Source organism: Peromyscus californicus, unplaced genomic scaffold (genome assembly GCF_007827085.1).
Source record: "Peromyscus californicus insignis strain IS unplaced genomic scaffold, ASM782708v3 Scaffold_12__1_contigs__length_115047231, whole genome shotgun sequence".
NCBI lineage: Eukaryota > Metazoa > Chordata > Mammalia > Rodentia > Cricetidae > Peromyscus > Peromyscus californicus.
The window spans coordinates 85730691-85874869 of record NW_026294413.1 but is presented as its reverse complement, the minus strand read 5'-3'; the positions used below and the strand labels follow the sequence as shown (position 1 = coordinate 85874869).

Sequence of the window (144179 nt, the reverse complement as noted above, 5' to 3'; positions counted from 1 at the left end):
CCTCTATCTTCCCTTAATTAGGAACAGATGGGCCCCCATCTCTCCTAATAGCTCTCATATCCCTACATCTTTACCCAATGCCAGGGACAGTATGTGATCCCCTCTACTGGAGCAAGTCATTTGAGTTATACAACTCAAGTTCATTGTCATACATCCTACTGGTCTAATTACTGGGTGGTTCTGTTGTCTTTTGTGTAACATAGGATAATTTTAAGCATAAATCTTCTAGGAGGTAAATGCCTTGGAGTATTGGAGATGCACCTGATACTTCCCTACTGCCTGGGTCCCAACCCAGGCTCTTAGCTTCTGAAGCATGCCTGAACTCAGTTTGCCCATGGGAGACACTTTGTAATCAAACCCAAGCTTTCCAAGCTTCACCTGCAACCCTGCCAATCACGAACCAAAATATAGCAATGACAAAAACATATTAATCATAGTAGGAGTTCCAGAATACAGATGTATATTTGGAGCCTATTCCTGTATTTGGCTTCTCTCATTTATTCCTCTCTGAACTCCTCTAATGCTGGTATTTTGCTATTTTTTGCAGACGAGGAAATTGAGGCTCCAAGAGCTCAGAGAAGTATTCCCCAAAGCCATACAACCACTAAGTATGAGAAGCAGAAATCTCTGGTCTGGTCAGATGTGCTCATCTCTCCCCAGCTCTGCTCCATTTCTTCCATGACCCACTCTTCTGCCTGTTCCTTCTGCTCACTGGGCTGTCTTTGTCCCCATCTGCAGCACTTTATAACAGGTTGTTGGGGATCTAACATGGAGGTGCCCACCCAAAGAAAGTCCTCCAAGCAGCAGTGCCACTCCCGGAGGGTATTTAAGTTCTGGTCCATAGACTTGCCTCATGGCTTCCCCTCTTTCCCGAGACCATCTGGGGATGCTTTTCTCAGATTCAAACCTGGACTTTAATTCAGCCTAATCTGATTTATTGTATCAGTAGAGTAACCCACTACTGGGTGGCATTAATACTTATCTTCTGGTGCATTGGCCAGGGTGAGTTGAGTCCTTGTTGGACCATGACGTGGACCTAGGAAGCCACTCTTTCTCTCCCTTCCCTGCTCTGCTACACCGGACTGACTTTTGCCCAGTAAGCCACCTGCTTCCAAACCAAATGCCTATAAGAGATCCAGGATCTCTTCCGAGTCTTTGACCCTCTGGGCCCGAGGCTTCTGAAATACCTACCTGAGTTCACTGCAGTGCCCGGTAACTCCAGCCCATTTGGAGCAGGGACAATTTCTGCTTCTTGGGATCTCTCTGTGTGGAAGACATTCTGCCCAGAGACTTTTATTGCTCACACCACTCCCTGGCAATCGGATGCAATTTTTGTAGCTTCCACCTCCAGAAATCTTGACTTGTGAATGGTGTATAGACTAGAAACACCACTTTGAAAATATATAGCTGCTTATAAAGTTAAAAGAAGCATAGCTTCTGGTTCAGCAGCTCCATTTCCAGGCCCATAGGCAAGAGAAATGACTGTGCATGTCCACTGTAAGACATAATAGATATGGTTTCATCAACTTTATTCTTGAAACTGGAAATGACTAAGTGGTCTTCAAGATCACAATGGGTAGGGGCTGGAGAGATGGCTCATCAGTTAGAACACTAACTACTGTCTATAACTGCAGGTCAAGGGGACTCAATATCTTCCTCTGGCTTCTTCAGGTACCAGACACTAAAGTGGTGCACAGACATACATGTGGGCAAAACACCCATACACATAAAAATCAAACAAAATCTAAGAAAAGTTTTTTTTTTTTAGTTTTTCGAGACAGGGTTTCTCTGTGTAGCTTTGCGCCTTTCCTGGAACTCGCTTTGGAGACCAGGCTGGCCTCGAACTCACAGAGATCCGCCTGTCTCTGCCTCCCGAGTGCTGGGATTAAAGGCGTGCGCCACCACTGCCCGGCAAGAAAAGTTTTAAAAGAGTAGAATGGGTAGATGAGTGAAGCATTATTTATGCAATTGAATAGAATACAAGAAGGTTTTTTGTTTTGTTTTTTTTTTTTGAGACAAGGTTTCTCTGTGTAGCCTTGGCTGCCCTGGAACTCATTTATGTAGACCAGACTGACTTGGAACCTCTGCCTCCCAGGTGCTGGGATTAAAGGTGTGTGCACTACCAGAAGTTTTAGAGAAGCATTAGAATGAAAAAGAGAATATGGATGGATCTCAAAGGCATGAGGAGTTCAAGAATCCAGGCCAAATGCTGTCATGGGGGCCGTGCCAATCTGAGTGGCCTACATTGCCTCCTGGGGCCATGGTGACATCCAAGCCTGACTGCTACCAAAGACCTTGTCTGGGTCCGTGGTCCTACCACAGCCAGGTTCTGTGTTGATGTCCGTGGTCCATGTAGGATGTCCACGGTACCACCAAAGGTCACATGAATGGCTGTGTTGCGGGTCAAAACCTGTGGCCATTCAGGTCTGGGTGGCCTGTGCTGTCACATGGGTCTATGGTGTCATCCAGGCCTGGCAGCTGCTGTGGTCCATGTCTGGGTTGTGTTCCTGCTGTACCTGGGGTCTGTGATGATGTCCAAGACATGTGTGACTACAGGGGGTAATAGGAACCATGCATGTTGAAATCCTAGGGCTGTGCTGAGCCGTCCTGCTCCTCACTGGACCTGGGATAGCTGGCCCTGCCCCTCACTGGACATTGCAGCAGGAGAGCTGGACCCATCCTCCATGGGAGAACTGCCCCATCCTGGAACTCAAAGAGGTGGCTCCACCCCCTCACCACACCCCTTGCCAGCCAGATCTATATCCTGGGCCTTGGCTTGGCCCACCCTAACATCTACCCATCTATGACCTGCTGGAGTGTGAGAAGGGACTGGTCCTGCTGAATAATCTCCATGACTCAGGGCAACAGCAGGATATTGGGGTGGAGTTTCAGGGAGGGCACAGTGATGATGGTGTAGCAGAGGCCTTGAACCAGACCACTGACTCATTGCAAGGAACATTTTGTGGGTGGGGCTGAGTGGACAACAGGGTAAACTTCCTGACTCACTGCAGCTCTCAAAGCCACTAGGATGAATGAAGAAATGTTGAAAAGATGGAAAAGCGAGGTGGATTTTGTTTGGCTGGGTTTTTTTTTTGTTGTTTATTTTTAACTAATTTGGGGTGCATGCTGCAGGATGAGGGCAGATATTGAGAGACTGGAAGGTAAGTGAAATTGGGGTGCATAATGTGAAATTCCCAAAGAATCAATAAAGAGTTATGTTTTGTTTTGTTTTTTTAAAAAAAGAATTCAGGCCAAAGGAATATGTAACTCTGATCTCAGTTGTATGGAACTAGATCTAGCAAAACTAATCTACAATGAGAGAAGTTAGAATAATGGTTTTTTTCTGGTTAATACTATCTATGAGAAGATAGAGGGGGCATTTGGGGTGTTGGAACTCTTTATTATTATATATTTTAATTTGGATGTGTTTAAATAAGTGTATAGAAATGTTAATTATTTTGAGATATACATCATTAAATGCTTATTACAACTTAATTTTATGTGTGTTTGTGGGTATGTTTAGACATAATGTGGTCGCTGTAGGGATGTTCCGCAGAGGTCCCTGTACAAGAGAGAACTCACTGCCTGGCTGAGAGTAATATGCCAGCTGATGGCTTCCTCCTAGTCTCTTTCTGCCTTCAGATGGCAGAAAGATCTGCACTCTCTTCTTAGATACTCCTGCCATGGTCTGAATGTGTCCCTCCAAAATTCAAACTGGAAGTTAATCACCAAGGTGATAGTAGGAGAACCAGGTGGTAAAGTCCTGAGGTTGGAAACGACTTGTACAAGAGGCTTCATGGCCCTTCTGATCTTATGCTCTTCTGCCTTGTAGTCCATGGCAACAAGTTACCTTACTTCATGTCAGCACCAGTGCCTTGAGCCCCCAACCTCCAGAACTGAAAAGTAAGTCTCTTTGTTTCTACGTTAGCCCAGAGAGTATTTAGGGATTGCACCACAAATAGACTAAGGAAGCCAACCCCCCACTGATAATTGATCAAGACAAAGCTACGTGGGCCAGCCATTTCTGCCCAAAGGGGAGCACCACTAAAGGACAAGTTACCCATCAGTCTGGAAGATATTGTCAGGTCTGCCTACTGACCCATAGCTCCCTTCCCTTCTGTCTTCCTCCCATTTCATTTCACAAGTGCTATTCTTATCAGTCTACTGTTTAGCTCCTGACTCCATTTCAGCTTATGGTTCCCTAAGTTCCTAGTATGTGACACACGACTACAGAATGCCATCAAGATCTTCACTAAAGAGCAAATTCTACAGTCTCTTGTGTAGATGGACACATCATGTTTATCTAAGAATCATGCTGCCAGTATGAATATAATATGAACCACATTAGTCATTGTAAATTTCCTAGTAAGCAGGTTTTATTGTCTTTTATTTTCCTTGTTTTTTTATTTAAGACAAGAGTCAACACTGTCTGGCCTGGAACTCAATACTTAGATCTGGCTGACTTTGAATTTGCAGCAATCCTCTTGCCCCTGCCTCCCATAAACACATTTTTAAAGGAAACAAAAAATGATGAGAAGACCGTTCAGTGGGTAAATGCACTCTGGCAGAAGTGTGAGGACCCAAGGCTGACTGCCCAGGATCCCAATAAAAACTGGATGTGACTGGAGAGATGGAAGATGGATGCGAAAGAATCCCTAAAAGCTCATGGGCTTCTAGCCTGGCGCCTGCATTGGGAAAACAAAAGAAGACATTGTCTCAAACAAGGTGGAAGGTGAGGATCAACGCCCAAAGTTGTCCTCTGATCTCCACATATGTACTACATCATGTGTGCCCAGAATCACATACATGGATGTGGGCCACCATACACACTTACATGCATAGTCACACACAGAGGAACTAAAACAAGTGAAATTGGGTTTTGAAATGCACTGTATTTAACCCTGTATCTTGAAAATGGTATGTCTCTGCTAATACAAAAAAACACAGCGCTTTACATTCTCTTTTGTGCTAAGTTTTTAAGACCTAGCACACTACTCCAGTTTATAGCACCTGTCAGTTTGAAGTGGTCACACTCACTTCAAGTGCTTTCAGAGAAGAGAGATCTGACAAGAACAGAGGAACTGAGCCCTGCTGTAGGTCATAGAAAAGCAGGAGAACAGCATTGTGATTGATAGCCTGGCTTGGTGGAGCCTTCTCCTTAGGCTTGAGTAGGCAGCTGTACCAATCCTGCTTCCCTCCACTCGGCCTTCTCAGTGACATATACCTCTCCTTTTCACCACATCACGTCCTGAACTCTACTTCTTCAAATTCATGAAGTGTAGGATAATCGCCACATAGTTGTCCTCTTAGTTTCCATTTGGTCAACCAGACAGATTAGTAAGTGACTCTAATCCCCGTGCGATTAACCTAGCCACCATTCCCAAAGTCCCCTGATACACCTGCTGTTGGGGAGGCAGTCAAAGTTCTCTTTGGAAATATTCGTATTTATATATCCTTTTGATAGGAGTTACAATTTGGTTATGAACCATTAATAGATTCAAATACACTCTCAGAACTCCTGGATCTCAAACTATGATAGCATCAGATTCAAGTCCAGGATCTTGTCATATATATCAGATTCAGGGTAGGGATACGGTGACTTGGCTGTAAGTTTTGGGGCAGTGGTATCCAACTCTGAACATTAATTACCCTCTTTGATTGTATTATAGGATTAAGAAATCTGCTCATAAATACACCCAACAAGCAGGTATAGAATTATCACTACAGATGAAGCCTTCTCAAGAAAATTAAGAGGGCTGTGGTGGCCCACAACTATAACCCCAGCATTTGGAAGGTGAAGGCAAGAGAATCAGGATTTCAAAGTCATCCCCAACTTCGCATAGTTTGAGGCCAACCTGGGCTACATGAGACCTTTCTCAAAAGGGGGATAAAAATGGGAGATAGCACACAAACAATTTGAAATTTGGTTGGGTATACGTCTCTATATTCAATTTAATATCACTTCCCTTTATCTGGATGTGCTCCTGGTTCCCAGTCCAACCACAGGGGAGTCAGTCTTTTTGAATTGCAAATTGTAAAACACATTTTGCTCCTAGGATGTGACAAAGATTTGTAAACCTGCACTCATAATTGCTGTGGGATGGTCTGTATGGCAAATGTGTTGCTCTGATTGGTTAGTAAATAAAACACTGATTGGCCAGTAGTCAGGCAGGAGGAAGTATAGGCGGGACAAGGAGGAGAATAAAGCTGGGAAGTGGAAGGCTGAGTCAGAGACACTGCCAGACGCCAAGATGACAAACAGCATGTGAAGATGCCGGTAAGCCACGAGACACGTGGCAAGGTATAGATTTATAGAAATGGATTAATTTAAGCTGTAAGAACAGTTAGCAAGAAGCCTGGTACAGCCACACAGTTTGTAAGCAATATAAGTTTCTGTGTTTACTTGGTTGGGTCTGAGCGGCTGTGTGGACTGGCAGGTGAGAGAGATTTGTCCTGACTGTGGGCCAGGCAGGAAAACTCTAGCTACATATAATCTTGTAGGCAGATTTTTCTTTGGGCTGCCAGCTCATAAAGAACATGACACAGAGACTTATAATTAATTATGAAAGCTTGGCTGATAGCTTAGGCTGGTTTCTAACTAGCTCTTATAACAAATTAACCCACGAATTTTTATCTATGTTCTTTCACTCACTTGTTACCTCATCTTCATTTGCCCATCCTGTTTCTTCCCCATCAGGCTGGCGACTCCGCCTTTCTTCTTCCCAGTGTCCTCTCTGCCAGGAAATCCTGCCTGGCTATTGGCCATTCAGCTTTTTATTAAACCAATCAGAGTGAAATATCTTCACACTGTGTGAAAGAATATTCCCCAACAGAGTCTATGGGGAAAGAAGGCTATGAGTACTCACATGTCATACCTTCAACTCAGCTCTCAGACACCATGGTTGGTTGTGTCCCCCAAGATGATCAGAATCCAGGACATGGAATCTAAGTTCACAGCCAATGAGACAACGCTAGACCACCATGCATTTCTTCTGGTTTTGCACTGATGGGTCATCCCTGAAATAAGCAGGAGAGCAAAGACAGAATTACAGAATCTAACCTTGTCTCGTGTGCCAGGCACTGTGCTAAAGGCTCGCCAGCATGATTTTGCTTGATCACAAAACCTTATGTGGCAAAACTAATGTCTGTAGCAGGCTCTCTTTTGGGCCATCCACCACCTTCCAAATCATGACACACGGAGACTTATTATTAGTTATGAATCCTTGGCCTTAGCGTATGCTTGTCCCACCAGTTCTCATAACTTAAATTAAGCTGTTTCTCTTCATCTGCATTTTACTTCAGGGCTTTTAACCTTTCTTTCTTCTATATGTCCTGCTCTGTGTCTGACTGGCAGATGGCTGCCTGGCTGGCCCCAGGCACCTCCCTCTCTTTCTTCCTTGTTCTCACTTCTCTCTTCTTGAGCCTAGATTCCTCCTCCTCCTTATCCTCTCTGCCCACCAGCCCCACTTATTCCTCTACTGCTTAGCTACTGACTGTTCAGCTTTTTATTAGACCAATCAGGTGCCCTAGACAGGCAAAGCAACACATCTTTACATCATTAAATAATGCAGCATAAACAAATGTAACACATCTTTATAGAGTTAAAGTACTATTCCACAACATAAACAAATGTAACACATCTTTATAGAGTTAAAGTACTATTCCACAACATAAACAAATGTAACACATCTTTACATAGTTAAAGTACTATTCCACAACATAAACAAATGTAACACATCTTTACAGAGTTAAAGTACTATTCCACAACAAATGCCTCCATTTTACAGGGAGAGGAAGAGTGGGGCTTGGAGATGCTTGTGTTCCAGGTGTAGGATAACCCCAGGAGAACAATCACTCCTCCCTCCTCCTCTTCCTTCCTTCTTTCCTTCCCTTGCTTCTTTCCTGATGAGGTCTTGGTATAAGGCCCAGGCTGTCCTCGAAACTCATGGTCATCCTCCTGCCTCCGTCTACCAAGTATTGGGAATTAAAAGTGTGTGCTACCATATATGGCAATAATAATTATTTTCATCCATGTAGGCATCTTAACTCCTGTTTTGCTATTTTAATTGTTCTTGTAAATTTTTCGAAACAGGGTCTCATGTATCACAGGCTGTCTGTGAATTTATAGTCCTCTTGCCTAGGTCTCCAATTGCTGAAGTCTATTTTAATAGGTTTTAAAACATAGCTTGGGATTACTCAGTAATGATGAAATAATAGAAAAATTTACCACATGGGGAAAGATTCCCCAAAGTAGTTTATAATTATAATGTAGCTTATATTAAAAAGGCTCCAACTGAAATAATATGATGTTGCTAGATAGAATAAGTTTTATAATATATGTATATATACTATTAATTAGATATTGTTATGTATTATTAGCATATATTAATATACATAATAAAGGACTTTATGATGACATTTTCTCTGGATTGGATTGTCACTACACGAAACTATGAAAAAACATCAAAAGAAACTAAGATCTCAGAGTAACTGTCTTCTTGAATGTAGACAAAGACATACTCAATGTAATATTATCAAACTGAACATAGTAACATATAAAACATGTCATATATCATGACAGAGTGTGGATGTGCCACAAATGTGTGACTTAATATCTAAAATAGTACAGGTATGTCCATCATATCTGTACTTCCAAATTTCCTGGCGTGTGTGTGTGTGTGTGTGTGTGTGTGTGTGTGTGTGTGTGTGTGAGTAAAAACACTTAACCTGGATAGTTGGTTAAGTGGTACTAATTATGAGTATTATTAAGAAATTTACAGGGACTGGGGAAATAGCTTAGTGATTAAGATCACAGGATGCTTTTCCAGAAGACTTGTTTTCCACTGTAAGAACTCACATGGTGGCTCACAACTGTCTATAACTCCAGTCCAAGAGGATCCAACACTCTCTACTGGCCTCCTGTGGTACCAGGCTCACACACATGATGTACAGACATACATTCAGGCCAAATATCCATACATGAAATACAAGTAAATATTTTTATAAAGAACTTATCAAGCCAAGCCTATTAAATATGTAGCTTTCTGTATATTAAATTATAATTTCTGTACAATGATTAAATTATTATATCATGCAATATTAATAAAATAAGGAAAATTATGGATGTGATAAGACAATAGCAATTTACTAAATCTATTTATGATTAAGAACTAAGAAGAGGGGCTGGAGAGATGGTTCAGAGGTTAAGAGCACTGGCTACCCTTCCAGAGGTCCTGAGTTCAATTCCCAGCAACCACATGGTGGCTCACAACCATCTGTAATAAGATCTGATGCCCTCTTCTGGCCCGCAGGCATACATGCAGACAGAACACTGTATACATAATAAACAAATCTTAATTCTTGAAAAAGAAAAAGAACTAAGAAGAATAAGAATTAAAGAGAATTTTCACACTCTAATGAAGTACATCTAAGGAGTCTAGGCCTCTGTAACTAGCTGGAGTAGTTCCACCCTGCAGCAAACTCTCACTTGGCTGTTGTCTGTGTAGTGTGTCTATATTCTAGACTGTATCGTTATAAATACTTTCTTCCATTGTTGGAATGTGTTTGCTGGGGCCATCAGAATCTTCGGTAAGAGCTAGATAGAGGCCATATAAACATATGACTTTGAGTTTGGTTTTGTTTGCTCTGTGTTATCTGAGTGTGTGGTCACTTCTGCTGTGGAACACTAGGTGGTGGTGTAAATCAGGTTTGTGTCCATCCCTGAGCAGACTTAAAGCCGCATAAAGTAACAGCCTGATGGGTGAGTGGTGGAGGATGATGGTAGTTTCCATACATGCACTGATAAGTTACATAATACTCTGAAAATAGCTGATAATAAACTCACTGTTTGCCAAGACGGACTTCTACAAGACATTCTTTGGGCTGTTGGCAACATCTCAATTTGGAGGCAGGCTGGTTTTTGTTTGTTCATTTGGTATTTTTTTGTTTGTTTGTTACTTTTGCAGGTAATAGAAAACCCACAGTAAACATCATAGAGAGACCCCCCCCCAATTTTGGAATAATATTCATTTTTACCACATGTATTCAACATTGTACTATAGGATCCTGCTAAATAAATCCTGCATGGAAAAAAATGAAGGAAAAGGACAACAGATTAAAAAAGTAAAGTGTTGTAGAATATCACTTTAACTAGGCAAAGATGTGTTACATTTGTTTATGCTGCAGAATATTAGTCTAACTGTATAAAAGTGTGTTACATTTGTTTATGCTGCAGAATATTAGTCTAACTGTATAAAGGTGTGTTACATTTGTCTATGCTGCAGAATATTACTCTAACTGCATAAAGGTGTGTTACATTTGTTTATGCTGCATTTGTTTAACGATGTAAGGATGTGTTACATTTGTTTGCGCTTCATTTGTTTAATGATGAAAAGACGTGTTGTATTTGTTCCACCTTGCCTGCCTAAGGCACCTGATTTGGTCTAATAAAGAGCTGAACAGCCAATAGCTAGGTGGAAGAAAGGATAGGAGGGGCTTGTGGGCACAGAGGATAAATAGGACGAGAAATCTAGGTTCAGAAGGAAGGAGAAGAGAAAAACGAGAGAAGGAGGAGAGAACAGGGGCACACATAGGACAAGAAGCCAGGCGGATGCCAGACAGATGGAGACCAGACAGACGGAGATAAAGAAGCAGTGAAAGCAAAAAACGTAATAAGCCCCGAGGCAAAGGGTAGATAAAAAGAGACAGGTTAATTTAAGTTAAAAGTTCTAGCCAGAAACGTGCCTGAGCCAAGCCGAGCATTCAAAACTAATAAGTCTATATATCATGATTTGAGAGCTGGTTGGTGGGCTAAAAAAAAGTCTGATACAGTAAAGCTTTATCTTAATACCCAAGACATGATGTATGTGTTGCTCCTAAGAATGCAAGTAAATCAAATAAGCAGGGGGGCAGCTATCCTTTAACTTAAGGGGGTGGGAATGACCTGAGAGAGGGTCTGACAGATGAGCAACATCCAATAAATGCCAAATATACTAAGAAAAGAAAGTAAGTGCTCTGAATAGTGGGTCACATCAGTCAGGAAAAGCAGGGCACTTTGCAGGACCCAACCACAGGGACGCCAGGAAACTGTGATCAGATCTGAATCCTCATCACCCTGCTCCCGGTGTGTCTCCAGGATGCAAGTGACAGGTGGGCTTTGTACATATCCTGTGCTCCTTTGACTCGGCTCCTGTCACCAGTGTCTGAGGCCTGCATACACGTACCTATGGCGCACACTTTAATGGTGTGGCTTGGCTATGAAATAGGCCGCTGACGGATATTGAACCACTTAGAGTTGTGCACAAGTCCACTTGTGTTTAGCTATGTTTCTAGGTGACAAAATGCGCTGACAGGTGAGGCACCACCAGCTTTCTGGGGGGTAGGATGGTCCTTGAAGGGCCTAGGGAGACTTGGCTTGCCTTCAAAGACCTAGTGTTGAAAGAGGCAAGGGAGGAACCTGGAAGGCCCTTGGCCTCATGAACAGAAGGCATTGACTATGATGTCCATATTTTAGGTGGCCCAGAGCCCTCAAAGTAGTGCACCCACCTGTGGACCACCTACCTGGGCTTCAGGTGTGCTAGTGGTGACAGCCACCAAGTGCCCAGATGCCTCCCCGATTGCATAGCTGTGGGACTGCTCCACGAGGTTGCTAGTGTTGGTACTGTGGCCACCAGGGAGCACTTCCTCACATTTCAGGAATATGACATTGATGATACAGACAAAAGAGACAGGTAGGTGATGGGTCTGGGACCAGAGAGGGGTATGAGAAGAAAAACTATTGGGAACAGGCAGGGTCAACATGGGAGAAGTATCACATTTTAGGGCTTGGTTCTGTGGGAGGGGAGAGGATGTTGGGCTTTCTTCCTTCCTCAATCTCCCAGGCATCTGGACTTGCATACCATTTAGCATTCAAGACATCTTTATGAGAAATACAACTTGCCCCTGGTTTTCAAATCTACCATCCACTCTTCCTCTTTTAGAGCACTTCATTGGTAGCTTTAGAGTGATCAGGATGTCAGATCTACTGAGTATGTGTGTCAGGGATGGCTATATTCACACTGTGGAGGTGAGAGACAGCAGATCTCCGGGAGCTACAGTTTCAGGCAGTTGTGAGCCACCAGATATGGGTGCTGGGAACTGAACTCAGGTCCTTTGCAAGATCAGTAAGCCATCTCTCCAGCCCCATAACTACTATTTCTAATCCTTATTGTACAGATGAGGAAATTGAGTTACTGAGCTGATAGGAAGCCTAAGAAGTAGCTGGCAGGTGACAAACACATTAGAGTAGGATTCAAATCCAAGGCGAGTTAAATCTAAAGGCCGTGTTCCTTCATGGCTCGGAGCTGGGATGTAGCTCACTCACAGGGCACTTGCCTCAAGTGGGGCAGGCCACGTGATATACCTCATGGACTGCAAATGAAATGTACGAGAAAGAAATTATTCCAGTGGGTCCTCCTTCTTCAGAAGAAAATGAATGACATACTCAGCTGTATGAATGAATATGCTATGGTGCAGTATTCTTTAATTCCTAAAATGTCCTTTTATTTTCTCAGGGCTGTTCTGCATTATGCTTGCACCCATGACCAGCCAGATGTGGTGACTCTTCTAATAGAGAAGCAGTGTGACATTCATGCCTGTGATAACAACTGCACATCCCTTATTAGGGTAGATTGTGGACAACAGCTTCAGTTGAGATGGATTCAGTTTATAAGCTTAGAATATCTAGGTATGGTGGCACACATCTGTGATACTAGTATTGGAAGGCTGAGATAGGGAGATTTTGAATTTAGGATACTTGAGCTACATAAAGAGACTCTGCCTCAAAAGGAGGGAGATAATATGCATATAGCACAAAAATTTATCTCAAAGCCAACTGTTCAGTGAAATTTTTGGAATGTTTGTTTCAACTTCCTTGAATTGATGATGTGTTTCTTTGTAAAATATATATGTGCTGCCCAACAAGACAGTGAGGAATATGTGGCCATTTTACTAAAGCATGGTGCTGATCCAAATGCTGTGGATTCCCATGGGAACATAGCCCTCTACTATGCTGTGTAGAGGGGATACACATCACTTGCTAACCAACTGCTTGAGCACAAAGCAGATATTGTAGCCAAAACAGAGGTAAAATCACTTAATTACATTCCCAATGCTCTTCTAACAATGATACATGGCTCTGTTTTCTACACATAGAAACTCCAAAGTTTACTGAATGAAAATTCTTGAAAATGGGTTAATCATGAAAGGTATTACTTAAAATATTGATACTGTGTGTATATGTATACATGGTCATGCTTGTGCATTTATGTATTTAGATGCATATGCAGGTGTAGGTTAGACACTGACATCTTCAATCCCATGTACTATTATTATTATTATTATTATTATTATTATTATTATTGCATGATGTATGTAAGGATGTGCATGTCATAGTACATGTGTGGATGTCAGAAGACAACTTTGTGGAATCAGTTTTTTTCCTTCTACCATCACATGGATTCTTTCTTAGCCATTGTACCCAGGTCACCAGGCTTGTGTGCCAAGCACCATTAGCTGTGGAACCATCTCACTAACTTCAATTCCCATATAAAAGGCGAGGCATGGTGGTGCACACTAATAATCCTAGAGCTAGGAGGATCAGAGAAGTGTATCTGTAGAGCTGAGGATCACTCTAGCTATTTTGCTGAATCCCAGATCCTACTAAGAGACTCCCTTTAAAAACAAGGTCAACAGCCCCTGAGGAGGAACAACCCTTGATGTTGTTCTTGGTTCTCCACACAGAAATGTGCATGAGAACCCATGTACATTTCCCTAACCTAAAGAAGGAGTTGCCTATAAAGGTATAAGAAGCTTACAGAACACCAAATAAATTGGACCAGAAAGGAAAATCCTCTCACCACATAAAAATCAAAACACCAAGCATACAGAATAAAGAAAGAATATTAAAAGCTGCAAGGGGAAAAGACCAAGTAACATATAAAGGCAGACCTATTAGAATTATACCCGATTTCTCAATGGAGCCCCAAAAATCCTTAAAGGCCTGAACAGAGTCCTGCAGACTCTAAGAGACCACAGATGCTAGCCCAGACTACAAAACCCAGCAAAACTTTCAATCACTATAGATTGAGAAAACAAGATATTCCATGATAAATCAAATTTAAACAATATCTATCCACAAATCCAGGCCTACAGAAGGTACCAGAAGGAAAACTCCATCCCAAGGAGGCTAACTACACCCATGAAAACACAGGAAATAATCTTAGCACTAGCAAAACCAAAAGAAGGGAAGGATGCATGCAAGCATATTCGAGCACACAAACACACACACACACACACACACACACACACACACACACACACACACACACACTCTCACTCACTCACTCACAACAATATCAACCCAGGAATTAACAGTTATTGATCATGGATAAAAAGGGTAATATAGGCCGGGCGGTGGTGGCGCACGCCTTTAATCCCAGCACTCGGGAGGCAGAGCCAGGCGGATCTCTGTGAGTTCGAGGCCAGCCTGGTCTCCAAAGCGAGTTCCAGGAAAGGCGCAAAGCTACACAGAGAAACCCTGTCTCGAAAAACCAAAAAAAAAAAAAAAAAAAAAAAAAAAAAAAGGGTAATATAAATGGACTTTACTCCTCAATAAAAAAGGATACACACTAACAGAATAGATGCAAGATACAGTTGTCAGCATCAAACTTATCTCAGACTAAAGGGTTGGAAAAAGATTTTCCAAGCAAATGGACCTAAGAAACAAGTCAGTGCAGACATTATAATATTTAACAAAATAGACTTCCAATGAAAATTAATCAAAAGAGATGGGGAAGGACATTTCATAATCATCAAAGGAAAAATCCACCAAGATGATCTTTCAATCTTAACATCTATGCATCGAACTCAAAGGCATTCATGTTTGTAAAAGAAAAATTACTAAAGCTTAAACCACATAGTGACCCTCACACTTTGATAGTGGGAGACTTCAGTACCCCACTCTCACCAATGGACAGATCATTCAGCCAAAAACTAAACAGAGAATTACTGGAGCTAACAGATGCTATAAACCAAATGGGCTAACAGATATCTACAGAACATTTCACACAAGCTCAAAAGAATAAATCTTCTTTTCAGGACCTCACAGAACTTTCTCCAAAATTGAGCACATACTTGGTCAAAAAGCAAGTCTCAATAGACACAAGAAAATTGAATTAACCCCCTGTATCCTATCAGACCACCATGGATTAAAGCTATATTTCAACAACAGAAACAACTGAAAGCCTGAACACTCATGGAAACTGAACAACTCTATAGTGAATAAAAACTGGGTCAAGACAGAAATAAAGAAAGAAATTAGACTTTCTGGAATTCAATGACAGTGAATACACAACAAACCTAAATTTACGGGACATAATGCAAGTGCTGCTAAGAGGCGAGTTCATAGGATTGAGTGCCTACATAAAAAATTGGAGCGCTCTCATACTAGCGACTTAACTGCACAACTGAAATAGAGGAATAGATGGCAGGAAATGACCAAATTCAGGGCTGAAACCAACAAAATAGAAACACAGAGAACGACACAAGGAACCAATGAAACAAGGAGTTGGTTCTTTGAGAAAATCAACAAGATAGACAAACCCTTATTCAAATTAACTGAAAGACAGAGAGAGAATATCCAAATTAGCAAAATCAGAAACAAAAATGGGAAATAACAACAGATACTGAGGAAATCCAAAGAATCATTAGGTCATACTTAAAAAGCATGTACTCCACAAAATAGGAAAATCCAAAGGAAATGGATAATTTTATCAATAGATACCACTTACCAAAGCTAAATCAAGATCAGATAAGCAATTTAAATAGGCCTATAACTCCTAAAGAAATAGAAGCAGTCATTAAAATTCTACCAACCAAAAAAGCTCAGGGCCAGATGGTTTAATGAAGAATTCTAGCAGACATTCAAAAGAGTTAATGCTAATACTACTTAAATTATTCCACAAAATAGAAACAGAAGGAACATTGCCAAATACATTTTTTTTTTTTGGTTTTTGTTTTTTGGAGACAGTGTTTCTCTGTGTAGTTTTGGTGCCTGTCCTGGAACTCACTCTGTAGCCCAGGCTGGCCTCGAACTCACAGAGATCCGCCTGGCTCTGCCTCCTGAGTGCTGGGATTAAAGGCGTGTGCCACCACCGCCCAGCACGCCAAATACATTTTATAAGGCCACAGTCACCATGATATCCAAACCACAAACAAATTCAACAAATAAAGAGAATTATAGACCAATTTTCCTTATGAACAAGATGCAAAAATACTCAATAAATACTGGAAAACTGAATCCAAGAAGACATCAGAAAGCTCATCCACCATGACCAAGTGGGGTTACTTCCAGAGATGCAGGGATGGTTCAACATATCATCAGTATAATCAATCAATGTAATCCACAATCTTATAAAGAAACTGAAAGAAAAAAAAACCCACATGATCGTCTAATTAGATGCCGAAAATGCCTTTGACTAAAATCCAACACCCCTTCATAATAAAAGTCTTGCAGAGAGTAGGGATACAAGGAATTCACTTCAGTATAATAAATGCAATTTACAGCAAACCTATAACCAACATCAAATTAAATGGAGAGAAACTCAAAGTAATTCCACTAAAATCAGGAACAAGACAAGGGTGCCCACTCTTTCCATAGCTATTCTATACAGTACTTAAAATTTTAGCTAGAGCAATAAGACAACTAAGGGAGGTCAATGGAATACAAATTGGAAAGGAAAAGTCAAAGTATCATTATTTGAGGATAATATGATAAAATGCATAAGTGACCCCCAAAAATTCTACCAGGGAACTCCTACAACTGATAAACACCTTCAGTGGTCTGGCTGAATACAAGATTAACTAAAAAAAATCAGTAGCCCTCCTAAATACAAATGACAAACAGACTAAGAAAAAAACCAGGGAAACAATACCCTTCACAATATCCGTAAATAATATAAAATATCTTGGGGTAACTCTAACTGAACAAGTGAAAGACTTTGTGACAAAAACTGAAGGGTTTAACGAAGGAAATTGAAGAAGGTATCAGAAGATGGAAAAATCTCCCATGCTCATGGATCAGTGGGATTAATGTAATAAAAATAGCTATCCTACCCAAAACAATTTATAGTTCAACTCAATCCCCATCAAAATTCCAACAGAATTCTTTGCCGACCTTGAAAGGATAATAATTAACTTCATATGGAAAAAAAAAAAAACCCAGGATATTTAAACAATCCTGAGAAATAAAAAAACTTCCAGAGGTATCATCATTCCTGATTTTTTTTTTTTTTTTTTTTGGTTTTTTCGAGACAGGGTTTCTCTGTGTAGCTTTGCGCCTTTCCTGGAACTCACTTGGTAGTCCAGGCTGGCCTCGAACTCACAGAGATCCGCCTGGCTCTGCCTCCCGAGTGCTGGGATTAAAGGCGTGCGCCACCACCGCCCGGCTCATCATTCCTGATTTTAAGCTGTACAACAGAGCTGTAGTAATAAAAACCATATGGGATTAGCATAAAAACAGACAGAGTGATCAATAGAATCGAATCAAAGACCCGGCTGTAAATCCTAAAGGACACTCTGGATGTCAACATGTAGAAGAATGCAAATAGACCCATATTTATCACCCTGAATAAAACTCAAGTCCAAGTGGATTGAAGATCTCAACATAAAACTAGATACACTGAACCTGATAGAGGAGAAAGTGGGGAACAGCCTTGAACACATTGGCACAGGAGACAATTTCCAAAAGAACATCAATCTTGCAGGCACTAAAACCGACAATTAATAAATAGGGCGGCATGAAACTGAAAAGCTTCTGTAAGGAAAAGGACATCGTCAATAGAACAAAATGATAGCCTACAAATTGGAAAAAGATTTTCACCAACTCCACATCTGATAGAATATTAACACCCAGAATATATAAACAACTCAAGAACTTAGACACCAACAAACCAAACAATCCAATTTAAATATGGGGTACAGATCTAAACAAAGAATTCTCAGTAGAGGAATCTCAAATGGCTGAGAAATGCTTAAAGAAATCTTCAACATCCTTAACCATCAGGGAAATGAAAATTAAAACTTCTTTCAGATTCCATTTCATACTTGTCAGAATGACTAAGCTCAATAACTACCCAAGGGATGTTCTGTCTTACCACAAGGAGACTTGCTCAACTATGTTCATATTAGTTTTATTTGTAATAGCCAGAAACTAGAAACAACCTAGATGCTCCTCGATCTAATTATGGATAAAGAAAATGTAGTACATTACACAATAGAGTATTACTCAGCTGTTAAAAAAATGACTTCATGAAACTTGCAGGCAATAGATGGAACTAGGAAAAAAGCATCCTGAGTGAGGTAACCCAGACCCAGAAAGACAAACGTGGTATATACTTACTTAAGAGTGAACATTAGCTGTTAAGTAAATGATAATCATTACTACAATCCACAGAGCCAGAGAGGCTAAGTAACAATGAGGGCTCTACGGGAATGCATGGATCTCCCTGGGAAGGGGAAATAGAATAGATTTTACAGATGGACTGGGGGTAGATGGGGCTTGGGAATAGGAGGGATCAGGTTGGGGCAGAGTACGGGAACAGATGACTGAAATTGGAGGGCATTGGGGTGGGGGCGCAATGTGGAAAATTAGTGCAAGGAAACTCCCTAGAATCTATGAGGGCGACCCCAGCAAGGTCTCCTAGTAATGGAGGATATGCAGCCTGAACTGTCCATCTTCTGCAACCATGCAAGGCTTCCAGTAGTGGGACCAGGACACCAACCCAACCACAGAACTTTCCATCTACAATCTGTCCTGCCTGTAAGATGTGCTGGGGCAATGGTAGTGCAGGACTTGTGGGAGTGACCAATCTAATTTGAGATCTCACCACCAAAGGGAGCCTATACTTGACACTGTCTGAATGACCAGGAACTGGAGCCTGGATAGCTCAGAGAATTAGGGTAGAACAAAACACAACTGCTGCACCCCCTCAAAAACAATCAATGAAATGATCCTTAATGATGTTTGAGTATTTTCATAGATCCGTGCCTAGCTCTATGGTCAACAGAGAGGCTTCTCTGGCAGTTTATGGGAGCAGACCCAAAGCCAAACACTAGGCAGAGAGCCCAGGTTGGAGGTCTCCATTGGGTCCCTTCCCTTGGAGCTCTAGGAAACTCCACAGAAGAGGGAGAGGAGGAATTGTGGGAATCAGAGGGAATGAGGAGACCGGGAGAGCATAACGCATGGAATCAACTAAGCAGGGTTTTGGGGGGCTCACAGAGACTGAACTGGCAATTGTGGAGTCTTCATTAGATCCTCTCCACATATGTTATGGTTGTTGGCGTGGTATTTTTGTGGAACTCTGACAGTGGGAGTGGGGGTTTCTCTGACTCTTTTGCTGGCTCTTGGGACCTTTTCTTCCTACTGGGTTGCCTTGCCCACCCTTGATTCGAGGCTTTGTGCCTAGTTTTGTATCTTGTCGTGCCTTGTTCTGCTTTGTGCCCGTGGGGCATGCTTTTTTGCTGTGGGGAGATGGTGCAGGGAGTGAATCTGGGAAAAGGAGAGGTGGGGGAGAACTGGGAAGAGTGGAGGGAGGGAGAGGGAGCTGCAGTCAGATGTATTGTATGAGAGAAGAATAAAAACAAAGCTCAATGTATTTTTGTTGTTGGCAGTTCTGGGAACTGAGCATAGGGCTTTGTGAGCATTCTAAGCAAGTGTCCTCTCTCTATTGGCCACATTCCAGCACTTTTTTTTTGGATTTTGCTTTGTTAATTAGCATAGAATATGATGACATGTAGTTCATATGCTATGTGATTTCCAGAGTGATTTTCACATGAGCAAAATGACACCATTCCATTATACACAGCACTTCATGGCCCTGGTCCATTGAGTCTGGAGAGACTCTGGGACAGTGGAAGGAACATTCTGCAGTTTCAGCAATTGTCATCACAGAGTCTTTCATATCTAAGTGGCCATTGACAACCACACTAGGTAGTGAATCCTCTAGATGAATCCCGATGACCCTCTTCCGTAAGCCATGAGATGAGGACTCAATATTACTATAACAGGGGTTAGTCTTCTTATGATATTAGTATGAATATTATTGGATTTTTACTTGTGATGATCAAGATTGACTAAGGGCCTCCCACATGCTAAGCATATTGTCTACCACTGAGTCACAATCCCAGCCCACTTTTTGTTAGGACAAATGCTCAACCCAAATAATGCAAAATACCAAGAGGTTACACTGGTTTTTTTTAATACACTTTCAAAGAAATAAAATCAGAATTGTCTTTAATCTCTTTATGGGGCACTGTTGACATACAGTGAAAGCTTGGATGAATCAATAGTTTGTGTGTGTAAACACGTTAAAATATATTTCCTGTCCTAATAGTCCTGTGGGAGGTTGCTGCTCCACCCAGGGCTGCTTCTCTGCTGCTCTCTCAGGGCAGAGGTACAGTTTGGGGTGTGGATCTACCAAAGGAGCGATCTTTCCTATAGTTCTTGTCATGGGAGCCAAGGGAAGCTGGTCCTGTGCATGCTTTATGCTGCACATAAGGTTGGGGCAGAGCTACAACTGAGGACGTTGTTATTATTGGGGGATTAGAGAGAGGATGCACACTGCCCTCTCTTGAGTTCTGTTGCACTTGCAGATTGAAATTCTCTACACAGGTCTTTGTCCAGGTCTGTTTTTGTCTCCTGTGTTTGGGCACGATGCAAAGGACAACCAGAATCAGATCTAGCTCCCTTGTGTCAGGGGTTTTCATCCTAAATTGAGTAGTTTCAACTGAGCTGATGGAGAAAATTCTTACCTTCTTAACAAAATAAGTAATTCTCTTAGAATTTACCCTAGCACTGTTAGTACTGAGAGGGGGAAGGAGCTATTTCTTTAACACTGCCAGTTCATGATCCCAGTTTTGGCAGTCTGGTAGTGTTCAGTTAGGATCATGGTCTTTGTTCACAGAGTTTCACTTAGGTATTAACTTTTGATAAATACCTTTCTTCTCCTTGCATTTCAAATATATAGTGAAATATAATAAGAATTCTCAATGTATTAACAGCCTATAAATGAATATTCATTTCAGAATACTCTCCAGGATGGTCTCCAAGAAATACATTTAACAAAACCATCACTCTTATCACTTTAGTATACTATATGGTTGCTATACAACTTATTTTGCCTTTGTGTTTAGAAATGGATAGCAATACAGAACTGAAGTCTTTGCTCAGGTAAGATTTTACAAATGTTAAAACACAATAAGTAGGTGTTGGAGAGATGGTTCAGTAGTTAAGAACATTGGCTGCTCCTCCGGAGGACCTGGGTTCAATTCCCAACCCCCGTGTGGCAGCTCATAACTGTCTGTAACTCCAGTGCCAGAGGATCTATCATCCTCATACAGACAAATGTGCAGGTCAAACAATGATGCACATAAAATAAAAATAAATAAATCATTTTTTAAAAAAACACAGGAAGTAATGAGGACTGGAAAGATAAAAACTAACACTGAGATAGTCACGGTATTGTGCTGCCAGTGACCATGCCAGAGGAGCAGCAGGGGGCAATTGAGCTTCAGGAGATCAGCCCACCAGGAAGTGGGCGAATCTAGGATAGGCAAGGCCCCCAGGGCTTTGGCTCCAGAATGTTTCTTGTTACTGCTGTGCCTTTACCTGTTTGCTGCTGCCATTTTTCTTTAGTATCTGGCATGGTGTGAATGAGTGTGGGGAATCCCCACTGCCTTTAATGTAGTGTGATTATCTCATGGAAATATCCCCTTCTAATGGGCATTTTTACCTGTGAATTATTTTTACCTGTAGAAGATGATTTCCTCTTAAGCTGTACTGTTTAACTGAAGTGATGATTTTATACAATAATAGTGTTAGTTTAAATAGAATTTTGATGATAAAGGGTTTTTAACAAATATAGTAAGGGATTATGATAGAGGTTTGTTAGTGGGAAATTTAGTATTAGGTAAAGGTAGGATATAGTGTTACCCCTGCCCCTGATAAAGCAGTGGCTGCAAAGCATAGAAAATAGGAACAAGGCAGTGTCACACAGCTAGGACTTTTGAGTTTCTCTCAAGGAACCATATAGACTGTGGCTTAGGTTAACGATTAAGGAAAACTGAGTCCCAGAAACTAGGCTAGCTCAAATTCTTTTCATCTTAATATTGGGACATGCGTTCACGGTGTCCATCAGAGCTAAAACAAAGCTTTAAATAATGACTTCAGGTTAGGTTAACATGTTTTTGTTAATGGATTTGAAAATCTTGGGGAATAATTTAATGTTTAGAAAGCCACAGTTTTAATAGTTGATTGAAAGACTCATTGAGGTCAGGGAACAAAAACAATGGCAGCCTGTCTATTTCCAGCTGACATACCTTTCTTGCTAGGGTGGGTAGTGATCAAAGGTGATGATTAATTCCTTGTACCCATTTTTGTCCTCAGCTTCCTGACATTAAAAGATGTTGATGAGTGGTTATATACCCTGAGAATTTTTTTTTTTTTTTTTTTGGTTTTTCGAGACAGGGTTTCTCTGTGTAGCTTTGCGCCTTTCCTGGGACTCACTTGGTAGCCCAGGCTGGCCTCGAACTCACAGAGATCCGCCTGCCTCTGCCTCCCAAGTGCTGGGATTAAAGGCGTGCGCCACCACCACCCGGCTACCCTGAGAATTTAAAGTAGAGCTAAGTGATTGTTTTTCATATATAAAAGTTGAGATTTGTGATTCTTTTATGATTTTATAAGTTTGCCTTTTGAGATAAATAATAAAATGATTGGTCCTTTTCTTTTTTCTTTTTTTCTTTTTTTTTTTTTTGAGACAGGGTTTCTCTGTGTAGCTTTGGAGCCTGTCCTGGAACTCACTCTGTAGCCCAGGCTGGCCTCAAACTCAAAGAGATCTGCCTGCCTCTGCCTCCCAAGTGCTGGGATTAAAGGTGTGCACCGCCACTGAAAGGCAGTCCTTTCTTTGTAAGCACAAAATGCAGTCTTCAAGTAAAAGAACTGGCTGAGAAAAATACCTTGCTTGCTTACACCCTGTTAATCTATAACAAGTTGCTGGGACATAATTTTTGGGAATAATTGTTTTTTTTTTACCTGTAATATGTAAAATGTTTAATTATGTACAGGAAATGGGAAACATGTTGTTTTTTACATTGTAATCATTCACTTAAAAACAGAAATGTAAAAATATGTAATTTTTATATTGCTTGAAAGATTTTGCTGGGTTATGTAAGTTATAAGGAAAAAAAAAATAAAGACACAGAGAAGGAGAACATCAGGAAGGGGTGCAGAAGGAAGTCATCAGGAAAGGGAAAGAGAGGAAACATCGAAGGAGAAGAAAATAACAGAAAAAGAACGGAGTAGGACAAGCAACAGGAAGAATAATAGAACGAAGAACTAAGCTTTGACCCTCAGAAAAATCCTTGTGTGTCTGTTTGTCTGTCCAGTAGTTCACCTATTCTGCATCTCCTCTTGAGTTTCTCTGACCTGCTGAAGGCCTGCCATTCATCATCACCCTGGGTCAGATCCTGATGTGATGGAGGGGTGTGTGTGTGTGTGTGTGTGTGTGTGTGTGTGTGTGTGTGTGTGTGTTTCCCTTTTTCGCTGGCCCCAGAGAATTAAGTTTTACTCCCTCAGAAAGGAAAGTCAAATTGAGTGATTAGTCCGCCTACTCTGTGCATCCCCTCGATCCCTAAGCTGCCGAAGGCTGGTCCTCACAGCAGCATTGTGCATTTAATTCTTTCTGTGTTTTATAATCCTCATCAGATGTCAAAATATCCATGCTTTATAACCTTTTTAGAACGAATTAGGCAACTGTCATTCCAAGACCATCATTGGCCCATGACCTTGTAATTAACCCTAGTTCTATAGTGTATCTTTTACCCTTCTGAATAGACTGACTTGGGACCTGTGAGTACTGACATTGCTGTACAGATCAACTCCACATCAATCCGGAATGTTAAATTATGTTGTGTGATTTGGCTCCGACATAGTTTTTCTAGAAGCCATGTCCTATAGTTCAACAGTTCAAAAGAATATTTTTGACAATTTCAGTTATAACTAATATTTTTGTTTTGTTACCAAAGATTCAAGGCAGATCAGACTCAGCTTCTGCCAAATATCCAGGGATTTTACAAAAGCACGCATGAGAAGTGAGGAGTATCTACCTGTAGATCTTACATCATGAATTATTTTTGCAATTTATGTAAATATTATTTTAGTCTTACTGTTTGTTTTGCCTTTCCCTTTATTCTTTTTTAATCTTTGAGAATTGCATATAAGTATGTATACAATTAAAATATAATCACATATATTTCCTTTTCTCCCCTTCCAACCCCCCTGTCTCCTGCTACATCACTTCTTTCTTTTTAATTAAGAAATTTTTTTCACCGGGTGGTGGTGGCGCATGTCTTTAATCCCAGCACTTGGGAGGCAGAGCCAGGAGGATCTTTGTGAGTTCGAGGCCAGCCTGGTCTACAGAGTGAGTTCCAGGAAAGGTGCAAAGCTACACAGAGAAACCCTGTCTCGAAAAACCAAAAAAAAAAAAAAAAAAAAAAAGAAATTTTTTTCATTCATTTAACACACCAAAGATCCCCCCTCTTCCCTCCTCCCTCCCCCATCCTCCCCCTCCCAACCCACCCCCACTCCCACCCACAAGATGGCAAGGCCTCCCATGAGGAGGCACATTCAGTAGAGGCTCACTTCCCTTTCTTACCTTTCTTTGTGTCTTTGTTAGCCCATGCAAGGAATCATACAATATATACTTTTGTCAAGACTTGCTACTTGGACACAACATGAATTTTGAATTTCATCCAAGTTCTAGAATCTGCCATTCGTTCATTATCATCACTGCTGAATTTAAACTTTTAAGGGGACGGAAGAAAGCAATCAAACTCTCACCTGGTATTTAATTACAACGTTAAACCTGCCTAAAGATACAAGTGAAAAATACGTCGTCTGGTTCTTAGACAATTCAAACAATACCACACATAGGTGTTCCTTGGGGAGCCATATAAGGTCACGTTTTAGTATGTGGAAAATGAACATTAGCAGATCATCTCAAGAGCACCTCCTAGCTTCATTTCATATCTCTAATTTATCCTTAATTAATCTAGTTGGCGACGGGAGATGCTACTGATTGATTCTTTGCGCCTACCCTTTTCATACTTAGTGGATAAAAGGCTCCATAAACCTCATGCTCCTTTTAAGCCAAACCGGAACTGTCGGCAACAACCTTACAGGTACTGCCTTCCCAACAAGCCAAAGAGAAGCTCTCAGCTTCGACTTGGCACCTGCTTCCTCTCGCCCAATCCCACGGGACATTGTTCTGGCCCCGCCCACCTGCGGTCGAATTGAGCCCCGCCCTCTCCTGTAGGAGTCTCTAGGGTCGACTGCGCCTGCGCAATGCCGCCAGTGGGCGGAGCGAGGGCGCGAGGAGGGGCGGCCGGGAGGGCTCCGAGCAGAGTCTGCTCAGCTCTAGCAGCCGTCCTGGCGGGTCTGAGGTAGTAGCGGCTCCGTCCTCCCTTCCTCCGCCCTGCCCTCCAAAGTAAACTTTGCCGCTCCGCCCGCGGGGTCCCCGGTTCTCGCCGCAGCGTCTCCAGGCGGCGCGGGCCGGCGTCAGGGCCTGTCTGCCTCCCCCGGCTCGGGGCCTGGGCGCCATGGACGCGACGGCGCTGGAGCGGGACGCCGTGCAGTTCGCGCGGCTGGCGGTGCAGCGCGACCATGAAGGCCGCTACTCTGAGGCCGTGTTTTACTACAAGGTAGGGCCAGGCACCGGCTCGGGCCGAGTCACTGGAGCGAGCGCTGGCGGAGCCCGAGACGGAGGGGCGGGGTCCTGTCCTCAGGCCGCAGTCTACGCTGGCAGATGCCCGCTGCTCTGCTTGCTACCTGTGGTGGCGCGAGGTGGGATGGGGAGTGAATGGCCTGCCTGGTCGCTGTCCCTCGGCCCTGATGTGTGGCCAGCCGTGGGTGATATGTCATAACGTGCCAGTCGTGCATGTTCGATGTCGAAAAGAAAAAGTAAAGTAGGGAAGAAATTCATCTCTTTAGCATTTGGTGTACATACTCATGGTTGTTTTTCTAAACGTATGTGTGTATACGGGGTTTTCACTCCAAAACTTGAATCATATCGTTTATACTGTTGTAACACCTCACTTCTGCATTGTGCCTAGATAATATTTGGTGGCTTGCGTGTGCCACATTTGCAGCCTATTCGGTAGTTTGTGGTCCAGCAATGTAATGGTGCGCTTAATAGCCTTAGAGTTAATTTTTTGAACATTTGTGATACTTCTTTTTTTTTTTTTTTTTTTTTTTTTGGTTTTTCGAGACAGGGTTTCTCTGTGTAGCTTTGCGCCTTTCCTGGGACTCACTTGGTAGCTCAGGCTGGCCTCGAACTCACAGAGATCCGCCTGGCTCTGCCTCCCGAGTGCTGGGATTAAAGGCGTGCGCCACCACCGCCCGACGATACTTCTTTTGGATGAATGACTGGGAGCACAATTGCTAAATCGAAAGGTTATGCGCTTCCACAGTTTATCCTGTGCTCTCCAATCCTGAGGGTTTGCAATGCACCCCTCCTGTTATATCTTCATGATGTGGACATCCGTGATTATATAGAAGTAGTAAAAACACCCCATCCACCCCCCAGCATATGTGCTATCAATAAAAGATGGTTTGCTTTCTGCTCTCATTTTATTGCTTTTATTTTAAAATCTACCTTACATTTTAGAGACTTTTGCTGTGTTTTAGGAGCATTCATTTTAAATTTTCTAATTTTAGATTTTACACCCCACTCCACCCTTGTGTGTTTGTCTGTGGTTCCCCCCCCCCCCCCACCGTGATCTTGCTATATAGTGAAGGCTGATTTCAAATTTGATGTCCCTTTGCCTTAGCCTTGCCAAAGTTAACATTTCAGGAATGTGCCACTGTGCCTGACTACCAGGTGATAGTTCCTTAAAAGAAAATTCTGTTTTAGTTTTGTGAAACGGCTTCACAACCACTAAGGCAGTAACACAGTGCCATATAGCCTAACAGCACCCTCTTATTTCTTGTAATCCCAGCAGCACTCAGTACAAAGAGGTAAGAGGATCAAGGAGTTCAGGCCAGCTTGGGCTACACTCTAAGACTTTGTCTCAAAAACCAAAACCGAAAAGTACCATATAAAAATAACTTAATCTAAAACAAAAGAAACTATTCAGCTTTTTTATTTTAGAAGTTGTCATTTAAGAATTAAAAGTCATCCTTAAGGAAGTTTAAAAAATAAAAAAATAATTAGGGCTATGGATCTCCAGTGCTGCTTAAAACCAGGAGTCAGGAAGACCTGGGACATATGAGACCCTGTTTGGAGGGAGTGGGGAAGGAAGAGAGAAAAGGAGAGAGAGAGAGAGAGAGAGAGAGAGAGAGAGAGAGAGAGAGAGAGAGAGAGAGAGAGAGATATTGTACTTTGCCCCTGATTATGTTTTTGAATATAAATGAAATGAGTAAAATAAAATTGATAGTTATTTGACTTTTTTAAAAATGCAAGGTGATTATTTGAAAACCAGTACTTACATGTGAGGAGTAACCTATACTCAGAATTAATGTTATTTAAGTACAAGCAGTTCAGCTTATTGAGGTATAATGTATTTTAATAATTATGGTATATGTTTAATGTTTGCATGGAAATTATTTTTTCTCCCTTGAAAAAATACCTGCTTTATGGACCTTGAAGAAGTCATATTTTCTAACCCACCTGGCTTTTGTGGTTGAATTTCCCATGGGGTGTAAACTGCATTTACTGATTTTGTAGGATTCAGTTAACAACTCCTGTTTAAAACCTGGCTTGCAAAATGAAGCCCAGTGGTAACTGCTTTGGAAACAGCATGAGGCCCATGAGTTGTAGTACATGTTCAGTTCCTGCTGAGAGGGCCTGTCCCTTGCAGGACTCTCTGTCTGCTCTTTCTAGGTGGTGGTAGCATTGTCAACCTTAGAACAGTGATGGGGGAAATGCAAGCTCTTCCTCACTAGCCATAGCACAACTGGTTATGGAAGTTATGGAAAGTGGGAAGGCAAATTAGGCTTTCTTAGTTAAGTTTGTTTCATAAAACTGAAATCTACTTTATTATATTCTACTGTGAGACTTCTAACCTTTACAATTTCTTGTGATTTTTTAAATTGATGTTTTGGTTGATGGTTTTATTGATTTGATTTTGGTTTTGATGGTCCTGGATATTGAACCCAGGGCTTTACACACGTTAGGCAACTGCTGTGCTTAGCTAAGCCCCAGCTCCTGTTTTAATGCTTAAGACTCAGCGTGCCTTTTCAAAGTCTGTAATTTACACATAAGGAAAACAGAAAACATGTAAATCACAGCTGTTCTGAAGAAATGTTTAATAACTGGGTTCTTAAATTTTCAACAGAATATAAAAATTAAGGATATTGAAAATGGAAAGAGTGGTACTAGAAGATTTTATAACTTATTTGCTATATGAAAAAAACTTGAAGATGTTTTTGTTTTGTTATGAAATGAATAGAAAATTAGAAAGTAGTAATTAAAATTCATATTGTGAAGGTGTTTTGGATTCTTTGAATTATATTATTATTATATTTTAAGGAAGCTGCACAAGCCTTAATTTATGCTGAGATGGCAGGATCCAGCCTAGAACGGATCCAAGAAAAGATCAGTGAATATCTGGAAAGAGTCCAAGCCCTTCATTCTGCAGGTTAGTCAAAGACGTCACTTGCCCTTCCCTCGTCTTGGACCACATTTACTCCTGTGTTTCTCTTTCCTCTTCATCTCGGGTCTTTTTTGGGGCTGCGGGGTATTGAGACAGGGTTTCTCTGTGTACCCCCTAGCTGTCCCGAAACTCACCCTATAGACCAGGCCAGCCTGGAACTCATTGAGTGCTGGGATTAAAGGCTTCCCACTTTCCACTTCCCAGCTTCATCTTGGATCTTGATACTCCCTCTTTCTGCTCACTGAGAAGAATCTCTTAAAGAGATTTAAGAAATCATGATAGAGAAAGAAATTAATAGATCTATAAGAGAATGTTAGAGGTAATAGAGTACACTTTCCTTGTTTTCTCTAGCTGTAGAGATAGTAAATTCTCTACATTGAATTTATCATTGACAAAGTTGCAATGAGGACCATGTCAGAGCCTGTTTTTAAAGTGTCAGTTCTGGCACTAAAGTTAAGGCGCTAGTTGTCTTTACTGTTTAAGGACTTCAGCAGTAGGCAGTAGATTCACAGACTTTTCGTTCATGTTCTTTACCTGCAGACCTTGGGTGAACTCTTTTTTTTAATGCTACACCTTGGAAAGACAACATGTAAGCAGAGACCTGGAACAGCTTGTATTAATTATAAACAGCATAGCTGGTGCCACAGAGAAGTATATATAAGCTTAGTGATCAGTTTTGTCAGAGAAAAAGGGTTTGTGTCAAAATCTGCTGTTCATATGGATAGAAAAAAATATTGCTGACATTTGGCCTAGAAATATATTTATCTTTCCAGGTGGTGGTGGCACATTCCTTTAATCCCAGCACTTGGAGGCAGAGGCAGGTGAATCTCTGTGAGTTTGAGACTAGCCTGGTCTACAGAGCGAGACTCAGGACGGCCAAGGCTACACAGAAAGAAACCAACAAAGAAAGAAAAGGAAATATATTTATTTTAGGATGATTTTTAAACCTTTCTTTTCTTTTTCTTTTTTTCCCCTTTTTCTATTGTTGGATAATTCCCAGAGGATTTTTACTCTAGAAGGATTCTGTTACTGTCTACCACTTACTCTGAGTGGAATAAACAGTTATAAGCACATCATTAGGATAAAGTCTGTGTACTTTGCTCTTGATTCCCTGTTGCAATAGTCTTCTTAAAACTTGGTAGGCTACTTTAAAATAGTGTCCAGAAGTTGCATGAGTTGTAGGAATTGTCTGTGTATTGGACTTTGCCTGATAGAAAGTTATACTAATTGCTGCATTCAGAGTATCTTGTTGGGAGCTCTGGGAGTAGTTCAGTTGGAGGACCTATTTAGCATACTTGAGGTTCTGGGTTTCCTTTTTAACATGGGGTGTGGAGGGGCACAGGACCCTGCATGATTAAAAAGAATTTCATTTTTCCAGCCAAGTAAATGAAGCTCTTAATTGTAATTACCTTGTTTTAATAGATAATTCACATGATTTCATATATTATTTTTCAAGAAAATTATTTTTAAAGTTCATAAAGTAATTCTTCTGGACTATTTCCATGATTTCCCTGTCCTCCCTATAGATATTTTTGTTTATTTCAGCAATCATCTACTGAATCAATGTTTGGGCTATATAGTAAGTGGATGGGTGGTAGAGGAGCCCCCAGGAAGCCCTAAGTCAAATATGGGAACCTAAAAATAGAAACATTGCAATGTTGTAGAAATCTCTTTCTGAAACATGTTAGGCTAAATGTTAATGTAGACTTCTCTAGAAGGAAAAGAATGTGTATTGATACTAGCTTAGGAATAGGAACTAGTAACTGAGGGAATTTCCATCTTCCGCTGTCTTATGTATATAGTCACACTTATTCCATTGGTTATTATATTCATTCCAGTCAGTGGTCTCTAAATCCTTCAAGTTCTTCCAACAACTGTGAAAAAATACAAAATTATTTTTCCCTAGAGAATTAAGAAATATTTCCCTACTTTGTATTAAATACAGCAGAACTTTAAAAATTGCTTTTAAACTGGTATGGTGGTATGAGCCTGCATCCCAGTATTCAGGAGGCTAAAGCAGGAAGATCACTTGAGTCTATGAATTTGAGACCAGCCTGAGCAATATGGCAACAATACAGAACAAAAACAAATTGCATTTGATCCTGGGAAGTAAATTCTAAAATTGATACTATGAATATGATTATCTCCTACAGAATAATAACATTGATCTCTTAAAGAATATGCCAATGAGATGAAATTGGAAAAGGGTTTAATGCAGACAGTATCTTTAATTGTTTGACCAACATTTTCCTTATTTTGTTCAGAAAATGTAGCATATGTAATCTGTGAGAAGTCAGTGGTTTCTGTATTTACTACTTTAAGCAAAATAGGACTTTTACTAATAAAAATCTTGTTCAGAACTTCAATTTTAGCCAGGTATGATGAGGCATGCTTATAATCCAGATACTTAGGAGATTGAGGCAGGAGGAGTCTGAGTTTGAGGCTGGCTTGGGCTACATAATGAGGCTCTGTCTCAAAATATAAATAAATAGATAGATAAATAAAAATAAAAGTTGAGATGTAGCTTAGTTGGTATAGTGCCTGCCTAAAGGCATGATGCCCTAGATTTGATTCTTCATAACATATAAAGTACATGTGGTGCCACAGACCAGTGATCCTAGCATGCTGGAGGTAGATAATCAAGTTTAAGGTCATTCTTGACTGCATAGTAAATTTGAGGCCAGCCTGGGCTTTATGTGACCCTCTCTCAAAAACACTTTTTTTTTTTTTAAAAGAAAGAAAATAGAACCTCAAATTTCAAAATAGCTTGTTTATAGTCAAGAAAATCTTGACGGGATTGGTTGACTTCTAAGTGGAGAAAAATATCAATTTGAAATTAACAAATGAAATGTAGAGATTAAGATTACTAGACTAACTTTCTGCTTTAGGTTTCTCATTCTGGGTATTTAATAGAAATGAATCACCTAATATAGAACTGTCTTATTCTTTTGTTATTTGGCTTCTTTCACTGAGCTTAATGTTTGTAAGGTTTATTCATGCTATAGAATGTAGCCAGTCTTTCTCCATCCCACCAGCCAGCTCCCAGATCACAGCAAGGAGACTTATTATTAATTATGAAAGCTCGGCTGATAGCCTAGGCTTGTTTTTACCTAGCTCCTATGACTTAAATTAACCCATTTCTATTAATCTCTGTGCTGCCCCGAGGCTTGTTTACATCATCTGCATATTGTCCATCCTGCTATGCTGTTTCCTTTGTGTCTCCTTGCATCTAGGCCCTTCTTCTTCCCAGTGTCCTCTGTGCCTGGAAATCCTGTCTAGCCATTGGCCGTTCAGCTTTTGATTAAACCAGTCAGAGTGACACTTCTTCACAGTGTACAAAAAGATTATTCCACAACAGTAGTATGTATCAGTACTTCACCCCTCTTCATTGCTAGATAGTAGTCCATTGTATTAACGCACCACAGTCTGTTTACCCATTTATCAAGTGGTAAATATTTGGGTTTTCTCCCTTTTGTCTATTGTGAATAATGCTGTGTACATTCAGGCACTATGTACATTCTGTACGTAGTGCACTGTACATTGTGTCCTGTGTACACTCAGCAGCATAGCTGGTTCCGGTTTCTTAGTTCCTCTACATTCTTACTGTTATATACACTCTCTCTCTCACCCTCCTTCTCTTCTCTGTGTGTGGAGAGTGCTGGGAATGAATGGCCTTATACGTGCTAAGCAAGTGCTCTGCCACTGAGCAATATCCTCAGCTCTGCAACACTTACTCATTCATTTATTTATTTTTTTAAGGCCAGGTCTTGCTGTCAAGCTTCAAAGATATCCCTGTCTCCACCTTCTAAGTGCTAGGAATTCAGAGCTCTGCCACTAGAATTGACTTTTTATTGACTTTATTTTTAGCCATTCTAATGGATATAAAGTACCATCTCATTGAGTTTTGATGTGCATTGTTTGAGGGCTGATGATGTTGAGCATCTACACATGTGCTATGGTCTGGAGAGATGGCTCAGGAGATAAGAATACTTGTTCTTGCAGAGGACCCAGATTTGATTTCTAGCATCCACATGGTGACTCACAACTGTCTGTAACTCCAGTTCCAAGAAGTCTGATACCCTCTTCTGACCTCCAAGGGTACCAGGCATGCACATGGTATGCAGATCTACATGTAGGCAAAACAGCCATGTACATAAGTAAATCTTTCAGAACAAAACAAATTGAAGTTCTTATTTCAAAGAGCAATAAAAACATAATGGCTTCTTCTGGACCTAGATGGATAAGAAAAGCAGGAACTTTATCATCAGGGCCTAGTATTGTCTGTACTAAAAAAAAAATTACCTTAAAATATGATGACTGCTTGATTCTCCCCCATCTCATCCCTTCTCTTCTTCCTTTCCTTCCTCCTCTTTTCCTTCCTCTTCCTCTTTCTCCTCTTCTTTCTCTTACCTTTTTCTGGTACTAGCCATAGAACCCAGGGCATATTGTGAAGCAAGTTCACTCTGCCCCTGAGCTATTACCCCCAGCCCTATGTGTTTCTTAATATTTAGTATTTTCCAAGTTTTTACTGTGTTTTTATGGAGGAAGAAGAATATGAGGAAGATTCCTTTATTTTGCTTTTTATTTTAATGAAGGGAGTGCTAGTAGAAAGAAAAAAATCAGGGGAAAATTTTATTAAAGCATGTCTAATATCCTGTCTTTGATGTCTGAATAATTGGGTTTGGGCAGGGGGCTTAAGATTCGAGAGAGAAGCAGAAATTATTCCTCTTAAAAAAGATTTTTGTTGTATATTTTGCTAAGCATTTTAAATGAGGGATATAGCGTTTGATAAAGAATGTCTTAAATATATTAAAATGTTGGTGTTTCCTGGCTGCATTTAAGTAATATTCATTCTACATGTTTTTTCATTCTGTACTAGTTCAGTCAAAGAGTGCTGATCCTTTGAAATCAAAACATCAGTTGGATCTAGAGCGTGCCCATTTTCTTGTTACACAAGCTTTTGATGAGGATGAAAAGGGGAATGTGGAAGATGCCATAGAATTATATACAGAAGCTGTGGATCTCTGTCTAAAAACCGTAAGTATAGCTATGAGTCAAACTTGACGGAACTTTGTTAAGAAATTGCTTCCCTTGCTCACAGATTTTAATTTGAAGAAACCCCTACATTCTATCATTATAAATAATTTATTTATCACTGAAAATGTTGAGTAGAACACTAATAATAGAGTTTTATACCTTATTAAAGTTTTGCTGCTACTGAATCACTAAGCAGTTGTTTTAAAAAAATTATATTTGCTTATTTTTAAATTGTTCAAGTTTATCTTGGTAACTAAAAACTACTATAAGAAGGATTCACTATCATGAATCTGTGAATTTAGCATAAACTTTTTTCAATTTCACATAGTAAAAAATAAAGTAGTGGTTTGGGAGAGCTTCATTACCTTGCAATATAAAATCTATATGCTGAGTGCTCTTAGTACTCTGAGATGGACCTTGATTGAGATGCTTGGCATCAAAGAGCATCTAGTACTTAAGAGCACCGTGCATTTGGAAGAGGAATGAGAGAAAGTAGTGGAGGATGTTCCCATTGTCTTTCATATGGTAGCTTTTTGACAGGCTGTTGTGGTCAGAAAAACTATCTACCTTGATTTCTGTAACCCTGGAGAACATAGATAAGTGCTGGTCTCCCCAGGTTCCTCCTGCTCAGCCTTCCATGGTACATGTTTATACATTTATGGTCTAGTTAGCACTTGTCTACAGAAATGGCTTTTAAGTTCAGCCCAGTGACAAAATAATCAACATGGTTTTAAGTGATAACTTTTAAAGATAGAAATAAAATGTTGTCTTTATTTACTCATAATTTCAAGAAGTATATTTTATTTTTGCATAGAAATATGGATTAAGTAGATTAAAGAACTATGCTTTAGAATGTCTATCTCTTTCTCTTAAGTCTTATGAAACTGCTGATAAGACTCTGCAAAATAAGTTGAAACAGTTGGCTCGACAGGCACTAGATAGGTGAGTTTTGTCACTTAAATTCTTATCAATGGATAGCATGAATTGTAGTCTTTTTTATTTATTTATTTTTTATTTTATTTTATTATTTTTTTTTTTTTTTTGGTTTTTTCGAGACAGGGTTTCTCTGTGTAGCTTTGCGCCTTTCCTGGGACTCACTTGGTAGCCCAGGCTGGCCTCGAACTCACAGAGATCCGCCTGGCTCTGCCTCCCGAGTGCTGGGATTAAAGGCGTGCGCCACCACCGCCCGGCTGTAGTCTTTTTTAAAAACAAAAAACCTTAGCATCTTAATGTGTGTTAGAGGTCTACATGTTCCTCCAATAAGCTGAGACTTAGAAGTCTACCCTTTTTTACTGAATAAATTTACTTTCTCTCTATCTCCTTGCTTTAAACCAAATTAAGTAGCCCACCCATTAGTCAAGAAGTCTTTTAATTTTTGCTTATTTCAAGAACTAACTGATATTTGATTTGTTTTATTGCCCTGATATTACTGAGTGTCTGTGGTAGTTTTGTGGCTTGAACCCAGGGTCTTGTACATGGTATTCAAACATTCTACCACTGAGCTATATTTCCAGCCCTCAACAGTCATATTTCAAATGGAATACTTCCTCTGTGTTGTATAATATCAGACTTCCAAGACAACCTTTTCAGAAAGCCCTCCAGAGTTACTATTAAAAGATAGACATTGAGAATGGCCTTGCATTTGTTCCCAATATCACACCATACGTGTTGCCTTCATCTCCAGCTTGTGTCACCTCTGAGAACTGCTGTAAGCATTTTATAAAGCTGAGTTTCCCCTGTACTTTCGTTCTGATTGCTCTGCCTATTTTGAATATTCTTTTCCATTGGTATTACCCCATTGTGGAATATACGAAAAGACCAGTTTGTTGTGTTTGTTGTTGATGTCTGTGCTCCATTCAGCCTTCATCCCCTAACTGGAAGCTTGTGAAGATAGACTTTTGCCTATTTTATTCACTGCTTAAGTAAGCACCTCGCAGAATGCCTAACATAGATGTGCTCAGTAGGTACTTGCTCGATGAATGGATCTGTGTAAGTGAATTATGCCTCTTTCAAGAGTTGAGGTAGAAAACTACTTTATTGCAAAGGAAAGGAGTAGAAATTTCATCTGTTTCTAGAATGTGAATTTTTGAAATTATCTCAGTTTGAAGCTCTGCCTGTACCTATGTTCTGGCCCTTTCATTGTGGTATAACTTATCCCTTCTCTGCTTCATCATCAGCTAAGCTTTAGTTTGTTTACCCAAATTCATGACATAGTTGCCTTGTCCAGTTCCCAGGACATGGAGTTACCATGTTCACCAGACTCAGTTGCCTTTTCCATCATGATTTCTTTTACCAGTTAGAAACATAGTTGAGCCGGGCGGTGGTGGCGCACGCCTTTAATCCCAGCACTTGGGCGGCAGAGGCAGGTGGATCTTTGTGAGTTCGAGGCCAGCTTGGTCTACAGAGCGAGATCCAGGAAAAGGCGCAAAGCTACACAGAGAAACCCTGTCTCGAAAAACCAAAAAAAAAAAAAAAAAAAAAGAAGAAACATCATTGATTTTTATTCTTGTGTAGATAAATCATCTAGTATTTCTGAGTCCATCCTAAGCAAAGATAGTTGGGTTGAGGTGTCAGTTAGAGGCTCGTTTGAGGATCTGTTGAAGATTAAGGACCTTTTTTCTAGGAAAATGTACATCTAGTGTTCTTGGCATATAATTTTGGAGTGTTACAAGACTCATGAAGCTAATATGTAGATCTTAGGTGAAGAACATTTTTAGCTTGCTAGTTTTTTGACAGAATAGTCAAAATCCTCTTGTGTATCATGTGATGCCCTCTGTCATCAATTCCTGCTTTCCTCTCACTTCATCTCCTGCTGCCTCTCATTTGTACTTTTCACGGGGTCTGTATCCATCCTTTTGAAGTTACTCTGCTGTTTGATACTACTGCACATTCTGGATCTGTTTCCTCACTGCAGATGAATTTCTCTAAGACTCAAGCATTGAGTCTAAGCACCCTCCCCTTGATTCACCCTCTTTTCGTGGTCATTAGGGCTCTTATTTCTTTTTGTATATTTATTCATTTGCATGAAATGCTTCTGTCCTGGCATCTATCATTTTGACACCGTTGTCTTTAACAGCCACAAAATCTTAAGGATAGGATTTATACACTATTATACACCCTTTACCTGCATAGTAGCTGATGTAGAATAAATAAATGTTCATTTAAGTAGTATTTACAAGTATGTGCAGTATTTTACATAGAGAAATTTTTATTAGTATGTAAAGATTTTATGAACTGATTTTATGTTAGGATGCTTTACTAACTCAAAGTAAGTTTTGTCCTGTAAGTCTAAATGATACACTTAAGAGGTAGAGGCAGGAGGATCAGGGCTTCAAGGTCACACTGCTACAGAGCAAGTTTGACACCAGTCTCTTCATGAGATCTTGTCTCATAAGAAACAAAATCCTAAATGTAAGAAGAAAACTGGAACAGTTTTTCATGGTTCTGTTTTAGAGCAGAAGCATTGAGTGAACCTCTGACAAAGCCGTTTTGCAAACTCAAAGCAACAAATATGAAGACAAAGACTCCTCCAGTAAGAACACATTTTCCTCTAGGATCTAATCCTTTCCTTGAAAAGCCTCAGCCATTTTTAAGTCCACAGTCATGTGATGCCCAAGGACAGAGATACACAGCAGAAGAAATAGAAGTGCTCAGGTAAATCCACTTATGACTCAGGGTAATGAAAACTTTACACATAATCAGTGGAGACTGTTTCATCCTGAATTACCTTCAGAACTTTGTTGTGATACGTTGTGCTATTATTTAACTGTGCATTACATTGTATATCAGCTTGAATAGTTACAGAATAGAACCCCCCAACTTGCTGGGTGTTTTATATATATTATTGTGGTATAACTCATTAATATATTTTAATGTTAGTTAATGTTAATATATTTTAGTGTTAGCATTTTTTCCTATGTTTTTTTTTTTTTTTGATAATCCTGGTCTCTGCATAATTGAGTCCTAAAGATTGAGGAGCATAGCAGTTATGGCAGGCTGCTTATTCTCTGTGCACCTTTGTAACCACAACTCTCACAGGGGTGGGGGGTTGCTTTGAAATAGCCAGCAAATTAAAGTCTGGAGTTGAGAATACTTTTGTTTTGTGGGGTGGGAGGGCATTTAGAGATAGGGTTCTTCTGTGTATCCTTGGATGTCCTGGAGTTCTCTCTGTAGACCAGGCTGGCCTTGAACTCACAGAGATCCACCTGCCTCTGCCTCGCGAGTGCTGGGATTAAAGTTGTGCACCTCCACCACCAGCTGCTTTTTCATCTTTTAAGAGTTAAAAAAAAATGAGAACAGTAGAATTAGGACAGAGACCACTTTGTAAAACCTAAAGTGTATATTATGTCAATCTTTACAGAAAATGTTTACAAACTCCTGTTGTAGACAGACAGCTCAGTGTATTTGAAAGAAGCCTTGGGGCCTATTAAAAATTCAAAGCCTAAGCTTGGCATAGCATTTGCCTGTAATCCCAGCACTCTAGAAGGAGGGGACTTAACAATTTCAGGATCAAGGCCAGCCTGGGCTACAAAGGAGACTCGGCCTCAAAAAACAATAACAAACAGCAAGACTCACGATAATGTAGAGATCCTTTACTCTCTTTTGAATCAGTTGATCAGTTGAAAGAGGATAAACCATTGAGCCAGCTGGCTGTATTTGAGTTGGGCAGGTCATATAGGTGTTAATTTTGAGTTTTCCTGAGATTGAGCTGAAAGGATCAGTGTTCACTCCTTGGTCATAGCTTTCCAGGGCATCTTCTTTTCTTCCTGAAGATTTTGGTTATACATTATTAGCCTGGTTCCTTTGCCTAGGAAAAATAGTATGTAAACAAACACAGTATGAAACAAAACATCAAAAAAAGGTTCCTTTTAATGCTGAGGTTTTAAATTAGTGAGTGTCTTAGTTAGGGTTGCTATTGCTATGATAAAACACCATGACCATTTTAGGGAGGAAAGGGTTTATTATTCAGCTATGCTTTCACATTACTGTTCATCATCGCAGGAAGTCAGGATAGAGACTCAAGCAGGGCAAGAACCTAGAGGCAGGAGCTGAAGATACCATGGAGGGATGCTGTTTACTGGCTTGCTCAGCCAGCTTTCTTATAGAATGCAGGACCACCAGCCCAGTAATGGCCCTGTCCACAATGGACTGGGCTCTCGTTAATCAATCACTAAGAAAATATCTTATAGAATTGCCTACAGCCTGATCCTATGGAGGCATTTTCTCAATTAAGGCTAGCCAGTACAGTGAGAATTCATCGTTTTGGCTACTCAGCATCTGTATGCTACTTTTATATATACTACACATCTGAAATTCCACACTGTAACAAAACAATTCTCAAAACATAGCTATCCTTCATACAAGTGAAAATGAATATACACTGTCTCAATAGTTATTGTATCCATTGCTGACTGCATTAATCTTCAGATTCACTGAGTATATTACCTAAAGACTACAACACTCTTTAAAAAAAAAAAGCAGATGTATAAGAAAGAAATAATTATTGAACATGGTGGCATGTGCTACAATTCCAGCACTCAAGATGCTGATGCAGGGATTTTTGAGTTTGAGGCCAGCCTGATCACCTGGGTTACATAGCGAAGCTCTATCTCAATTAAACAACAATAACAAATAAACCCCCAAAGGAAATAGTTAATATACATAAAACATGAGGAGCTTCTACAAATCTCACTGAATTTGTGGACAGATCATAGCTGTTTCTATGGCACTTTTTTCTTCCAGGACTCATCCATATTCCCATAGCTAGAAAATAGATCACATTGTTCAGAGTTTATCATGTTTTTTTTTTTTGTTTGTTTGTTTATTTGATTGGTTTTTAGTTTTTCAAGACAGGGTTGCTCTATGTAGCCCTGACTGACCTGGAACTCACTCTATAGACCAGGATGGCCTCAAACTCAGATTTGTCTGCCTCTGCTCCAAAGTACTGGGACTAAATAAAGGCCTTTGCCACCACTGCCTGGCTTGTTTATAAATTGCTATACTAGTTAATTAATTAAATTTTTGTGCTGAAGGTTGAACCTTTTACACATGATAGGCAAAAATGCTACCACTGTGCTACATCCCAAGTCCAGGAAGTTAATTTTAAAAGAATGTTCTTATTAAAATGAATTGAATTATAACAGTTACTCTCTGGTATTTCTCTTATCAAAACTGTCCAAATAAAGATCTGAACACTATGAAGTTGTCAGTTTAATACAGTATCATACTTTGTCATTGAAATTTTACCTTTGGTATTAGCTAAAAGACTGAGAAGTTATTGTCATTTAAACTTAGAGTTTAAGATTGGTGATTAAGATAGACTTGAAAAGTTAGCTCTTTTTCTTGTGTCTTATAGGACAACATCAAAAATAAATGGTATAGAATATGTTCCTTTCATGAGTGTTGATCTGAGGGAACGTTTTGCTTATCCAATGCCTTTTTGGTAAGTAAGCACGTTTAACTTTTACTTCTAAGATCATTTAAAGAAATTTTCAGTACTCTGAAGTTCAATTTAATTCATAGCCTTGAAATTAAAATTTATGTACAAAATTGGTTGGAAAAGAGGATTTTTTTATGGGAAAGAGGTGGAAGAGTCCAAATAAAGATCTGAGCAACATGAAGTTGTCAGTTTAATATAGTACCATGATAGAGTACCACAATATCACATTTATTTTAATTAGCTTTGTTATGGGCTCGTGGGTATTTTTTTTTAACCTAACCTTATGGACATAGTGCTTAATATAATACTTGGTACAGAGCAAGTACTGAGCAAACATTTATCCAGTTAATGATTGGCTTACAATAGATAAAAGTCCAGAAATTAATCTAAGTGTTTAGAGATGTACACAAATACCTACACAGAAGATACTGGTATTAAATTGTAAGAGTAAATCACTCTGGTATGTGCTACATGTATGTTTTACTCTAGTATGTGATTATATTTAAGGAGATGTAGATTTGTGGTTTCAGTTTATATGTAGCAAATTAAGATAAATTAACTCTCTCATGCTAGAATGTCCAAATGAAAAACATAGCATGAACAATAAAAATTTGGGGTAATTTAATAATAATATAATTGAAAAAGTAAAACATGAAATACAGAAATTCCTTTAATTTACAGATCATTGTGTTCAGGGTGGTATGACCATAGAAAAGACTCTCTTAACTTAGGAATTGCTATTCCTAAATTGGAATTCCTAAATTCCACAGTTGGAAGTAACCCTGCCCACCCCCTACCCCCCATACACACACTTTTTCTTTTTTGGGTAATTACTTGCTTAATACATGTCTCCTACTGGAAATTATAAACTTCATGAGGACAGAGACCATGTTGTTTAACTAGGTCCCACCCTGTATCTAGCCAGTATCTGTTATATGGTAAATACTCAAGATTTACTGAATGAATTAAATTTGAGGAAGAATAATGAATACTAAAATTAACTAAGTGGCAATATTTTCTCATATTTGCATAGAGAATAATCAAAAGAAAAAATAATTGTAAACATTTTAAAATTCATTTAACAGATTGACAGGAAAAGGTCTCCATAATTTAACTTAATTTAGAGCAGTGGTTCTCACCTTTCCTAATGTTGTGACCCTTTAATACAGTTCCTCATGTTGTGGTGACCCCTAACCATAAAATTATTTTGTTGCTACTTTATAACTGTAATTATGCCACTGTTATGAATCGTAATATAAATATCTGATATGCAAGATATCTTATATGGGTCTCCCCATGGTGTTACAACCTGCAGGTTGATAACCACTGATTTAGAGACTGATTAAAAAAAATTTTTTTGTATTCTGGTGATATGCTAATCTTTAAATCATAAGCATTGTATTTTATAAAGTACTTTTAATAGCCTTATGAGTCTTAAGAAAATGTGTTTAACACTGACTTTAATTACCCAGTGACTTGAGAGAACAAATACTATGGAATTTTAAATTTATTCTATAGTATCTGTTATATGGAAGGTTAATAATGAGTGAGTAATAGATCAAATTATAGATTTGAATTAGCTTTGATTTTCTCCCTTACAAGTTGGTGATTGCTGTCTTTAAACTCCTAAGTTCACTCAGCTCTGTTTCTACTTATAATTGGCTCCTAACATTACACAGGTTCTAGCTAAAATGTTCCCTGAACAGTAGATGTTCTGTGAAGTAATCATCAAAATGTTTGAGAGACCAGGTGTGACGGCACACCTGCAATCACACCACTCAGGAGGCAGAGGTAGGGTGATCGTAAGTTCAAGAACATGTCTCAAAATTTAAAAACAAAATTTCTTTTGAGCAGTGTTGTAGGCAATCTTTTCTACCCAAGAGATTTGCAATGACATGGACTCATGAAAGTCTAGAGGTGTCCTACGTCATACTTGAGCACAAAATCTTCTTTATCTAATACTCATCAGATTCCTAGATAAAAGAATATTATACAAATTTGTTCTAGTTTGCATATTACACATTACCACAAAATCTTTTTAAATCCAAAGAGGTGTTGCTGTTGCTGTAGGAAGGTAAAGGCTTGGGGTTGGAGAGGTAGATGGTTTTTATTTGGTGTTGTATGTCAGCTTTAAAGAGGTACTACAGCATAGAGTGAGAACAGTGTAATAGGTGACATGTGGCTGTAGTACCACAGACTTGGATTAATATGTCACTTTTTACTTAGCTTTATGACCTTGGTAACCAGTTTATGCTTTCCCAAAAAGTGCTTAACTGAATACAGTTATTTTGAACGTTAAAATGGAGAATGATATCTAAAGCATGTTGACATGATGCTTGGCACAAGGTCACTGTTTAGTAAATTAGCTAGTCTCTTTGTCCTTTCAAGAGGCAAGGGAAGGCTCTGTAGCTTCCTAGGTCCTCAGTGGATCAGTTTGTATTGTTAATGACTCTATTTTGTTGCTAGGTTTCCTGAATGTCATAACTATGCTAAGTTAAATGTCTGCACCATATTTTTAAGTAAATATAAGCTGTCTTCACTTACTTAATGTTTATTTTTTTAAACTGGAGAAGGTATTCAGATTGACTGAATTCAAGGTTAAATGTAAAGAGCCAGATCTGACTGGTTATTTTAGGAAGACAAACGTGTAGCTATAGTAGATCTCTGCGCCAAAAAGAAGATTTCATTATGGCTTCAAGTCATCTTTAAAAATTAATATATTCTTTTAACTTTTATTGTTACCTCAGTGATAGATGGGGCAAACTTCCATTATCACCTAAACAAAAAACTACATTTTCTAAATGGGTACGACCAGAAGATCTCACCAACAATCCTACAATGATATATACTGTATCCAGTTTTAGCATAAAGCAGGTAAACATTTATTTTGTATAATGTTCAAGAAAGTTGGCACTCTAAGGAAATTTGAATATAGATTTGAATTTTCTTAGATTGTATATATTTAGATGCATGAGTATAATTGCAAAAATTCCTCATCCTTCACATTGATTATTTCCAGCTTGCTTTGGTAGCATATAACTATAATCTCAGCACTCAGGGTTTAATGCTCTAGTGGGCTACGTAGTAAGTCTGAGACCAGTCTGGGCTGCATAACAAGATAATTCTCAAAATGAGACTAAATGCTTGTTGATTTTTTCTTCTGAGACAGCATCTTTCTTTGAGCTAGCCTTAAACTCAGTAGTCTTCAACATCAGCCTTCCGAGTAGCTGAGATTACAGATGTGTGCCCCCGTGCCTAGTTCATTCTGCACATTCCATCTTTAACATCGAGAAACTGTTCTGAGCAGTTACAGATTCTTTTCAGTACTGGGAATTGAATTTGGGGTCTTGTGTATGCTAGGCAATCACCCTATCACTGAGCTACAACCCCAGCCCCAATTATAGATTTTTGCATTTGTAGATGTGAAACTTGAGAATTGCATTCACCCTTGACAAGGAAATAGTAATAAAAGACTTAATTATTTAAGTATTTAACTCTTGGGGGCTAGTGAAGTCCCTGCTGCATAAGCATAAGGACCTGAGTTTGCATCCCCAGAAACACCTAAAAAGTCAGGAGGGGGTGGAGATGGGTAAGAGCACTGTCTGCTCCTCCAGAGGACCCGAGTTCAATTCCCAGAACCCACATGGAAGCTCACACCTGTCTGTAACTCTAGTCCTAAGGGGTCTAGGGCCTTCTTCTGATTTCTTTGGGCAACAGGCACAAATGGTGCACAGAATTACATTCAGACTGAACAGCTATACACATAACCATTTAAAAAGGAAAAAATCAGGATGGCTGCACACTGGTGTAACCCTAGCCTAAGGGATGGCAGAGGTAAGTGATCCATGATGCTATCTGGCCAGCCAGCCTACTCGAATGGGTAAGCTTCAAGTTCAGTGAAAGACCCTCTCAAAAAGTAAAGGGTGGATAAGTTTGATTCCCACTCCTCATATATGGCAGCTCATAAGCCTGTAACTCCAGCTTCAGGGTATTCAGTGCTCTCCTTTGGCCTCCTTGGGTTTCCACACTCCATGTGCACATATAGCCCAAAATAGACACATACAGAGATAACATAATTAAGAATAAACACAGACACACATACATATATATTTTAAAAGTAAAAGGTAGAAAGTGATTGAATGGAACAATCCCTATCATTGACCTTGGGCCTCCATATATACCTATGTGTAGATGCTTACACTCATACTAATAAACACACACACACACACACACACACACACACACAGACCCTAAGGTATTCATTGAGATACTTTTTCTAGTATTTGTTTGAATAAAATATGTGAGTTGGTGGCATGACATTTCTATTTTCCTATTTTTATATATATATATTTATATATCTATATATATACATATGGTGGTAGGTGTAATGCATAAATATTGTACAAATATTGAAATTACATGAATGAAAGAATATGTTGTTCTTATTAACAGACAATAGTATCAGATTGTTCCTTTGTGGCATCATTGGCTATCAGTGCAGCTTATGAGAGACGATTCAATAAGAAGTTGATTACCAGGTAAATTTTTGTGTTTGTCCTTCATATAATTGTTACTTAACTAAAAATTTAAAACTTAGACCATATGCATATAAGAGGTGGAGAGGGCATAACACAAGATTATTATGATCCTTTATGGATGTTAAATAGATGATTCCTGAATGTGGGAAGTTCTTCTAAAGCAGTAAGAACATATGCATATGTAGCAAAATAATGTATGTAGAATGTGTTTTGAAATTGATGTAATCAAAGTAGAAATCATGTCCTATTTGTACTTTGTAATTTTAGCTGTACAGTAAGTTAGCCACTAGATGCCTGTGGTTATTGAGAAATTGAAATAGGTTATTTTGAGTTAAGATGGGCTGCAAGTTCAAGATGTACATGAGATTTTGAAAACTTAGCATATAAATTGTAGAATTGGAAAATATCCCTTAAGTATTGAGTATATGTTGAAGTCATAATTGGATTAAGCAAAATATGTTGTTAGAATCAAATGTTATTAGAATCAATTTGATTTTTAACTTTTTTTGTTGGTGTTTGTTTTGGGAGATAGGGTCTTTATGTTGCCTGGCTGGTCTGGAACTCACCATGTAGATCAGGCTGGCCTTGAACTTACAGAGATCCACCTGCTTCTGCCTCCCTAGGTTGAGATTAAATGCTTTTTCACCTTTAACTTTTAATATGGCTACAGAAAAATATAAAGTGGCATGCATTTCTGTTGACTAAAACAGCTTTAAAATGTATTGAAATGTTTCTCAATTTTTTTCAGTTTTTGAAAGTTATATTAAGCTTAAATTCATTCAGTATAATTATAATCATGTTTTTTATTTAGCTTGTCCTGAGAATAAAAGATAAATCAGACAGTCCTTAATTTCAGGTATTTGCCACATATATAAACAATTTGGAGTTGCTTGATTTGGTGCAATATATTTTAAAAGAAAATTGGTAGTGAAGGTTCTTATAATATCTCATTGTATACTTTTTAAAAAATTTTAAATGTGTATGGATAGATATCTTGCTTGCATGTATATCTGTTTACTACATGTCTTTTGTGTAACTTTGTAATTCATTAATGGCATGATCATGTGTGCTGTGCCTTTAATCCCTACATGAAAGTTGTCTGGTGTCCTTAGAGATCAGATGAATGTTTTGGAACACCTGGATCTGGAGTTACAAATGGTTATTAGCCACCATGTGGGTGCTAGGAACTGATCCCATGTCCTCTGCAAAAGCAACAAGTACTTTTAATCTCTCTAGAGATTCATTATTACTTTTAATTTTATGTAGCTTTATTAGAATTGTGCTAAGTGCCTTAATTGTGATTTGTTGAAATGATCTTTACTTCTTAAAACCAATGATAAAAGATAATTTTAACTGGCTTAAAATATATTTATTCAGTATGTGATTTGTTAAAACATATAGTTAAAAGTTGAGCACTATAGACTGTAGCTCAGTTAATAAAGTGCTTGCCTAGTGTAACAGGGCCCTGGGTCCAACCCCCAATACTGTATAAACTGGTCATGATGGAGCACACCTATAATCCCACCATTCTGGAGGTGGAAGCAAGAAGATCAGAGTTCAAAATCTTCCTCTGCTGTATAATTAGAAGCCAACCTGAAGTTTGTAAGACCCTGACTCAATATTGTGAAGATTTATGTTCTAGTTTATGATTTTAGAAAATATTTTCTTTTCTATTTTTTATGTGAAATTTAACTATATTTTTTTCATTTTTCTTTATTAAGAAAATTTTTACTCACTCTACATACCACCCACAGATCCCATCTCCTCCCTCCTCCCACCCTCCAGCCCTCCCTCCCAAACCACCCCACATCCCCACATCCCCCAAATCAAGGTCTCCCATGGGGAGTCAGCAGAGCCTGGCACACTGAGCCTAGGCAGGTCCAAGCCCCTTCCCACTGCACCAAGGCTGCACAAGGCGTCACACCACAGGCACTGGATCCCAAAAGCCTGCCCATGTACCAGGGACAGATCCCGATCCCCCTTAGAAAATATTTTCTTAAGCTGGGGGTAGTGGTACATTTGGGAGGCTGAAGCAGGAAGGTCATGAGTTCCAGACAAGCCTGGCTACGTGTTGAGACCCTATCTCAAAAGGAAAACCAAAACCAAGAAATATTTAAAATATTAAAATAGTCTTGTATTTTTATAAATTGGGAAGAAAATAACATTTATAAATGAATGGCATATGTTTAAATGTAATATAAAGTTTTGTGTATTAGTTGATTTTTAATATTAACATTGGTATTTTAATACCCATTTTCCTTTTCAAAAGCATAATTTACCCACAGAATAAGGATGGCGAACCAGAGTACAATCCCTGTGGAAAGTATATGGTAAAACTTCACCTCAATGGTGTCCCAAGAAAGGTGAATGTCTCTTTTTTCTTCCAAATCCTATCTCCACCTTCTCTTTCTTCACCTCCTCACCCTTGATTCTCAGAGGGAAATAAACTAAGAAAGGTTGACTGTGTAAAGATTTTAAAAGTCAATTCAGTTGATTTGAATGTGTGATATATTGTACACACTACTAACTATAGAATCATTTGTTAGTATTAAAAATAAAACAAATATACAATTTTTTAAAGATTTATTTTTTAATTTGTGTGTGTGTTGTTTGTGTGCACACACCACATGTGTGCAGGTGCCTATGGAGGCCAGAAGAGGGTGTCAGATCTCCTGGAGCTGGAGTGACAGGTCCTTGTGAACTGTCTGACATGGGTACTGGGAACTGAACTCTGGTCCTCTGGGGGAGGAACAAGTTCTTAACCAATGAGCTGTCTCTATAGCCCCCCAAAAAATCTTTTCTTATAGATTTTGTTGTTTTGCCCAAATTGTCTTCAGCTGGTCTTAAGTGACCCTCTTGTGTAGCTGGAGCTACATGTGCGTGAGTCACTGTACTAAAGTCTTTTTTTGTTTTGTTTGTTTGTTTGTTTTTTTGTTTTTTTTTTTTTTTTTTTTTCGAGACAGGGTTTCTCTGTGTAGCTTTGCGCCTTTTCCTGGAACTCACTTGGTAGACCAGGCTGGCCTCGAACTCACAGAGATCCGCCTGGCTCTGCCTCCCGAGTGCTGGGATTAAAGGCGTGCGCCACCACCACCCGGCCTAAAGTCTTTTTTAAAAAATGGTTTTCAGATACCTTGAGCAAAGTTCTAATAAAGAATTGCTAATGATTAAACTTTTTCATTTGATCTGAATTTTTGTTTGGTTCCTTTTTCTGACAGGATGGGATTAATGTATCCCATTCTGGCCTCACACTTGTAATGCTTCTGCCGCACTCACCTTGGGAACAATGGGAAGCTCTTTTTTTTTTTTTTCCTGTTTTTTGAGACCGGTTTTCTCTGTGTAGCTTTTGGAGCTTATCCTGGAACTTCCTCTGTATCTTTGAACTCACAGAGATCTGCCTGCCTCTGTCTGCCTCCTGAGTGCTGGGTTAAAGGTGTGCGCCACTACCACCTGGTCGGGAAGGCTCTTTAACTCTTTTAATTAAAAGGAAATGGGGATCAACCAAATAGTTTCATGGTAAAGGCACTTCCCTTATAAACCTAGTGGATATGAGGCCAATCCTTGGAGCATAAAAGTAGTAGGAGACTGAGAATGACCTCACTCCTGCCTTGCCATGTACTTCCACACATATACATGTATCATGCACATTCACATATAATAATAATAATAATAATAATAATAATAATAATAATAATAATAATAATAATAATAATAATAATTTTTAAATTATAAATTAATAAAAGGTTGATGGCACATGGCTTTACTCCCAGCATTCAGGAGACAAAGGCAGGCAGATAGATTTCTTGAGTTTAAGGCCATCCTGGTCTACAGTGAGTTCATGCCACCTAAGACTACATAGTGAGACTCTGACTCAATAAATAGTAAATAAGTTAGTTGATTTAGGAAACCAGATAAACTAAGTCTGTTAGATCAGAAGAGTTGATAAATAATCATAACGCAAATATAAGAAGCCTTTATTTTTCCTTGTGAAATGTATGCAGATTTAAATGACACTGCTTTGGCTTCTTTTAGCAGTCTCAACTCCATAATGGGGCCTTCCTTGCATAGTTAGCATTCTCTAGCACCTGTGTATTCCTAGGTCCATGCATCAAATAGAGTGTCACCTGGGAGCTTTTAGAACTGTAGAATTTCGGCCTGCCTTCAGATGTGCTGCATCAGAGCTGTAATTTTTTTAAAGATTTACTTATTTTTGTTTTATGAATGTGGGTGTTTTGCTTTCATGTGTATTTGTGCACCGTGTATGCAGCACCTGAGCAGGCCAGAGAAGGGCTATCAGAGCCTCTAGAGCAGTGGTTCTCCACCTGTGGGGCATGACCCCTTTTCACAAGGGTCACATGTCAGATACCCTGCATATCCGATATTTACATTACAGTTCATAACAGTAGCAAAATTACAGTTATGAAGTAGCAATGAAATCATTTTATGGGGAGGGGTCACCACAACATAAGGATCACAGCATTAGGAAGGTTGAAAACCACTGCCCTAGAACTAAAGTTAGACTATTGTTAGCTGACATGTGGGTACTAGGAATTGAACCCAGGTCCTCTAGAAGAGCAGTCAGTGCTATTAACCACCAAGCCATCCCTCTTGTCCCCAGAGTCCACATTTTAACATTACCTGGTGACTGAGGCTGAATTCATTATTCTAAAGCTCAGTAATACTCAAATCTTAGCGTGCATAGAATTACCTAGGGGCATTGATTACTATGGGTTCACCCCCAAGTAAGTATGCTTTGGTAGGGCTGAGGATTGCGCCTGCTAGGGCCTTGCTCATGGTAAAGCAAAGATTCTGGCTCTAAGCTGTAATTTTTTTTTTTTTGAGACAAGAGCCCACTAAGTTATAGGTTATTCCTGAACTCATACTTTAACTCGTATAGACCTTGAACTTGTATTCCTGCCTCAGCCTTTGGAATAGCTTAGACTACAGGCCTGTATCACCAGCTCTGGCTCACTTTCTCATTTAGTAGGTCTGGAATGAGACCAGAACTTACCTTTCTAACAGGCTCAGTGCTAATCCTGATGCTAATATTGTTTGGGAACATTTTAGAATTACTTTGTTTACTTAAAAACTAAACAATTTTGGGAAATATAATAACTTTCTTGTACAAAAGACTCTTTCAGTGTTGAGCATGGTGGCACATACCTATACCTAGCACTCAGGAGGCTGAGACAGGAGGATAGCTAGTTAGAGGCCAGCCTGAGTTACATAGCCTGTCTGAAAAAGTTTTTGAAGTAATAATCTTTGTACTACTCTTAGATTAAAATTCTTCTGTTATCCTCATATCTTTCAAATAATTTTTAATATTAATTAGATACCATATCTTTGTGGTATTGCTTGCTCAGTTATTTAAATGTTTTTTTTTTAGCTATAATATTATTATTATTTTTTTTTGTTTTTTTTTTGTTTTTCAAGACAGGGTTTCTCTGTAGCCTTGGCTGTCCTGGAACTCACTCTGTAGACCAGGCTGGCCTTGAACTTACAGAGATCTCCCTGCCTCTGCCTCCCGAGTACTGGAATTAAAGGTGTGCACCACCACTGCCTGGCTTAGCTATGATATTCTACTTTTGCATGTATGAATCTTTTTATAAGATTAGACCAAAAATAGCAAGGCTCTTCTGTAATTTTAAATATAGTGTACATTCTAGAATCCCTAATAATTTTGATTTTATATACATACACACACATCTCTCATGTGTAATTATTGGCCTACTTGTCAGTGAAATTAGCTTGTAAAACTGAATAAAGACATTTGTATTAAAATGATGAGCATTTTATAAAGCTGTCGTTATCTTAATAATAGGTATATTATGGCTGTTATCGATACAATGTTATTTTTTTTATCTTGAGATGTAAAGATTGTTTTTGTTTCATTTAAGAAAGTTAATGCTCGTCTTTTTTCAGGTAATAATTGATGATCAGTTACCTGTTGATCATAAAGGAGAATTGCTGTGTTCTTATTCCAACAATAAAAGTGAATTATGGGTGTCACTTATAGAGAAAGCATACATGAAAGTTATGGGAGGATATGATTTCCCAGGATCCAACTCAGTAAGTCATGGGTATATGTTACAGACACAGACTTATGCTACCTAATATATTTTAAAGTTGAAAACTTATAGATGTTTTTGTTTATGGGAAAATAAAGCAGATTATCAACCCCTGAGAAATGCGATCAGTTTCCTTATGGATAAGGGTGTATGTTTTCTTATGTACGGATAGCACATTGTGTAAATTATGTATTCAGTAAAGCCTAAAATATGTGTGTCTGCTATTACATTGAGATACAGAGCAGTGTGTGTTTCCAGGTCAAAAGGGGTTGGGTATAATATTGATAGTCTTATGTATATCTTTAATTGTAAGTTCAGGTATAAGAAATTGCTTTCCAGTCATCATTAATATAACCTGTAAAATTGATCTATGTGCCGGGGTCCTTCATTTGCATGAGATAAACTATTAGATTTAAGCCATAAATTTGTCAAATTGACATAAACTTTACATCCTGAAAATAACTAGCCTGTGGCCTTAGAAGTGGTCTACCTTGCTTCATTGTGTGTCTATAATATAACATTTAAAGTCATGTTGTGGGGTTTGTAAAGATTGAGTCAGTGGGTGATAGCATAGCCCTTGGGAGGCTTAGGTAGGATTATTGCAACATTGAGGCCAGACTGGGCTACGTAGTGACTTCAGGAGGAGATATAAGAAGACCCTGTGTGCATAGAAAACATAAATTTTTTAAATTGGTAATCACCCATCATTTGTACTTGATAAGTCTCCTTACCTAATACTAGTCCTTCTTTACTCTTCAGGATCTTACAATGCAAGGTACTGAATGTCAAGGTCATGCTTAAATGAAATAAATATTAACAGTTTTACTTTCAACCTGCACATTCAGTTACTTTTTTTCAGATACTTTTAGTTTAGCTTTGTAATTGATTGCTTTTTTTTTGTTGTTTTTGTTTTTTAGATGGTGTCTCTTTATATAACCTTGTCTGTCCTAGAACTGATTATATACACTAGGATGGCCTTGAACTCATAGAGATTTGTCTGCCTCTGCCTCCATCATGCCCACCTAACTGATTTCCTTTTTATTCAGCTTAGAGAAAGAAAGAGTAGGAGTGTGTGTAACATGTTAGAACAGACTGTCTGGTTGTAAAAACTTACTACATGGTAAATAACTGGTCATCATGGCAGTCTCTGCATTGCATTTTGAGTCTTACCATATTTACCAATAAAATCTTTTATGGGGCTGGATGGATGGCTTAGCTGTTAAGAACACCTGTTGCTTTTGTAGAGGACCTGAGTTCTGTTCCCAGCTCCCAGCTGTCTGTAACTCCAGTTCCAGAGGATCTGATGCCTCTTCTGGCCTCCATGGGCACCAGGCACACATGTGGTGCAGACATGCATGCAGGCAAAATACCCATACACATTAATCTTCTTTAAAAATTCTCTTGAGATCAGAGAGCAGAAAAGCAACTTTATCTTCAGATTTATGCCTATCAAGATCATTGTGCCAAATCAGTAGCTCTCTTGGGGATTTATTAACAGCCTAAAACACTGACAGTTTGGAATTGTGTTTATATTTCAGAATATTGATCTGCATGCACTGACTGGGTGGATACCAGAAAGGATTGCAATGCATTCAGATAGCCAGACCTTCAGTAAGGATAATTCATTCAGAATGCTTTATCAAAGGTAATTGTGTTTCCCTCCCTCCCTCCCCTGCTCCTTCTGAAGTAACCAAGGCTGTTTAAGGGCATCACGCTATATTTAGGGTAGATTGTAGAAGCTGTCACCTGTAGCTGGAATTTTCCTGTGTCCCACCCGGTCCGCAGCTGCTTGGACCCAAGTAAACACACAGAGGCTTATATTAATTAACACTGCTCGGCCATTAGCTCAGGCTAACTACTGACTAGCTCTTACACTTAAACTCAGCCCATTTCTGTTAATCTATGTTGCCACATGTTCCATGGCTTTACCTGTGTGTCATTACATGTTGCTCCCTGGATGGCAGGCTGGCGTCTCCCGACTCATCCTTCCTCTTCCCAGAATTCCCCTTGTCTGCTTGTCCCGCCTGTCCTTCCTGCCTGGCTCCTGGCCAGTCAGTGTTTCATTAAACCAGTGCACACGGGCACGATCCCACAGCAGTCACCTTTTGTTTTTTTCAGAAGTGTGGATGGACCTCCAACTTGTGATTCTCCTGCCTCAGCTTTCTGAGTGCTGGGATCACTTCTGCACACACTACCTCCAGCAGGAGCAATCACTTTATGTGTGTGTTACCATCAGCCTTAGTTATCCTCAGTCATGGACACAGTTAATCCAAATTTTAGATAATCCAGAGTAATTGAATATGGAATGTGGAATGTGGAAAAACCATTTGCTCCTGCTAAGAACTTATCAAGTCTGAGGGAAGGTGGGAAAAGAAGCCTTGAGAGTTTAAACTGCAAGTGGGCAATTTATATGGAGGTTTGGGGAAATGCTCCAAACTGTAACAAACATAGAGCATCAAAAGTAAGAAGCCCTGTGATTTGGTAAGCAAAGCCAAAGCCCTTTGGAGAGATAAATTTGGTAAGGACCTCTGCATCCTTATTTGTAGGCTGAAAATTTAGCACCAGGTCTTCTTCACTGATAGGTTTATGCCTGGGAATTAAGTTTTCCAGGGGAGTGTGTGTGGCAGGGGAAGATGATAATTCATCTGTTAAAATTAAAAAAAAAAAAAGTTTTCACATTGGAAGTTTTCATGAAAGACAGTGTGATCTGAGATTGAAAATGCATCTTCCTCTAACTGCTTGTCTTTGGGGCCTCTGCAGATTTCACAAAGGAGATGTCCTTATCACTGCGTCAACTGGAGTGATGACTGAAGCTGAAGGGGAGAAGTGGGGCCTGGTTCCTACACATGCTTATGCTGTTCTGGACATTAGAGAGTTCAAGGTCAAGCCTTACAGTTTCTTTTATTTTTTTCTTGATTGATAAGATGATATGGTATCAAAATGATGATCAGACTTTTAGAGCAATTCTACTAATGTAAGCAGCTTGGCTTCTACTGTTGGAAATTAGGAGATACAAAGGTGGAAAATGGAATGCAGTATAGACAGTATAGACAGCGGCAACAGAACAGAAATTGCAGCTTTTCCTTTTCCATAAAAGTTTCTACAGTGAGACTGGTACGCAGCTACGAAGTCCCCAGGTGGCATGTTGGTGTTGTGGGTTAGTCATGGTAGAAAGCTCTAGGGTATATAAGATAGATATCTGTGAAAGTGAACATAGGAAGATGGCTGGAATAAGAGATACCATTGGGTCAGTGTGCACATGCATTTCTCTTCCTTGAAGTCTTTGCATGCTGTCAGGCCTTCTACAATCTTTCTCAGTATGTCCTTGGGCTGAAGTCTTTGTTTGTGTGACCTTACTCCTTCTCAGGTTATTGTTATTTTTAAATGAAAAGTTGATGAGTTCTCTGCAGTAGAAGATTCAAGTGCCCTTCCTTAATAGGGCAGAGAGATGTGATCATTCAGCAAAAAACAGTACCCCATTATTTGTTAATTAAACTAAGTGTTAAATTGGCACACAGAAATATTTTATTTAGGCTAGGATATAATTCAAGAAATTTGTGATTTTGTTGTTATGCAGACATGAGAGTGTACTTACAGAAGCCTAGATGGTATGGTCTATTACACAGCTAGGCAATATTGTATCTATCTGTCTGTCTTGCTCCTAGGGCCTTCAGGAAGGAATAACAGATTAAATCAAACACAAGAGAAAATGGCACAACAGGAGACACAACATGTGTGAAGCTGTGGTTAGCTTAAGGCAGCAGCATACAGTTTGACAGTTAAGGCTTTCTTTGAGACAGGGTTTTTCCATGTATCCCAGGCTGGCCTTGAACTCCTAACCCTTCTGCCCAGCCTCCCAAGTACTGGGATTACAGGTACGTGCCACCATGCCTGGTTCTATTTTTTTTTTTCAGTAGGAGTATATTATAAAATAATGATTAAAAAAATACAGGGGTTATATAAACTAGTGCCAGAAGTATTTGTCATTATTAGATACTATGCACTGTACATAATTATATGTGCTGTACTCTTTACAGTTGACTGTACAAGTACAATAGATTTGTTTTCACAAATCTCACAATAAAAGAAAAACAAATTTTAAAAAATGTTTAAAAAAATCCAGAATTATGGAGACAGGGGAGGAGGCAAACTAAAGGGCAGCCTGAGCTACATAGTCACCCTGAGATATGTAATAAGACCTTTCAAACAACAAATACATAGTACTTAATAGTAGTAACTGTTATTCATAATATTTCAGCCAGTGATTATGGTGTGTTCAGTTCTAAACAAACAAGCCTCCTAGCTTATTTAGTTACAAATGTGTATAATGCATTGTACGCCGACATTACGATGGCTATGATGTCACTAAGCAGCAAGAATTTTCAGACCCATTATTATCTTATGTGACCACTGTGGTATATAAGGTCCATCACTGGACAAATGCTGTTGTGACACATGATTGTATAGGAAAGAAAGGCAGTATGAGCCTCCCACAACAGTTAAACTTTAAGTCCTCCACTGGATAATATAGCTGAGTGGCATAGCACTTCTAGTGGGCATGAGCTCATAGATTCAATCCTCAATCCTTGGTAAAACTTTATGATCTCAAGGGCTTTATGAATTAGGCAGGATTCCAACCCCAACCATTTTGTATAAAATTGTTTATTTCCTTAAACATGGCAGTACAATTGATTCCTTAAAGCAAAAAGTAAAAAAGTTAATGTTAAGTAGGAAAGCCAAAGGGTGTGCTTGTTTTAGAATTGCAATTTTCTACATACAGGAAGTGCTGTGATTAACAGTTACTATTCAGTCCTGAGCTCCTTCTTTTGTTAGAGCCTCCTGTGAGGTTGGTATCAGTGCACTGTGAAGAATAGTAAGATAGTGGCATGTGATTTAAGTTTGGATAGTGAAACAGCAGCCTTTCTGTTACAAATTAGTGCCATTAGTTCCATAATATTGATGTCTTAACAGTGATTCTGTAAAGATTGAGACATTTTATTGGAGTATATGTAAACAAAATAAGCTATGGCCCAGTAATAGTTTTTTCACTAATAATGTTCCCCTTCAGATTGCAGATGTGTAGCATTGTTACCCAACTTGAGCAGATTTTATAACCTGTACTCAATTGAAGCTTGTTTGTGAACTTCAGACTGTCAGAGTTGATCTTTGCCCAAATCTTTGATATGGTAAAATAGAAAGCTTTAACTAGTGTTCTTTAGTTGTGTATAAGTTTGAACCTTTCCTGGGTTTGCCCTTTATTGTGTGTGGTTTTATTTCTGCTATATTTAGTCTTTGAAACACTTACTCAAATCTGATCCCTATCCCACCCCGCTTTTTTTTTTTTTTTTTTTTAAGACAGGGTCTTACTGTGTTGTCCTAGCTGGCCTGGAACTCAAGAGATCAGCCTGCCTCTGCCTTTCAAGTGCTGTGATTAAAGGCATATGCCACCATGCCCTGCTAATTTTGACTTTCTTCTAAAATGTTACTATGCCTATAAGACTTTTCACAGTCTTAAAACTACTTACAATCTCTTTTGTGACTTTCATTAATACATTCCTAAAAGTATTTTTTGTGTATGTATCTATCTAAATGCTTGCATGTTCTGTGATCTTCATTTCCTTTTCCTATCCTCTTTGATTTCTATGTCTTCTCCTGGAGGGAATAGTACATAGTTTACTCTAAGGCACATCCATGGTTCAAGCCCCTTGCTTTTCACTCCACATGGGCCATATAGCCTTTCTTAACCTCTCTTAAGGCTTATCTCCTCTGGAAATAACTAGAATTCATATGTTGCAGCATATGCCAATTTTTTTTTCTAAAATTCTCTTGCATTTCTTCCTCTGTTTTGGGCCCTTTCTGTTTTATTAATAAAAATCCCCAATCATATGCCCTTGAAGTCTGATGCCTAAGATCTGCCTGTAGAAAGTTTAGCAGGAATTGCTACTCCTTTATGCTCTCCTTTTAGAAAGTGTTGATGTGAAGCCGGGCGGTGGTGGCGCACGCCTTTAATCCCAGCACTCGGGAGGCAGAGGCAGGCGGATCTCTGTGAGTTCGAGGCCAGCCTGGTCTACAGCGTGAGATCCAGTTTGAAAGGCGCAAAGCTACACAGAGAAACCCTGTCTCGAAAAACAAAAAACAAAAAAAAAAAAGAAAGTGTTGATGTGAATTAAGAGTTTATATTTGATAAGTAATCAAAGTTTATTCTAAGAGGATTATAACTAACAATATGGTAAATCTCTTCCAATTTAATATTATCCTTTGTTGTTAATCTTTTTGCTTTCTTTTGTCTTTTAATATAGGGCCTGCGATTTATCCAGTTGAAAAACCCTTGGAGCCATTTACGCTGGAAAGGAAGGTACAGTGAAAATGATGTGAAAAACTGGACCCCAGAATTGCAAAAGTATTTAAACTTTGATCCCCGAACAGCTCAGAAAATAGATAATGGTAAATATCTCTTTGTAACTTTAATACCATTTTGGCAGTGGGAGGGGTGTATGAGTACTGTGTGTGTATGCATATGGAGGTCATAGTTCAACATCAGGTAGCTTCCTCTGTTGCTCTACACCTTTTTGAGAATAAGGTGTCTCATTGAACAAGGAGCTTACTGATTGACTAGCCAGCAAGACCCCAGGATCCTCCGGTCTTTGCCTCCCCAGCACTGGGAATAGAAACACACACTGGCATGCCCTGCTTTTACATGGGTGCTAGAGATGGAACTCAGGTCCTCATGCTTGTACAGTAAACACTTGATTGACTAAGGCATTTCTCCAGCCTGTACTGACTTATTTTTAGGTATTGCGTGTGTGTATATGCACCAGATGTGTACAGTCCCTGCAGAAGTCATAAGAGGACTCCCCTGGAATTAGAGTTACAGATGGGTGTGAGCCATTGTGTGGGTGTTAGGAACCAAATCCAGGTCTTCAAGAGCAGCAAGTACTAATACTCAGCTATCTCTGTAGCTCCTCCAGCCCTTTAATATCATTTCTAATAACCTGTTTTTTCAAGATGAGATGTACCGGTCTCAAGAGTTTTTAATTTTTTTTTAATTTTATGTACATAGGTATTTTGCCTACATGTATATCTGTGCACTATTTGTGTGCTTGGTGACCTGGGAGGCAGATCCCTGAAACTAGAGTGAAAAAGAGTTGTGGGCCATCATGTGGGTGCTGGGATTGAATATGGGTCCCCTGCAGAGCAGCCAGGTGCTCTTAACCACTGAGCCTTCTCTCCAGCCCCTTACTTAAGTTATTTATAGTGATAAATAAGATATGTTTTAGATTAACAAAGACATTTAATTTTTAGGAATATTTTGGATTTCTTGGGATGATCTTTGCCAGTATTATGATGTAGTTTATTTGAGTTGGAATCCAGCTCTTTTTAAAGAATCAACTTGCATTCACAGGTAAGTTTTTATACATTTTAGAGTATGAGTATGCTTCATAATATTTTCTTTATTTGAAAGATTTAAAAATTTTAAAATTTATGTGGGGAATGAGAATGAGGTTTTTCACGTGAGTGCATGTGCCTGGGAAGCCAGAGGAGGATGTTGGATTCTCTGGAGTTGGAGTTACAGGCAGCTGTGAGCCACCCAAAGTGGGTTCTGGAAATTCACCACATTAAAATTTTCAAATACAATGATCAATTCAGAAGGACTATCAACCCCTCTTTTTGGCATTCCCAGTAGGCATTTTTTTCTGTTACTTTATTACACCAAAAGTTTTTGAAAGGATGAAACAAAAAAGTCCTGATAGCTATGCCTAGCAATGGTGGTACATGCCTTTAATCTCAGCACTTGGGAGGAAGAGGCAGTCACCTCTCCAGCTTTGAGGCCTGCCTGTCTACATAGTGAGTTCCAGGACAGCCAAGGCTACACAGAGAAACCCTGTCTTGAAAAATAATTAATTAATTAATTAATTAATTAATTAAAAATCCTGATAGCTTAATTGCATTTGAAACACACCCCTTTTTAAGGTAGTGTTTAAAGTCTAGCTGTGGGTTAGAGAAATGGCTCAGTGTGGGAGACCAGCTTCCACTCTTTCTCCCAGGGTACTCTTGAGAAGGGAGAAGTGAGAAATATTGAGATAGAAATACAGAGGGAAAGAGACAGATAGAAACACAGGATAGCCTCGGGAGGGCTTGGATCAAAACCCACCAACCCTTCTGTCTCTTCTAAAGGGCTTTTAAAGGAATGCCAAGGAGGGGAGGAGCAAAAGACCTCCCCCTTAGCACAGCCAAGTGCAGAACATTCCAAACACCTGTTAACCACACCTGTGGTCAAGCCATCCCCTAATGCAGCCCTGCTGTGTAAAGCAAGCTCAGATCTCACTGGGAAACCTCTGTGGACCCCAACAATTCCCCCTAAAATTTTTAAAGAGCCCCTTAGGCCCCTCAGATAGACTGTGATCTGTCTTAGGTCATTCTCTATGATTATTTCTTCCATTACCTGTCATGGAGCTATGCTTTCCATCAAGCATACTCTTTATTAGGCTGGACGCCATCAGGATAAAGTTGCCTGTCTCTAACTCTCAGCCACTGGAAAGAGGGATCACTGAGCTTAACTTAGCTCTCACCTGGTTCCTATTGAGCTTACAACCATCCACAGTAATCTCTATAGCTGCCACACCTCCCAGTACCGGAGTAGAGGATGATCAAATGGCATATATCTTTTTTGGAATAGGTCCTAAGATGTCTATAATAGCCTTAGCTGTGCCAAGCCCCTTTTTAAATCAATAAACTCTTGATGCAAACTGCATCAGATAAACTACTTCAAACTTAAAGATTCCCTTCGTTTTTACAAAACTCTGGTTCATTAACATCAACATAATTCTAGTATAAACATTACATATTTACAACTATCATGACTATTTACTACATATTTACAACTTTAGAAGAAATCTCTTTACTGGACTATTACCACTATACATATTTTCAACTCTTTACAAGCTTACTTATTTATACTTCTTATAAATTTATATTCAAGAGGAAACTCTATAGATCTATTTATAAACTTATATTCATAAGGAAACTATTTTACAAACTTTAGCACATATCTAGAAGAGATTTCTTAGAACTATTTACCAAACTTATATTTAAGAGGAAATTCTATACAACTATACAGACATCTAGAAAGAATCTTAACAAAACTAACTTACACTAGCAAGCATCTAGAAGAGATTTAACATTTAGAAGAAGACTTTTTAACATCTGGAAGAGATTTCTTAGCTAAACTATTAACAAGACAAGAAGTATGCAAATCATTTCTAAAGTTCAGAGTTTATAGTCATCTTTGATATTATTCTGAAAGTTTTCCTGACAGTTGGAAACAAGAGCCTAATTTGTCAGTGACTCCCTCAACCCTGGGATTTAGTGAGTGCTGTTGCTATGGAGTTGTAACACTTGTTGCTAGGGGGTTGTAACACTCTTGGGACAATGCCACTCCCCCAAAGTCACCTTTCTCACTAAGCTCTCTCAGCCGTTCTGGAACCGTCAGAGATGCACTAACTAGGGGGTGTTCCTTTACCCAACTCATTGCAGCTCCCCTGAGTGCTACAATTCAGACAAATGTTTCTGTTACAGCAAAACTTTCAGTTTGCTCTACTGAAAAGCCTTGCCTCAGGATGAGGGTGAAATTACCATATTGAGCTGCTGTAAAGCTCTTAGAAAAAACTCTCTGTGCTGCTATTAGGCACTATCTTTCTCTTAAAGGAGCCTGCATTGATTTGCTGCTAGTGAGACAAAAGTGGTGTGGCTCCGAGCTCCATTTCTTTTCAGCTTTTCATTGGCACTGACATTCCTCTGTTCCACACTCCTCATCAAACTCTCAGACAGACTGCAAGCTCCTGAGGGTACAAATTTTCCCTCTTTTTAATTTTTTAAAGCTACCTTTTTAAGTTTACCATAATAATTTTTTAATGATGTCAATGTTTCTTTCTTGAATCTTAAGCCCAACTCAATCCCACTAGCTTTTTTCACACCTGAAGCCATCTCCCAATATAAGGACCATTTTTCCCCTTGTTTTCTAAAAGGTTTTAAAATAATTTGTTGATAAACAGTATTAGTGTTTTAACTATCTCCTGAGAGGCAAACCGTTTGTCTTTTCTTAGTTTTTGGGAAGTAAAGCTAAGTTTTCTAGCAGCACTTTGGGGGGAAAAAAGCTTCATTTATAGCTGAAAAAAACAGTCTTTGTGCAGTACTGCCATTTAGATCTGAAAAGCTACATTTCCGATAGTGCATTTCTCTATATCGGCCTGCTGTTAGACTACATTTCCCATAATTCCTTTTCAGGTCCCTTTACAAGATTTGTTTTTACACTACTTTTGCTTTTTGCAATGGGAGATTTTTGACTCAAGATTTTTGCTTTTTTTTTTTTTTTTTTTTTTTTTTTTTTGGTTTTTCGAGACAGGGTTTCTCTGTGTAGCTTTGCACCTTTCCTGGAACTCACTTGGTAGTCCAGGCTGGCCTCGAACTCACAGAGATCCGCCTGGCTCTGCCTCCCGAGTGCTGGGATTAAAGGCGTGCGCCACCACCGCCCGGCAAGATTTTTGCTTTTTTACTACCAAAGATCGAGAGATTTCTGTTCTCCCTGAGCTGTCATTGCTAGGTGTTTTTCTTTCCTAATACTGTCCCGGAGCTGAGTTGTACTCACCCACTCACACATATTAGGGCAGGCACTTTTGTGTCTGAAGCAAAATTCCCTCAGGACTTGCTCTTCTGCCTTTACCAGGTTAGTGAAAGTACTTAAAATAAACCTTTTTTCATAGCCCTTTCAGAGAGATTCTTTCCCAGGTAGATTTTTGTCTTATCCTAGCTTATTTGCTCCCCAGACAGAGAGTCCCTAACGCTGCCGCCACAGCAGCTTGGCTTCACTGCTTCCTCCGAGCCAGCAGCTTCCCCAAGTTGCCGTTGGGCTTTCAGTGGCTCTCCGCCTAAACTCTCCCGAGTGTCTATGGCTAGGTTCTAGTTGCAGGGGTTTTCTGGCTGCTGTTTTTACTGGCTTTAAGGAAAGACTAGGAGAGAGGTTTTGCCCTGTTCCAAGAGGTGTGTTTTTGTTTTTTCTGAGAGCAAACCACAGGTGATTTTCTCATAGACATTACTTCTAGGTAAATTAAAGTTTTGCCCTTGCAGAAAAAGAAATCTGAGAAAGATCTGAAAAGCTTTTTAGTTTTTTAGAGAGAGATATTGCTAAGTTTTTTTTCCCAAGAAAGCTTTTAGTTTTTGAGAGAGAAAGACTACCAAGTTTTCCCAAGACTTTTGTTCTCTAAACTGCTGACTTCATGGCCAAGAGGAAATGGACTCTGTTTGAATAGTGTTGTACAAGTTTTCTCAGGCACTGCTGGTGGAGAGAAAAGTTTTGTCTCTCCCACATCCGCCTCAAGGAAAATTCTTTCCTCTACCACTTGGAACTTTTCACAGGCCAAAAGTTTCCATAGGAATCTTTCTTCTGCCCATTTATTCTCCTCTTTGATAGATTTTTTTCCTCTGATTTTTCCGTTTGCATTCCTAGCCCCATAGTTAGAAAATTAAGGACATAGTTCCTCTATCTTGTTGCTTATCTTATCTTAAGTTTTCTTTACGCTATATTCCTACATTCTACTTTTTAAAGTTTTATTCTACATTATATTCCTACACTACCTTACATTTTTTCTTAATTTTTATAGATATAATTTTAAGAGAGAGAGAAAGAAACCTTAATAGAGAGAAATCTACTCTGCAGCCTCACTGGAGCATCTTTCAGCCCCTTTAACTCCCCAAAATAGATTACCCCACTTTAATTTCCATAATCGGACATGCCCTAACTTCCCAAAGGGCCCTCTGACCCCCCTTTCGCCAAGTCCCTGGTCCCTCTTCCTGGCACCATTTGAGGGAGACCAGCTCTCACTTTTTCTCCCAGGGTACTCTTGAGGAGGGAGAAGTGAGAAATAATGTAAATAGAAATATAGAGGAGAGAGACAGATAGAAACACAGGATAGCCTCGGGAGGGCTTGGATCAAAACCCACCAGCCCCTTCTGTCTCTTCTAAAGGGCTTTTAAAGGAATGCCAAGGAGGGGAGGAGCAACAGACCTCCCCCTAGCACAGCTAAGTGCAGAACATTCCAAACACTTGTTAACCACACCTGTGGTCAAGCCATCCCCTAATGCAGCCCTGCTGTGTAAAGCAAGCTCAGATCTCACTAGGAAACCTCTGTGGACCCCAACAGCTCAGCAGTTAAGAGTTCTTGTTGAAGGTTGGAGAGATAGCTCAGTGCTTAAGAGCTGGCTGCTCTTCCAGAGAACCCCGATACAATTTCCAGCACCCACATGGCAGCTCACAACTGTCTGTAACTCCAGTCCCAGGAGATCTGACACCTTCACACTAATGTACATAAAATAAAGTTAAATAAATTATAAAAAGAAAATGTTTTTGAAAAAAAAAAAAAAAGAGGAGTTCTTGTTGCTCTTGTAGAGAACCCAGGTTCAATTCCCAGCACCCACATAGTGGCTCACAATCATCTGTTAACTCCAGTTCCAGAAGATCTGATGCCCTCTTCTGAAATCCACAGGCACCAAGCATATATATCATGTACATATATACATGCAGGCCAAACATATAAATTATACATGTAGGCCAAACATTCATATACATAAAATAAAAAATAAGTAAATATCAAAGAAGATTTATTTATTTATTTATTCATTTATTGTTGGTTTTTCGAGACAGGGTTTCTCTGTGTAGTTTTGGTGCTTGTCCTGGATCTCACTCTATAGACCAGGGTGGCCTTGAACTCAGAGATCCACCTGGCTCTGCCTCCCAGGTTCTGGGATTAAAGGTGTGCACCACCACTGCCTGGCAAAAGATTTATTAAGATATTTTAAGAAGTTTAGTTGTATAAGAAATTTAATCATTGCTGTCTTTTTGTTGATTTTTCTTTCAGTACTTGGGATGCTAAACAAGGACCTGTGAAAGATGCTTATAGCCTGGCTAACAACCCCCAGTACAAATTGGAGGTGCAGTGTCCACAAGGGGGTGCTGCAGTTTGGGTTTTGCTTAGTAGACACATAACAGACAAGGTAAGGACACCTTCTAATGACATATTCACCACACAGAAATTCTTTCAAATATAATTAACTGTTAGATCCACAGTTATCACTAGCCAGTTCCATTTATATGGGTGGTCTGAAAATAATGTTTTCTCAAGTAAATGATTTTTATCATCAGGTAACTTTCCTTATTCCATAATTTTACATTTAAGTCTTAATCAAACTTCTCTAAAGGAGCAGTTTGCTTTTCAGTGAGTATATGAGGGTTGATACATACTTTAGAAGTTATGAATATTAGTATTAGAATATTCTAGAAGGGATTTGGAAAGGTTGGATCATTAGTTTTGATTGTAGAAAGGTTTATTGTAATCTTAATTCATATAGTAGTCATTTATTCAGAAAAGCATGGCTTCTATAGAAGTTAAGTAGCTGAGTGCTCTTGAAAATGAGTTTACTGAGCATTTAGAATAGGGAACATCTTGAGTCTATTTTCCTAACCACCTTGGGTTGGTTCTCTGTAATTTTAGGATGACTTTGCAAATAACCGTGAGTTTATTACAATGGTTGTGTACAAAACTGATGGCAAGAAAGTTTATTACCCAGGTAAGTTCTGCTGAGCAGACATTGAAACATTCTTATTTAGATAATTGAGTTGAAAATGAAAGACTTGTATGTAGATGGCATGTGGAAATCAATAACAATTATGCTGTTGAACTAATAAAAACCAGCAAAACAGGTTGGGTATTTAGGTCTTGTTTTTAATTTTGAAATTCTTGGAATTTGGGTTTATACGTTCTTGTACATATCATTGGAACTTAATTTCTAGGAGGTGCAAAGGTCTATAAACCACCAGAAAGAGAACAGAGGGAAAACGACATGGCTTGATTTTGTGTTTTAAAAGCATTGAGTTTCTTCTAAGCATTTATTAGTTACAGCCCACAGTGAAGCAGTTTTATTTGAGAAATGATGATGGTTTGAATTGGGTTGTTGTAGAGGAAGAGAACAGATTTGCATTTCAGTTTCAGTACTATTGTATAGGACTTGCTGAGCTGCTGCAGGGGGACCCTGGAATCCAGGATGATTATAGTTTGTGTGTGTGTGTGTGTGTGTGTGTGTGTTAGTAAAAGTAAGGTATAGTAGTTAATAAGTTGAGTAAGAACTGGTCAGATTGCAAGGAGGAAGCAGATTATGTTATAAGAGTAAAATCAGATGTTAATTTTTGGCTTGTTAAATTTGAGGCAGTAAGATTTTCAGGTAAGGATGCTAAGTGGGCAATTTATTTTTGAGTAGGGATATGAGGCATGGTAAGGACTTGGGATGCAGCTTGATGAGGCAGAGGCATATAGGTAGCATTTGAAGCCTGTACTCTCTAAATCCTTTTTGAAGAGAGCTATAGATAGAGTTGAATGCCCAGGACCTGACCTTTAGGTTCTCATACATCTTGAGGCTGTGCAAAGGAGTTGGTACTATTACTGAAAAACTTGATCAGGATGCTTGATAAAACAATTGATGATACAGTGAGGTTTGATATAACCTAAGCAAAGGATGTATTCCAAGAGAAAAAAGAGAGGACACCTCTGTAGGAAACAGCAGGAAGCTGTCTGAGAGGTCAGAAAAGATGCCGTTAGACTTAGCATCTGGTAGTCATTGTTGACCTTGACAAGAACAGGCTGACCTTGACAGGAACAGGCTTAGTCAGAAAGGTAGCTCTAGAGAGGATTGGAATTAGTTGATGTCTACTTTTGTTCAGTCATAGAGGACAATATGAATTCTTCACCATTACACTGGTTATTGACCTTACCAGTCCGTATCTCTCAGTTCTGCAGTTGGTATGACACATGGTCAGTACAAAGTCAAACTAGCTATTTTCAAATGCCGATCATTATATAACTAAAAAAAAAACAATTATTTTCCATGCATGAAAATTTTATATGGCTTTATAATTTCAAATACATGTATTACCCCTTTTACTTTTAAAACTATAAGTTGTTTTTTAGTTAAACAGTGTTCCCTCTTTTATGTGTAGTGACTTTTCAGGATACTTCCAGGGTTACAGTTTTATTTTCATCACATTAGAACAGGCATTTTTGCTCTCCATTAACAAAAGAATAAACACAGACACGGATTAAAAACTTAGCCCATGGGCTGTTGAGATGGCTCAGTGGATAAAGGTGTTGGGTGCCAGGTTTGACAACCTGAGTTTCAATCCCTGTCACCTGTATGGTGGAAGGGGAGACTGACTCCCTCGGGTTACCCTCTGACCCCCACTTGTGTGTACACACCCAAATCACTGTTCACAAAAACCCTTTAAAAATCAAACCCCATCAAATCATTAGTGAAAGGAAGATAAGATTAGTAGTTAAGAGGGACTTTGTTTAAGAAGCTATTTTTAATATCCTCCAAGGTTTATTTAGTTATAAGTTGGGGGGGGGAGCTAAATAGATGTCTTTATATACTTTTTTGTGTCTTTAAAAAAATGTTAACCTCAAAAGAAGCTAATCCTGGCTCTGAAATTTTTTTCTGTAAACTCACTGTCTGTGCAGCTGACCCACCTCCATACATTGATGGGATTCGGATCAACAGTCCTCATTACCTGACTAAGATAAAGCTGACCACACCCGGGACTCACACCTTTACCTTAGTGGTTTCTCAGTATGAAAAACAGAACACAATTCATTACACAGTGCGGGTAAGAGATTTCACCAGCCGTGAACCAACCATGCAGTGACAAAGTACAATAATACAGAGTCTATGACACGTTCTGCGTTATACGTGGGGCTGTTTGAGGATTTGTCTTTGAGATATGGTCTTGCTATGTATGGCCTCAAGTTCACTATGTAGCCGAGGCTGGCATTGAATTCATATACTCTGACCTCAGCTTCTAAAGTGCTAGGGAAAAAAATTATTTCTGAAAATCATTTTTTGTTTTTATGTGTTTATTAAATAACTAGTGTCCTCTAAAAATGTGAGTTGTACTTCACTTTGAATAACATTTTGAATGGACACATTTTCATAGTGATGGTTTATTCCTGAGATAATGTGGTATATTAGATTAATAAGTGCAATTAAATGACAACTTTCAATAGGGCATGTAGGTGGCAGCACACACCTGTAAATCCCAGAGGCAAGAGGCTCTCAAATTCAAAGCCAGCTTAAAACCTTGTCTTAAGCCTCCAGAAAACAAGAAACAATTTTGAACTGTTTTTACTTATATTGCTCTCACATTGCTGCGAAGTTCACTGTAATTTTGTTGTACATAGCTTTGTTTGTCACATGTAAGAAGTTCAAGTTGATGGATTTTTAATGATAAAAGAGACATTGGGAGCTTCATTCTTCAGTTGCAGAAGCCAAGGCCTGGGAAAACTGTCCTGAGTCATTCACAGTGACAGACAGCCAAAACAGGATCCCCTAGTTCCTGGTTACTTCAGTCTGACTTGATCCCGACTAGTATTTTAGCTATAGAATAGATCCAATGTATTCTCTTAATCACTTTGATAAGTTCCTATGATGTTTCTCAGAATAATCTTTGGTGGGCCTTACCATTTTTTTAAATCTAGGTATATTCAGCATGCAGCTTCACTTTTGCGAAGATCCCTTCACCATATACCTTATCAAAACGGGTAAGAAAGTCTGTGGGTTGTAATCTCACTGTTCTTTTTAGCCTTTTAGAAATCCATTTCCTTTCATTATCTCATTAAAACACTTTCTGGGATATTACAGAAATACAAGGGAACAAATGTTTGTCAGTTTTGGTTAGAATAAAAGATCATCAGTGAGCCACATTGTTTCTGTGGAAATAAAAAACAAGTGATTCTAGAGCAAGAATTAGCATAGCCTTGCTTGTTAGAACTCAAAGAGAATTTGAAAATTTTCAGTGTAGGTAAAATAAATGTGCAGGAGATTCTAGGGAGAATTCCTAGTAGGGAGAACAATTGGTAATTGAGAGAGAGGTGGAGTAGAGTAAAGCAAGCTGGCTGAATGAAGACTTAGACTGTCAGTGACACAGATCAGAGAAACAGATTAAAACCGTGGTGGAATCAGAATGTGAAATTTTGTTACGACAAACTTTATTTTATAGATTAATGGAAAGTGGAGTGGTCAGAGTGCCGGAGGATGTGGAAATTTTCAGGAGACTCACAAAAATAATCCCATCTACCAATTCCATATAGATAAGACTGGACCGTTACTGATTGAACTGAGAGGACCAAGGTTTGTGATGAGTAGCTGCCTTTTTTACTTTCTGTGCTGCACATTGAATTTAGGGCCTTGTTCATGGATGCTAGGCAACCACTCTACCACTGAGCTATGCCCTTATTAACTTAAAATCCTTAGTTTTAAGTTAATGAGGATATATTAAAACTGACCTTAAGGGAACAAAGTTTGGAAACAAATCTGTGCAAACATAGGCAAAGGATTTATGATAATTATGGCATTATAGAGGAGAGGTCAGCCTTCAGTAACTGCTATGGAATTCAGTATCCATGTGTAATAGTAATTTGACCTATCTCACACCAGGCCTAAAAATCAGTTCTAGATTACAGACTAAGTGTTAAAAGTAAACAATAACTTCTAGAACATGATGCAGGTGAATATCTAGTATGAAATGCAGTTCAACATTTTTTTCTGTGATGAGTGAGTCTTGGAATGCCTGCGAGCTGTATACTAACTATTCTTTGAATTTAGATTTTTATTTCAGGGCTTTCGTCTCTTCTGTAGGGTTTTCTGTCAATTACAATGACAATCTTTCATTTAGAAATTTATGTTAAATGATGTCTTATCTTTTGTGTTATTCCCTGGGGAGCCTGTAGTTTAAAAAAAAATTTTTTTAGCCTGGAGTGATGGCACAGTGCCTTTAATTCCAGCACTCAGGTAGCAGAGGCAGAGAGATCTCTGAGTTTGAGGCCAGCTTGATCTACATAGTGAGTTCTGGGACAATCAGGGGTACTTACTGAGACCCTGTCTCAAAAAGCAAAAAGTCCATTTTAAGGCAAGCTTAATGCATTATTAGCCTTTATGGATTCAATTTCAAAACTAGATAGAAATAGTTTCAGAATACTGCTTCCTTTTGGTAAAAATTTAAGCATATATACATATACATGCTTTAATAGTTCACCTACACTTTACAATGTATCTTTGAAACTGTTTACTAATATAGCAATGCTGTTTGATTTTAATACTAGGCAATACAGTGTTGGATTTGAGGTTGTAGCAGTTTCCATAATGGGAGATCCTGGTCCTCATGGCTTTCAGAGGAAATCTAGTGGTGACTATAGGTAATGTTGGCATTTTGTTTGTGTTTAGTGTATACTTTATGTGACATGATGTTCTATAAACCTTCTCATTTTCCCTGAATATAGGTGCGGATTTTGCTACTTAGAATTGGAAAATATACCTGCTGGGATCTTTAATATCATCCCTAGTACTTTTTTGCCTAAACAAGAAGGACCTTTTTTCTTGGACTTTAATAGTACTGTCCCCATCAAGACAACACAACTCCAATGATAGAGAACTCTCAGCTGTTACTGGATTCCATATTTAGCAGTCATCAATTCTTCAGACAGAGACAAATCATGATGGTGAACCATCAGAATGGAATTAAATCAAAAACATGTTACAGTGGAATCTGGTACTTGTCATGGTGTTTGGTAAGAATTGTACATAGTCAGAATTACCTTATCACCTAAAAGTACTGTTTACATGGTTTTGTGCATACAGAGTTGGCATGTATTTAGGGGCTAACTTTGTATAAAAAATTATATATGATTACAGATTAGATTCAGCTATCACTGTGAGATGCTTTTGCTAACAGGACAAGGGAACTGAAACAAGATGAGGACAAGGAGGGCCACAGATCCACTGAATGCAAGAGCAGACTATTTTACTATCTTGAGATATTTACATTATGTTTCCTGTTTTTACAGAGCACGTAAGTTTACCCTGTTCATGTTGAACCCGACCATACATCTTAGGCAACTGATTACCAAATGAATCATGTCATTATAACTAATTTGAATTTTCTATTGTGTCTTTAAATGTTTATTGTTGCCTAGATGTTATGAAATCATAAAGCTTTAAAAAGTACCATTTAGCTTAGCATGAAGATGCTCAGGCTTAAGAATGAAGGTTGTCAGTGTTAGATATGTCATTCATTGTAGAGAGGACTGAGGTATATTTACTGTTGCTGTTTTTTAATTCTTAGCAGGTTGGTGAATGTAGTACTCTGAGACTGGAAATGTTAAAAGTTTAGCGTGTAGAGTTTTTAAATTGCTCTGTACTTGGTGCTTTCATAATAGGGATTTGGAGAGTCCTTGAGAATTTAGTATGTGGTGATCGAGTTATACAGCATTCATAAAAAGTGAGTTGCCAGGAATTAGTGTCGTGTAAATTCCCATTTGTTTACATAGCAATCATCAGGACAGAATGATGCTCAAGATTTTAAAGTTCTGAAAAATAGGATGGGATCTGTCATTGTCTCTACTTTATAATTATCAAAACGATTTCTACTGCCTTTAATTGAAATAAAATATTTATACTTATGGAAACTGTATATAATTTAACCTTCAGAACTTGGTTTGAGTTAATCTACTGTTCCTTGTAAAAGACAGATGTACATGAATATACATGCTTCAAAGATACCTTAATTCAGTAGTTGGAAGGTTTTTATCAAAGAGATTTCACTTGGCAAAATTCTTAGGACTTTTGATTTAGCCATGGCATAAACTTGAAATATAAGGATAAGGATTAATTTTTGCACTCGAAAACCTAATAGAAGGCTGAGAGGTAGCTCAGTAGCACAGCACTTGGCTTAGCATGTCCAAGGCCCCGGATTCGATCCCCAGCAGCACGAAAACAAAACTCAGTAGAGAAGACCTATATGTAAATAGTGTTGAATCCTGTAATCAAGCTCATTCATGGAGATTCTGCAAGTGTACAGATAAGGCTGGATCAGTGATGCGTGCGCGCGCGCGCGCGCGCGCGCACACACACACACACTTCAAGAACTGCAATTTGAACTTGAGGTTTAAAATACAGAATAGGAAAATAGCCAGGAGTTATTTTTTACTATGAACTTAGCCATCATGCACACTCTTTTTAACCTTCCCAGTGGTTAAGTCAAGTATAGGCACTAGTCTTTTTACAACCAGGGAAATAAGCCTGAAAAATCTTGTTTTACAAGCCTGCAGCCCAGCTGCTTTCTGTGTGGGGACAGCAGGCTGGGATTGGTGGTTGGAATTGACAGTTGGATCTGTGTTGTAGGAAGGTGACTTCATTGAACCAGAAGCACAAGAGTGGAACAGATACTTTAAAAAGGGAAAAATTAGAAACTGCTAGAGAGAGGAGGGAGTGGCTCAGGTATCTAGTTTCAGTACACACATAGATGCTCGGACTCAAAGAAGAAACTTTCCCCCCTTGACACAGTAAAGAAAACTATCCAAGCCAGGTGGTGGTGGCTCACGCCTTTAATCCCAGCACTCGGGAGGCAGAGCCAGGCGGATCTCTGTGAGTTCGAGGCCAGCCTGGACTACCAAGTGAGTTCCAGGAAAGACGCAAAGCTACACAGAGAAACCCTGTCTTGGGGGGGGGGGGGGGGAGAGCTAAAGAGGGCCAAGAACTGAAATTGAGGTTAGTAGCTAAATTTCAGAAACGGTAACTTCAAAGACTAACGGTGGGGGGAGGGGGACAAAGGGGCAGGGTGGGAGAGAGTCAGTCTAAGAAGGGTGAGTGTCAGCGCTGCAGAGAAAGGAAGGCTGTGATGAGGGGCAGCACTGCTTTAACTAGGAGGCGTGAAAGGGAAGACTAGGAGAGGAAGTGATGGCGTGAAACAGGAGCCGGAGCAGAGCCCGTGCATTCCCTTCCTGATGTAGGAGACAAGCAGAGGGCAGGCTGATGGGACAGGGAACTGAGGCAAGAAGCCAGATTATGAAGTCCCAGTGCCCAAGTAAGGGATTTAATGCTATGTTTCCCAACACAAGAAAACCCGTCTTCTATTCTCTGTGATAAATGCTCACGAGATTTTACTGTGTGACTCCCACTTAAAAGGCACATGTAAGGAACAGTGTTCAGGGTGACAGATACTTGAGCCAGAAATCCCCTGTGGTGGATCCTGAACATTAGATTACACAACTTTACCTCAGAAATATTGATAAGAAGGGAAAATGAGCAGTGTCTCAACTGCAGGGAAGAGAGCTGAAAGGGACCTCCAGCAACTGAGAATATTAACAGGCAAAGCTAACTGGACACTTCACCCCACAACACATTGCAGTATGTAGCAGATACATTAAAATCCAATATTCTCAGATTTCTATTAGAAAAAGCACTGTAGAGCCAGCCACCTGGGGAAGCTTTTAAAAGGGCCCAAGTGTACCACAAATTAAAATCAGACTGAGTCAGATGAAACCATATGGCAAGATGTTAGCCACCTACCCCCAGGAGACTACACTGACCAGTGAAGTGGAGAACCTCTCTTCTTGGGGCTGTGTCGCATGTGGCTGCTTGCCTCTGTCTCTCGTCAGTTGTAACACCAAAAGTGGAATTCTAATCCAGACCTTGGGATTTGAACTTCAGTTACCAGGGTTCCCCACCTTCCCTGAGAATGAGAGCAGACGCCCACGCATTCCATGGTCCCCCTCAACAGAGCAAGGGGACTTCTGAGCAGGAGACAGATAACAGCAGGCTTTCTCATCTGAAGTCACAAAGTCTTAGTTTTTATTACCCTCAAGGTAGTAAAACAAGTACAAAATAACCTTGTAATTAGGATACTGGATCCATCAATAAAAAAGGAGAAACCACTGTTGTATGAAGCTATACACACGTGGCTAAATTTTACAAGCTGTGACAGAATTAAAAGACAATTTGAAATGGGGGGGGGGGGTTGCTTTTTTCTTCAGAAAAGCCAAATCAATAAAACAGGACAAATAAAATACAGTGCTCTAAATATGCATAACCATAAACACTAACTAAGCGTCTAAACACACTACTATTAGCATAACATCCATTGCTTCTATTTACCAGCCTCTGTCAGCACATGCCCACTCCCTTTCCTAGCTTTAAGGACAGTTTCCTCTAAGGAATACTAGATGAAGCATAAACCTTAAATAATCGCAATTATTGTAGAAGTTACAACCTACAGAGCAATGAACTTCTTGTCAGTCTAGTAGAAGAGTGGTAGCCACTCTTCACGTGCACTTCTCTCAGAATAAACCCCCCTTGGCTGGCAGGCCAGGTTAGGCTATAGAGCCCCCCCAACCACAGATGCCCTACGCTATGTCCCTGCTACCTCACTCCCCACCCCACCCCCAAAAGTGCAGTTCATGGTAGCTTTCCTAGGAAATGGTTTGAATGGGTGTCCAGAAGACATGCTTTTAAAAAATCCCCCTCTGAGCACCAGAGGTGATGAAAATGAATTGTGTTCTTGGGATTGCTTGTAAGCTTTCACTGGGTCAGAACAATGTGTTCTGAACACTTGAGTTTTTGTTTGTGTGAGTTTTAAAATTATTTTGGTGCCCTGTGATAATAATGGAGAGAACATCTCAGTTTCCCCAAATAGAGGGGGGAGAGGGGATAGAGATGTAGGCTGGTGACCCCAGTCTGGCTAAGTGTCCAGTCCTCCTCCTGGTTCAGGTTCTTTCACAGAAACTAGTTATTGCTTCCACACTGCTGCTACAGGGAATGTTCTGCAAAGGCTGTGACCCTGGTCACAGTTTACCTGCAATGGCTCTGCTCTGAAACACACCAGCCCAAGAGCTCTTACCAAAGGGAAATTCTTCAGCCCTCAAGGTCACTGAGACTTGGTTAGTGCAGTTTAGAGTAAATGCATACTGTCTGGCTTGTGTTAAATGAGTATTGGCACGATGTTTCTTGAGTTTCATGTATACATGTGAATTGCACATGGGCCACGGCCCTGAGTGGATCAGCCAATCTGCACCATTTTTATGTCAGCAATAATCCCATCTCTTCCTTTGGAGCACTGTAGGGAGAGTTGCTTCATACGGGTTTCCAAGGCCTGGCCCTCAAGGGACGTGCTGCTTTGGCTCCTGCCCCTGCCACCACCGCTGTTGCCGATGACACGATTGTTGTTGGCTTTGTCACTCATTTTATTCTCAGCCCCTTCTGCTCTGTCTCCTGCAGAGATACAAAGGTTGCCAAATGGGAGCCGACAGTTCCAGGAGTTCCATAGGCACTGACTAGCCCTCTGCAGTTCCCACTGCCGCCCACCATGCATCTCGGGTTCTCCAGCACTGGAGGACACACTGCATTTATTCCTCAGTGTGTATCTTTAGAGACGAGATTTACCATCCTCATCTATAGCTAGGAAGCAAACCTTTCTAGTGGGAACTTGCCAAGGGGGACTGTTCTAAGGGGAGACACGGGACCTAAATTCTATGTGATTGAAGCTGGCCAGGCAGAGTGCCAGGGACCCCAGAAGAGCCCTAGCAAAGGTATGGACAATCCACAAGTTGGACTGCAACTTACCTCGTTCCACCTCACATTCGGGGGATGAGGCCCCACTGCATTCGCTTCGAGGGCCCAGTATTGGAAACATCATTCCAAATTCAGACAGGGACACGGGGCTGGGCAGATCCAAGCTGCCAGGCCTTGCCACTGCAGGGAACTGGTCAGGCATTTCAGATGGACTTGTTGGTCCTGAACTAAAGCTGGACACAGACTGGGTTTCTGAGTCATCTTCAGACACAAAGTTGCTGCAGCTGTCGTCTTCAAAGGCTTCTGAAGCCACTATGATGAGAGAGAACATCAGTCAATGGAGTCGGCTAACTAGTAGCCCAGTTCCTTAAAGGCTTGCAAACACGCTCTCTGCTGGCAGGCAGTCCCACAGCATGGAGTCCGTAGGATCTACAACCTTCCTGAGCCTTCTGACCAGCCTCCAGGGCATTTTGAAAGGCAGCAGCAGCTAGATCTCATGGAAAGTCAGTGTTCTAGAAATAACTTAATTCCTGCTCTATAATTCTATGCCAGCAGGTGCTACCTAGAAAGGGTAGCTAGGGACGGCTGGGGTGGAGTGCATGTCTAGCATATACAAAGGCCTGATTTCCATCCCAGCACTGAAGAAAAGGGAGGAAAGAAGAGAGGAAAAGAAATGGGAAGTTAAATGTAGACACTAGCCCCCTGTAATCTGCCCTACCCAGAGGTAATCGTACAGTGGAGACTGAAGTCTTCCTTCTGGCATAAGCAGCAATAGCCGCTGGAAAGGGCAGCCCTGCATGGAATGTCTGTAGTAACTTCTGATCTCCCTCAAAGCCTGCCTAGACCACTGTTTGCAGCAAAGAACAACACTCATTTACAATGCTCTGGTTGTGCCTAAGTTTGGGGACCAGAATAACCAAGGCTCAGAGACACGCCATTCTGGTTTTCAGAGCCTCTCAGCTTGCATTCTCACTTTTAAGGTCTTTCCTAGTTCCCTTTATGCCTATGGCATCTTTAAAAATGGCCGCCTAGCATTCCAGAGAAGTACTATATTACTTGAGACAGACTGAATTCAGATCCTAACTCCACTGTGTGGCCTTGTCAAGCTACTTGATTGCTCTATGTATGGGATTAATGAAGTGATATATAAAGTAACTCATTCAGCGTCATTGATTACATTATAGTTTCATTTTCCTTCAACCTGGCAATTCAGCATTTGTTGATGGTCTTCTAGAGTTGTTGAGCATGGGGCTAGCGATGGCTTAGTGGTTAAGAGTACCTGCTGCTCTTCCAGAGGACCCAGGTTTGATTCCCAGCACCCACAAGGAAGCTCACAACTGTCTAACTCCAGAGTATCTGATAACCTCTTCTAATACCAGGCAAGCATGTGGTATACATAGATAAATGTAGGAAAAACACTCATACACATACATTATTTTTAAAAATACTACTACTAATAAGGAAAAGAAAAGAATTGCTGAGGAAGGGGCCTAAGCAACAATGGATTATTCCACAGAAAAAGAAAAGCCATGAAGTGTCTGTTCAATGTCACAGTGTAGTTTTCTCGTCTAGCAGAAACTAGGTCAGTCCTTATCCTAGCTGCACAGGATATCCCATGTGCTCAGACCCCAGGGAGAGCTGCCAGCTGCCACCTCTAACAGCCCTCCTCACCTTCACAGCAGAGAAGACGCTATCCCCATCACATAGCTGAAGCAGCTAACACATCAAGGCCCTGCTAGCCCACACCATGCAGTGGTAAACTGGGGTCTGAGTCATCAACTCTGTGTCCTAAGTCCCTATTAAATCTGTCCTCAGAACTTCTTAGTCTTGAATGTTCTAATGTGAGAGGGGTGGAGGTGGAACATTTCCCAGACTTACTTGGCCATGGAACACTAACATTCAGTAGTAAACCAAGGAACAGAGTGTCCTACAAAACATGAGAAACCACCCAACAGCCTGCGGACCTGCCCAGTTCTCCAATTCTCCAGTGGCCGGCAAAGGAGAGGGGCTGTGGGACACGATGGCCCTGAAAGCAGGTCACATGTGCTGTCTGATCCCCGCTGGCCAGACTCACCAGAAATGGCATCAGGCTCTGGTTTGCTCCCAGGCAGGTTCTCCACTGATGTGATGCTGCCCTCTGCCCCCACACCACAGCCCCGAGGCCCCATGGCATTGGAACGCCGACGCTCATGTATCTCATCGGAGATCCTCTCCAGGCTCTTCAGAGCTGCCTTATACTCGCCTTTTGCCAGGGCCAGCTTGGCCTGAAGGTCATCCACTGTCTTCTTCAGTTGCTGAATGGGAAAATGGAGGACTTGATAAGCCAGAGTGGCTTTGCATATCCCTACTGATAGAGGGGCTACACATGATTACAACACAGAACTTCCCAAAACACCCAAGAAATGATGGACCTAAGGTGAATTCAATGACTTTCATCATGGCTATCCACTCCCTGTAAAGAAAATCACTATCATCTCAACATCAGTCCATATGACATGAGAATATGCAGAAATGGTTATTAATAGGATGTAGCCCTCAGGGAAGGAACAGTAGACAGGTAAGTCCTGTAGCCTCCTCACTTTGTCCCAGACAGAAGTTCTTGGTTCCGTATCTGAATCACCTGTAGGGCTACTTACAATTCAGGCTGCTGACCCAATCCCCAAAGGTTCTGACAGTAGGGTGGATAGCCTGGGAACTCTACTACCAAAACGTTTCCAGGACTGCCTGTCTTAGGAGCTCACACTGAGACCTAGTAAGTTAGTACAATTCAGTGAGCGAGTGAGTGAATGGCAAATAGCTCCAGACAACGCACAAACACCCAGCACCATTTGAGAACTAAGGTCTAGGAATATGTTTTTCCCTTTTCCTCTCACAGCACATGGGTCATCTGAAGGCCAGCTACCACACTAAAGTTGAGTTTTGAGTGTGGGTAGGGGTAGAGAACAATACAGTGATAGGGGAGAAGGGGCAAAAAAACAAAACCAGTGACAAATCCAAGGTCACACATACCTCAAGCTGCACATAATACTTTGCCTTGAGCTCAAAATAAGGCCTGCAGAAGACAGGAAGAAATTGTTAAGGATGTGATCTCACGGTGAACTCCTATAGATAAATTTACTACAGCTAGTCAGACCACTCAGGATTTAGGCCAGACACCAGCAGAGATACTGGTTCACCCAAGGTCTCAGTAGATACATAAGTTCAGTAGCCTCCTCACTCCCATCTCAAGATTTTGGAAACCTTACATCCTGCTTCATTTTACTCTAGGGAGACTGTTGGGGTCTACTGACCAATAGAGAAGACGGGACTGAAGAACAGGCTGCTAAAAACCACTTCCTCTGCTGAGACCAACTACGGAAGCAAACAATACCACTTCCTGTCAGCATGACTGACACTTCAACCTCAAATCGGTCCTCTTGTACAGCGACAAAGGCTAGGTATTGGTGAACCAATCAGGTTACAGGCAAGGAGAAAGACAAGCCCCCTGGACTCTGGGTCAGACAGAAGAGCTGGCACTTGGGAGCAGCCTTAGTGTCTCAGCTTTTCCTCCATCAAATTCCTATGTCCTGCATCTGTAATTGCTGATGACGACACGTTTCGAGACCCTTTGGTGCATAAGGAAAATCTGAAATGTGGGCTTATAAACCCCTTTTAGTGGCCAAATGGAGTGGATATCAGCCCAGCCAAGGTGTAGAGAAGTGTGGTAGGTAGGTGTAGGAGATGTCCAGGTGAACATGAATGTCAAAGATGGAGAACAAGGGAAAGAAGTGTGACCAAAGCAACAGGGGACAACAGAGTGACCCACCGGAGCCCCTGAAGCCATTCCACGGAACTGGTGTCCAGTCTCACAGGCAGACAGGAGTCGTCCAAAAGTGTCTGGAGAGGTTGCCAGAGTGTGACCACAGGGAGTTTGTTTCCTTACCAGGTCAGTGATGAGTGACAGGTCAAGTGTGAGAGAAGTATACAGAGGGCACCAGGGACTTGAAACTCCATGTATTCACACCAAACAAAGCAAGCAGCATGGAAAGCTGCTCCCTTGGCCATGGGGGAGGGGAGGGGCTTGTGTCCCCAGAAGGTCACATATATCTACTGAAGGGCAGTGGCAAACACTTAAACGTTTCCTATAGATGCATGTAAATGTGACGGTTGGAGGGAGCAGGCAGAAATCAGAGGGTGAGCCCAGGAGAAGACATGGGGTAGTACAGAGCAGACAGCAGCAACCTCTTCATTTAATAACGTCTTCCCTTACTCACCCGGCATGTTCTTTCACCTGAACACAGGTTCTCTGTCAAGCTTGTAGCTGCTCGGAACCAGGAGGAGCAGACATCAGTAGCTTAGCACGTAACTTTCTGTCCCAGGTCTGACTCACTGTTGGGTCCTTTCCCTTGGAGGCCCGGGGAATGAAACAGGGACCCTGTCTCCCCAACCATGTTTTCCCACTATGATTGTTACTTTGTCAGCATGTAGAGGGGTATCAGGAGAAGAGCTTGGGAAAAGCGCCACTAACCAATCTTGTAGCATTTCAGCAGCTCTTGATGCACAGAAACCATGAACGACGAGCAGAAGTCACCCCTACTGTGCTGATAGGCAAACTAAGGGTCAGGGTCTTGTCTAGTCCATACCATCAGCTACAAAGCCAAGCATGCAAGCCGAGTTCCCCAAAGCGTAGCCTATGGGCCAGATAATAGTTTGCTTTGGAAATTCCTTTTTCTGTGTCACCCATGTAAGTCATATCTGGAGCAATTTTCCTGTCCCCTGCCGGCCTCCCTGCCCATGGCAGTGGCAGCAGGGGGTGGTATGGGGGTGTCACATAGGACTCCTGGAGCACAGGGCACTAGGCAGGAAGCTCTAGGACCTACCTAGATAAAGAGCTTGCTCAGGCAATCCCTCAGTGAAAGTGGAGAAAAAGTGGAGCAGACGCAGAAGAGAGCCGCTCCCACCCAGGGACGGACGTGCCCAGACTTACTTGGACTTGTTGATGGCTCGCTTGAGTTTCTTCTCCAGCTGCCGCATGCGGCCCATGGCAGCATTGTACCTGGCTGCCGTCTCCTTGTGTACCAGTTCACTCCTTGTCTTGGTCTGCTCGGCCTCCATGACCTTCCAAACAACAACAGAGGCCCTCATGTCATTTAAAAAACAAAAAGTTCCTTGAGAAAATCTACAGATTAAGATTAAATGTCAATAAAACAGGATCTGCTCTCTTCCTGATAGAGTTTGAAAAAGCTGAGCCGGTGGTGGTGGTGGTGGTGCACGCCTTTAATCCCAGCACTCTGGAGGCAGAGCCAGGTGGATCTCTGTGAGTTCGAGATCAGCCTGGGCTACAAGAGTGAGTTCCAGGAAAGGCGCAAAGCTACACAGAGAAACCCTGTCTCAAAAAACCAAAAAAAGAAAGAAAGAAAAGAAAAAGAAAAAGTCTGTCAGATAACATACCCAAGTTGGCTATGACAGTGACTGAAAAAGAAAAATCAAAAAGTAAAAATCTTGAGAAATTTGTGAAGTACTCAGCTTCAACCCATATCTACTTCCTTCTGCGCAGGCCTGCAGAACTGGGGAGAACCCGGGGGCCAGTCTGATGGACAGGCAAATGGCCGAACTGCACCAGTGGGGGCTTCATAGCTACCTAACTAGAAGAACATTAAAACGAAAACCACCAAAACTAGGCACGACAGCAGAAAAGTCAGCAGGGCAGCCTTTCCCCAACGGTCCTGAAGTTGTGGCACAGAAGAGCCCAGAGTGCATTCCAGCAGTTAAAGTTAAAACAAAGTTGTTCATATTAGAGTTTGAGGTTTGCAAAAAGCCACCATCAAGAGAAAGGCAAAGTTCTGGTGGAAACATGGTGCCAGGCCTGTTGATAAACCAACAGCAAGAGTCCTGGGTGCCCTGAACCAGGACCAGAGCAAGGCCTGATCTTCAGAACGGCAAGGACAGCTGCGTTCCCTGTCTTCTAGGTACAGCCACACTATACTGTACAACTAGAGAAATGGCGACGAGGTTGGGCAAGGTCACGGGGTCAGTCCCTGTTAACCCAAGTGGGGTGAGGGAGTGGGGCGGGGTCCTTGGCTTCTCTCCTAGACCCCAGCAGGGTCACTGGTGTCTGTAACGTGAGGGGAAAGAAGCACACAGAAAGGTTACTGGAATTCTCTGACATCCAGTCAGCCCTGGTTCAGTAGAGAGCCCAGGATGGACAAGATCAAGCAAAGAAACTGAGGTCTGGCTGGCATCGTGAGTGCCCAGGAGAAGTCCCTGGTGAAGGTGCAGCCTCAGTTGTAGTGGAGACCCCAGGATATTGGAGATGCTAGGACTATGGAGCAACCACCAAGGAAGTATCAGGTGTCGAGTGGAGGCAGCCCGAGTCTGAAACAAGCTGTGCACATGCTGTGGGTGGCAAAGCTGGGGGGGGGAGGGCTGCCCAAGCCCTTTGGATCCGGATCATGAGTGAGTTCCAGACACTGGACACTGAGCTATAGAATTTGATTTATACTGCTGGATGTTGAGTTTTTCTTTGACATGTTTTTATATTCCCTTTTGAAGAAAGTATTTAACTTTTTGTTTGTTTGTTTGTTTGTTTTTAATTTTACAGGGATCCACAGTTAAGAGACTTCGGATATGTTGAAAGAAAAAAATTAGACTTTCATGTGCTGAATTTTTGACAATGGGACTTTTAAAATGTTTTTTTAGATGTATTTATTTTTATTTTATGTATGTATGTGTTTTACATGCATGTATGTCTGTGCACTACATGAGTGCCTGTTGCCTGTGGAAGCCAGAGGAGGGGGTCAGATCGCCTGAACTGGAGTTACAGATGGTTGTGGGCCTCCATATGAGTACTGGGAATTGAACCCGGGTCCTCTAGAAGAGAAGCCAGTTCTCTTTAACTGCTGAGTGTCTCTCCAGCCCACCAAGGAACTTTGAAATGTTTGGCTGCATTTTATTGTTTTTCTTTCCTTTTTGTTATTGAGACAAGGTCTTACTGTGTAACTCTGGCTGGCCTGGAACTCAGAGATCCACCTGTCTGAGCCTCCTGACTGCTGGGATTAAAGGTATGCACATGTCTGGCTCTGGCCTGTATTTTACACTGTGATATTAGTAAGAGGTCCTGGGAACACGGTTAATAGTGATGTGTCCATGTGTCAAGCTGACAAGGGACAGTGGGGCTGGTTAATTTTTGTCAGCTTGACTTAAGATGGAGTCATGGGAAGGAGTGACTCCCTCGGATTGCCCTGTAAGACTAAGCTGTGGGTCATTTTTTTTTTTTTTGATTAATGACTAAACTCGATTACTTGAATCCAAATATTCAGAACTAGCATAACATAGTAATTTCCTCCTTTATCAGGTCAAACCACTACCATGATAATATTTTTTGCTTGTATAATAATTATGCTTTTACCTTATTATAATGTGTTTTATAAATGTATAATAATTTTTAAGGAAAAGGAGAGAAGAGAGTCAGGCTGGAGCAAGGCAACATGCTAGCTAGAGAGCTAGAAGAATCCTTCCCTTGTTTATTTCTAACACAAATATTTCACAATGAAACAAAATAAGTATCTAATGCTTGACACATGGGGAAACAGCAGTAGCTCCTCAGTCTATTCTTGAATCTTAAGCTTTAAATGAATTATTATTATTATTGTTGTTGTTGTTATTTTGGTTTTTCGAGGCAGGGTTTCTCTGTGTAACACCTCTGGCTATTCTGGAACTCACTTTGTAAACCGGGCTGGCCTAGAACTCACAGAGATCCTGTCTGCCTCTGCCTCCTAAGTGCTGGGATTAAAGGCTATGCACCACCACCACCACCACCACCACCACCACCACCACCACCACCACCACCACCACCACCACCACCGCTGGGCTCTTAATGAATTATTGTCCTAACTTTTATGAAACCTGAAAACCCTATGCTTCTCAGACAATATATCAGAGGTGATTTGTTCTTTTATGGGGAGCTCTGCACAGAACCGAATAGATGCACTTGAAGTGGACTCAACTGAAAAGATGCAGTTTCCAGCTGCTGAACAGAAAGTGTCCCAGGCGAAGCAGGGCCCTCCCCAGCTGTACAGAGACCCTCATTCCACACCAGCTCCCAGGCTGCAAACAAGCAAAGGCTTTCTAAACGTCAGCACCCAGAACGCCCCAAGCACTTTGCTATACTGCCAGCCATGCCTTCAGAGGCGACACACATCAGGATTTCTGCCTCACCCTATCAGGACACATCACCATACTTCGTCTGCATCCCGCCTCTCCATCTACACAACCTCCAGCTCTGGAAAGAGACCCCCACCACTACACACACAGCTTCCTGCCCAGTGGCCACCAAGCAAGTCACCTTGGCACACTGCTTAGGAAACCAAGGAGACTCCTCCATCAGCAGCCTAGGATCAGGCATAAGCTGTGTGCAGTGATGGGGGAGGGGAAGCTAGACATGAAGGGGAGGCGAAGTTGGAGCCCAGGGACAAAAACCTCCCCCCCGGAAAGGTGGATCAGCATGAGGCAAGAGAGATGGAGCCACCCCTGGCTCCCGGAAGCTCCTGTTGGTCGGGTATTTGTCCAGACTCAGGTTCCCTATCCCCATATCTCTACAAGGTGCTCTTCTGTTTTACTGCCACACTGCTACACCATTTACACTGATAAGCACCTCCTGTGGCAAAGAACAAGAGGCCAAACCTGGCGTTGACAGCCTAGCAGCTCCTGCTGCAATAGGTATCATTCAAAGCAGTGTGGGATCCAGGCAGCTGGGGTAGCTCTGGATGCTCAGAGGCGCTGTGGTAGCAAAGGCAGCATGTGGAGAGGGGTCCTGAGTACATGGCATTTGGGTAGTAGGTGGGAGTAAGCATGTCACTGGTTTTTGTTTCATTATTTGAGATGCTGTATTCCCTGTGAATTCCCATACCATCTGACACATGGTCCGTGGATCCCCTTGTACCACCATGCCCAGCTTGGAGGAAACACTTCTAACAGGCTGCAGCTCCCCTCTGCATCTTGCCACAGGTCCCTATGTCCCATTTGCCACAGCCATGGCATGACCACACAGGACACACAAAGATGGGCAGTGGTGCTCTGCTTTCCACATCCTTCTCGGAGCTGGAAGGCAACAGGTGAACGTAGCTCAAAGAGACAGCTGTCTAAGATGGAAGAGGTCTTCTCCTCCATTCCGGGGGTTTAGAATATTCCCCCAACTTGGGCCTTGCCCTGGGGCCCCATCCACAGCCTCTCTCTCTAACCTGAAACATCCAGGCGGAAAGGGGCTTTCCCATCTCCTCACAGCCTCACGGAACAACTCCAGACTGCACCTCTACGCCAAGGAGGGGACATAAGGTGCCCTCCTCCCCCTTCAGACGGTTTTCCAGGCAGCGGCTCCTCTTCCATCCTGGAGGCCTGGAGGAGAGGCTGACCATGCCTTGTCCTTTCCTCTCTAGGAACCCCTGCTGCCCGCTCATCAGCAAGGACTGCCTTCCTCTGTCCACGCCACATTTCCCTCTTCCTCCATCTGGTCCCTTGTAGCAGACACGAGGAAAGCCAATTCCTCCCTCTCAGGCTGCCAGCGCTCCTGTCTGGAGAACTGAAAGCCATTGCCTTCCCCCAAAGGCTGCTTCAAGATCAAAGAAGCCAAGGTCTGGAGATGCCTCTGCCACCAAACCTCCCTCCGGTGCTGAGGAATGGCAGACACGAGCCCCATGCCCCAAGGGAGGCTGCTCAGCTGCAGGCTTGGCAGTGTTACTGGAACCATGTGCTGTTTGTCAGCACCAAGTCGAGAACTGTCCCCATGGCCTGTCTATGGTGTTACATGTGACCACCAGAGAATACTGGGGTTCCAGACATCTAGGGTGTTACAGCTTCAGTATGGCCATCTAATGTTACCACTAGACTGAGGACTGAGAGGAGGCAGATGGCCTCAAGTGAGGACCATGTGGAGATACGGAGGAGAGGGTTATAAGAAGCTCCATTCCCCTAATGAAACAGGCGTCCTGGCATCTCCAGAAGGCAGTCAGTCCCTACATGACCTTCTGCTGAGGCATCCCAGCATGCTAGCCCCCAGGAGGCCTGGGAAACGGTCCCCAGGAGTCCCATTGGGAGAAATGCTCGATTCAGACAGAGGGTCACAGTCACTCATGTTATTTCAGAGCCAAACATGAGCATCTGGACTGCAGGAAGGATTGTGTCTATACTACCCTGCAGGCTGAAGCTCTGAGTAGTGTATAATGAGGTAGGGAAAGGTCATGGTCTCAAGAGCATTTTTATGTGGTTCCCCCCCCCCCCATTGCCAGGGATGGATCTGGCTTCTTATAGGCTAAGGGCAGGCACCTGTTCTGTTACCGAGCTACCTGCTCCGAGGGGAGGATCATTTCTCACCAGTTCAAGGAGAATCATCCCAAGGCTATGCAACCATGACGAAACCAAAGTAAAGGAAACACTGTCCACGATGGGGAAGGCCTGGCCTGTGAGCCAGAACTCCACGTTGACTCACACAGGGTGCTGCTCCCTACCACATGAACCAGTTGCCTGGGTCCTTTGTTTTAGTGGCCAGAGGGTCCATGGGCCACTGTGAAGCCCCAACTGACCTGAGGAGGTCTGAAGCGACCTTGTAAAGCTCCACAGTCTGTTTGCTGCAGACCCCAGAACACTGTTTCCAAAGACTAAGCATGTGGTGCCTTGTGGACAGTGTGAGGGTCTCGGGAGAAGGCCTCTCTGTGGGCATTTACCCACCACCGTTAACCCCATGACTAAATCGTGGACTTTCTTATTTAATAAGAACAGATCCAGTGGTTTCTTTCTCATTTTTTAAAAAGACAGGGTTCCTTACGTAGCCCAGGTTAGCCTTGGTCCTGCTGTCTCAGTCTCCTGTCTGGCATTATAGGCATATACCACCATAAGCAGGCCCATTTGGGATTTCTGAAATGGCCTCTTACAGGCTGCTACAGATCTACAGCTTTGGAGGGCAAGAGGACCAAAAGGAAAGGCGGGCCTGCGGCTTCGTTAGCTGCTTCATCTCCTCTACCAGGGCTCTGCACATCTTCCAACCTCCCCTTCAGGTTTCTCTACAGCTGACCCGGTAAGAATTTTCTCAGCCTCGCTGGGTCTATAAGCACTATGGCCACTAGGGGGCAGGAAGCTCAAAGCGGCCAGCCACAGGCTCTGTCTCCAGCCCCAGGCAGAGTTGGTGGAAAGTCAAGTCCAATCTGCCTCCTGAAGTCATTTGTACGTCAGGCTTTTCTATTTAAAGATACTCAGACCATCTTTAATCATCAGATTCCCCAGGACCTGAGCAACTGTGGCAGGGGAGACTGACGGGAGCAGTCACTGGCACTGACTCCTGGACCTTTTTTCTAGCCCCACAGACAACCTTCCTGTCCCTTACTGAAACCAAAGCTACAGTCTGCGCCCAGGGACCGCAGCTCGTCTGCCTGCCCTACAGCAAACCTTTGGCCTCGTGGGGGACAAGCTGGTGCCAAGGAGACCAAGAATCAGAAGAACTAGAGCTGCACCTGGTAGAGGGACGCAGTATCCAGGAATATTCGGTGACCTCAGCAAACCCGAGTCTACAGAGTTAAGCACGTGGCCCTACTTGCTAGGGTAGGAATGTCCCCAATGTGGTGATATCGTGGGCCTTCAGGGAGTGGTGCTATAGGACCAGTGCCCAAGGACTGGGGATGTAGTTCAGTGTTAGACTGCTTGCCTAGCACAAGAAGAGAATGCTCATTTGCCACTTTAAGAGGAGATGGCCCTCTGAGAAGCAGAAACAGTCGGACACCACATATGTCAGCCTTGATTCTGGACTTCCTGGCTTCCAGAACTGTGAGAAATATATCTCTATGTAGGAGCCAGTCAGTTTATGGAATTTCGTTTAGTAGCCTACCTAGACCAAGACAATTATCACTTCCAATTCTGAGCAAGGTAGCCAGAGAGGAAGTCCTGGGAGCAGGTAGAGAGTCAAATAATGCTGACATAAATCACACATGACAGTCACTCCCAGCCACTGCCTACTACATACTTACTACTCCCCAGACCCCAGCGTCACCCGGAAGGCCCTGCCTGAGTGAGTACCCACTTGTTTCTGGACTAGGCACTTCACCCACCAACATACACACCCATGGGCAGGTTGAGACTGTTAATGGGACTTCTACCAGGGACCTGTGGTCCTTCTGGTGTCCTGGGAGCCAACCTTGGAGAGCATACTGGCCCCTCTGGGAAATCTGATTCCACTGCCAAGACATTCAGGGACCATGTGAACCAGACAAGTTTCAGGCAACACAGAGAAAGATTAGCCTCATCTGTCACTGGGGGGACTGTCATGCCTGAGTATGGCTTAAAGCCAGTGCCCCGAAAAGGCTACACAAAGCAGACAGCCCATGACCTTTACAGGAGCGTTTCATGCTACCCAGGAACCTATCTCTACTCCTGTGGGGACCCAAAGAACACACAGCATCCAGGCCCAGGCGCCCATGGCCAGCGTACACACGTCACTCCTACCCTCTGAGTGGCGTGATTCAGCATCTCCTGCCAAGCGGAGTCAAACTGTCGTTTGTCATCCTCCAGCAGCCGCTGCTCAGCCAGGGAGATGGTCTCCTTGGCAGCACGGAGCACCTCGGTGGCCCTCTGGAAGTCCTGTGTGGCCTTCTGAGCTTCCAGCTGAGCCTGTTGAGAGAGAAGGTCTTGTGAGGCAAAGGCCAAGAGTCCGTGGGGCCCATCACCACCACCCCGGAGAATGGGACGGGCTAACAGGTGGCTGATGGCTGAGTGGAACCCAGATAGGTCAGCGGACAGTCTTCACAGTCTGGAGCTCAACAGATGAGTAACCGCATAGATCTTGCATCTGTGATGGTAATGGCTAAGGCAGTTGTGGCCATTCTCCAAAGCCCTGGCTCAGGAACGAAGCCCAGGAAGGCGTAGCAGTCCTGGGCCCTTTCCCTGTACATCAGAACCGAAAGTGCCCCCAGAGACCATAGTTGTGGGGCTTTGTGCTACAGATGAGGCACAGTAGCTGAAAACAGCCTCACCCCTGAGATTCACGCACCACCATGCCCGGCTTTCTTATGTGGGTCCTGGGGATTGAGAACTCAGGCCCTGCTGCTTGCACAGTACAGAAGCAAGAGGCCTAGGGGTTCAGATCCCCGAAAGTCACATAAATCCCGGGGAGGTATGGCACCTGCCACAGCTCGGAAAATGAAGATGGGGTCCTTGAAGCATGCTGGTTAGAGACCTGCTATACCTCAGAGCTCTGGGTTTGACTGAGACCCTGCCTCAAAAAATAAGGTGGACAACTGATTGAGGAGGATTCCTGATACCCACCACACACATGCACATGTACCCACACATTCATGAGCACGTGCTCATGTGTGTGCCACACATGTGGCTATGCAAACACACATGTATGCTCACCACACACATACACGTGAAAAGAAAAAACACTGCATTTCAAAGACTGAACAAAAAAATGTTAATTATCCCATTAGTCATTTTTCCGATCAATGATGAGATAATATTCGAGATATGCTAGATTAAATCAAGTATACTGAAATTAATTTTACTTCAGTGATTACAGAAACTATAAACTTGCATAAGTGACTCTGCACTGCTGTGTGTGGACAATGATGCTCCTCCCTCAAGAGTGGGCCACAAAGTGATGTGTCTGCTGACTACTGCATCAGAAACAGGGCTGGGCCAGCGGTGGTGGCGCACGCCTTTAATCCCAGCACCCAGGAGGCAGAGGCAGGTGGATCTCTGTGAGTTCAAGGCCAGCCTGGGCTACAGAGTGAGTTCCAGGAAAGGCTCAAAGCTACACAGAGAAACCCTGTCTCAAAAAAAAAAAAAAAAAAAAAAAAAAAAAAAAAGAAAGAAAGAAAGACACAGGGCTGGGGAGATGACTTGCTGGGTAAAGTGCTTGCTGTGCCAAGTATAAGAACCTAAGTTCAGGTCCCCAGATCCCACATAAAGCCAGATCTGGTAGCACACATCTGTAACACCGGCACTCCATGGCGAGATGGGAGATGGAGGAGACAGGAGACTCCCCAGAAGCTCACAGGCCAGTGGTTAGCCTGGTGAATGCAGGAGCGAAAACGAGACCCTGTTTCAAACAAGGTGGAAGGTGAGAGCTGACACCCGAGGCCATTCTCTGACCTCCATACTCACACTGTAGCACATGCTCCCCTAACAAAGGAAGCAGCATCACACTACAGCCCCCACTCTCCTTGGGCTCACCTCCAATTTCCCACCAGAGCAGGGGCAGGCCACACTCCATGTTAATCTGCCACAGCATCACTTCCCCTGGGCCAATTACAGAAACCCTGATGGGACACTAACAGGACAGCCCCAGGGACTTAGGAGGGGAACAACAGGGCCCCACCCTTCCCCAGAGAAAGTCTCATGTGACTTAGAGGAAATCTTCATAGAGACTGAAGGTACTTTGCAAAGAAAATTAAGGGGAAAAGGAACAAAGCAGCTGAGAGCCCAGAGCACAGCAGCCCCGGGGGAGAAACAGCTCAGTGACCCATGGTAACCCATGATGGGCATCCCCTGGTCTGGCCTGTGCACCCACAGTCCCAGCCCTCCAGACCAGAGATCCACCCAGGAGACCGAGACCCACCTGCGGCTGAAGCACACATATCTGTGTTTCCAGGCTGTGCATGAGGGCAGGAGAAGGGGCCTTGCCTCCCATAGGAGGAAGGATTCATAAAGAAGGACAGTCCTGGAGAGAGGCCTGAAGGGCAGGGAGGGGCTGCAGCTCAGAGGATGGAGACCAGGGGAGTACTTGAGGTTAGAGAAAGCATCTGAAGTTGTATCACAAGACAGGGCTGTAGGGGGGTGGGTTGTTTGTTTGTTTGTTTCAAGACAGGGTTTCTTTATATAACAGACCTGACTGTCCTCTGTAGACCAGACTGGCCTCGAACTCATGGAAATCCACCTGTCACTGCCTCACAAATTCTGGGATTAAAGGTGTGTGCCACCACCACCTGCAAAGAGTACTTTTAAAAGCCAGCCTGGGCTATACGACAAGATCCTGTCTCAAAAAGATTTAATTAATTTATAATAATAATAATAATAATAATAATAATAATAGAAGCCTGAATGAATGTCCACTTACCAGCCAACTACATCCACTGAGGTAGCCTTAGCCACATAGGGATAGAGATGCCCACCCTCTCTAGAACTAACCAGTCACTGAAAAGTAACTGGATACCAGACATGACTCACCCTCCCCAAGCTGAGCATCCTCCTACCCTTTCTTCCTTCTCCCAGAGGACAGCCCTGGGGCCTCCATCTTTCCAGACAGGTTCAAGAAGGGTGAATCTGGACAGGTTCAGGAAAGGGTGAATTGTGACCCATCCTGTTCTGGTGGAAGCTCCACCTCAGCCCCTGGCACCCATACACCCAAAGAGTCTGGAAGGTTCTGGTGGAAAGTCCACCTCAACTCCCCTTCCCCATCTCTCTCCTCAAACGCAGCCCTGCCTCAAGCCTGCCAAACACCACTCCTCCCCGAGAGATGCTCAAGACCACTCCCACAGAGTACTTAAACTGCGCCCCAGAAAACAGACACATGGTTTTTCGGTCTTTCTTCCCTGTCCCCTCCCTGGGGGCTGGAAAATCCTTAGGGACCGTTTTCCCCATTAAACCTGGGCTTTTTCTTATTCAGTTTGATTTGGTCTGATTTGGATTGCTGCATCCGAGAGGCTTATTTGGTTGCAGAAACTTTTCCTATCCCTCCAGACTCCATCTACCCACAGCTTTACAATAGTGAAAACACAGGGATTCATCCCTTGGACCCCGAATGTTTCCTAAAATGGGATCTCTCTGCCCCCTCTTCCATTTGTTTATTTACTTATTTAATTTTTTTTTTTTTTTGGTTTTTCGAGACAGGGTTTCTCTGTGTAGCTTTGCGCCTTTCCTGGAACTCACTTGGTAGATCAGGCTGGCCTCGAACTCACAGAGATCCGCCTGGCTCTGCCTCCCGAGTGCTGGGATTAAAGGCGTGCGCCACCACCGCCCGGCAACTTATTTAATTTTTGAGATATCTTCCTTTGAGGCTTTGAGGTTGTGCTCAAACTCAAGGCAATTCTCCTGCCTCACCTTCCTAAAGTCTGGGATTACAAATGAGTCAAATCACAATTTTTTAAAGGCCTCTATGTAGACCATGTCAGCCTTGCACTTTCTATGTAGACCAGGCCAGCCTTGAACTTGCCACAATCCTCCTGTCTCTGCCTCCCAACTACACCAGCCTTTGTGTGTTTTGTTTGTTTGTTTGTGGTATGTGTGTGTGGTATGTGCACATGTGTTTGTTCATTTGCTACAAGTGTTTTGGGTTTTTTGTTTGTTTTGTTTTGTTTTTAGCTGCCCAGTATAGGTGCTGAGAATTGAACCCAGGTCTTCAAGAGTGGTATATGCTCTTAACCACTGAGCCATCTCTCCAGACCTGCGTGTGGAAGCCTGGGGTTGACAATAGGTGTCTTCTTCGATGGCTCTCTATCTTATATAGTGAGGCAGGATCTCTCAGTTGAGCCCAGAGCTCATCAATTCAGCTAGTTTAGCTACTTAGTTTCTTCCAGGATTCTCTGTTCCTCTCCAGGAACTGGCATTACAGGTGGGCTGTCACGCCTACCCAACGTTTATATGGGTGCCAGGGGTCCCAACTGCATTCCTCACACTTGAATAGCAAGTACTTTACTCCTTGAGCCAACTCCCTATCCCCATGTTCATTCATTCATTCATTCATTCTTTCTTTCTTTCATTTAATTTTGAGACAACGACTCACATGGCCCAGACCAGCTTCAAACTTAAATTTAATGTGTAACTAAGAATGAGCTTGAGGGCTGGAGAGGACTCAGTGGTTAAGTGCACTTACTGCTCTAGTAGACTACGGGAGTTCAGCTGCCAGCACTCACGTCAAGTGCCTGACAGATTTACAGTCACCCGAGACTCCAGCTCCAGGGGACCCAGCACCCTCTTACACACACAAATAAAAAGGCAAAAATAAAATCTTAGGAAAAGAATGAGCGTGAACTCCTGCAGTGAGCACACTGTGCGAGCCCAGGAAAGACTCCTCACCAGACACTGACTCTGCGGGAACTCTGGGGGACTTCCAGCCTCCAGAACATGCCTGATGTTTATGTCTCCAGTCTAGGCATTTTCTTACAGCAATGTCAAGAAGTCAGGTACGGCAGAAGGAACACCTAGAAGGTGGAAAGAGCTCTGGAAACAGATGTGGGGACTTCTGAGGTGCACACTAGACATGAACTGAGAGAGGAGAAGAGTGTGAAGGAAGAGGTCAGTTATTAAAGTCTCCAGGCAGAGATTTCTCCGGTGTTGGACCTGAGGCCATGCCATTAGAATCATCCAAGAGCAATTTGAAATTTAACTTGATAGAGTATTCCAGTTACATCACAAGACGCAGAACCCTGAACAGCAGAAGCCAATTTAGCAATCCCAGAGAAAGCTGATTATCTAGTTAGTTCATTCATTCATTTATTCATCTATCCTGTGGGTGGAACCCAGGAGCTCACACATGCCAGGCAAATGCTCTCCTGCTGAGCTACCCACTCAGCTTCATAATTTTCACCATCATATGAAAGATGACACCTAGAGATCCTGGACACAACTATTAAAATTCAGCCTTTGAAGCACAACAAAGCCCCAGACCCTGTTATTACGTGACCTGACTAAGGGCTTTTGGCTCTGGGCTCCGAGGTCATGCAGTTGTTCACTCAGCAGAGAAAACCAATGAGTAAACTGGAGAGGTGAGGCCTGTGTCTAAGAGTGCCACTGAGGCACATGCCCAGCTCTGTTTGGGCTGTAAGATGCTCACAGGAAAAGACTGAAATACTCCATGACTCAGGGATGCGAACAGTTCATGGAACAGCCTTGGGGAGAATTTTTAAAGGCTGCTCACGGATGGGTGACCTTCGTTACACACCAGCCCTCGTCAGCAGTGTCTGCGAAGCACTTGAAAATACACGGGCATTCTACAAGGTGCCACGGGTGAGGCGGGGGTGAAAAGGAGAAGAGGTTGCCGGAAGGCAACAGGCAGGGTGTCCTTTGACTCAAAATCCACTCAGCTCCTAACTGCTCTCTGAAGGGCATCCAGATATTTGGATTGGCTACACCAAAGGTTCGGGTGTAATGAGGTCTCTAGACTACCCGGTCTAAACCCCCTCATTTTTCTAAGGAAGGCATCTTGCACATATCACAGTCAGGAACCCAGAGCCCCTGGTCCCTGTATCATGCAGTACGTGCTGCCGGCGTGTTTCTGACACTGACATTATGGATGGGTGGCTGGGCAACCTACCGTCAACAGTAGAGGGCAAGAACTGCGACACAGCAGCTCAGCCTGAATCAGCATGTCAGCCCATTACTACTCCCTCCTCCTGCTTGTACCTCCATCACTATGACTAGCAATCGACACCAACGCCGGCCATGTGCAGCAGGGCCTCTAGGAACAACCCATTCCAGATCACACCCTTCCTGTGGCTGCAGGGACACACCAGATGCCAACTTCTCCCCACCCACCCTCTCCAGAAGGGTGCACCCACAGTCCCACGAGGGCTTCTTCCCACACCCGCGGTGCTGCAGCCGCGAGAGGCCCATCTGCTAAGGGACTCCTGAAGGCGGGAGTCCCGGACCAGGCCCGTGGCAGGTGCATCCGATAGGGGACATACGGCAGTGACTGTTCTTCCTGGGCCCTACACATGCTAGGAAAAATGAACTACATTCTATACCTCTAAACTCCACACCACCCTCTCCTGTGGTAGCCTCCCCAAGTCAACAGGACTGAACCCCCCATCCCACACACCCACTCATGACTTGGCCTGCTACTCTGCCATCTGCAGGATAGGCATCTAGCTTCAGAGTCTAAAAGGCACATAGGAATCTGAGAATATAATCATCCTTCCTTCCACTGGGATACAAAAAGGAGACTCGGGGCTGAAAGTGGCTGAGTCATCCATCATCCAACACTCCAAAGCGGTGGAGTGTTGCCTTATACCAGAGGAGATGTTGAATGCTCACCAGAGAAAGGCCACATCCTCTGTCATCATACCTCACGTCCTGGGCAGCTAATAATCTGATGCTGACAAGAGCAGAGGTGTGAAAGGAACTAGGGTGGGCTAGAGCTGCAGCTCAGAGACTAGAATGCACAAGGCCCTAGGGGCCATCACAGAAGGGGAAATGGGGAAAAGAGAAGAAAAAAAAAAGCCAACAGGAAAAGGGGGAAGGAGAGAGAGAAAGATGGGGGGATGGCGGAAGAGATGGTTGGAGGGGGGGAGACAGAGATAAAGTACTTGCCATGCAAGCCTGATGACCTGAGTTCGATCCCTAGAACCCACATATATAGACGAGAACTGACTCCACAAAGTTGTTCTCTGGCCACCACGCCAGTGCTGTGATGCACACATGCACACCATACATATAACAAATAAATAAATAGAAATAAAAAGAGGGGGTAATTGAACCTCGAAAAGAAACCAGAACTAGAAAGCTGGAACTGGACACAGTGTCTCCTCCCACCCTGGCCTTGGTCTCAGTTCTAGTGTCAAGGACCTGGAGACACCAGGAGCCCTTGGCCAAGTTCTGACCCCGCCTCCTCCTCTCCTTCCTCTCCACCAGGGAGCCTTCTGGCTCTAACCCTGCAGGCATAGCCTTCTTGACCTGGGGACTGTGAGGAAGGCACCCACACTTCCCACCATCCCCAATATGAACAAACAGGCCCCCTGTGGCGTCCCAGTTCCCCAGGATTCCCAGCTCTTACCACACCAGCATGTTAACAAAAGACACATTCCAATGCTTTGCACAGAACTGGCATTGATGGCTGGGACAATTGGGTCACTATGAGGCAGGAGGCTGTGTCCAGAGATACGAGAGGTTCAGGGTACATTCCTGGCCCCAACAAAGACCACTGTCTTGGGCCTGCAACCTTGAACTAGTGGCTCCCTGTGTCCAGCTGGAATGCCAAGGCCTCTGATAACACCCATAGTCTCCTTACAGTATCTAAGCACAGCATCACCACACCCACAGGAAGTGTTCCTCAAGGAAGAGGCCTGCCAGGGCACATGTGTCAGGGGACAGCAACTGAGCAATTCTGCTTGGGCAGTCTTGTTTTTGTTTTTTTTTTTTAAAGATTTGGGGTGTGTGTGTGTGTGTGTACACGCATGTGCATGCATGCGAGCATGCATGAATGTGAGTACATGTGTGTAGCTGTGATCATACGGATGCCAGAGAGGATATTGGACATCTCAGAGATACAGTTACAGTTATTTGCAGAATACTCAGTTTGTTATGTGGGTTCTGTGATCCAAACTCTGGTCCTCATGACTGAGCAAGTACTCTTAACTGCTGAGCTAGGTATTTTTCCCCCTTAAATTTTTTTTCATACAATATATTTTGAGCATATCCCTTCCCCTCCCCCAGTTCCTCCCAGCCCCCCCATCTCTACTCACCCAACTTCATGTCCTTTCTCTCTTAAAAACAAAAAAATAAAAAAAACAAAACCCAGAAAGACAAAAAAGTACCAAAATAAAACACATGCTCCCCACCACATACATATACACACACACACACACACACCATGGAGTGTGTTTGTTGGCTAACTACTCCTACGCATGAGGTCTGCCCTGGAGTGTGGTTGATATACCAAGTACACTCCATTAGAGAAGACTGATTTTTCTTTTCCCAGCAGGTATCAATTGCAAGTATCTTCTTGGTTAGGGGGTGGGACTTTGTGTCCACGTCCCCTCCTCAGGCATTCGGCTGAACCTGTGCAGGTCCTGTGTGTGCTGTCACAGTCTCTGACATCAGCCCTGTTGTATCTAGAAGGCACCATTTCCTTGGAGTCCTCCATCACTTCTGGCTTATTACAATTTTTCTATCTCTTCTTTTGAACAGATCCCTGAGCCTGAAAATTTCATAATTTCATTTGTCTTAACAGCTGGATTATACTCCATTGTGTAAATTACCACATTTTTATTATCCATTCATCAGTTGATGGATGTCTAGGCTGTTTCCAGTTTCTGGCTATTGTGAATAGAGCAGCAGTGAATATGGATGGGCAAGTGTCTCTGTAGCAGGATGCAGAGTCCTTTGGTTGATGCCCAAGAGTGGCATAGCTGGATCTTGTGGTAATTCAAATTCCCACTTTTTGAGGACCCTCCACACTGATTTCCACAGTGGCTGCGACAGTTTGCACGTCCACCAGCAATGAGTAAGCGTTCCCCTTCCCTGCAGCCTTGCCATTGTGTGCTGGCATTTGTTTGATCAATCGTGGCAATTCTGATAGAAGACGAAAATCTCAAAGTAGTTTTAGTTTGTATTTCCTTGGTGGCCAAAGATTTTGAGCATTTTGAAAGTGTTTCTCAACCATTTGTTTTTCGTCTTTTAAGAATTTTCTGTTTAGTTCTATACCACACTTGATGTTTTTTTAAACATTTCTTGATGTTCATTTAAAAAATTCTCTGTTTTTTAGATTTATCTATTTATTATGTATACAATGTTCTGTCTGCATGTTTGCATGCAGGCCAGAAGAGGGCATCAGATCTCATTATAGATGGTTGTGAGCCACCATGTGGTTGCTGGGAATTGAACTCATGACCTCTGAAAGAACAGTCTATGCTCTTAACCTCTGAGCCATCTCTCCAGCCCTAAAAAATTCTTTATATATTCTAGATACTAACCCTCTATCAGATGTATAAATGACAGTTTTTTTTCATATCTACAGGCTGCACTTTGCTTGAATGATGGTGTTCTTGGCTATAGAAGCTTTTCAGCCCCATGAGGTCCCATTTATTAATTGCTGGTCTTTGTGCCTGTGCTGTCAGCATCCTGCTCAGAAAATCCTTTCCTGTGCCAATGAGTTCAAGCCTATATTAGTCAGGGGTCTCTAGAATACCAGAACTTATAGACTGAATCTCTTTATATATATGGCATTTATTAGAATCACTTAGAGGCTACGGTCCAACTAATCCAACAATGGCTGGCTATGAACAGAAAGTACAAGAATCCAGAAGTTGCTCAGTCTACAAGGCTGGATGTCTCAGCTGGTCTTCAGTATATCCTGGAATGCCAAAGAAGTAGGCTCTAATGCTCTAGAACTTGCTACCAAGGCAAAAGAGCAAGCAGGCCAAGAGCAAAAGCTTCCTTCTTCCATGTCCTTATATAGACTTCCAGCAGAAGGCATGACTGGGATTAAAGGTGTGCTTCCTGCCTTAAGATCCTAATCAAAAGTGTCTTCTTCGTACCTCAAAGGTCCAGCTTAGAAGTGGATTCACCTATTTCAAACCAAGCAAAACATTATCTCTCACAGGTGTGCCCTCCATTTCTGGATTGTAGTTCATTCCAGATGTGGTCAAGTTGACAACCAAGAAGAGCAGTCACAGAGCCTATCCCCACTTTCTTCTTAGATGTGTTTTTTTTTTATTAGGGTATGTTTGCGACTTCTATAAAGTTTACAAAAGTGCCTCTTTCCACCTTATTTAATTTCATTTTATGAGACAGAGTCTTGCTATACACAGCCCTGGGCAGCCAGCACTTGGCTATGTAATATAGTCTGCCTCAAACATATACAATCCCCCTACCTCAGTCGTGTGTGTGTGTGTGTGTGTGTGTGTGTGTGTGTGTGTGTGTGTGTGTGTGAGAGAGAGAGAGAGAGACTCTCTATGTAGTCCTGGCTAGCTTGAAATTCACTATGTAGACCAGGCTAGCCTTGAACTTAAAGAGGTCTGCCTATCTCTGTCTTCCAAGTGCTGGAATTAAAGTCGTGCCCAGCCTGCCTCAGTCTCCTCAGTGTCCTCGAGCATGTGCCACCACACCCAGCCAACGTGCCTCCTATCAGCTATCACTGCTCATTTTCTGCTACACAGCTCTTTCTTTCAACTCAAAACTATGTCACTGGATTGAGCAACCGTGCAACTGAGCCAGAAGGGTGGGTCACACTATACACCCCAAAGACACAGCTGTTTCCAGTCAGATGCTTTACACCCGGCAGGTCCAAACTGTGGCCCACAGGCCATCTGTGTCTCAGGATAGCCGTGAATGCAGCCCGATATATTTGTAGGTGATATCATGTCACAGTGTCAAACAGCTGGACACTGCTCCTTTAAGCCAGTCATAAGAACACAGTCTTTAAAGATTTATGTTCATGTGTGTTAACCTGTGTGAATATATATGTGCTGTGTGCATGCGGTGCCTGAAGAGGCCAGAAGAGGGCATCAGATCCCCTTCATCTGGGGTTACAGCAGTTGTGAGACTTGCTGGGAGCCAGACCTCTGCAAGAGCAGTAAGCATTCTTAACAATTGAGTCATCTCACTGCCCGAAGAATGCATGTTTTAAACAACCGAGAAAGGACTGAATTACATGAAGTTATTATTAATTTAGAAAGAAGTGATTCGCCCCGCCCCCCACTGCTGAGCATTGAGCCCAGGCTTTGTGCACACTTGGGAAGTGCTCTACCATTGAGCTACACACCCAACCCAAGATGTAATCTTGTAAAGTTTCCTATCATCCATGTGAGAGAAATACCAGGGTGTTGGAAGGTGAAGTGATACACTGTGTCTCTAGATTGCTTTAGACAAGAACAAAAGTAGACGAAGAGAGGAGACAAAACACAGGTAAAGGCGTGGAACATGTGACAACATAAAGATGAACAGAAATGGGCTGAGTTTAAATAAAAGAGCTAGTCAGTGGTAGGCCTGAGCTAATGGCTAAGCAGTTTTAATTAATATAAGCCTCTATATGTTTACTTGGGTCTGAGCAGCTGCAGGACCAGGAAGGACACAGAAAAACTTTCAACTAGTTATGAGCCATTATCTTCCTCAGAGTAAATAGCCCTATTCTTCTAAGCACACTCACTAAGCTCACTACGGAACCCAGGCTGAACACGATTCCCCTGCCTCTGCCTCCCCAGTGCTGGAATTACAGGTGATCACCACCACATAGGCTCTTCCTCTTTTTTGAATTCCCGTTTAACTTAGATTTCCAACCTGTGGCCAGGAACTTTCCAAGGCAGTCTGCATCACCCTGCAGCTGCTGGGCTGAGTCTGCAGACCAAAAACTCCTAAAGAGCACAAGCATGGCCAACGGCAGCACACCTATCACACACAGGTGACCACAGGTCCCTCCAAACCAACTGCGCCTCCTCTGTATCATCATTCTCACCCCACAGCCAGATGGAGGAGGAGCTGTCCCGAGCCCCGGCACAGATATCTACCTGACAGCACATTACTCACAAGCCATCCACCGTTCTGAGGACAATAAATAACCACAAACTTCTTCACATCACCTTCAGGCCAGAGAAACTCCACTAACGTTATAAAGCCATGAAGAGACATGAGACAGCTCTCTGGATTCAGAGACGGGGGTTGGGGGTAATGGGGATAGCCACAATAAGCTGGAGAATCCATCTGCCACCCCACCAGCCCACACACTAACCCTGACCCATGCCAGGCTTTCTTGAGTCAACCTGTGCATTCCTTACGCCCACCTGGAGGCTGTTTTCCGCCACGCTAGCGTAAGTTCACAGTCATGAATAGTCTCCATGCCTTTGTGACAAAAAGTACTCAGAAAGTCAAAGGGATGGTTGGCCGCGGCAGAATGACTTCTGCAAACACCAACTCACTCTGTGATGAAGGCTCAGGGTGCCTCCCAGTCAGCCTGCAGACCTGCGACAGAGCCAGGAAGAGTGTGAAGGGAGAGCATGACGGGAGGAAGCTGAAGGGCGACTCCAATTATAGAACCAACACAACGAGGTGAAATCTGTTCAGTTCCCCAGGCCCAAGGGCCTTGGGGTCAAGACCCTACAGCAAAAGTCCAATACACACCATCCTCTCATTCACTCATGGTAGGGTCACGGTCTCCCCTAGGACCAGGAAGCCTCCTGAGGGCACAGCTGCCATGCTGCTTTTTTTTTTTTCCATTTGTGTGTGTGTGTGTGTGTGTGTGTGTGTGTGTGTGTGTGTGTGTGTGTGTCTCACGTGTCCAGGTGCCCAGAGAGGCCAGAAGAGAACATCAGATCCACTGGAGCAGGATGGAGTTATGGAAGTTGTGAGCTACCCAATATGGATATTGAGAACCAAACTCCAGTCCTGTGGAGTGCAGGAGCACTCTGAACCACGGAGCCACTCGATTCCTCCAGCCCCACTGTTGCGCTTTTTCTTTCCCACACCTAAAAGGCTGCCAGTGTGTAAGAAATATTTGTTTAATTAAGGTATCCAGCTATGAGTCATGCTGTGAACAAACCCCTTGTGGCCACTTATTTTAAGGCGTTTGTGATTCTCTTTGCTCTCCTACGGCTCACACAATAAAATCAATGTGGCTCCCTGTGCATTTGTTCTCGGAAGGATCCAAGGATGTGAAAGCGCCGGGAAAGAGTCCCACCAGTGGTATGCATAAGTTACCATAGGAATGCCTCCAGCCCCAGCTCATCCCCTCTGCACTGTTTCCAAGCTAGAGGTTGCATAACCCAGATCCCCAAGAGACTTCAGGAAACACAAGCCTGCGGGAAACTTTAACATCTTGAAACTTAAAGGTCTAGGATTCAGTGTGTATTTTACCACATGATAGCACGTGTGAAACCGACTTTGAAAACGCCGAGCATCTTCTGAGGCTGAGGATGCGGGAGAGCTCTGCTCCACCCCTCCATTGTGTCTCATTACTGTTTGCTCTTGCTCAGGAAACCACATCCCAGCTATGGCTTTTCAAGATACAGAAAGACACCTGTGGAACCCAAATGGCCCTTACCGGGTGCATGGTGAAGTCTGGAGTAAAGTGGATGCTGATTTGCCCAGAGGCATACAGGAAATGATCCTCAGAAAATGAAAGGGCTAGTTTGCATCCCACCAAGACCTTAACAATCACTACAAGAGGCCATAGATGGTGGCATGCACTTTTAATCAATCCCAGCACCTGGGAAGCAGAAGCAGCCAGATCTCTGTGAGTTTGAGGCCAACCTGGTCTACAAAGTGGCTTAGTTCTCAAAAAAAAAAAAAAAAAAAAAAAAAAAAAAAAAAAAAAAAAATTAATACAAGAAAAAATTTGTGGGGAGAGTTCTGAGTCCACAGCCACAGTGATTACACACACTTCTGAGTGTTAAAGCAGTGCTGAGCAGGAGGCTGAAGCCACCAATACAGATGCCCAAGTTAACTCTTTTAATAAATCGATTTATCAGTTAAAAAAAAAAGCAGGAGATAACCCAGGGAGATGGCTCAGTAGGTACAGACACTTGTTTTAGAGCTTGATGGCCTCAGTTTGGTCCCCAGGACTCACATGGTATAAGGAGTGCCAGCCTCTGTAAATTATCTTCTGACCTACACACACACACACACACACACACACACACACACACACACACACACACACACACACACTTGTTTTAAAGGAGAAAGAAAATAGAAAATTGTCAAACTTATTGGGAACCAACATCTTGAATGATTCTGCCGCCTAATTGTTTTTCTCAATAAAATTGCAAACACCTTGGAGACAGAGTCTCATCACCAGGACAGCAGATGATCTGCATCCAGAAACCCGGGTCGGCCGGGGAACCTGGCTTCCCATGCCGGCTTGCTCTGGCTTTTAGGGTTTCCCTGGCTCATTTGGCTTTGTCAGTTGCCTGGTACACTCAGCTCACTAGTGTGTTGAGCTCATTAGAAGTGTCAACCTCCCACCCCCAACCTAGCCAGGCTGAGCATCCCTTACCATGGTGTTTCTGATCTTGGACTTTTTTGGGTTTTATATTAATTACATAGATTGTATTAGTTGAACATCCCTAATCCAAAATTCTAAAATTTCCATAAACCCCAAACCTTTTTTTTTTTGAGCTAGCCAGTCTGGGGAGGAAAAGCAACAATGTGTGATGATGCAGAACATCCCTCGAATGTTCAGGAGTTGTGAGAAGAACTCCACATTCTGACAACTGTGAGCTGATGGGGAGTGGGACGCTGAAGGACAGCCCGAGTCAGAGAGCGCAGCTGGAGTGCAGGGCAGCCAGATGCAAAAGCCTCTGGGCCAGTGTTTGCTGCTGAGGCCTGACAATGGACCCAGAAACAAAGCGCTCAGCAGGTAGGGTCTCCTAGAATCTCCAGTTAGGGTCTGGGCGGCATGCACAAGTCTAGAACACTAACTTTTCTTTTTCGCAAATATTTCAATTTTTGTTGTTGTTTTTTTCGAGACAGGGTCTCTCTGCGTAGCTTTGTGCCTTTCCTGGCTCTTGCTCTGTAGACCAGGCTGGCCTCGAACTCACAGAGGTCCACCTGCCTCTGCCTGAGTGTTGGGATTTAAGGCATGCGCCACCACCACCCGGTTCAAATATTTCATTTATTTTGTGTACATGCATGTGGGGGGGGGGGGCATGTACGTGCCACGGCATGATACGAGGGTTCAAAGGACAACTTGTGGAAGCTGGGTCTCTGCTTCACCGTGTGGGTCCTGGGGAGCAAACCCTGACCATCAGGCTTAGCACCTGGCTGATGTATCTTGCAGACGTGTGAACAATTGACTTTAAAGTACTGGCTCCTGGGATCATGCAGCAAGCCTGGAATCTGTGGAGGGGAGAGGGGTCCCCAAGAAGAGAGAGACAGGGCTGCAATTCAAGTCTGCACAGTGCCCGCTTGCTACAGGGAGGGTCTCTGTCCTGTTCAGGTCCCAGCTGCATCAGCACCCTTGTGAAAAGCCCTGCAATGTCTGACCACATGCCAGGCAGCACGATCCAACCACAGAACATGTAAGATTAACCACAAAACATGTAAGATTGACCACAGAACATGTAAGATTAACCACCGTGTGTGCTCCTCTGGGCAAGGCTATCACCACAACTGACTTTGGCAAGACAGCTGGGCTGGGAGGTGGTGCAGAGATATGGGGGCACCAGGAGATGAGCTGGGGCAGGGGAAAGGCTATCCCACCAGTGTGCGTACGCCACGAGGGCTTGCATCTAAGATGTGGCTCTGGGAAGTGAGTCATTCAGAATCATATTTGTAAGAGAAAGTCTGAGTGGAGTCTTCAACTTTCTGAAACACAAGGACAATCACTTACAGATGTGTGGGAGGCAAGGAGTTCCTCACAGGACTCCCATACAACACAAGAGAAAGGAAGTCTCCCATACAGCAAGGGTGGCGTGTGAGTCAGCAGAGGAATTTGGGTAGGCACACAGTGCTTCTCTGTCCAGAGGGGTTCCATGTCTGCTCTGCGGGTCACATATGCCTACCCGTCAGCTATTCCAGCCAGGGGCCTTTCTAGACGGTAGTAAACTACAGCGCAGATATGGAAAGGCTGTTAGGGGCCACCTGATATCCATTCCCCCTTTCGTCCCTAGAAACAAACCTACCTAGGAGGCTCAAAGCCAAGGCTCCTACCAGCTCCTTGACAACATAAACAGCTTCTAACAATCAATGGAAGCAGTGTACTGTGTGGGACTACGTAAGAGTCCAACACCTTCCCTGTTCTTCCTTCTATCCTCACACACAGATGTGGGCTGGAGAGACGGCTCAGTGCTGAAGGGCACTTCCAAAGGACCCCAGTTCAGTTCCCAGCACCCACATCAGGTGGCTCATGGCCACCTATACTACCAGCTCCAGGGGACCCAATGCCTTCTTCTGGCCCACCATTTGCTTGCACACACACACACACACACACACACACACACACACACACACGAACACATACCCATAAATAAAAAATACTTAAAAATACGAAGAGCTTAGTACAGACACTTCCTACTGCCTTGGAGGAGGACCCAGGCCCATGTGAAAACAGACTTCCCAGACTTTTCTATATGCAGAGACTTTCACTGGGCTAGCCTAGGCCTCAAGGTTGAGACCGGAAATTCAAAGCATACTGACAGCCTCAGGCGCTCTCAAAGTCTTCCCTTTCACAAAAAAAGAACGCAGCAGCTCCCCCAGAGCATGGCTTCCGCAAAGGGCTGGGATGGACCAACAAGCAACAGTAGCTTTTCCGGTGTCTACCGGAACCATTCTCCAGTGAAATGTACACAGAGGCTCCCTAGACAGCTTGTCACAGCCCCAAGGGTGAGGCAGAGCCGCTCCTCCTCCCTCTGAGGTAGCAGCGACTCCCCAGAGCCTAGGAAAGGTCTTATACAGAGAAGGAGCACACAGCCAATAGCCAGTAATTAACTAAAAAAGCAGTCACAAATCATGAAGGGGTCACTATGGGAATCCACGTGGAGGTTCCTTGAAAAACTAAATATAGAACTGCCCTACCCTGTGACCCAGTTACACAACTTCCGGGTACATCCTGAAGGACTCTAAGTCAGCGTATCACAGAGATCCCGGGATGCCCACATTCAACATGCGACTGCTCGTGACAGCCAAGTCATAGAGTCAGCCTAGATGTCCATTAGCAGATGGAAAAGAAAATGTGGTATGTTATCCGCCATAATGAACAAAGCATGCCATTTGTAAGAAACAGTGGCGGGGTTGGAGACAACCATTGCTCTGGTTACTTTGCTGTCACTGTGACAAAACACTCCGACCAAAAGCAATGTGGGGGTAGATGGGTTTACTCCATCTCGTGCTGCCAGGCACCCTTTGGAGGAAGTCGGAGCAGGAACTCGAGGCAGGAATCTGAAGGCAGGACTCCTTGCTGTTCCACCCAGCATCATCTCTGACCAGGAAACCCACAGTCAAGAACAGCAGGAACCACAGAGAGTGCTGATGCTAGCTGGCTCATTCCCCGGCTCATGATCAGCTGGCTTTTCTATCTAGTCCAGGACGGAGTCACACACGGTGGGCTGGATCCTCCTGCATCAGCAAATAAGACCACTCCCCTCGGCATGCCCACGGACCAATCTGATCCCGGCAATGCCTCAACTAAGGCTTTCCTCTCAGGTGACTCTGACTCTAGGCTGTCACACTGACAACTGAAACTCACTAGGACCGTCCTGGTAGGCAGAAGGCAGGCATCATGTGTTTTATCTCTCATGTGGAAACCAAGCTAAAGAGAGGAAGCAGGTGTGGGTCTGCATGTCTGCAGTCCCAGCACAGCACAGGGAAGATGGGCAGGAGGGTTGTGAGTTCAAGGTTATTCTTGGCTACACAGTAAATTCTGTGCCAGCCTAGGCTACATGAGACTGGTTCTCAAAACAAAAACAAAAAATAGACCGAAGCAGGAGACCAAGAGTTCAAAGCCATCCTGGGCTACACAGGGAGACTTGTCTCAAAATAAAACTATTAATTTAATTCTTTTTTAGCAGACAGGATAGAAAAGGGACTACATAAAAGCAGAGGAAAGGGGCCAGTGAATATTATCAAAGATTACCATATACATGTATGAAAGTACTATCATGGCTGGGCGGTGGTGGTGCACGCCTTTAATCCCGGCACTCAGGAGGCAGAGGCAGGCAGATCTTTGTGAGTTCGAGGCCAGCCTGGTCTATAGAGCGAGTTCCAGGAAAGGCACAAAGCTACGCAGAGAAACCCTGTCTCTTTTTTTTTCCCCCCGAAAATACTATCATGAAACCCACTACCTTTTCAATTAACATATGCAAATAAAGGAAAGAGGGGAGGCAGAAAGTTGAAGCCAGGTGTGGTAGCTCACGAAGCTAATCCCCATACTTCCCTAGGAGGCTGCAGGACTGCCATAAGGTCAAGCCTGGGCTACATAATGAGTTCTAAGTTAGTATAGGCTACAGAGTGAAACTGTCTTAATAAATAAATGAAAGGAGGGCGGGAGGGAGGAGGAGAGGGAGAGAGGAGAAGTCTGCCAAGAGAGAAACCAGGAAGTGGCCGGAGAAGTCAAGGGAAGAAGAAACAGCCTCTGAGGGGCCCAAATTCCAGAAGAATCTTCAGAAGGAGCCAGCTGACGCGGCCTCATGTGAAGCCCTTTGGAATTCTGTCTGGGGCTGACCAGCTCCCAGCGGCTTTGTTAATGGGGATTATGGGGCTGAATCTCCTGGCTGGGCAGTGCCCGGCCACAGGAGCACCAGACTGTCTTCACTAGTGCCTAAGCCAGGCTCACCCCCAGCTAAGCAATGGGTCCTTGTAAAACAGGCCTGCATTGCTCCACAAGCAGCCAGTCAGCCCAAAAGAAGGGCAGCTAACACCCCAAACACTCCTTCACCTGCTGATACCTCAACGCAGCCCCGTTCTTCTGTAGGCTTGCCAGATTCAGCCTATAAATATAAAACACGGGAGGGCTGGACGGATGGCTTGTGAGAAAATTCCTGGAAAGATGCTGAGGCTACCAAGGCGGACTGGCTGATTAAGGCTGCAGTGATGCCCAGAGGTTGGAATGCTGCAGGTCCAGAGGTCAGTCACCTTATCTCAGGCTAGCTGTAGGCCCCCCGGATAGCCATTCCTCGCCTAGTCGGTATCAGAACATCTTGTGACTAACAGATAAGAACCTTTTGGAATTTATTTACTTAGCAGATCACTAGCTTCCACCAAGCCAAAAGCTAAGAATGTCATCAGATAGCTTCTCAGGCCCAAAGGAGGCTTACCAAACTTGCTGTACCTGCCTCTCTAACACACCTACCAGTGGTTGTGTGTGTGTGTGTGTGTGTGTGTGTGTGTGTGTGTGTGTGTGTGTGTGTGTGTGCCTTGATTTATAACTATGTTTTGTTATTATAAAACTCCATGAGCCAGGTGTGGTGGTACACACCTTTAATCCCAGCACTGTGGAGGCAGAGGCAGGTGGATCTCTGTGAGTTGGAGGCCAGCCTGGTCTACAGAGTGAGTTCCAGGACAGCTAGGACTGTTACACAGAGAAACCCTGTCTCAATGGAAAACAAAACAAAAAAAACCAAACAAACAAAAAAAAATGGCGAAACTGCTTCTGTATGGGAACATGGAACCGGGGTAACCTAGTTCTGAGTTTTCGGGGACTTGGTCCCTCAAAGCTAGCTCCAGAATAAACGTATTCCCTTTGAGGTGAGAGCTGTGTTTTTTTTTTTTTTTTTTTTTTTTTTTTTTTTTTTTTTGGTTTTTCGAGACAGGGTTTCTCTGTGTAGCTTTGCGCCTTTTCCTGGAACTCACTTGGTAGCCCAGGCTGGCCTCGAACTCACAGAGATCCACCTGGCTCTGCCTCCCGAGTGCTGGGATTAAAGGCGTGCGCCACCACCGCCCGGCTGAGAGCTGTGTTTTTACATCAGCATGTTCTTGCACAGGCTGACCATAACCTCCTGTCCTCCGAAGTGCCGGGAGTACAGCTGTGCGTGTGTCGTCATGCCTTGGGTTTCTTTCTTTTTCTTTTCTTTCTTTCCTTTTTTTTTTTGTGTGTGTATAGGGGGGCACTTCTGGCTCTCAAACCAGGGCTTTGAACATACTAGTAAAATATTTTACTGAGCTACATGCCAAATCCAGGTAATTCATCAGGTCCTTTAGGGTCAGTTTTCATGGGAAGGAAATGGGGAAATATCACTAGTGGGGGTGGGGAAAAGAAAAAGTAGAAAAGCAGGGGCACCCCCAAAGTGAAAAAACAGGAACTGAAAATGTACCAAAGTGCTCTTGAGGAACCCTGCCCTCTGGCCAGAGCTCAAATCATGTTGCCTGACAGCATAAAAGTCCTACTGTATTGACCAAACTAGTTACAGAAACACGAAAATCCCGAGTTTCTGTAACTGGATGATTAATCACCTTGTCACTCTTTCCAGGGAATGCCTGTGGTGTGCAGAGAGGGAGGGAAGGGAACTGTCCCCTCCAGGACCACGTTCTAGTAAAAACAGGAAGCACAAGTGGGTGTGGTGGTTCCGGCTCTCACCTCAGCACTCGGGAGGCAGAGGCAGGAGGATTGCAAGTTCCAGGCCTGCTTGAGTCACAGCAAGATCCTGTCACTGTCCATCCTCAACCTGTTATCTGATAAAATACACAGCAGTCACTAGATATATGTAAGGGGCTCTGTGGACTCAGACAGCACAGTGGACCCCACAACACCGGTTCCCTTCTCACGACTGTTCTGTGGTGCCCATCTGCCGCCTACCCAGCAGCGCTGGCTGGGAATCGGCTATGCCCCAGAGAGAGAAAAGCAAGCCCTTGGTACACAGTTCTTAGTATGGCAATGAGCACCTCCTGCCTCCCTGCCTGCCTTCGATTTTCACAGTCAGCCAGCCCTCTGTGCCAGCCTTCCTGCCCCCTGCACTCTGGGAAGGGTCAAGTGCAAGTATGTCCACACCAGAGAAACCTCCTCCAGATGGGCCATACCATATCTATTTCTAGCTCTAGCCCTGGGCCAGGATGCCTGAGGCAGAGCTCACTAGCTAAGCTCTGGTGTGGAACAGCTCACTCCTGCCAAGACATGTTCCTCTGTGTTAGGGGCTTTGGCCTGGCAGAGGCTGCCACTCATCTCCAGAGCCCATTCTAATTCAAAAGTGCTGGCTTCAGTCAGGTATGATGTTGCACATCTTTCATCTTAACACTTGGCAGGCGAATCTCTGTGAATTTCATAGTTTTAGGCCAGCATGGTCAACACAGCAAGTTCCAGGCCAGCTAGAGCTACATAGTGAGACCCTGTCTCAAAAACATATAAATATTGGCTTCTTGGGCATGGTGGCACACACTAGTGATCCCAATGCTTGGGAGGCTGAGGCAGGAGGATCAGAAGTTCAAGGACATCCTGGACTACATAATGAAAACCTAAAGAAAAAAAAAAAGCCGAGCATGGTAACCCATATCTTTAATTTCAGCCTTCTAAAGGTAAAGACAGATCTCCATGTGCCCAAGGCCAGGCCAGCCTGGTCTACATAGGGAGTCCCAGGCTAGCCAAGGGCTACATAGCAAGACCTTGTCTCAAAATACCAAAAAACAAAGAGAGGGGGAAAAAAATCTAGGCTTCCAAAATGCTCTCTCTTTCCCAGACTCTCCAGCCAAGACTGCCAGGCAGGGCACATCCTCTGGGCAGCGGAGAGGGAAGCTTCCACTTCCTCCACGCTGTAAATCACTCTGCTTTGAGGCAAATGCCCCCTCACTTCACTGCACCCTTACTTCGGGCATCATGGATGACGCAGTTCCCAGAAACTGGCCTCTGGCCACCAAGAGGAATGTGACCAGGGCCACAGGGATGTACGTCATCAAGCCAGACCTCCTCACCCAAGTCCCACAGTGAGAACTGACTGGGCAGAAATTAAAATGGGAAGGAGGAGATATGATGAAGTGGGGCTGAAGTTCCAAGAGACGAACAGTGTGCTGTGAAGGCCCCGGGCCTAAACCAAGCAAACGCCTCTAGCACCACTGGCCAGCAAGATGATTCAGTGCACAAAGGAGATTTCCACCAAGCCTGACAAACCCGTGTTCAATCCCCGGGACCCACATGGCGGAAAGAGAAAACGGACTCCTAAAAATGGTGCTCTGATCATCACTCCACTTACATGCCACGGCCCATGTGCTCATGAACAGACAGACAGACCCACATCACTAAATGTAAAAATGAAAAACAAAAGGAGGGGCTTCTGGCTGCCCCAGCCCAGAAGAGGCAGGTAGCAGAGAGTGAGGTGCCTGTAGACATCAGTCTGCTGTGTGCCCTGCATGTCTCCTCAGTTTGTCATGGGTTGGCCAGCCATGACGATACAGTCCCTAAGTGCCCACAATGTGCCTACCATCAGGCGGCAGCCAGAACCAGGCAAACCAGGGTCCGATCCTTGCCGGTCTCCTCTCAGGGTCTGAGCACCACACTGTACTTCCTCAGCCTGTCACCTTTCTGAGAATGAGGAAGCTAATCCCCCCCTGACACCATTATATAAATGCTCTAACTGCCACAGGCTCAGCTGCCTGGTACCTCCTCAGTCACTCAGGACTGTGGTGCCTCGTGGCCAGCTTAACCTCCCCAAGGTTGTTCCAAAAGGAAGTGCCCTCAAGTGTGTAAAAGAATACCTTCACCTCTCTCCTCCATCTTTAACCTCTGACCCTTGGCTTTCCACACACATCCCGTCTTACTCTCCCTATCACTCTGAATTTCCTGCCTTTTCAAGATGTCGTCCCATTGAGGCATCCAGCCACCTCCACCCAATTGTTCTGAGAAATGACGCACACCCCCCAAGACCCTCTGACAGCTTCCTCTGGGCCAGGCAGACCAGCACACAGTCTTGACCCCAGCTAACTACTTAGTCATTTGGCATTAACCGGCCTCCTGTTCTCTCAGAGGAGGCCTCCAAACTGGAAAGGTTTGGGTAGAGGCCCAAGAACAATCTTTAGGCTCCAATATTACTTTTATCATTTATAAAATGAGGAGGAGGAGCGGGGGAGAGCTGGAAGGATGGCTGAGTGGTTTCGAGTACTTAACTGCTCTTCCAGAGGACCCAATTCGAATCCCAGCACCAACAGCTCACAAACCACCTGAAACTCCAGTTCCAGGAGATCTGACACTCTCTTCTGGCCTCAGAGGGTCCCAAGGTACTGTACACAGACATACGTGCAAGCAAAACACTCATGCACATAAAATTAAAATAAATCAATCTTAAAAAAAAAAAAAAAAAAAGGAGGGGCGCTAATGATACCAAGCATGATACCTACCACAGTTAGAGCTCAGTCAAGTGCTGCTGTTGACCTGGGCCTGATGGTTCACACTGGCAATCCTAGCACATGGAAGACCAGCTTAGGCTACCCTGACTCAAAACAAAACAAATTTAAGATGGTGCTCCATTCACGCAGGGACACCACACAACACAAGCGCTCTCCTGCACACGGCCCCCGCCACGCCCCAGCGGATCTGTGGCTTGTACACATTCTCTCATGGCCCTTCATGCTCCATCCCTGAGTGGTCCTTCAGCTCCCTTGGTCTCTTTTCCCAGGCCCTTGGGCGGACATACTTAGCCATGTTCACATTCATGCCATTTTCTCCCCTAGACCTCTGTTCTCCTGCCATCCCCACAGCCTCTTTCTTGGCCCACAGGACTCAAGCACGCTGGTCTCCCAGGCTTTCCTGGTCAGTAGCATCCCACTGAGATGTCATTCCCCATGTGGTGGTGGGCACATTACCAACTGAGCCCCCAGCTCTTTACTTAGCAAGCCCAGGTGATCTCCATCACTCCCAGATTTCATACCCACAACTGGACCTGTATTCTTTCTCTAAGCTTGCCTGTAACCCTGAATCAATGCTTGGGATGCTCCCAGGATCACTGAGACACACGCAGGGAGTGACAGCAGCAGCAGGCCATCTCAGACATGAGCTGAGGTGACTCTCTGCCTTGTTTCTGCTCTCACACAGTCAACAAGGACCCTCTCTCCACAGTCTATTTAGTGCCATGTGTTCCACATTTTTGTGATTTTTTTTGCTGTTTAAATTAGCCTCAAAGGGCATCAATAAAGTGATTCTGGTGCTGGTGAGCACAGGAGTGTGATATATACCTCATGGAGCAGAGAGAGGCGTGAGCTAGCTGAGCCTCACACAAGCGTGAGTTACAGACCTGTTGGCCATGAGTCAGTTAATGAACCAACTCTGTAACGCACACCCGGAAAACGGAAGAGGAAAACTGCCAATATGAACGCGTTCGCTCTCTTACGTGCTGGAGGAGCATCTGCAGTTCAGAATGAAGCTACAGATAAGATGGGAAAGCGGCTGCATTTGTGGGATGCATTTGGTCTTGACGTCTCATATCCCCTCCCAGCCATCAAAGGTCTGTTTCTTGCGCTAGCCTAGATTTTTTGGTATTTTTGTTTGGGTTTTATTGTTGTATTTTTTTTTAAAGATGTATCTTCATTGTTCTTAATTATGTGTGTATGTGTGTGGCATCCGATCCCCTGGAGCTGGAGTTACAAGCAGTTGTGAACCGTCAGGTGTTGGTGCTGAGAACTACTAGGGTCCTCACCAAGAGCGGCATGTGTGCTTAAGCGCTAAGCCATCTCTCTAGCTATTGTATCTTTTTAAGGTAGCAGATCCACCACAGATATACAGTATTCAACAGAAAGATTATCTAGAACAATGCATTCTCTAACTAATGCTTCCAGGACACTAAATCAATCACCAGGGTAAATCACACAAATGCCTATGGGTGAAGGTCATTTTTCTCCACCTCCTGGAATGGTGCTGACCATGTGACCCACGCCAACCAGAAGGATATCAACAAACTAATCAAGCAGAGACCTAGGAAGGGCATGCTCTTTCTGCTCCTGAAATCCAACACCATGTGAAAGGACCAGTCTGTCCTGCTGAATGAGAGACAGTCACCCCTGCCACCCAGGTGACAACCAACCAAGTCTAACAAATAAGGCCATCCAAGATGAGCCACACGCAGCCAACCGTGTACACACAAGACTGGCAAAGACACTGCCCGGCAAAGCCATAAGCTAAATAGTGTTTCAAGCCACTAAGTCACAGTGATTTGATTTGTAGCAAAAGCTTCTAGCTGACAGACGAGTCCATTTTATGAGAAGGGGGAGGCTCAGGCTGGAAGAGACCCGCTGAACTAACCAGTGACCTGGGATTCTAAGCCATTCAGCCTGGCTTCATAGGCCAAGCTTTGCCAGCTCTCCAGCCAAGTCACTCTACAAATTTCAAATGTTTCCTCACTTGGCGACTCTTCTGGAGAAGGTTAAATGTAGAACGTGGCCTTAAGTGGCCCCATAAACACCCAACATGCAGCGCTGAGCTTTGACCTTGTCATTTTGTGCTGACGCTGCCCTCACAGACTTACAAAGGGCTCTGCCCTCTTCTGACGCATTCCAAACATTTAAAAATAACAAGACTGCCAGTGCTGACAGATGCACTTGATGTGGTAATACAGGCAGGAGAGTAACATTCCCCCTGAAAACGGAGGGAGGGCTGTGGGGCGGCTCAGAGGGTAAAGGAGCTCTGACCACCAAGCCTGGTTACCTGAGTGTGATCCACAGCACCCACACTGTAGAAGGGAGCGGACTCCTGCAAGTGGTACTCTGACCTCCACGTGTGGGCTGTGGCACCATGCTCCACCTCCATACACACAAAATAAATACACATAAAATAATTTTTTAAAAGAAGGGAGCCGGGCATGGTGGCCCACATCTTTAATCTCAACACTCGGGAGGCCGAGGCAGGGAGATCTCTGTGAAGTCAGTTGGTTCTACATAGTAAGACTCTGTCTCAATAAACAGACGAATACACTGCGGGTGAACACTAGGGACCTAAGTCAAATGAAATGAGCCAGTCACAAACCCTGAACATTCCTCAGTACCTCGACACTGAGGAGGCATCTAGAGTAGGAAAGCTCCTAGGAGAGGAAGCAGAAGGATGGTTGCCAGGGTCTGTGCGGAGAGAGGAATGGGGAGCCATTGTGTAGTCATGGCTACAGAACCTGAGTTGGAGAAGGGAAAAAGTTCTGGTGCTCTGGGATGCATAACCAAGTAAATGTCGATGCCACTGAACCAGCAAACTTTAAAACTGGTTCAGTGGGAATTTTCTTGTTATCGATGTTTTATCAATTTAAAAAGAGAAAGCAAAAAAAAAAAAAACAAACCCAGCAAATAAACAAAACTTGCTCTGCCAGTGATAACATGACCGGTCCCAGACTCCTGCTGGGGCAATCAGACCCCGCAGAGCAGAGCAAGCAGAGGGCATGCCACAGGGCCCTCACCCTCGTGCTGACAGCCTTGGAAACAGCTTGGGCCCCAGCACAAAAGCTCCCAAAGAAATCAAAGCCAGCCCCCTGCCCCCAGCCCAGCTCAGAAAAGATGGCAAGGTCTGGCTCCTCTTGGTCTAACTTGGACTTGGTCTCAGGGTCACAAAGATGGCCTGATTTATTGTCAGGAAAACGATTTGACATTGAGAACGAGGCAATGTAGAGTTCTGACGCAGGGCTACAATTTCTGCTGGTCCTATGACTACGTCTTTCTAAACTCTTTACAGAAAGCCAAGTTGTAGGAAAGGTTTTTCTCCTTGGAGTACCATGTGGGATTCAATGGGATGCTGGAGGGGGGATACAGGCAGTCCAAATGTGTGAAACCACCTGTGAAGAGGGAAAAGGCAGAGGAGGAGGAAGGGGAGGAGGGAGGGAGTAAGCGGGTTCTAAACTTTCCACAATAAATTCTTAAAAAAAAAAAAAAAAAAGACACTGAAACCCAAGCTCATCCAGGACTCCACTGTCAGACATGTCCTCTCGTTTCAGTCCTAAGAACAATGCCTCCTCCAGCATTTCAAGAATGGGATGCAGCTCAGGATGCACACTTGGAGGAAGGGCTTTGCAGGGCTCTCAGCTACAACCTTGCAGGGCCAGTCAGGGGGGTTTGCCAACATCAAAAGGAAGCAGGGAGCTGGGAGGAGGCAGAGGAAGAAAACAGGAACCCCACTTGGCAGCAGCTGAGGTGGGACTCTCTCCTACCATCAGAAAGGTCACGGGGGCCAGTCACAACATCTGGCTCAAGCCCAGGGAACCTGTCACCCACAGAATGAAATGTTAACATCCTGCCTGAGCCTTCTCATCCTTCCAGTTCCTCCATTAGAGACCAAAGTCCCTTGGAACCGGGGGCAGTGGCACCCCAGTCCTTCTCCCCACTTCCCACCAGCAAGCAGGAAAGAGGTCAGTGAGAGGCTTTGCATGCTCAGCTCCACTCCAAGCCCCTCAAGCCTCATCTGGGCTCTGCCCATTGCAGCCAGCCACCTGCAGGATCTGGCATCATCCGCCTATAGCTGATAACTCAATAGTTGCCCAGGGGCCTCAGAGATCATGACTGTTGTCCTTAGTGGCAAAAGAGAAGGAAGGGATATGTCACAATCCACTGCTTCCCAGCAGATGAGGTGCCCCCCAGTACAGCTCCCGCCTACCCCTGTCCCAAAGGAGATTTGGGGTACAGAAGAGAAAAGGAGGATGTAAAACCCACTCAGGTGTGGCGGCAGCCAGGTGAGGCCCCGCCCACCACGTATGATTTGGATGATGCCAACCAGACTGCTTTGCACCCCCAGCTATGAGCAGGAAAGTGTTTGGAGGGATGTGAGTGGTGAGGAGGGGGAGAATTCTAAGTTAGGAGAGGATGTGGGATTGGCTGGTGGTTCCCCTCGCCCATCATTCACACGTTTGTTCATGGATTCCTTCAGCTTCGCTCGCTGAACACTCAAACGGACGCATCAGGAGGTGAGAAGTGCTTCTCGGGGGTCATTCTGCCTGGTGCCTCTCGGGCAGCCACTAGGACAGAAGAATGCAAGGGCTCGGGACACATTCACAATGTCCATGAGTCCAGCTCTCCAACTGAGAGGACTCAGTCACGTGGCAAGAGCCATCCAATTATCAGCACCCATACAGTATCAATGGTGTCATGAGCTGGAACGGAGCTGATGAGGGCAGGGTATAGGAAAACTGATCAAATGCAGCCATCCGTGTACAAAGCCAGAGCCATTTCACATGGGACAAGTGCTTCTAACCTTCCCTGGGAGATACAGAAACCAAAGGGTGACCCCCAAATGCAGGTGGGGGCAGTGGGCGGGGGAGACATCTGCAGGCCACCTTACCTGCCTGGCCACCCTGCGGGCCTCCCAGTAAGGCTTCGAGTCCTCCACAGCTTTGCCGATTTTCTTCACCAGTTCGTCTAGTTTCACCGTCGCCTCGACCAGGACAGATCGGAATTTCTGGCGTGCGTCCTGTAGCCAGGGGGAAGATGGAGGAAATACCATCAGGCTGAGGAAGGAAGCTGCAAACATCTGCTGCATCTGGCCAGAAACACCTGGAAGGAACTCAATGCCAGGCCTGGCACCATCCAAAACCTGTCAGCCATTCTAAGAAGGGGCCAAAATCCACACTGTCCAATCAATGGCTGCCACCAGCTACATGAGAGCTTCAAGCTGGTCATGAAGAAAATGTATTTGCGACTTACTTTAGCTACACTTAGACGTTAAGCTTTTCAATCATTCACTCATCCACTTACCCATCCAGAATAGTCTTACTATGGCATTGAACTCTGAAACCTTCCTACCTCCACCTGCCCAGTGCTGAGATTTAATAGGCATTCACCACCACACCCTGTAATTTATGTATTTTATTTCTGTAATTTAAAAACCTTGTTAAAAAAAAATGTGTCTGGTTGCTGGGCGGTGGTGGCGCACGCCTTTAATGCGAGCACTTGGGAGGCAGAGGCAGGCAGATCTCTGTGAGTTCGAGGCCAGCCTGGTCTACAGAGCAAGTTCCAGGACAGCCAGAGCTATTATACAGAGAAACTTTGTCTCGAAAAACAGAAACATATGTTAGACAGCCCTGTGTATGTTAAAACCTTCTTGGTCCTCTGGGGAAGAGCTCTCAGTCGCCTTTGGTGGCTTCAGTTGATATGACAGGACCATTTCCCACACTCCCACAGAGCCCCAAGCCTTGGGACTCACAAATGTTAAACAGAGTGCAGGCGTACCACATGCAGGACCCTGACTTCAGGGCACTTCCATCTGAGGGTACGCCCATTCTAGAGCCACCAGCAGCAGAGACAGACCCCTCACTAGACCAGCTACTGCAGAGGGCTCCTAAAAACCTTCAAAGGAGTAGGTAGGATCTACACAGAAGCCTGAGTGGGGAAAGAGACTTGGGGGTGGAGGTGGGGGGCGACTTATCCCAAGAGGAACACAATGGCTTACTTGGCTGAGACGAGGAAGGGAAGGGCAATTTTGTTTGCAGGCATCTAAGGGAGCCAGATGTCTGCAACCTGGACAGGGCCTTCCTCCAATTAACCTTGAGAACTTGTGTTGTACATGTGGAATTGCAGGGCCTCGTAGAGCTAAGGAGGCTTGACTTAGTTCTCCTAGTTCATACCCTTATCATCTCAAGCTATGGGCTTGGAAGGAGGGTATGACAATGTCGCTGGCCTTCCAGAACACAAGGGTGTGGTCTCTGCTGTCCTTGGGAGCTCCTGAGGCCAAACCCCACTTCTGACACCGGCTTTTTGCCCCAGCTCTGGTCACTGTCATCAGGGTTTTGGTGGTGCACTCAACCATCTCTTCCTCATTGAAACCTTCCCCCTTGGAGGAAGATGGGAAGTCCACAAGCTTACACAGTTCAGGATGCCCTGAACGTTACAGCATCCGTGAGCCCTGCACCCTTGGTTACATAAGCCCCAAGCAAGGGCTGGCAAGCCTCAGGTGGAGTTAGTTGTCTGTGGGCTGTCTGCCCAGATCCAGACTCTGAATCATCACCCATGCTGGGCCAGGCTACTACAGGTGGGTTTTTTGAGACAGGATCTCCCTCAGCAGCCCAAACTGACCTTGAACTCACAACCCTCCTGCCTTGGCCTCCCTGGGAGGCTGGGATCATAGTGTGTGATGAATTTCAGGAAAAATGACCTGATCATATTTGGGTGTTTTCAAACTGTCACAGGGTTTTGAGTATTTCTGAAGGTCCCTGGGCAGTTCTTTAGGGCTCATGAGCCTGGCTAATATCCTTCTATGATTCTCTGTCCTGAAAATGTGACCAATCAAGAGAATGTGGGTGGGGAGGGGGGACAGATTTGACAACCACATTTCCCCAGCAGGGAACTACACACCCGGGCATCACATGATCGGCTCCATTCAACCACCACATATCTATTCATCAAAGTGGTCACAGCTAACAAGGTCATCTTTCCTGAGACCAAGTGATCTAGTTCTTAATATTGCCAGATATCTTGGCTACTTGAGTAATAATTCCCCCCAAAGTACTGAGGTATGGGAGCCCACAAACCAAAATCTTTCCCCTCTGCCAACAGCCTCAACCCCATGGCTCAGTCTCTGGTGGCAAGTCTGGGCCCAGGTGTGGTCAAGTGACCCAGGCTAGCCAATCAGCAATCCATACTCCTAGCCACAGTGGTTGTGGAGTTGGGGTGGGGGGGCCGGGAAGCGGCCAAAGAATTAGAACTAATGAGACTATGAGACTTCATTCTAAAGATTTTCTGAAACTTCGCAAGAGAAAGTTTCACTCTAAGGTGGCTAAAGGATGGGATGGAAGCATGGAGTAGCTGGCCATCACCGTGGAACACGAGACAGCCCACACAGCGGTATGAAAGAAGGGACCCAGCAACCCTACATTCTACTATTCTCTGTCTCTCCTCTCTCTCTCTCTCTCTCTCTCTCTCTCTCTCTCTCTCTCTCTCTCTCTCTCTCTTTTCTTTTTTTTTTGGTTTTTCAAGACAAGCTTTCTCCTTGTAGTTTTGGTGCCTGTCCTGGATCTCGCTCTGTAGACCAGGCTGGCCTCGATCTCACAGACATGCGCCTGGCTCTGCCTCCCGAGTGCTGGGATTAAAGTACTATTCTCTTCTTAAAGCAATCCTCACCACCACCTTCACCCCTTTGCTTTCTGTTTCATTCAAGCTAGCCGGAATGGGACTTCTATCAACTGCAACTGAAGTGGATCTTTAAAAACCACAAGACCGAAACATACACCTTTAGTTAGTCACGATATTCATTACATTAACTCGGGTAGAAGAGAAAGACCACTCTCCATGCTATCCCGGGCACAGCACTGTAATTAAGTACGGCTGGCTGCTGGAGGGCTTCCGCCACTGGAGCAGAGAGGGTGGGATTTAACTCAACTAAAAAGATTTCCTTAAATACCATCTGAACAGCTAGTTGCCACAGACTTGTGCCTCCAGCTCCATTCCCTGGTTCAAGAAAAGACCTCACTATCGCTCTTTGTCACCAACATCACAGTCAAATGATCCTACAAGATGGAGTAGGGCTGCTTCAGGACTGAGAGCACAGAGTTGTTTTCCTGGGAAATGATCCATGAAGACGGGTAATTCATGATGACAAACACCTCCAGAAGATGGGCAGGTCTTTACCAGTCAAAACACAGGCACCACTGGGCATGCTTGCACAGGCCTGTAATTCCAGCACCTGGGAGGGAGAGGCAGGAGGATCTGGAGTTCAAGGCCAGCTTGAACAAAAAACAAACAAAGGAAGCCATTTATTTACTATCCCTGGGCTTGTGATCTGTTGTTTTGAGATGGCTTGCTATGTAGCCCAGGCTGGCCCAGAACTCACACTCATCCTGCCTTCAGAACCTGTAAGTACTGGCATTAAGGGTGTGTACCACCACACCCAGCAACCCAGCTCATTTAAAAATCTGCACTTCAAGGAGTTCTAAACTGGTTCCCTCTGTGTGATGTCTTTAGATCTTCAGAGCTTATGTGACTCACATGGCGGGTAATTTATTTAAGCAGAGAATCGCTGACCGTGGCAATCTCCTTATTTGAATGTGTCAGTGTGTCAAAAACACAGCCCCACATCAGATAAGAGCTCCAGGTAAGCCACCCAGAGCCTGCGTGCCTTAGGAACAGGCCGTCAGTGTCCACATACTTGAGACAAGTCCCTGTTTTCTGGCCAATGGACTTAAACCAAGTCTCAACCACCTCGTTTGTAAACTGAGAATAATGAATGGTTTCACGGAGGTGTCCCCAGAACCAGTGGCATAAAGACAGGATGCCAGATTTTTAAAAATAACTGTCCTACATATCAGAGATGACACGCACTTCAAAGGCTCCTTGGTGATACTGTTTATAAATACACAGCTTTGGTTTGGGGAGAGAGGCCTCAAAGGCATGGGCTGAGCCTGGAAATGACCCTGCAAGACAAGCTCAGCAGGAACCACAGCCCCAGCATGCAGATAGGACAACCGGAGCCTGGTGGCACGATCTCTCTGAGGCTGCATGGTAGGTATCTCACGCTAGACAGTCAACCTACCAGCCCAGCGTGCAGTGGTCTCTAGTGGTTCCCTAAGCATGGTCTGCAGGACCCACTAGGGAGTCCCTGAGACCTCTCCAGGGAGCCTGATGCTAGAACCCATTTTCATGATAAAGTAAGACTTTTGATGTTTTCCTTCTTAAAAAAATATTTAACGTATATATGTTTATATATGTGTGGGCATGCGTGCATGGCCTCACACAGATGTCAGAGGGTGACTGTACAGTTGGTTCTCTCCTTTCACTGATACATTGGCTCCAGGGCCCAAATTCAAGTCATCAGTGTTGGTGGCAAGTGTCTTTAGTCACTGAACTATCTCATTGGCTGTGCTCCTTTGCCTTCTCACCCTCAGCCTCTCATGAGTGTCCCCTGGAGTTTTCCAGAGGCCATGTTGTTAGGATTCTGCCACTCCAGCTATATGACCGCACATGCGCAGTTCAGTAGCTAAGCAAGGGGTCTTACGTCTCATGTCATCAGTGCACTGCGTGATTGCGCAAATACGTGCAGCATGGTCACGCAATCAGCGCACATGGAGTAGCTCCGTCAGCCCGCCTGCGCATGTGCAGGGGAATCCTTAAAAGACGGACACAGACTCCCCCCCTCCCTCTTCTGCTCTTTTCTCCTCCCCCACCTCTCTCTCTCTCCCCCTCACATGTCTCTTCCCAGGCCTGGCCACACTCTCTTCTGTCCCCCACTTCCTCCTAATAAAGCTCTGATACTGGGTTTTGTCATGCCTCGTGCCTCGTGACCTTTCTCAAACGGCAACCAGTGCCGCTTATTATTTTTTAAAACCAACACCTGTGGCTTGTGGCATCACAGGAAACAGAATACGGACAAGAGACACACACACTTCCACTGTGCTGAGATGCAATTTGGGTTTCCACTCTCTAAACCTGAGAGATAAATACGTTCTTTAAAAAAAGAATGCCAGGCATGGTGGCACACACCTGTCACCCCAGCACTGGGGAGGCAGAGGCAGGTGGCTCTCTGTAAATTCAAGGCCAGCGTGCTCTACAGAGTGAGTTCCAGGCCAGCGAGGGCTACACAGTGAGACCCTATCTCCAAACAACCACCACCACCACCTTTAATTTCCAATATGACAAATACACCTGAGACTTCCCAAATTCTCTAGGACACTTGGTGATTGCTGGAGATTTAAGTGACCCGAGCCCCAGGAGCTTCAGGTGTGCTGCATGGCACCCCATCGCAGTCATTACACCCCTTGGACCCGCTCTGCAAAGATACATGTAGAACCAGAGCCAGGTCGCGGCTCTGGGGAAGAGAGAAGCGATTCCTCCCTGAAACACGTTGACACCTCCCCCGACTTCTACAGAGGGACACCCTGTCAGGTGCCATCACGTCTTCGGGGTTGTCTTAAGTAGGGGAGTGCCACAGAGTCTGCCAGATAAAGAGACCAGCTGGAATCTGGGGAGCCATACATCATCATCTGAGTCAGCACACCTTCACTTTTCTACAGGCGCATTATTTACTGTGAATGTGCTGTGGTAGGGACAGAAGCAGGGCTCACACATACGGGATGAGTGTTCCACAACTGAGCTACATCCCCAGCCCACATTATTATTACCGTCTGCTGGCTTGGCTTGGGACTTTTATTCTTCTTGTCTGTTTGTATGAGACAGGCCTAGGCTGGCCTCAAACTCATAGCGCTTTCCCTGCCTCAGTCCCCCAAGTGACAGAACTACAGGTGTGTGCCACCACACCCAACTTCCAGCTCAGATAGGCTTAAAAAAAAAAAAGTTTGCTTTGAAATTTTTTTCTTTTTGCCAGGCAGTGGTGGTGCACGGCTTTAGTCCCAGCACTCGGGAGGCAGAGGCAGGCGGATCTCTGTGAGTTCGAGGCCAGCCTGGGCTACAGAGTGAGTTCCAGGGCAGCTAGAGCTGCACAGAGAAACCCTGTCTCAAAGGGGAAAAAAAAAGCCTTTTCTTGGATGGTTGCTTGTGTATAGTAATAAAACTTCCTTTTGGGGCAGGGTGAAGTTAAAATAAATATCAGTTTAAAAGACAACATGGAGCAAGTAGTCCAGGCAGTCCTAGGACAGGGCGGAGTGGCGGCAACAGGAAGTTGAGATGTTACAGGTGAACCAGTACGATGTCACGTCCCTGCTGACAAGAATACTCCAGAACCATGATACAAGGCACCACGGAAACGTCCTGGCTTATGGCGGTGGTGGAGTACCGGAGCGGTTTAAAGGAAGCCCACTCAAACTGCTTTCCAAAACTGTCCAAGCTAGTCCTCGAGAGCACTTGGGAGAGCTCCCGACAGGCACGAAGAAAGCACTCAGGGATGTCTGGAGGAGACGGTAAGTGCTCTCTGAGGGATGAGAGATCTGTCTGAAAGGCTCGGAGACCGTAACCATCCACAGGCGGCTAAAGGAGCACGTGATGCTGCTGGTGCGACAGATTTGTAATTAATTTAAGCTAAACCTCAACAACCGTACATGGCTGATGGCTGCCATATGGGACTGCACGGTCCTATCCCTAGAACCTTCGCTTTTCCTGACTGCGTCATGCTCCCAGGACCTTCCGGCTGTTGCCACTGTCTGTCGGTTTTTCTCTCAGCCCACACCCCACAGCCCTGTGACAAGGGGACCCAGGACGGTTTCTACCTTAAGAATCAATCCCACAGCAGGGTTTGAAGCTGACTGACTGTGCCAGGGTAGAACAGGGCCCAGGAGGACAAGCCAGAAGGGCCGAGCAGAGGGCACAGGAGCCAGGAAGGGGCAGGGATGGCCAGGGGAGCCAGATGGAGAGCAGCAGAGGCGAGGGCCAGCCCTGTGCAGTCCACGGCCCTCCTGACCACTGCACAGGTCCCACTCCACGTGGTGAAGGCATCTGACAAGGACACCTTGGCTAGAAGGACCCCACAGTCACAGAGGAAACGAACAGGAAGAGGGAGAAAGGACAAGAACCCTAAGCTGGGGACACCTCCAGATCACTGCGCTGTCGCAGCCCCCTTCCCTCGGCCACATCCTTTCCCCACTGTAAGCCCTGACTTTGGCAGTAGAGACTTGTTGGGGTTCTGCCAGTCCTGCTGGTTTCCTGAGGACTGTCCCCCATACAACAGGGAGCCCTGACGCCACGTTTCTGATACAAGCCCCTTCCACAGAGACCAGAACACCGAAAGCCAGAAGGAACAATTGTAAGGATGCTGTCCTTAATTACGTCATCAACCTGCGACGGCGTCCCAGCCTAAAAAGCGGGTGGGCCCTCTGTGCCTCCCTCTCTTTCCTTTCCGCTCCTTCCTTCTGTCTGTTCTCTCTCTCTCTCTCTCTCTCTCCCTCCCTCTCCCTCCCTCTCCCTCTCTCCCCCCCCCTCTCTCTTCCCCCCTCCCCAATAAAGTTCTAAAAAGGTAACCATGGCTGTGATTCCTCCTCCATCACTCTCCTCCGCGGCATGGCCGACGCAGGGCCGTTTAACCAACAACAACGAGACCATTAAGAACCCAAGTGCAGCTGGGCGGTGGTGGCACACGCCTTTAATCCCAGCACTCGGGAGGCAGAGCCAGGAGGATCTCTATGAGTTCGAGGCCAGCCTGGGCTACCAAGTGAGTTCCAGGAAAGGCGCAAAGCTACACAGAGAAACCCTGTCTCGAAAAACCAAAAAAAAAAAAAAAAAAAGAACCCAAGTGCAGACAAGAGCAAGAGGTGGCAGGCGAGCAAAGTACCTGGTCTCTTGCTTGGGGCACAAAGAAATGCGGCCACGGAATCTGGCAGTCGGAGCATACCTCTGAGGGATGAGAGGCACGGTAGTAACTGTGTGAGGACGGCAGACATAAACCAAGATCTCCAGGAAATCTAGGGTCTCCCTGGAAGATCCAACAACTCTTCCCTCCTCGGGGTTCCAGGAAGGACTCCTGTGGCCTTTAAGAACTTTGAGTGGACAGTGGAGCAAAGCGCGGAGGGTGTCTAAACCTGGGCAGGTGCCAGGCCCCTGGGCAGCCGTGGTGCCCAAGTCAGACCCTGCTCCTTAACCCAACCCTTATATGGCCTCACGTGACCCATTCTGGTTCTGAACCAAGAGGAAGAAAAGATAGAGGTCACCACAGATTCTTCCTTCAAGTTCCCCCCTAAAATAAAAGGGGGCCTTTGGAGACATTTTAGGCCTTGGTAGAATCCATCCCCTGCATGCAGAAAGGGCTCCCAGGCCCACACAGAAAACCACAGCCTTCCTTTGAACATGAGGCAGGTGACAGGTTCCCAGTCAAAACTGGAATGGGAAGAAAGGCTTTTTAAAAGCTTTTCATGCCGGGCGGTGGTGGCGCACGCCTTTAATCCCAGCACTTGGGAGGCAGAGCCAGACAGATCTCTGTGAGTTCGAGGCCAGCCTGGTCTACAAAGGGAGAGATCCAGGACAGGCACCAAAACTACACAGAAACACTGTCTTGAAAAAAACAAACAAAAAACCCACAAAACAAAACAAAAAGCTTTTCATTCTACAATAATTTCCGATTTGGAAAAAGTGAGGGTAAAGTGGAGATGTGAACATTTGGTATGCGTTTTCTAAAGATAAAATGGTCTTATATGATAGTGCAGTGACCAAAACCAGAACATTAACACTTGACCCATTGCTGGCCGTCCGATCTGTGTGGAGGCACACTGCATCAACTAGCTCACTTAAGTTTGGGGGCACACACCTGTAATCCCAGCTCTGGGGAGGCTGAGACAGGAGAAGTGTGGGTTGTAGGCTGGCCCTGATCACCCTGAGAAAAGGAAAAGGACAAGGAGAGGGGGAAAGGGGAAGGGAATGAGGAGTGAGGGAGAGGAGGCGTGAACAAGGCTTTTCTCAGGGGTCACAGAGTTCGCTGAGTTTTCTTATCCCATCCTTCTACTGTCCCTAAATCTCAGCTCAAGTCTCATCTTCCATGCCCTTGAATTGTTTTTAATCACATGGGACAGTGACTCTGCAGAGTGTCCCTTAATTAGGAAATGGCTACCTTTCAGTTCACCTGTCGTCAGTACTATAGGTCCAAACCACAAGAATGAGGCTAAAGCCATTAGGAAGGAACGCTTCAACACCCAAGGCCCAAAGCTCCCCAGAAACTCATCAGCCTTTGCAAGCACCCAGTACAAGGGTCAGTCAGGCATGCCCCCAAGGAAGGACTACAGTGACGGCCACCCTATGGACTCGGGACATGCAGCTGGAGAGACTGGCAGGCTCCATGGTTTTTTGTGTGTCAGCCACACACGCATTCCTGAACCCACGGGATTCTTTAAATACGCGGAGGCAGAATCGCCAAAGCTGTGCAGCTCCACTGAATTCAACCACAAGCAGCTGGTTTCCACGTTTAGGCCAAGAGGTTTAGCTGTTTCTACTTTGAGATCCGTGCTTAAAAACAAATCTGGCTCATTCAATTCCAGACATGTAACTGATGTGCACATTAACCAGGCCGTGTTTCGAACACTAGTCAAGCTGTTCCAGATACAAGCTCCACTTCATAAGAAGCTTGAGTCGAGAATCAGGACAACAGGACAAGTTCAGAGCCCAACCTCAGGAAGCTCTGGAGACCATCTGGCACCGCCTCCGCCCGCAGCATGCATCCACCCACCACAGCATTCCAGGCAAGCCGCGCTGTGTCACTTCGGCTGGCTTTCAGTCTGTCTCCCTCCTTGCCTCAGCGATCAGCGTGGAAGAAGAGGAGAGAGGAGAACACAGGATGCAAAGGAGTCAGTGACAGAGGTCCACCGTCACCACTTGACAGACACACCAGAGGCAGCTGTCAATGGCGTCTGCTTCTGGGAGGAGGGCGGGGTTTGGGGACAGAGGCCTCGTACTTTCAACCCTGCTCTGGGCCCTTGAAAAACTCGTGTCAAGTACTGTTGCAACAAAACTTAAGTTTTGTCAGATCTTGTGGTACGGGCCTGAAATCTCAGCTACCTGGGAAGCTGAGGCCAAAAGACTGCAAGTTCAAGGCTAGCCTGACCAACTTACCGAGACCATATTTCAAAATAAAAAATAGGTAAAGGCTGAGGATATCAGTGGTATAGATGTGCGTTGAATGAATGAGGCCCTAGGCTTAGTCCCCGGCACTACAGAAAATTATTAAACTACATTGAAGTTTAGTATGCTGTGGCCCAGCCTGACCACAAGGCTTTTGAGCTCCCCAGTGTGTCAAGAATATGGTGCTTTGTAATGTAGGCAGCATGTGGCTAGCCTAAAACTGAAGTCCATGGCCACAGAATGGGAGAGCTGGGAAGGACTCTGCCCACCGGTTAACTGGGATCCTAAACCTGAAGTCCATGGCCACAGAATGGGAGAGCTGGGAAGGACTCTGCCCACCAGTGAACTGGGATCCTAAACCTGAAGTCCATGGCCACAGAATGGGAGAGCTGGGAAGGACTCTGCCCACCAGTGAACTGGGATCCTAAACCTGAAGTCCATGGCCACAGAATGGGAGAGCTGGGAAGGACTCTGCCCACCAGTGAACTCAGATGCTTCCATGTCACAGATGAGGAAGCCAGGTTTGTCCCCCACAAGGACGAATGCCTGGTGTCACTACAGAGACTGAAAACCCAGCTGGACCATGCTCTTTTCACTTGACCAGTCTCAACAGGACCCTCAGAGGCCTCCTCCACACTCCCAAACATGTACCCCCAAACCACTGAAGTGCATGGGCTCCAGCCTCAGATCCTGCATGTTAAGTCCTGGCTCTACCTCCACTGGCTGTGTGACCTGGGAGGATGGACTTAACCTCTCAGTGCCTGTTTCTCATCGACATCCTCAAGGGCTATTAAGAGACAAGATCATCGACACAAACACTTAACACATCCTTACAGTAAGCTCTCACTAAACAGCTATTTTTATGTGGGTTAGTCAACAAGAGACGGTAAGGGCAGGACAGGCCCTGGATCAACATTACAGGTCAGGGACCATGTCGGGCACTGCATGAACACCATCTAATCATTAACAGTCCTTGCCAGATAGTTATTGACTTCTGGATCTGAAATAGCTAAAACAAACAACTCGGGGCTGAAAAGATGCCTTGGGGGTTAAGAAGCACTGCTCTTGAGAGGACCTACGTGTGTTTCCCAGGACCCATGTCACAACTCACAGTCGCCTGTAACTCCATCTCCTCCTGGCTTCACTCATAACCCCCTCACCAGACACACGAACTCACACATAACTTAAAATGAAAGTAAAAAGCAGATAATCCAGCAAAGCACACACCTTGAATCCCAGTGCTTGGGAGCAGAGGCAGGTGGATGGATCTCTGTGAGTTCAAGGCCAGCCTGGTCTACATGGGAAGTTCAAGGTCAGCTGGGGCTATAACCCCACCCATGTCTCCAAGGCTTCACGATGAAGGCAGCTCTCCCGAGCAACGAACGGCAGCCTCCACCATGCCGGCCATGGGGTTTCTTTTTGTTTCTCTATTGAAACTCTCCTAGGTGGTTTCTGACTCCAAGTTTCACAGTGTTAGAGTGCAGTCTCTTGAACAAGCTCCAGCTGGGGACAAAGAGCCAGTTTGAAGATCCAAATGGACTCAACACTGGGATTTGATTTCTCTAGGAGACCCAGCAGCCAGCAAGGAAAGAGGCACCAAGGCAGGAGTGGCCACAGACCTTTAGAAAGTGCCCTTCAACTCAGCAAGCATGGTTTCTCTACCTTCAGCTCTAGGTGGCACTAATTTTTTTTCCCCAATAGGCATTGAAGCCTTAGCATAACTTTTAAAAACTGTATTTGTTTATATTGTATGTGTGTGTGTGCACAATCTCATGGAATGTGTGGGGAGGTCAGAGGAGGAGGTGGTTCTCTCCCGCCATGAGGGTCCCGGGGATTCAACTCAAGCTGTCAGGCTTGGCAAGTGCCCTTCTACTGAGCCATCTCACAGGCTCATACAGCACAATTTCTAAGAAATGGAAAAGCAGCAACTAATCCCCTACGTCCAATCAAGATCCACAGCGCTGCTAACATCTGCTCCCTTTCCCTTCATGCGGCTAGCTCATCTCAGCTTACTATGAGTTCTAACCAAATTCCTTGTTTTGCTGGCTGGCTAAACATTAAAGCACTTCTCAAAAATATGGTGAAATGTGGCTGCTTGTGAAGTGTGCCCCCAAAAGGAAAGGAGAGTCGCTGTGTCTCTATGACCACCCTGAGTACGGTAGTTTCTAAACATGACCCAGAATTCTTCAGCATTTGCTCCCATTAGGAGGAATTTGAAGTTAGGTCTGTCTGCACTTGGATCAAGAAAACACAGAAGTACCACACTGAAAGTTCAAAGGATTAGACAGAAAAAGCTGTCAGGTTTCCATGTGGTCATCTTGGGACCAGCACTCCGGGAAATGCCACACATCCTAAGAAGGTCAGAGAATCTGAGACCACCACATTGGAAAGGTGCTTGCGGATGCTCTAGTTAAGACTACTTGCTTAACTCCCAGCCAAGGGCCAGCAACTGAGTGGGCCACTGTGGATGTCATCATACCCTCAGATGACCACAGCTCCAACCACCACCTGGCTGCAACTGCAAGAGACTTCTCCAGTGCCGGGCGGTGGTGGCGCACGCCTTTAATCCCAGCACTGGGGAGGCAGAGCCAGGCGGATCTCTGTGAGTTCAAGGCCAACCTGGTCTGAAGAGTGAGATCCAGGACAGGCACCAAAACTACACAGGGAAACCCTGTCTCGAAAAACCAAAAAAGAAAGAAAAAAGAGAGAGAGACAGAGAGACTCCTCCAGGAAGGACAGGCCCACCGGGCCTCATTGCCTTCTCTCCAAATCCTGACGGACAAACCACGGTCCAAATAAAATGGGTGCTGTCAATTCCAAAGGTGGCAGGTACAGCAAGAAAGAATACCACCATGTACATTTCATCTCCTCTCAAAAAAAAAAATAAGGTAAAACCCTAAAGAAGGGACAGACAATCAACCTGTGGGCTTCAAATCTATCACAACAGCCTGAGCCCTTCCGTCTGCTGGCCGCAGAAGTGGGGTGTACAAAGCCAAGGGAACTCATTCATCATGCTTTGGCTGAGTCTGATGCCAAACAACGAGAGCAGTCCCACTAAATGGGTTTGGCCATGGTTATAACAAACAGCGGATATTGCTTCCATTGTCTGCCTGCTAGCAGGTCATTTCAATCAGTGCGAACCTGAGTATCTCTTAGATAATCCAGCAAAACACAGCACAGGAAAACTCAGACAAGAATAGAACAAACATTTTCCATCTTCCTCTAAGGAAATGAAAGGGGCTGATTCACCAAGCTCGCTAAGAGTTGCTTTGCAAATTTCTGTGACACTCTTGGTTAAAATCCACCGGGGGTGGGGGGAGCCATCTATTCTTACTGCTGGAAACATCCATGGGTAGAATGAGGAAGTCCAGAGAAAAGGGCTGAGCAAAGACAACCGGGATGCTTGCCAAAGACTGAGGTTAGAGAGATGTTTAACATACCCAGCCAAAACACACACACACACTCTGTTAAACGTCCCCACAATAAACGCTGAGAAGGGAGAAACCATTATTAAAAGGTTACAGTCCACCGGGACCAGAGCCCTCTGTCAGTTTGATCATTCTTACACTACTAGACTGTGCCGTGTCTGTCAACTGCCACAGCCTGTCTTCTGAAGCACACCTCAGAGACAGGGCTGCAACCTTGGATAAACCTGGGGATACAGCCACATGGCTGTACAAAGTCAGTTTGTGTTACAATGGCAGGCACGTGGGACCCAATGATGGGTCCCGGCTGAGGACCCACGAGTGTTCTCATGGGTTTTTACAGCTTCAAAATGAGATGGTCAATATTGTTTCTGTCAGTGGTGTCAATCTCAGGATTATATGGGTATTTCTATGTTTTAGCCAAAGCCCAGACTGTAGCTATATTAAATGAATTTGTGCAAGCCTTGAACCTTTTGTACAAGACTTGAGCCTACATGGGCCCACAAGTCTCTGTCCATTTAGAAATGACTCAAATGAGCTGGGCATGGTGCTGCCCACCTCTTACCAGCACACCAGCTTTGGGGAGGCCGAGCAGGAGGATCTTGAGTTCCAAGCCAGTCTGAGATACAGACTGAGACCTACCTAGCTCAAGTGACCAAGTGGGGGCGAGGCAAACAAAACACCTATAATCCTAGCCTGAGCTACATGTCCAAAATAGACAGAGATGGGGGCAGAAGTATTCAAATACTCAAATACAAGCAGAAACTATTTAAATATTCTTACATTTTCAGTGTTTTCTATTGCTTTTCATCAACCACTGGAGCGAGGGCTTCTGGGTTACAGACTATCCTAAGACGCCTTTAAGCCGTTCTTTATTCCCCCGTCTCACTGCCATGAGTAAGATGATGCAGTGACTCACCAGTCAATCCTACTGTTCTCGTTTGCTTTCTGTTGCCGTAACAACGCTGTGACCAAAAAGCAGTTTAGGGAAGAAACAATTTAATTCACCTTACCGCTTATAGTTCATCATGGAGAGAAACCGCGGCAGGAACTGAAGCAGAAACCAGGAGGGATTCTGCTTACCGGCTTGCTCCTCATGGCTTGCTCGGCCTGCTTTCTTATACAACCCAGGACCCACCTGCGCAGGGGTGGCACCACAATCACCAATCAAGAAAATGTACCGCAGGCTTGTCCACAGGCCAATCTGATGGAGAAAATTCCTCCACAGAAGTTCCCTCTTCCCAAGTGACTCTGATTCGAGGCAAGGTGGCAGAAACTAACCAGCTCGCCCACCAACACTGGGTTTTTTTTCACAACTAAGGCAGAACTTTCAGTCCCAAGCTTCACCCAACAGTGTTTATGGTTCCTAAAATGCCTTCCACAGAAATTAATCTCATCGGGCAGTGGTGATGCATGTCTTTAATCCTAGCACTCGGGAGGCAGAGGTAAATGGATCTCTGTGAGTTCGAGACCAGCCTGGTCTACAGAGTGAGTTCCAGGACAGCCAGGACTACACAGAGAAACCCTGTCTCAGAAAAAGAAAGAAGGGGGGGGTAGAGAGGGAGGAAGAAGGAAGGGAGGAAGGAAGGAAGGAAGGAAGGAAGGAAGGAAGGAAGGAAGGAAGGAAGGAAGGAAGGAAGGGGAGAAAGGAAGGAGAGAAAGGAAAGAAAGGGAGGGAAGGATTTCTTTGCCATAGAAAGCATCTTTTTATAATAGGTTTCATTTTATTTCTCCCAGCCCCCTGTTTAAGATAATAAAATGTAGTCACTGAAAATAATTCAGAAAAGCATGAAGAAATGGAAAACAAAGGCAGCCTCCTTCCCAGCAGCAGCAATAACCAGTGCTAGCATCTGAGTGTAGAGTCTTATTTTTTGGGGGACATGCTTCTCAGACTATGGGATGACAGATTGGTTAAACTCCATTGTGAACTGATATTTCTACAGAACATAAACAAACACAAACAAGAAAATAAAACACCACAGCAGTGTTGTGGGAATTCGCTCCACCAATGACCTTAGAGTGTCTGGCCCGATAGAGGTGTGGTTTTTCTGGGTACGTGACTGCTTAAAACTGAGGAGGGGGCGCATGCTCTCTCTTGGGTCTCTCAGAGACCAGATGGCCAGTTCCATTCACCCAAGGGCAGAATGGAGGACAAAAGTGGCTGTTTACTATGTTCTGTATCCGTGAGTGTATTTCTCCCCATTTTATATCTTAATAAATCCTTGATATCCTTTGACAGGATTCACTTAACACAGCAGTGTCAAACTACTAAAAAAGACTCGCCAACATCCTCTTTGTGATGGATCTTATGCAGCCGAGGTTGCCTTGGAAGGCTCAGGGTGCCGGGACTGCAGGCGTCGGCTACCATGTCCAGCTCAGAAGACTCACTGTCGACTTCTGCATCTACTCAGCCCTAGGTGGTAGCGATCAGTATACACACTGTTCGGCCCACAGTAGGAATTCTGTAAGTAGACCTTTTTCCCTCACATGCACGTTCTTTTATTGTATATACCTTACATATAGTTTTGGTTTATAAGTGTATGTGTCTCATGAATATATGCTGTTGTGGGGGTACTCTCAGAGGCCAGAAAAGGGCACTGATCGCATGAAGCTGGAGTTACAGGTGGTTGTTAAGATGACCAAGGTGGGTGTTGGGAACCAAACTCTGGGCCTTTAGAAGACTAGCAAGTGCTCTTAACTGCTGAGCCTTCTCTACAGCCAAAACACAAACTTTTGTTACCTAATGTTTCCAAAATATACCATAGCCATTTGCCCATGGCCACGTCACCCCTTTTTAATACTAAAGGCCACCCTACAGCTGAGTATAATAACAGTGCACAGCTATGATCCTAAAGCTTGAATGGTGGAGGCAGAAGGATCAGGAGTTTGAGGATAGCCTGGGTTATATGAGACCTGTCTCCTCTCCCCTGACACACCAAAAAAGGCCAGTTTGAAAATGTTAACATAGGCCTGTGTAGTGGTTCACATATAGGAGGCAGGGTCATGAGTTCCAGGCCAGCCAGGGCTACATAGGGAGACCCCGTCTCAAATTTTAAAAAGTTAACATATTAAAAGATGGCAGACTATTATACTTTCACGTGCTAACACCTTCATAAGTGGACAGATTATGGGAAAGGAAAGGAGAACACAGCTTATATTTTATCAAGGACAGTCACAGCTGTCCTCAAGGTCATTCTAAGAATAGCCTAGTGCCCAGAGCTGTGTGCCATAGAGAAAGACACTAGGATTCTATGGTTTGCTGGTTTATTTGGTGGTGGTGGCTGTTTGGAGTTCTTTGAAATAGGGTCTTTCTATATAGCCTAGGTCGGCCTTGAACTCATAACCCTCCTCTCAGCCACTCAAGGGCTGAAATTACAGGCATGACACTTGCATTGGTTCTGTATTAGTTTTGTTACCCACAAAACTGAGGCAAAAAGATGTCATCAAATTGTTTTGAGCACCCGATGCTTAACACAGAGTCTGGCACACAGCAGGGGCTCATATTGTTAGTCATTATTAAAGACACATTCTGGAACAGACAGAAAGCCCTTCCTGTGATTCCCCACCACGCTGCAGCCCTCCCCTCACCCAGACAATCGGCAGCAACACCATTACCATCACTGGAATGAGGAAACTGAGACCCAGTGCATTATGTGACAATCTATGGTCACACAACCATAATGGGGCCATTTGCTGTTGGCATTCACCTGTTGGGTACCCATGAGCAAACCCCAGGAGAAGGTGTGCCCAGGGCTTACTCAGGGCATCAAGCTCATTTCTGTTAGCTGTGTTATTTCTTTCTGAGACAGGCTCTTGGGTAGTCCAGGTAGGCCTAGAACTGGATATGTAGTGGAGGATGACCTTGATGATCCTGCCTTCTCCTCCCAAGCTCTGGGATTGTAGGCATGCATCACCACACCCACCATGCTGTTTCTGTGACCCAGCAGATGGCCTCAGCACAAAGCCCTGCTGATCTCATGACTGCAGAGTTCATCTTGCCTAATCCTGGCCAGTACAAGCCCTCTCTCTGGCTCCTCGACCAGCACCGTCTCTCTGACCAAAAATGGTCATGGAGGTACCTAAAGGAGGACCATGGAGCCATCCCCAGACCCTGTGGCCAGCCAGCCTAGCCTAGATGGACAACTCACTAAAGTCTTTTCTGTCCAGCATCCAGTAGGCTTCACTTGGTCCTCTTGCCCTCCAAACACCCAATAAGCCCTCCACCCTGTATGACCCTCGGAGTGACCTCTCACTCAGCATCTCCTCCCACACTTTGAGCCACCTGAGGACTGGGACAAGAATCACCACCGCCCCCCAGACTGGAGCTTCAAGGTACCAAGGACCCTTCAGACTTCCTATTTTAACCCCAATCATCTGATGCCAAAGCCATGGTCTTTCCTCTCCATCTGCTCCCTTCTCCACAGCTCCGGGCTTATCTCACAACAAAGTTTCCACACAGCTCCCTTTACATATGAAGAAACGGAGGCTCACACATCGAATGACCTGCTTAGGGGCTCACAGCTAGTACGTGGAGAATATGGGATTCCAAGCCAATCGCTCCACACAAGTCAAGTGATTCCTTTCTCACCTGATCCCAAAGATGGTTAAGTTGAGGCAGGGGCATGGCTGAAGCACAAGGCCTGAACACCATCATTCTTTGGGACAGGGTGGCACAGACCTGTAATCACAGCTACTCCAGCGGCCGAGGCAGGATTGTAAGCTTAAGGCCTGGCTTGGCTACACAGTGAACTTGAGGCCTGCCTGGGCAACACAGCTTGTGAAACCCTGGCTTGAAATAAAGTTAAAAAAAAAAAAAAGTAGGCTGGGAGATGTTGCTCAGCAGTATCTCTCTTTTCTCTTCTCTCTTCTCTCTTTTCTTCTCCCCTCCCCTCTACCTCCTCCCCTCCCCCCAAAGCGTCAGGTGGAGGTTATAGAGACCTGTTGTCTGTGTACAACCAGCCAGCTGCTAACACAGCCCAATAAGAGGGACAGACTTCGTTCTAAGCTCCTAACTTCATCTACAAACGGACCCAGCAGTATTACCTGTTTCTCTAGTACGTTCTTAACCCTGTTCTCACAGTCTCCCTCAGAAACTGAGTTGAGGCACTAGGTCGTGTTTCACTGTGTTTAGAAATGGGGCCTTGAAAGCAGTGACATTAAGTGAGGCTGCACGGATTGGGTCCCAGTACACAGATTAGTGTACTCACAAGAAGAAAACAAGACAGCTGCTTGCTTGCTTGCTTCCTGAGGAGAAGACACAGCCCGAAGCAGCCATGTGCAAGCCGGGAAGGGAGCCTAATCTTGGACATCTGGCCTCTCCTCCGTGAGAAAATAGGCTTCTGTTCTTGAGGCTAATGATAAAACAAAAGCAATGACCTCCTTCCCCACCAGTCCTCACACAGGCAATGAGTCACGTCAGCTCTCTTCCTCTGCCACATCTAGGCTGCTCTGGAGGGTTACTTCAAGATGACCTGAGTTCTTTAGGCCTTGACTTTGATGGTCTCCAGCCTGTCAGAGCCTCAGGGGCCTCCCAAGAGGCCTGTGCGGCTCTCTCTCGGAAGCTCTCTCACTCCACGATCAGCACATGCTTCCATCCAAGGCAACCCGTTACGGCAGAGATATGTCTTGGGTTCTCTCAACCACAGCAGCCCCTGGTGTCTCAAGCAGGACTCCACCCCACCCCACAGGTTGTGCTCAATCTTTTTGCTGCACAAAAACCTCGGGATGAGATGATATTCATTTCAACCTGACCTCATGTGGAGAACAGAGTCAGGCTTTAGCAGGCCTAAAATTTGCTACCCACTTCAAGACATAGTAACTGGCTACTTACAGTTGGTTATCACTTCAAATGCTCTCTAGCACTTTCTTCAAAGCACCAAGTTGCTTCACGGGACCTTCCTGGCCTAGTGCCCACCATGTCTACACACACAGAGGAGAAACGGGTAGGCTGTGACAGCACTGACCTTTAATAAAAGTATTTTTCTCTTTCCATTAGGGACAGAAGTCAGGCTGTCTCCAATCGGCCCCCTCCTTCCCCTCCTACCCGAGAGTTCCCAAGCTCAAAACATGACTGTTATTTTCGTTTCTGGCTTTTGTTTTCCTAAGTGAAATGTTTGCTTGTTTCTGGAGGAGGAAAAGACAGCTTCTAGGTGCAGGCCTTATGTACGCTGGAGGGACTCCAGCGATTTCATTTCAAGCCACCTTGCAAGACTGCGCATTCTCATCTGAGAGCAAAGGAAGTGGATAAACATTCACAAGGCAAGGCTTCTGTCTCCCAGCTGAGGGGGGTTGGGAGGAGCCAGCTGTTGATGTCAGCCCGGGCTGAATGACTAACTAGCAGGTGCCCAGGACCTTCCCTCCTGCTCCCTCAGAACATGAGGGAAAAATGCTGAAAACAGGTTTTCAAAGGTATTTTATGCACATGTATGTATATATGTACAAATAAAGGCATTATTGTAATTACTGTAAATCTTGGCTCTAATTAGATTTAGAAATTTTGTATCTAATCTATTTTAACAAATATTTCAAATGAGAGGGGACAGACAGCAAGATGGTTCAGCAGTTAAAGGTGCTTGCTGCCAAGCCAGATGACCTGAGCTCCAAACCCCAGAACTACTCACATGATAGAGAACTGACTCCACAAAACTGTCCTCCCACCTCTACAAGCAATCCATGGCACTTGTACACACACACACACACACACACACACACACACACACACACACACACACACAAACACATACACACCACTCACATAAAAATAATAAAATAATACTTTTTAAAGGGCCAGGCACAGTGGCACACAGCTTTAATCCCAGCACTTGGGAGGCAGAGGCAGATGGATCTCTGTGTGTTTGAGGCCAGCCTGGTCTACAGAATGAGTTCAGGACAGCCAGAGCTATATAGCGAGACTCTGTCTCAAAAAAAAAAAAAAAAAAAGTCTTCTTTTTTAACAGTAATGCATCCAGGTAGGTATGGGGGCATACTCCTGTAATTCTAGCACTTGGGAGACACCAGCAGTTAGGATCAATTGAGGTGTTCTGTTTTGTTTCTTACGTCTTTAAGACAATGTCTAACGAGTCTCTGCCACACATTCCCACCATAATATTATATCACACTTCACAACAGTTCCAGGCACAGCGAGGTCCACCGATGACGGACACTTCCAAAACTGTGGGCTTTTTCCTTTGTGCGAGTGGATTAGCTTGTGCATTTGGTCACAGTGATGGAAAGCTGAGTGCTGAATTCAGATATCAGCTGCAGTCCTCTGGGGCCTGGGGGTCTCAGTAAGCGGCTGGGCTAGCCTTGAACTCTCCCCATAATCTAGGCAGAGCTTGCTATCTTCCTGCCCCACCTTCGGGGTAGCTGGGTCTGCAGCTCCCTGCCTGGTGGAATAGGTGTCTTTGTTTTTGTTGAGACAGTGGGCCTCCACCTCCCAAGGACTGGGATTAGCAGGCTGGGGACAAAGTCAAAATCCCGATTCAGCCTCCCAAGCGCTTGGATTATAGGCACGAGCTCCCACGCTGGAGAACCATCTTAAGGTGGAACCCACTCTTGGCCACACGGCTGTGATCACTAACTTAGTGACTACTGCACCTGTTCCCGGGAAAATACAGGTATTTTTTTCCGGGCCTCCAATCATATGTCCATCAGCTAGTCAAATGCCCGACCTTTGAAAACTTTATTTTTATTTATTTGAGACAGGGTCTCATACCATAGCCCACCACTCTTGAATTCACAGTAATCCTCCTGTTTCAATCTCTCCAGTACATTTTGACTTTGTATACAGTGTCTCATGTAGCCCAGGCTGGCTTCAAACTCACCATGTAACTGAGGGAGGGTTCCCTCGGACGCCTGATCCTCTGGCCTCTGCCTCCCAAGTGCTGGGACTACAGAAGCATGCCTGGCTACCTACATTTTTTGACATCCAGCCCAAGCCCCACACACAATTGCTTGCTCCTTGTGCTGATCTTGTCCACGGATATTTTCTTACTCCATGCTTCCAGCCCGGGGTCTGCTGCCTGGCACTCCCGGCTCCCCACTCCTCAGCTCCACAAAAACAGGCTTTGTCTTGCTCACCCATGCACAGTTCCTGACACCCAGCTGGAGGCCAGGGCTTCACACATGCACAGGGTGCATGCAACTCCAGACTCGAGCAATAGGATCATGAATTTGATAGGAACCGCTACCAGCCCTTTGCAGCCCAGACGGCATAAAGCTGCTGTTCTCAAATACAGAAGGTTATAAGGGAATGTACTCAAAGTGAGAGCTCTGAACCAGTTCTGAAGACCTAGCACACAAACATCTGGAGGTGCTGGTGTACAGCACAGAGGCAGAGGGCTTCCCTAGCTTGTGCGGGGTCCAGCTTCCATCCTCAACAGCACCAGCGAAAGGACCATGTACGACATCACCCCCTCTCCCACCTCCCACCCACTGGAGATTGAGCCCAGGGTCTTGGGCATGCCAGGCAGTATTCCTCTTCTGAGCCACACTGCCAACCCCCAAGTTAATCATTGTTATTAGTGACTCCCTGTTGAATTTATACTACTGTGAATATTCTGGGTTAAACAAAATACATTACAATTAAATTCCCCTATGTCTTTTGTAATTGTTGTTGTTGTTGCTGCTGCTGTTTGAGACATGGTTTATCTGGCTGCCCTGGAACTCTCTGAAGACCAGGCTGGCCTTGAACTCAGAGATTGCCTCCCTCTGCCTCCCTAGTGCTGGAATTAAAGGCGTGTGCCACCACTGCCAGGCTGTCTTTTGTAAGTTTTAATGTAGCGACTAGGGAGCTTTTTAATTGCTTCTGTGGCTTGTATAACACTTCTTTGAGTTTGTCCTGGTTGTAAGTACACCAGGACGGCCATCCAGCAACACAACCCAGCCAGGCTACCCTCGTCAAACCCTCCAGCTCACACCACTCAGGTATGAATTCTTGGTTGTCAACCGACTACATCTGGAATTAACTAAAACCTAAGCATCTGGGCACACTTGTGAGGGATTTCCTTTCTCTAAATTACATCATGTAAAGTGGGAAGACACACTTTTAATCCTGGTGTTTTGAGGTGGGAAAATCCACTTTTAATCTGGGCCCCACCTTCTGCTGGCAGCCTATAGAAAGGACATGGAAAAAGGAAGCTCTTTGCCTGCTTGCCCTCACTCACATGTCAAGTCCATTCCTTCACTGGCATTAGAGTCTACATGTTCAGGATTCCGGCACATGCTGAAGACCAGCTGGGACATCCAGCTTGGTGGACTGAGTAATTAACTCCTGGATTCTTGAATCTTCCATTAGTAGGCAGCCACTGTTGGAATAGCTGGACCACAGTCTTTAAGCCATTCTAATAAACATCCTTTCTATATATAAAGAGATTCATTCTGCAAGCTCTGTCCTTAACACACCAGGGCTCCAATGTGCCCCAGAGCCTGGCAGGAAACACCTGTCCAGTGGCTTCCTGTGACACACCAAATCTGGGGAATTCAGAAATGAGGGCTAAAAAGAGTTTAACAAATGAACCAACCTAACCCTCATAAGGCAGGTACCATGGAGAGTGAGTTATGGGGCTATGGGGCGATCTTGTTCATTACCCAGAATAGTGACCAGCAGTGGTTAAGAAAGCAAAAGGAAAAGACAAACTAGGCTAGTCTCTCTCTCTCTCAGAAACTGAAACAGAAAGCCAGACCACCCCCTTGCCATCTCCAGCTTCCCACCTCTGCCTCAGTGGTCCCTGATTACTTTCCTTCCTTCCTTCCTTCCTTCCTTCCTTCCTTCCTTCCTTCCTTCCTTCCTTCCTTCCTTCCTTCCTTCATGAGACAGGGTCTCATGTGCCTCAAACTTGCTTGTGGCTATATGACCTTCAACTCCTGATTCTCCTTGCCTCTGCCTCCCAGGTGCTGGGATTGCAGAAACGTGTGCTATGCCTAGCCAGCTCTTCCTGATTTCTGTTCATCCCTGGTCTCACGAGTCCATCTGGTAGAATGCTTATCTAACATGCACAAGGCCCTGAACTTCATTCTGATGCTGCAACCATAAACAAGCCAAAACTTCTGCTCAAAACAAAATACAAAACTCTTCCCACCTTGTCTATGTACATTTGGGATGTAGAAATTAAAGATTCAGAATAGTGGGTATATTGGTGCAGGCCTGTAACCCCAGTACCTAGAGATGAAGGGTGAATAACCCAGAGTTCAAAGCCATCCTCCACTATATACTGAATTTTGAAATCAGCCAAGGCTACATGAGAATGTTTTTGTTGTTGTTTGGTTTTGTTTCTTTGTGTTTGGTTTTTGTGTGTGTTGTGTGTGTGTGTGTGTGTGTGTGTGTGTGTGTGTGTGTGTGTGTGTGTGTTTTCCTCTGGGCTGTTGTAACAGGACCAAATGAAAGCTTAGGGAAAACCTTTGGCTTGTGTTATTGCTCTCTCAAAATGGTAAGGATATTTTGTTTATTTAATGCTTTCGAAATCTGAGATTTTTGAGTTTTCAACTGCCCAACTTCACCAAGTTCGCGAATTCCTTACATAGATCAGCATGGGAACGAGTTGACAGATGAGCCTTCGCACAGCCTAGAGCAACTTGAACACACCGCCACAGATGTGTCTGTTATCTCCAAGGCTACATGCTATCTGAAAGCAGGCTGCCAGGAAATTCCAGCCAAGGATTTTCTTATCCCCCACACCCTCACTCTGAGGGGCCTGGTGTTCCCTGCTCCCTCCTTACACACTTACTGCTATTTCTACTGTAGAAACAGGTTCGTTCTCACAACAGCTCTTCGCCGTCCCTTGGTCCCTCACTCACTTTGGCTAGTAACGCCAACCACTACTAGAAATTGGTAGCTTCGAAGAACCCTAACTTGTTTACAGGAAAGTTGGAAAATCCTCAAATTCAAATCAAGATTTTATCTCCCAAGATTTTTTCCTAGCAGGAAAGCCCTTGCAGCCCAAACAGCTTTTTGTTACCATTAAGATAATTATATTCTACACAAGCAGACAATAAAGAAATGAAGCAGGTAAGTCCAAAGAGGGGTGAATTATTAGTATGGGCAGGTAAAGTATCCGGCTTAAGTCTGAGGAAACCTTAACAGTTCGGAGCACTGTTAGGAGGGGCCACCCTAAATAAAACAGGGAAGAGATGCGGACCCATTTACTCTTCTCCGTTAAAGAGTTCAGCTAAATCGTTCTTTTAGCTTTTCCGCAGATCTGGGGATATTTGGGGCATAAGCATTGTCTAATACTCTGCCCAGCCCTTGCTTTTGGCCCCAATGGAGTCTCCAAAATGAAAAACAACACATGAAATTGGATCCACATGCATCCGCCCACAGCCTGGACGCGGGTGTATTTCACTGTCAGACACATGCTGTTGCTCAGCGCTCAAGCAGGGGCCTCCTGCAGCCAACCTCCAGCTATTAAAACAAAATTAACCAGCCCAGGGTCAAAGGTGACTGACACTATTTCACCCAGGACAGTGTTCCAGCTCTCCATACCTCAAGTTCCGTCTCCTGTCTGTTGATGTCATCCGTGGATTGATTTAATTTCTCCAGTTCTCCCTAATGAAAAGAGAGAGAGAGAGATTTGAAGGACACGCCTTTTGTTTCTAGAGTAACTTAGTCTAGAACTGGAAAATCACCCCTGAATGATGAAAAGTCAGTTCGTTCTTAAAGAAAACAGTAGAGGCTTGCTAAAAGACAAAGCATTTGGCATTTCCAAAACCTTTTGACATGTCCTTTTGGACAACATCTTAAGGTCCTAGGGATCTATCTTTCCCTGGAAGGTCATTTTTTCCCCAGGTGAACACAGCTGTTACAAACAGTAAGTAACCCAGTCCAAACAGCACCCTGGGCTTTAGAGAAGAACTTTGTGGAAGGCCAAGGCAAATCATAAACCCAGTGAGCCAGGCAAGCTAAAGACAGACTTCTAGCTGGCTTTAAGCCATCAGAGGGTCTTTCTTTCCCTATGAAGAGATGCATTTCCCCCCTAGTTGCCCATTATTCACTCTCCCTGACAGGGGGTGTTGTTGGTTAACTAGCTTGAAGTCTGCTCTCTTTAAACATTTACAACCTGACATTTTGTAAGAAGTAGTCAACATGAAGTTAACTCATCTCTACTCTGTGAACAAAGGGTCTTGCTAACACATGCCGAAACCACAAGATTCGTAGTCCAAACCCATGGTCTGAATTAACAGAGTAGCTAATGAGAAGGTTTTCTCACTAATCTTTAACGTGTTAATTTGACAAAACAATTAATTTAAAATGTAACTACTGAATTAATAACAATGTGGGGTTTTTTTTCCTGTGCAGTTAAAATCAATTACTGATCCAGAAATTGCAGAACAAGCTTAATAGCAATTTTTAAAAAAGATTTATGGAAAGGGAATTAAAAACAGGTCAGGGAAAGGAATTTGCTGTGCTTCATGCTTCGGAGGGTGAGGAGGTTAAGCTGTCACTCCTGGATCTCGCTTGGAAACTGTTTTTTAACCATCCCTCCTGGAAATGGAGGCACAGAAAGCCAGGCCATTCCCTTCTCTGCCTCCACGCGTCTGCTTTGCACATCAGCTGTCCCTAGTAGGTGTTCACACCCGACCTCAAGGAAAAGCAGGGTTTTAAACAGTTTCAGGCCAAGTGCAACACGGTGGCAACGAAGCCCTCCGTGTGTTGACAATGAACCAAAAGAGGAAGGCAAGGCGACTGAGGCCAGGCATCTCCGCCAGGTGAGGGCTAGCGCGGCGCCGGGCACTGGTGCAGCCCACGCCGCAGGGGCAGGCGACAACCACCCGGCCCCACTCGCCCACCACGGTGTCCGCATCCACGCGGCCGAGGTAAAGCTGCTCTGAAACCTGGAGGCTGTGCCGTGCTCAGGGCATCGAGAGCTGCGCCAAGGTACCCCGACTCCCCTCGGGGGCCCCCGCCCCCTTTTCCCTTTGTTGCAATCCGCCTGAACCGCTGGTTGTGTTGCAAGGACCCTCCGATTGGGCCGAAGGTCTACAGGGATCCCCACAATAATCAGGCCGCGTCCACGCGGGCACCGCAGCCTCCCGCGGGGAGACCGTGAAATGGGGTGTCCTAAGCCTCGGTGCAGATCCTGGACCTAAGCGGCCTCCACCCCGCGACCGCGGACACGGCGGGGCTGCAAGGCGTGTGTCCGCGTAGACGCTGACTTCCACGGCAGTCCTGGCGGGGTGGGGCTGTGGGCTCCTCTCACGCGTCCTACCTGGATCCGGGGGTCCACCTCTTCCTCCTCCTCCAGGCCCTGCTCCATCCTCTCTTCTTCCTCCTCCTCTTTCTCCTCCACCTCCCGAGCTGGCAGCGGGAGCTCCGGCGGCTCCTCAGAGCGGCTCCGTTTCAGCGCCGCGTCCATGCGGGCAGCCGAACGCTCCGTAGCCGGGTCGCAAAGCGCGCGGTGGGATCCGAGCGCGCCGAGGGCCGCCACGCCGCAGCCGGATAGGTCCTGGGCGCGCAGCGCTGCCACCCGGGTGCGCCGCCGGCGGGTGCGGAGCGGCGGAGGAAGTGGGCGCGGCCGCCCCCTGTCTGCAGCGGCCCGCAGCGCACGGCGCCCGCTGGCCCTGGCCGCCGGAGAGTCGGCCCGTCACCCGATGCTCTGTCACAAAAAGCCCAGTGCCCTGGAGTCCCTGCCGTGACCACTAGGAGAGGCGCCGCCCAGTGGCTCGCCAGCCGGTGCAGTGCATGGGCCGCCAGCTTTAAGCAAGCTTCCTCCTGCCTCCAGTGAAGCCAACCAAGGCACGGAAGGAAAGTTCAGGTGATTTCCATTCTTTGGAAGCCTGGGTAGGATTGTTTCTGGGTCATCCTGGGGAATTGCAGCTACTTGGTTTCCCAGAAAAGGGAACTCTGCCTGTACAGCAGGTACAGAGGATGGCTAGCCAGCCACCGAATGGATGTCCAAGCTTGGAGCCCGCTGGGCAGAGCTCAGTGAGCAAAGCCAGGGCCTACATGGATTGTCCGGGAAGCACCGAGAGCCAGAGCCGGTGGAGCAGAGGAATCTCATGGACTGGGGCGGCTTTTTAAAGAGATCACACTGTTGGCTCCTGGGTACACTTGGCCAGTGTAGGAACCATGTGGTTTTCCTTCCCATCATCAAACAGGGAACCAGAGCCTGCCTAGCGAACTGGGCATCACAAAAGGGCTAACAAACAGTACAGGCGTTTCTCTGTGCTGTTGCTGGTGCCAGGGCCACTGTGAGGTCAAGAAGTACGTGGTCAGATGCCCTGCGCAAAATGGACACTTTATAGAAGGAAGCTGTGGCCCATTGGCCCATCACATGGAGTTTGGAGGACAGCTTTGCTTGAGGGAGGAGTTTCCAGGAACCTGTGATCAAAGCCATCTTACAAAAGTCGCTGCCACTGTTTTTTCCCCCCCAGAAGCAAAGTGGGGAGTTGGGGATTTAGCTCAGTGGTAGAGCACTTGCCTAGCAAGCGCAAGGCCCTGGGTTCGGTCCTCAGCTCCGACAAAAACAAAAAACAAAATGAAAAACCAACCAAGCAAAGTGAAGGGGTCACTTGGGCAAGGTCACACTCCTGACTGATGGAGACGGTGCTGATGTGTGGCCTAGTTTTATTTCTAAAGAGCTCACAACTGTTCGTTGCTAGTACCCTGCAATTCTGGGAGAGATGATTTGAAGTTCTTTGTTAAAGATATAATGGCTTTTGGTTTCCAGTGATAAGGCTGGAACAAGATGGCCATTAAGGAAGGGTCAGACCCGCTGGGTAGTGTCTACTGGGGCCTCACAGGTTAAATTGAGTTTCAGCCAGGTTGTTTCTTCTGCAGGAGGCATACATTGTAGGCTAAATTAAGTCTGAGGATCCTGTTTCCTTGCAGACAGAAAAGGTCAGGCACCACCCTAGGGGCAGTCTGCCCTCCTTGTCATGTGGTGGCCTTCTTCAGAGTCAGCACCAGAGAATCTGACTTGCATCACAACCCTCCCATGCCTCAGTTTACCCTTCTGGAACAGCCTGATCCCTTCTCCCCTTTTAACAGTCCCCGTATTAGGTCAGGGTCTCAGGACTTCCCGTTCACTCACTTGTTTGTTTAAACAACCATAGCCCAAACATAGTAGGTGTCAGGTTCATAATGTAGCTGGAACTGGCCTTGAACTCCTGATTTTCCTACCTCTACCTCCTATGTGCTGGCATTTTTAATCAGGCACTCATTCTATAGCCCAGGCTGGCCTGGAAGTCACTATATAGTTCATTATATAGTCACACTGGCCTCAATCTTTTGATTTTCCTGCCTCAGCCTCCAAAGCACAAATTATAGACACATGCCACCATTTTGGCTTTCTCCCATTCTTTTTCTTTTTTTTTTTTTTTTTTTAGATTTATTTATTAATTATGTATACAATGTTCTGCCTGCATTACGCCCGCAGGCCAGAAGAGGGCACCAGATCTCATTACAGATGGTTGTGAGCCACCATGTGGTTGCTGGGAATTGAACTCAGGACCTCTGGAAGAACAGTCAGTGCTCTTAACCGCTGAGCCATCTCTCCAGCCCCAGCTTTCTCCCATTCTTAAGGTCATTACCACATGCATATTCATGAGAGTGACAAGCCCTTTATATTACCAGTCCTCATACCTATACAAGGGCATGCCCACCAGGCAGCAGGACACAGGTCCAGAACTACCCCACATACTGAGGGAGGACTCTTGTTGGGGAGGGCTGCTGTGTCAAAGCTCCATGGCTTCTAAAAGCAGCAGCCCACTTCTGAGTCCAGAGGCTGGAAGTCACAGCTCAAGATGCCAGCAAAGCCCGGTTCTGGTGAGGGCCCTCCTGGGCTTATAGACTTCCAACTTCTCAACAAATCTTCATGTGTCAGAAAGAAAGCCTTAGGAGTCTCTGGGGTCTCAGCCTGGCAGTGGTGGTGCACACCTTTAATCCCAGCACTCAGGAGGCAGAGGCAGGTGGCTCTCTGAGCCAGTCTTACAGAGCAAGTACCAGGACAGCTAGGGCTACGCAGAGAAATCTTGTCTCAAAAACTCCCAGAAATCCACAAAGATGACCCCAGCTAAGACTCCTAGCAATAGTGGA

At 44.1% G+C, this 144179-nt stretch overlaps 2 protein-coding genes across 3 annotated transcripts; one reads left to right on the top strand and one right to left on the bottom strand.

Moving 5' to 3' along the window:
• Positions 1–25455: 25455 nt before the first annotated feature.
• Capn7 (calpain 7) lies at positions 25456–70375 on the top strand. 2 transcript variants are annotated; one of them, XM_052733655.1, is made up of 21 exons: positions 25456–25791; positions 28620–28728; positions 33623–33780; positions 34655–34722; positions 37234–37434; positions 40136–40222; positions 42967–43093; positions 44672–44757; positions 47027–47120; positions 50677–50823; positions 52361–52467; positions 53583–53703; positions 57122–57266; positions 58125–58224; positions 63734–63869; positions 64367–64442; positions 66383–66528; positions 67397–67459; positions 67918–68048; positions 69020–69112; positions 69197–70375. In XM_052733655.1, the coding sequence occupies exons 1-21, from the start codon at positions 25690–25692 to the stop codon at positions 69339–69341; spliced, it is 2442 nt and encodes an 813-aa protein (XP_052589615.1). In that variant the 5' UTR covers positions 25456–25689; the 3' UTR covers positions 69342–70375. The 2 variants fall into 2 exon arrangements, with proteins under 2 accessions (XP_052589615.1, XP_052589616.1); XM_052733656.1 differs by lacking the exons at positions 63734–63869; positions 66383–66528.
• Positions 70376–72523: 2148 nt separating this feature from the next.
• Sh3bp5 (SH3 domain binding protein 5) lies at positions 72524–141658 on the bottom strand. The gene is made up of 9 exons (XM_052733643.1): positions 141352–141658; positions 139629–139691; positions 114586–114714; positions 86727–86891; positions 79228–79358; positions 77271–77313; positions 76336–76555; positions 74313–74573; positions 72524–73961 (listed from the first exon to the last, which is right to left on the bottom strand). The coding sequence occupies exons 1-9, from the start codon at positions 141496–141498 to the stop codon at positions 73750–73752; spliced, it is 1371 nt and encodes a 456-aa protein (XP_052589603.1). The 5' UTR covers positions 141499–141658; the 3' UTR covers positions 72524–73749.
• Positions 141659–144179: the final 2521 nt, after the last annotated feature.

Excerpts from the sequence above, each read along its gene's own strand:
- Sh3bp5 (XM_052733643.1), bottom strand. The coding sequence starts at position 141,498 with ATGGACGCGGCGCTGAAACGGAGCCGCTCTGAGGAGCCGCCGGAGCTC. Across the intron at positions 139,692-141,351 it reads AGGTGGACCCCCGGATCCAG|GGAGAACTGGAGAAATTAAA; the intron begins GTAGGACGCGTG and ends TCTTTTCATTAG. Across the intron at positions 77,314-79,227 it reads CGAGCCATCAACAAGTCCAA|GCCTTATTTTGAGCTCAAGG; the intron begins GTAAGTCTGGGC and ends TGTCTTCTGCAG.
- Capn7 (XM_052733655.1), top strand. The coding sequence starts at position 25,690 with ATGGACGCGACGGCGCTGGAGCGGGACGCCGTGCAGTTCGCGCGGCTG. Across the intron at positions 25,792-28,619 it reads AGGCCGTGTTTTACTACAAG|GAAGCTGCACAAGCCTTAAT; the intron begins GTAGGGCCAGGC and ends TTATATTTTAAG. Across the intron at positions 63,870-64,366 it reads GTAGACACATAACAGACAAG|GATGACTTTGCAAATAACCG; the intron begins GTAAGGACACCT and ends CTGTAATTTTAG.